This window comes from Pecten maximus, chromosome 18, assembly GCF_902652985.1.
Source record: "Pecten maximus chromosome 18, xPecMax1.1, whole genome shotgun sequence".
Lineage (NCBI taxonomy): Eukaryota > Metazoa > Mollusca > Bivalvia > Pectinida > Pectinidae > Pecten > Pecten maximus.
Window position 1 is genome coordinate 30,008,858 of NC_047032.1, and position 144,179 is coordinate 30,153,036.

The 144,179-nt window shown below is 35.9% G+C and overlaps 3 protein-coding genes, 1 long non-coding RNA gene and 2 other non-coding genes across 7 annotated transcripts; 3 read left to right on the plus strand and 3 right to left on the minus strand.

Annotated features, from left to right (window-relative positions):
* Window positions 1-10,453: 10,453 nt before the first annotated feature.
* Window positions 10,454-28,559, minus strand: LOC117316791 (cell wall protein IFF6-like). 2 transcript variants are annotated; one of them, XM_033871562.1, is made up of 3 exons: window positions 25,924-28,559; window positions 14,818-14,895; window positions 10,454-11,102 (listed from the first exon to the last, which is right to left on the minus strand). In XM_033871562.1, exons 1-2 carry the CDS (start codon window positions 28,158-28,160, stop codon window positions 14,889-14,891), a joined length of 2,244 nt encoding a protein of 747 aa, XP_033727453.1. In that variant the 5' UTR covers window positions 28,161-28,559; the 3' UTR covers window positions 10,454-11,102; window positions 14,818-14,888. The 2 variants fall into 2 exon arrangements, with proteins under 2 accessions (XP_033727453.1, XP_033727452.1); XM_033871561.1 differs by having other exon boundaries at window positions 10,454-11,128; window positions 25,924-28,554.
* Window positions 28,560-47,407: 18,848 nt separating this feature from the next.
* On the plus strand, window positions 47,408-81,876 carry LOC117316357. The gene is given in 26 exon segments (XM_033870899.1): window positions 47,408-47,435; window positions 49,086-49,270; window positions 50,687-50,846; window positions 51,605-51,916; window positions 52,324-52,599; window positions 52,728-56,761; window positions 56,900-57,077; window positions 62,088-62,351; window positions 64,450-64,599; window positions 64,796-65,271; window positions 65,715-66,227; window positions 68,386-68,547; window positions 68,654-68,815; window positions 69,209-69,229; window positions 69,555-69,608; window positions 69,789-70,163; window positions 70,304-70,529; window positions 71,273-71,454; window positions 72,281-72,670; window positions 72,672-73,571; window positions 74,126-74,228; window positions 75,489-75,704; window positions 76,052-76,380; window positions 76,609-76,776; window positions 78,721-78,853; window positions 79,424-81,876. Coding segments are annotated over 26 exon segments (12,450 nt in total).
* Window positions 81,877-86,709: 4,833 nt separating this feature from the next.
* Trnay-gua lies at window positions 86,710-86,799 on the minus strand. The gene is given in 2 exon segments: window positions 86,710-86,745; window positions 86,763-86,799. It is a non-coding gene; the product is annotated as a tRNA-Tyr (tRNA).
* Window positions 86,800-97,062: 10,263 nt separating this feature from the next.
* Window positions 97,063-97,134, plus strand: Trnaw-cca. The gene has a single exon. It is a non-coding gene; the product is annotated as a tRNA-Trp (tRNA).
* Window positions 97,135-108,451: 11,317 nt separating this feature from the next.
* On the minus strand, window positions 108,452-135,272 carry LOC117316507 (tetratricopeptide repeat protein 39C-like). The gene is made up of 15 exons (XM_033871125.1): window positions 134,864-135,272; window positions 125,883-125,931; window positions 125,321-125,458; window positions 123,671-124,229; window positions 122,980-123,077; window positions 119,794-119,887; window positions 117,216-117,270; window positions 115,864-115,916; window positions 114,983-115,092; window positions 114,207-114,330; window positions 113,315-113,412; window positions 113,024-113,128; window positions 112,470-112,508; window positions 108,696-110,702; window positions 108,452-108,652 (listed from the first exon to the last, which is right to left on the minus strand). The coding sequence occupies exons 1-14, from the start codon at window positions 135,010-135,012 to the stop codon at window positions 110,610-110,612; spliced, it is 1,764 nt and encodes a 587-aa protein (XP_033727016.1). The 5' UTR covers window positions 135,013-135,272; the 3' UTR covers window positions 108,452-108,652; window positions 108,696-110,609.
* A 76-nt stretch (window positions 135,273-135,348) lies between these two features.
* On the plus strand, window positions 135,349-140,389 carry LOC117316508. Its single transcript, XR_004529866.1, has 3 exons — window positions 135,349-135,505; window positions 137,922-138,204; window positions 139,617-140,389. It is a non-coding gene; the product is annotated as an uncharacterized LOC117316508 (long non-coding RNA).
* The last annotated feature ends 3,790 nt before the right edge of the window (window positions 140,390-144,179 follow it).

The following is a 144,179-nucleotide window of genomic DNA, read 5'->3' on the forward strand; positions in this document are numbered from 1 at the left end:
TTAAAAATTTTTAATCGGTTCCCAAAAAAAGGGGGGGTATTTTAAAAATATTTAAAGTAAAAATATTTTAAACATAATTTAAAGGGAAGATATTTTACCCAAACGGGGAATTTTAAAACCATAGGTCCCAAAAAATTTTCCTGTAATTTCCCAAAAATATTTTAAAAAAAATTACCCAAAAATTTTTCACCAAGGTTTTCATGAAAATATTTAAACCCGATTCCCCCCCCAAATTAAAAAATTTCACTGTAAAAAAAAATTTAAAAAATAGGAAAAACCAAAATTTTTCATGTAGGGTCATCTAAAAAACTTTACACCCCAAAAAATATTTTACCAATTCCCGAAAAGTTTTTTTAAAAAACCCCAAAAATTTAAAAAGGGTTAATAAAATATTTTAAAAAAGATTACATTAAAAAAATTTTTTCCCCTATATTTAAACCCAAAAAATATTTAAAAGTACAACCCTAAAGAAAACAATAATTAACCCGTAAAAAGGGGGGGGGAAAAGGGGGGGGGGGGGGGGGGGAAAAAAAAAAAAAAGGGGGGGGGGGGGGGGGGGGTTGAAAAAAAAAACACCCGAAAAAACCCCAAAACCCAAAAAACACCAAAAAACCCCAAAATTTACAAACCCAAAACCCCCAAAAATTTTTAAAAAGAACCCCCCCAAAAAACAAATTTAAAAACCAAAAAAAACACAACACCCCGAAAAGAAACAAAAACCAAAAAAAAAAACCAAAAAACCAAGAAAAACCAAAATTTCACCAAAGAAAAAAAACCCAAAAAAAACCCTAAAAAAACAAAAAAAAACCCAAAAATTTTAACCAAAACAAAAAAAAACAGGAACCCTAAAAAAACAAGGGAAACCAAAATAAACACAAACCCAAAACCCCCCCAAACCCAAAAAAAAAAACAAAACCAAAAAAAAAAAACAAAAAAAAAAAAAAAATAAACACCAAATTCCCCCAAAAAAAAAATAGGGACACCTGTAAAGATATTTTACACCATAGGATTACACCCGTAAAGATATTTTACACTGTAGGATTACACCCGTAAATATATTTTACACTGTAGGATTACACTCGTAAAGATATTTTACACTGTAGGATTACACTCGTAAAGATATTTTACACTGTAGGATTACACTCGTAAAGATATTTTACACTGTAGGATTACACTCGTAAAGTTATTTTACACCATATGATTACACTCGTAAAGATATTTTACACCATAGGATTACACCCGTAAAGATATTTTACACTGTAGGATTACACCCGTAAAGATATTTTACACTATAGGATTACACCCGTAAAGATATTTTACACTGTAGGATTACACCCGTAAATATATTTTACACTTTAGGATTACACCCGTAAAGATATTTCACACCATAGGATATCACTCGTAAAGCTATTTTACACTATAGGATTACACTCGTAAAGATATTTTACACTATAGGATTCAACTCGTAATGATATTTTACACCATAGGATTACACCCGTAAAGGTATTTTCTACCACAATACCCTGTGCTAAAGATTGTGTCTTTTGTAACTTTTAAAAAATAACTTACTCGTGTGAAATAAATTCCATATCCAACAACCACTCGTTGTGTAACCTCTATTTACACCATAGGAGTACAGTCGTAAAGATATTTTACATTATAGGATTACACCCGTAAAGATATTTTACACTATAGGATTATGCCTGTCTCCGTTACAATATACTGTCATTTTTAACCTTGACCTATAAAGTGATGGAAAAGAAATAGAAATACGTGTTTATAAGGCAGAGACACAAACCTGTTTCATGGAGTCCTTCCGAATGTTTTGATGGTAGAACATCATTGAATCTAGCTGTACAATGTCTAGTGGAAAACGTATAGGTCTTATAACATCAGTGACATTATTTAACTTCCGTGAATTTCGTCTGTGTCCAGACCAAAGATGATTTACAACAAGTTACATATGGAAAAAATATAAACAGCTGTAGATATGAATGAAACATAACTATTAGACTGCTGAATCCCATATCTAAACCCCAGATATAGTTGTATCCCATATATAAACCCCAGATACAGCTGAACCCCATATCTAAACCCAAGGTACAGCTGTATCCCATATCTAAACCCCAGATATAGCTGTATCCCATATCTAACATCCAGATATAGCCGTATCCCATATCTAAACCCCAGATACAGCTGTATCCCATATCTAAACCCAAGGTACAGCTGTATCCCATATCTAAACCCCAGATATAGCTGTATCCCATACCTAAACCCCAAGATACAGCTGTATCCCATATCTAAACCCCAGATACAGCTGTATCCCATATCTAAACCCCAGATATAGCTGTATCCCATATCTAACCTCCAGATATAGCTGTATCCCATATCTAAACCCAAGGTACAGCTGTTTCCCATATCTAAACCCCAGATACAGCTGAACACCATATATAAACCCCCAGATACAGCTGAACACCATATATAAACCCCCAGATACAGCTGTATCCCATATATAAACCCCAGATACAGCTGTATCCCATATCTAAACCCCAGATATAGTTGTATCCCATATATCAACCCCAGATACAGCTGTATCCCATATATAAACCCCAGATACAGCTGTATCCCATATATAAACCCCAGATACAGCTGTATCCCATATATAAACCCCAGATACAGCTGTATCCCATATCTAAACCCCAGATATAGCTGTATCCCATATCTAAACCCCAGATATAGCTGTATCCCATATCTAAACCCCAGATATTGCTGTATCCCATATCTAAACCCCAGATATAGCTGTATCCCATATATCAACCCCAGATACAGCTGTATCCCATATATAAGCCCCAGATACAGCTGTATCCCATATATAAACCCCAGATACAGCTGAATCCCATATCTAAACCCCAGATATAGCTGTATCCCATATCTAAACCCCAGATATAGCTGTATCCATATCTAAACCCCAGATACAGCTGTATCCCATATCTAAACCCCAGATACAGTTGTATCCCATCTCTAACCCCCAGATACAGCTGTATCCCATATCTAACCCCAGATATATCTGAATCCTATATCTTAACCCCAGACACAGCTGTATCCCATATCTAAACTCCAGATACAGCTGAACCCCATATCTAACCCCCAGATATAGCTGTATCCCATATCTAACCCCCAGATATAGCTGTATCCCATATCTAAACCCCAGATACAGCTGTATCCCATATCTAAACCCCAGATATAGTTGTATCCCATATCTAAACCCCAGATATAGCTGTATCCCATATCTAAACCCCAGATACAGCTGTATCCCATATCTAAACCCCCAGATACAGCTGTATCCCATATCTAAACCCCAGATACAGCTGTATCCCATATCTAAACTCCAGATACAGCTGTATCCCATATCTAAAACCCAGATATACCTGTATCCCATATCTAAACCCCAGATACAGCTGTATCCCATACCTAAACCCCAGATATAGCTGTTGCCCATATCTAAACCCAATGTACGGCTGAATCTCATATCTAAACCCCAGATACAGCTGAATCTCATATCTAAACCCCCAGATATAGCTGTATCCCATATCTAAACCCCAGATACAGCTGTATCACATATCTAAACCCCAGATACAGCTGTATCCCATACCTAAACCCCAGATACAGCTGAATCTCATATCTAAACCCCAGATATAGCTATATCCCATATCTAAACCCCAGATACAGCTGAATCCCATATATAAACCCCCGATACAGCTGTATCCCATATCTAACCCCCCAGATACAGCTGTATCCCATATATAAACCCCAGATACAGCTGTATCCCATATATAAACCCCAGATACAGCTGTATCCCATATATAAACCCCAGATACAGCTGAATCTCATATCTAAACCCCAGATATAGCTGTATCCCAAATCTAAACCCCAGGTACAGCTGAATCCCATACCTAAACCCCAGATACAGCTGTATCCCATATCTAAACCCCAGGTACAGCTGTATCCCATATATAAACCCCAGGTACAGCTGTATCCCACATCTAAACCCCAGATACAGCTGTATCCCATATCTAAACCCCAGATATAGCTGTATCCCATATCTAACCTCCAGATACAGCTGTATCCCATACCTAAACCCCAGATACAGATGTATCCCATACCTAAACCCCAGATACAGCTGTATCCCATACCTAAACCCCAGATACAGCTGTATCCCATACCTAAACCCCAGATACAGCTGTATCCCATATCTAAACCCCAGATACAGCTGAACCCCATAACTAAACCCCAAATACAGCTGAATCTATTAACTAAACCCCAGATACAGCTGTATCCCATACCTAAACCCCAGATATAGCTATATCCCATATCTAAACCCCAGATACAGCTGAATCCCATATATAAACCCCCGATACAGCTGTATCCCATATCTAAACCCCCAGATACAGCTGTATCCCATATATAAACCCCAGATACAGCTGTATCCCATATATAAACCCCAGATACAGCTGTATCCCATATATAAACCCCAGATACAGCTGAATCTCATATCTAAACCCCAGATATAGCTGTATCCCAAATCTAAACCCCAGGTACAGCTGAATCCCATACCTAAACCCCAGATACAGCTGTATCCCATATCTAAACCCCAGGTACAGCTGTATCCCATATATAAACCCCAGGTACAGCTGTATCCCACATCTAAACCCCAGATACAGCTGTATCCCATATCTAAACCCCAGATATAGCTGTATCCCATATCTAACCTCCAGATGCAGCTGTATCCCATACCTAAACCCCAGATACAGATGTATCCCATACCTAAACCCCAGATACAGCTGTATCCCATACCTAAACCCCAGATACAGATGTATCCCATACCTAAACCCCAGATACAGCTGTATCCCATATCTAAACCCCAGATACAGCTGAATCTCTTATCTAAACCCCAGATACAGCTGAACCCCATAACTAAACCCCAGATACAGCTGAATCTATTAACTAAACCCCAGATACAGCTGTATCCCATACCTAAACCCCAGATATAGCTGTAGCCCATATCTAAACCCAAGGTACGGCTGAATCTCATATCTAAACCCCAGATACAGCTGTATCCCATACCTAAACCCCCAGATACAGCTGTATCCCATATCTAAACCCCAGATACAGCTGTATCCCATATCTAAACCCCACATATAGCTGTATCCCATATCTAAACCCCACATATAGCTGTATCCCATATCTAAACCCCAGATACAGCTGTATCCCATATCTAAACCCCCAGATACAGCTGTATCCCATACCTAAACCCCAGATATAGCTGTATCCCATATCTAAACCCCAGATACAGTTGTATCCCATATCTAAACCCCAGATATAGCTGTATCCCATATCTAAACCCCAGATACAGCTGAACCCCATATCTAAACCCCAGACACAGCTGAATCCCATATCTAAACCCCAGATACAGCTGAACCCCATATCTAAACCCCAGATACAGCTGTATCCCATATCTGAACCCCAGATACAGCTGTATCCCATATATAAACCCCAGACACAGCTGAATCCTATATCTAAACCCCAGGTACAGTTGTATCCCATATCTAAGCCCCAGATATAGCTGAACACCATATCTAAACCCCAGATACAGCTGAATCCCATATCTAAACCCCAGATACAGCTGTATCCCATATCTAAACCCCAGATACAGCTGTATCCCATATCTAAACCCCCAGATACAGCTGTATCCCATATCTAAACCCCAGATACAGCTGTATCCCATATCTAAATCCCAGATATAGCTGTAGCCCATATCTAAACCCCAGATACAGCTGTATCCCATATCTAAATCCCAGATACAGCTGTATCCCATATCTAAATCCCAGATATAGCTGTAGCCCATATCTAAACCCCAGATACAGCTGTATCCCATATCTAAACCCCAGATACAGCTGTATCCCATATCTTAACCCCCAGATACAGCTGTATCCCATATCTAAACCCCAGATACAGCTGTATCCCATATCTAAATCCCAGATACAGCTGTAGCCCATATCTAAACCCCAGATACAGCTGTATCCCATATCTAAATCCCAGATACAGCTGTATCCCATATCTAAACCCCCAGATACAGCTGTATCCCATATCTAAATCCCAGATATAGCTGTAGCCCATATCTAAACCCCAGATACAGCTGTATCCCATATCTAAACCCCAGATACAGCTGTATCCCATATCTAAACCCCCAGATACAGCTGTATCCCATATCTAAATCCCAGATATAGCTGTAGCCCATATCTAAACCCCAGATACAGCTGTATCCCATATCTAAACCCCAGATACAGCTGTATCCCATATCTAAACCCCCAGATACAGCTGTATCCCATATCTAAATCCCAGATATAGCTGTAGCCCATATCTAAACCCCAGATACAGCTGTATCCCATATCTAAACCCCAGATACAGCTGTATCCCATATCTAAACCCCCAGATACAGCTGTATCCCATATCTAAACCCCAGATACAGCTGTATCCCATATCTAAATCCCAGATATAGCTGTAGCCCATATCTAAACCCCAGATACAGCTGTATCCCATATCTAAACCCCAGATACAGCTGTATCCCATATCTAAATCCCCAGATACAGCTGTATCCCATATCTAAATCCCAGATATAGCTGTAGCCCATATCTAAACCCCAGATACAGCTGTAGCCCATATCTAAACCCCAGATATAGCTGTAGCCCATATCTAAACCCCCAGATACAGCTGTATCCCATATCTAAATCCCAGATACAGCTGTATCCCATATCTAAACCCCAGATATAGCTGTATCCCATATCTAACCTCCAGATATAACTGTATCCCATATCTAACCTCCTAATTTAGTTCCTTATTTCTATTACGATAAGTCTTCAGCAAAGACTCCAACTTTATTCTTCTTTCATTTACTCAAATAGAATTGGTGTACATATTGTAATATGACTGTTATAATCGGCTGTCTATGTAGGTATCACAATATGTACCTTTGTGAACGAGTTTATTGCACGTGCATACTACTTTGTTTAAGTTTTGTGTACAATTTAATTTTATTAGTGTACATTGTAATACTATTTCGTAAAATACAGAATACAACTGTTTCATGCCTTATCAGTCTTCAGTCAAAGCTATTTCCCCGATACAAAAGACACGACATAACTGTTCTGTTACATGAATAACCCAAAACTATCAGATATAGGCAATTTGAAAATAAAATTACGTTATAATTTTAACAACAAAACAATTTCATTGTGTCAACATTATACCAATTCTCATTTAGAAAGACACTTTATCGTTACCATTTTAATGCTTGTGGGCGTTTAACGTCGGTCAACAGTTAAAACGTCGGTCAACAGTTAAAACGCCGGTCAACAGTTACAATTGTTTAACGGCTTGTTACGATTTTCTAGCAATTTTCCTGTCAAACAGTCTAAAGTACTAAAGATACATACAAAGAAAGGTAACAGTGTTATTTGTCAACACTCAAGTACAATGTAGCGACCATGGTCAGAATGTGTGTAACTAAAGTTTGTAGACAATTGTTAACATTTAGCTTACACCATAATTATTACATATGTAACTGCGTACTTTCTAATGCAATTGTTGTTCATTACAATAGGTTACATGTACATGGCTAGTATTGCTGTTTAAAAAAAATATGGATTGACGTGTTGTGCCATATTGACTTGTTGCGTACAGCGTAATGAATTAGTGGGTTCACGTGTACTACGTCATTACTTATTGTGAACAACATATTAAAGTGTTGTGTATATCGTAATGAATTATTGTGTACGACGTTTTAAAATGTTGTGTACTAAGTAATTGCTTATTTTGAACGACATATTAAGGTGTTGTGTACATCGTAATTAATTATTGTGTACGACGTTTTAAAATGATGTGTTCTACGTAATTACTTATTGTGAACGACATATTAAAGTGTTATGTACATCGTAATGAATTATTGTGTACGACGTTTTAAAATGTTGTGTACTAAGTAATTACTTATTGTGAACGACATATTAAAGCGTTGTGTATATCGTAATGAATTATTGTATACGACGTTTTAAAATGTTGTGTACTACGTAATTACTTATTTTGAACGACTTATTAAAGTGTTGTGTACATCGTAATTAATTATTGTGTACGACGTTTTAAAATGATGTGTTCTACGTAATTACTTATTGTGAACGACATATTAAAGTGTTGTGTACATCGAAATTAATTATTGTGTACGACGTTTGACAATTGTATATATTGTGATGACCTATTATGTACGACATGTTGAAACCGAACCTTGTGTTCATCGTAATTGATTATTGTGTACATCACTGTGATGTATTGTATACATTTATTTTCTTCGACGCTTAGATGTCATGTGTACATCGTAATGATTTATTGAGTATAACGTGTTGAAGCCGAGCGTTGTGTACATCGTAATGATTAATTGAATATAACGTGTTGAAGCCGAGCGTTGTGTACATCGTAATGATTTATTGAGTATAACGTGAAGCCGAGCGTTGTGTACATCGTAATGATTTATTGAGTATAACGTGAAGCCGAGCGTTGTGTACATCGTAATGATTTATTGAGTATAACGTGAAGCCGAGCGTTGTGTATATCGTAATGATTTATTGAGTATAACGTGTTGAAGCCGAGCGTTGTGTACATCGTAATGATTTATTGAGTATAACGTGTTGAAGCCGAGCGTTGTGTACATCGTAATGATTTATTGTGTATAACGTGTTGAACCCGAGCGTTGTGTACATCGTAATGATTTAATGAGTATAACGTGTTGAAGCCGAACGTTGTGTACATCGTAATGATTTATTGAGTATAACGTGTTGAAGCCGAGCGTTGTGTACATCGTAATGATTTATTGTGTATAACGTGTTGAACCCGAGCGTTGTGTACATCGTAATGATTTATTGAGTATAACGTGTTGAAGCCGAGCGTTGTGTACATCGTAATGATTTATTGAGTATAACGTGAAGCCGAGCGTTGTGTACATCGTAATGATTTATTGTGTATAACGTGTTGAAGCCGGGCGTTGTGTGCGTATTCTGTATCTTTGGATATCAACAAGATTTGAAAAGCGAAATTGTCTCGGGAGTTTTCTTTGTATTTCTAAATGAGATTAGGTTTAACGTTTAAAGCTTGTTACTAAACTATGGTTTTGTTAACAATGCGGAGAAGCAGCAGGAACAGTTTCCATGATGATAATTGGAACTTGTTTTCATGCACCTTATAAAATATTCTTCAAGGTTCGTACAAATATTCAAAACTGTATAACAAGTGTCATAAGTTGGTTTTTAAAGAATATTACTGTAAATGGACCATAACCCCCACACCCCACCCACCCTCCCCAAGGGAACCTACACTTGTTAAGAAGTTAAAGTATCTTGTTTCTTCCTTTTGTTTTTATTCAGGCTCTGCGTCTACATATGCCGATTCCAAAGTCTACAGAATTAAATGATATATAGATGACTTTCATGTTGCATATACTGGTACCATTCTATCATCAGAAGCCTTAAGGTTTCAACGGTGATAAATTCAATATTTTCAATATTTTGATAATATCAAATGAATAGCTAAAATGAAGTCATATTGTAGAGGTTATTTGTTAATTCCTATAACTAATAACTACTAAAACATTTAAGTTATAAGTTATTATTCAATCTGTCAGTTTTGATTTTAAACATTTTTGTGACAAGTTTTCCAGTTACGGAAATTGAGTGACGTTTTTCGTTTTCATTTCTCAATTCTGTATAAACCTTGATATATTGTCATTATATCGAGGACATGCATACTAAAATTACTCAAATGTATATGTATAAATGTATTATCTAAATGATAAACATATAAAGCCTCTAAAAGCAGGTGAAATATACATGATATCAATATCAACAGACAAAGTACACTTAGGTGCTAAGGCTAACATAGACAAGCATCGATAACAATGGGCATGCGAATTTGCATAAATTATAAGTAAAGCCGTATTTCATGAGTATGCATGGCGAAGCGTTGTCTGCAGCCAGGAACGGAAGGAGAGATTCTATGAAGCATGCAAATCGTTCCGCATGATTAATTATCATACTATATTAGAATACATATGCAAATTGTTACTTAAGATATGTATAAGATATATATTGTATATACAAATGAATATAATCATAGTGTAACGTGTACTGTATGCTGTTTCAATATATGTAAGTAAGTATTACACTGAATGATTTCGTTCCGTATTTTACTATCTCTAAATTATTTGTACATTTGTTTCGTTCTGCTAAAAAGGCATATTTGGATATATATAGATATACAAATAGGATGCATCGTTAAAGTTGAAAGTGAGATGTATATTTAGATACAATGACTGTAAATAGATGATGACAAGAAATAAAAGACAAAGTCAGTGCTTTGTTCAACATTTTATTTTCTGCGCCTGAAATACATGTGATTTTTGTGTGTATCTGGAAACATAAAGACCCGAGGTCATCCTAATGAAACGAACCGAGGTAGTCCGAAAGATTATACAAAGATAAATAAATAGATAAATAAATAAATACGTGAAGTATAAAGAAATAAGTGAGGACACAGAGAGAACTAGAAAGAAGAATATTAATTTATTTATTGTGTTAAAATTCAATTTGAAAAAGAAATTGATTTTCAAACAATTGAGACACCGTGAGAACTATGTTTGTAATGTTATCAGCGACAAATGTCTATATATAGCTATTTTAGCGCGATCACACGTTTGATCATTTGCAGCATGCTGTAGCAAATTGTTAGTTCGTAAAATAATGATCAAATAAACCAGGAAATCCTTTACACCTACATGTACGCGAAGACCAACCACACTTTAGTGACACATAAGCACTTTGAACTTTGACCTATAGCAATGCACCACTAACGTTGGAACGATTCACACGCTTCAAAAATGGACTCTCTGCTTCCGGTTCCTGTCTGGATTCAAGATCCGCCATGATGCATTGTATTGTCGCCTAGCAACACTGAAGTGACTGTTGTCATGCCGACTACAGGGATGTGAGCTCTAGTCCACACTGCTGTCAAGGTAAATGGAATATTTGGACTGAAAATGATAAACAAATGACAACAAGTGAACACAACAAATCTACATGACGTCACTTTCAAACAAACACTCTGTGAGAAAAATAATCAGCAGAACCTCCTTAATCCAGAACCTGTATACCCCTGTATTTATAATCCAATAATTTTGACATTTTTTCCGGGAAAATGTTTAATTCATGGTAAACCAATTCATCGCTACTTTAGGGTTCACAACATTCTCTACGAGTAAATCTATTTTGGTTTAGCCCAGTACATTATTGTATTTCTGATTTATATGCATAATTTACGTTTTTTTCATGTTTTTCTTCTTCTTCCTTTTGATAATACAACTGTATATTCAATTTAATTGATATTTGATATTGTTTAATTCCTGTCGCCAGTTGAAGTTATACAAGCACGACCAAAACCCACATAATATTGTGAAATCCTGTACGCGACTTAAATTTGGCGTTGACGTAACTTCGCAGATCCTGTCACTGTCGCTATCTTTTCGCGGCCACTTGTTGTTGTAAACATTTCGGATTAACGAGATTTCTCTGAACACAGTTCTTACCAAAGAACTCTACTGTAAATATTTCAGATTATTGAGATGCTCCTGTACACCGGCCTGACCAACAAATTCTACTGTAAATATTTTGAATTATCGAGATTCCTCTGTAAACAGCCCTGGCCAAAGAAATCTACCATAAACATTCCGGATTATCGAGATTCCTCTGTACACAGCCCTGACCAAAGAAATATACCATAAACATTCCGGATTATCGAGATTCCTCTGTACACAGCCCTGACCAAAGAAATCTACCATAAACATTCCGGATTACCGAGATTCCTCTGTAGACAGCCCTGACCAAAGAAATCTACCATAAACATTCCGGATTATCGAGATTCCTCTGTACACAGCCCTGACCAAAGAAATCTACCGTAAATATTTCGGATTATCAAGATTCCCCTGTACACAGCCCTGACCAAAGAAATCTACCATAAACATTCCGGATTATCGAGATTCCTCTGTAGACAGCCCTGACCAAGGAAATAATACCGTAAACATTTCGGATTATCAAGATTCCTCTGTACACAGTCCTGACCAAAACAATCTATGTAAACATTCCGGATAATCGAGAATCTTTCAAACAAACGGATTAATGAGGTTTTACTGAAGTTGCATTTAACACATTGTATTCCGATATGTTGTATTTAACAAACACGACAGCACATATAAGCAGGGTGCTAAAACACAGTAAGTTTTATTTACTTACAATATACAAACAAAATTTCCCGGTATTTCTTACTTACATGATTGTGTGAATACATTATTAACTTTAAACGGACATGTAATGATGTTTGATGCAGTTCAAATCAGTTTTTGACTCAACAATGTCTAGTGTTTTTGTAATGCGCTAATATCTTGTGGTGTGTCTTTTGTACAATTCTATGAGATTGTGGGTAGCCGACACTGCTGTGGGCTGTACTGTAACCTGATTGCCACGACTGATTCGTTTGAATAGTTAAGTTAAGAGTTTGTGTATTTATTGAGTTATCGGAGACTCTCCTGGTGTGTGATCTTAGTGCAAATATCGTATCGCATTGTAGGCCAACTTATACAAAAAATAATCTTTCTTTTCCTTTAACCCTTCTATCAGTATAAATATTTTCAGAGAATGTCTTGGAAGCAAGTGACGCCTAGAGTGATATGATAATGGATTTGGTGTTTCCGTCGACAACTACATTTAAGTACTAGTACTTCTTTCAAATGCGTTTTCATCGTCGGTACTCTCGTGATCTGTCCACGCATAGCTCCGACTGATCCGGTTGGGGCACTTGCACAAAAAGCCTCGAATTCATGACTTTTAAAATCATTCATGAACAAAATCTAGTAATTTGATTGGTTCTGGAAAATTTGACCAATTAGAGACGTCGTATTATCTGTTAGGTTTGTTTGGTAAACTGGCAGATAACTAATGATGCCGACACATTTAGCGCAGCCATATTGGTATGTATCATTAGTAAGACGCATTTTGATTCGTCGATAAAGAAAATTTATGTCAAACCAAAGGTTTTCAAGCCAGTGCTCCAACGGGTCAAACAAGTAAATTGTTTTATTTCTCATACACATTAAAATGTAGAGAATACATATACAACAATAAGGTGACGGTAATATATGGTGAAGCAGGACATTAGTATCGGGAATTAATTATTTCGTTAATTTCTGTAATATATTTAGTCAATGATACCAATGCAAGTTGTGCTACATAATTGAATAATGCATGAAATTTAAATGTATTTGGTCTTTCATAGTAATAACCTGCCATATATTTACGTCTACTGTTGAGTATTGGTTGAGAACAGTTAAAAAGACAGTGAAATTCGTCGCCAATTTCTCTTAAATCACACAAATTACAAATTCTACTCGACCGGGGGCCGACGATGACGCTTATTTGATACCGTAAAAACACGTAAGAAAAAACGACCAAATTTTAGTTGGACATTTAAAACAACTCCAACGCCCCGATTCTCTACAGTTCGGCTGTATCTATAGTGTCTCGGACGTCCGTAATTTTTGTCAATGAAATATTATTATTCACTTTTTTTTTTACAATATATATATATAGTATTTAGGTACATTATGGAGGAGGGGAATTTGCCTTGCCCTATCCAGGTCAATGTGATATACACCTTTGAACCTCTGGACCTAGTTTTTGTAACAGTGTCTGTGTGAGGTGTTCAGGGGATACACGGAGGTTACTTATTATTTTCAGGATGGATTGTTATATAAATATTAATATTTAAGTAAAAAATATTTGTTTGTTTGCTTGGCTTATCATAACATGAACATTTTAAGGCGGGTCTCCTTGTAGTAGATGGTGACTACCTCACTGAACAACATATATGATACCCGTCGCATGTCATACATATCAATAAGGGTAAGTGTCTTGCGCATGGTCACAACCAGGACAGCACAGACCGGCCCGTTTCTCAGCTTCCCGATAAACACTATAACCGCCACGGGTAGGGAGACTCGAACCACGCACCTCGGGTCTTCACCTGAGGTTACGTGACCGGCGCTCTAATCCACTGAGCTATCGCCCACCTACCCCGACCTGTCCCCCATTAAAAAAAAATGGAATGGAATCGACAACCAAAATAAAAAAGATAAGTCATAAGATACTGATATTGTTACATGTTAAAGACCAACCATCATTTATACTACATTTAGGAACGCAAATTGGACCAGGTGCGCCTAATTTATGAGTAACGGGTGTTTTCTTCGTCTAAGGAAAGAGTATCACTGTGTCATTCGTGGTCTCCCAGGAAGAAGATATCCAAAAAAATTATATTTTTATGAAATGCACAGACTGGCCTAGCATGCTATTATTCTATTTTAGTTTGCGATTTTTTCATGAACACATTTCGTCGGATATGTTATCGACCGGACGAGTGAAACTAGGATTTTACTCCTCATAGGTAATACGACTACACAGGGTGACAGCGCTTGTAAGCTGTGGCTAACTGATTTTCAATACGCATTTTAATAAATTGTTTTACGGTTATTCCTTTCTGGAACCAGCACAGTTAACGACGATGGATAATCACTGATAGAGTATAATTATATGCATTATCTGATATTGTATTTGGGTGCAGGGTATCGATAACGTGATTAGGTGTTTAACGTATATATATACAATAACTTACTCGTCTCTCTGTGACGTCATCACATGCCGGGGATTCCCTCTCGGTTCTATTGGCGAGCTGGTTCTGTAGATCTACAATCTGAAAGAATATAGATAAAAAATGTTTTATTTCATCTAAATCACATCTAATAAAGATAAAAAATGCATTATTACATCTAAATCACCTCAAATAAAGATAAAAATGTATTATTACATCTACATGTAAATCACATCTAATAAAGATAAAAAAATGTATTATTACATCCAAATCACATCTAATAAAGATAAAAATGTATTATTAGTTATTACATCCAAATCACATCTAATAAAGATAAAAATGTATTATTACATCTAAATCACATCTAATAAAGATAAAAAAATGTATTATTACATCCAAATCACATCTAATAAAGATAAAAATGTATTATTACATCCAAATCACATCTAATAAAGTCTGTTTTTGTTGTTTTATTTGTTTTACTTGTTTGTCCTATAGCGGTTCTTTTCAGAAGCTTTTCATAAGACCTTTTTGTTTTCTTTTTCTTTTGTTTTTTTTCTTGGTGATTTTTTTCTGTTACCAAATGGTAGTATACAGTCGATATGAATACAATTTGGGTGACAGATAAATATTTCATGTCGCCCTACCTAACGGGCGACATTCTATTTATCTGTCACCCAAATTGTATTCATATCGACTGTATACTACCATTTGGTAACAGTTCAATGCTTAAATATTTGTATTGTATTTTATTATACCACACGGGCGAAGTCACCGGATAACGGGGTGATTATGTGATTCTTTAAAACTGACGATGTATTTATAGCATATTGTAGTGTACATGTATACAGAGTATACTATCAGCTAAAGTTGGTTGGCCTCGCTTTGGTCTCGTCAGTGTAACTATACGCCCCTATAGATTGCTTCACGCCATTCTATCAGATCACATAGGTTATGTAACGAAATTATCATAATATTTACAGATATAATCGAGACCCATCTGTATAGCATCATAACGATATCTCCTAAGAGTCGTTACATCGTCTAAGTGTATACACTCACTGGTTAGAGGGCGCTTGTAGGTAGCTCGTGCATTTAATGTGCATACATGCGGCACGTGTACATTGTATATACATGTTGCGTGGGTTTGATAATATTTGGCGATCACTATTTACATGTTGTGGAATAATGGTCATTCTATAATTCTGATTTTATCCCGATAAATAAGTTTCTAATAACTAAGTTGTACCGTAGATAGAGTTAACTGTTTGTGAAGTAACCTTGCATCCATTATATATCGTATCAAAATTAAATTCGATACCTCGGTTTGAGAAAAAAAGTCGTCTTTTTTAGACACGAAATCATAGAATTAAAAGGTATATAAGATGGCTGGTTTAGTACAAACACTTTGTAGGTAATTTATTACATTTTTTTGACCGGAATCGGTTCTTTCCAAATGTTTGTCTCACAAACAGAGCAATGGACGTGGTTCCGACAGTTATACATCGAAGACAATCGATACATCGGCCAAGGCCAAGGCAACCGGGTCTCGATTCTCGAAGGAATCGGCCGAGATGTCGCGATTGCAAAGCAGATTCTTGAATCAGGAACTATCCTGAAAAAGGTCCGGGTGGTGTCCAGTTTAAATCGGGAACAATGTGTATACAAATATGCCGATGTTAATGGAACAATCGACAATGATGTAAAGATAAATGGAATGCATACAGGTACTAATATATAGATGTTGGCTACATAATAAAGCAACCTTTCACCAACGAATCACGTTGGACCTGCACCAAGACGACGCTGTGCGCGCGGGCATGTGTTTGGCATCTGCTCCTAATGCATGCGATTTATGTTTACGCGTGAGACTACAGAGAAAAAAAGCATAGTCACCTTCTTTTAGAGCATTACCGTAAACTTCATTACAACTGTTCTTTCTTTGTTCTAGAATTTCTAAAATCTTCCTGTGCTAATTTCAAAAATTAAAATTCCAGCAGATAACGAAGCGGATAGATATGATTAATTAAGTAGTGTGTCTGTTAGTTAACACTGGATAGTTCTATAATGACTGTCTGTCCGTGTGTGTCTGTTAGTTAACACTGGATAGTTCTATAATGACTGTCTGTCCGTGTGTGTCTGTTAGTTAACACTGGATAGTTCTATAATGACTGTCTGTCCGTGTGTGTCTGTTAGTTAACACTGGATAGTTCTATAACGACTGTCTGTCCGTGTGTGTCTGTTAGTTAACACTGGATAGTTCTATAATGACTGTCTGTCCATGTGTGTCTGTTAGTTAACACTGGATAGTTCTATAATGACTGTCTGTCCGTGTGTGTCTGTTAGTTAACACTGGATAGTTCTATAATGACTGTCTGTCCATGTGTGTCTGTTAGTTAACGCTGGATAGTTCTATAATGACTGTCTGTCCGTGTGTGTCTGTCCATGTGTGTCTGTTAGTTAAAACTGGATAGTTCTATAATGACTGTCTGTCCGTGTGTGTCTGTTAGTTAAAACTGGATAGTTCTATAATGACTGTCTGTCCATGTGTCTGTTAGTTAACACTGGATAGTTCTATAATGACTGTCTGTCCGTGTGTGTCTGTCCATGTGTGTCTGTTAGTTAAAACTGGATAGTTCTATAATGACTGTCTGTCCGTGTGTGTCTGTCCATGTGTGTCTGTTAGTTAAAACTGGATAGTTCTATAATGACTGTCTGTCCGTGTGTGTCTGTTAGTTAAAACTGGATAGTTCTATAATGACTGTCTGTCCATGTGTCTGTTAGTTAACACTGGATAGTTCTATAATGACTGTCTGTCCGTGTGTGTCTGTTAGTTAACACTGGATAGTTCTATAATGACTGTCTGTCCGTGTGTGTCTGTTAGTTAACACTGGATAGTTCTATAACGACTCTGTCTGTCCGTGTGTCTGTTAGTTAACACTGGATAGTTCTATAATGACAGTCTGTCCGTGTGTGTCTGTTAGTTAACACTGGATAGTTCTATAATGACTGTCTGTCCGTGTGTGTCTGTTAGTTAACACTGGATAGTTCTATAATGACTGTCTGTCCATGTGTGTCTGTTAGTTAACACTGGATAGTTCTATAATGACTCGGTCTGTCCATGTGTGTCTGTTAGTTAACACTGGATAGTTCTATAATGACTCGGTCTGTCCATGTGTGTCTGTTAGTTAACACTGGATAGTTCTATAATGACTCGGTCTGTCCATCTCTGTATGGGGTTAACGAAGCGATCTATGTTTCGTCTCCGTGGAAACTGTTCCAAATAAACTATATCAGTACTTACGTACGTGGAGGCATTGCTGTAAGTACTTGTATGTGTTATATTTATCACAGTAAATACACAGTATCTGTCAGCCGGGACTGTAGATATACAGCCGCTATTTAACTATTCTGGGTCCACTTAATAATACATTCACGGGTTTATAGACCTACACAATACACGCACTGTATATACCGGTATGTTTGCTGGGATTATTGCCCCATGGGCAGCCAGGTCTATTTTGAGACAGAGTCTTCTTGTAGTAGTTGGTGACTACCTCACTGAACAATATACATGGTCGGCGCTCTAACCGACTGAGCTATCGGCCCCTTGAATATATACTACGCAAACTATCCAAAGAAATACTTTTAAGCATTTTCTTCGTGTTGGTAAGTAATATGTGGATAGATATACGTACTGGTATATATTGCTTGGAACGAACCTCATAAATAATATATTGTATATACCCTTGTACAGGTGAAGTATGATCTTCCGTTGTTGATAATGAGTTCACATGATATTTCGTTGGAGCGCAATAATATTTCTATTGGTGATGTCTGTTCCGAGTCACTGTTAAGTACATGTGTATTGCTACCAGTAATGGATAATAGTGGTTATAGTGGAAGCCAATCTGTACACTGATGTGCAAAATGTACGAGATTGCAGCAAATCCTTTCGTCTACACTATACAAGTCGACTTTGACCACAATTAGTTTTAAATCTCGTTTTGGTATGCGGGAGTATCACGCCCCCTCGTCTCGATTTAGGACTGACCCGAAAGTATACTCTCTTGAACCACAATCACGAGATATAGACCAACTGAACCACAATCACTAGATATAGACCAACCAAGTGTAAACAAAAACCACACCCTTGATCTACATTTGTAACTAGTTTTAGTGGTGAATGGCCAAAAGATCAAAACACTCTTCCATCACTTTGTGTGCCGAGCCGCTTAATAGTTAGGTACACATTATCAACTTAATTGATTATACAGGCACTTGACTAGTTATTAAGAGACTATTTCGTCAACTAACGAATATACCACTCCTAATGAAAGTTTACCTAATAGATAACAAGATAAAGTGTTACAAATATCCACTATGTTCAGTTTTAAGTTTTAGTTTTCCATTTAGTGGTACCAACAATTATTAGTTAAAAACAAGAAATATCTTTAAAAAAGATAAACGGCATAGTTTTAGTGCTGGTGGTTATAATGTAAAACTGCTGGTGAAATAAGTTAACGAACTAATGCGTTTCAGCACAGATAACAAAATTATATCAGTTTGAATCATTTTTGGTGATAATAAGACTTCATTTGAATCAGGAATATAATTTTATCAATGTGTTATTTGAAAATATGCAACCAATTATTCAGCTTGCATTAAATCTTAACTTTGTTTCGTTTTTAACTGCATATCTGTATTTTGCATTTACCGCTACATTGACCAATCACATACTTCATCTTGACCAGTAACGCCACCTGTCGCGTCACATCCGGGGCCAAAAGAATATTATCCGGCTATGCCGAAAAACATGGAACCCATCGATTTTGTCAATATATCGACATGAAAAGTCCATAAGGAAGACCGAAATACAATTTTATGACGGATTTTGTGACGGTTTTTGTGACGGATTTTGTGACGGATTTTGTGACTGCTTCAGCTCTAGCGTTTCCATAGAAGTTCGGGTTTCTAAATGCACATATAATCGCACATGTTTTGCTGGTTTCTGGAAAAATTGGACACAAGCTTAATAATTTATCGATGTTAACACTACACATTTTATTAGCAATTTCTTCTCTAACATTAATTGATTTGCTTGTATACAAAAAGGCCAAAAATGTATATGTATACAAAGTGCCGACATCAAGCCAAGGCTAGTGCATGTGGCGAAGGAAGAAACAAGAAAAGGTCAGCACCATCCAACTTAAACTTGAGGGATGATTTGAAGACATGCCAAACATATGTCTAAATTTCTGGTCTCACTTTACTTACTGTTAATATGTAAGGCGACTGGTCGAGGAAACAAAAAGTGGTGTACTCTTTCAAAAGAACATTGAAAAAAGAACATTCATACTGGTATGGTATATTTGATAAAACATAATTTACGAAGAAAACAACTTTTATCTTATTAGAAATGTGTTGATGTATTAGATTAATTATATACAAGAGAGAAAAAATCGCAGACTTCTCGCAAAATATACGTTTATTTAACAATTAGGACTTTTCTTGAGGGAGATTATATGGTTAAATTAACCAAAAAAATGTACTAACCGATACTAAAGTTTAGAGGTCTATTTTAAGTTCATATATGAATAATGCTTACCATGAAATGTGATTCCTTAATTGTTTTATTTGATGTTTTTATCACCAAACGCAAGGTAACATGCACTTTAAATAAATCGCCAAGAAACCAGTAATGCAATTGGCAGAGAACTGAAATGACGCCACCAAGAAAATATTGGCTTGACGATTAAAACACGTAATACAATTGAACATACCGTAGGATTTCCATTTGGTTTTTGTCTGCTTTAATAATCACAAATTGTGAAATTCAACATGTTGTAGTTGAGTATTTAATCTCATACCTTTCGTGTACGTCTCATTTATCGTTTTACGAAATCCTATTTAATGGGGATCAGTTTGGGATCTTTACATAACACGTACATAAGTTATTTAAAAAATGTAATTTCCACTGGATTAAGGTATATTGATTGTGATATACACAGGTCTATTTACAGATAAATAACTACCAACATGACGAAAATGTTTAAAAGCTTTCACAACATTTTCCCGTTGCGTATAATTATTTACATGTATATATTTATATATATATTACATTAACTTTTGATCCTCGTAATCCACAGCTCCCTGTTACACATTGATGACAAACACTGAGTAGTTGTTACATTTCACGGGACGAATATTTCGCGGATGTCACCGTCGGAACTAATACTCCGGTATTAAATTTCGCCCAACACAGCCATGTTGACTCTAGTATTTTCGCATTTTGTTTGATAACCGAGAATATCACAAACTGTACAGTATCATTTATGTATGAAGATTGTATATCACGACCTTGACTCCAGAACATTGAGATATATAAATAATTATTATTGAGACATACAAATAATTATACATACTACAGTACTTAGATATATAGATAATTATATATACCACTGTTCTGAGATATATAGATAATTATATATACCACAGTTCTGAGACATAGATAATTATATATATAGATACGTATACCGAATTACTGTATGTGCATATATACTACCACAGTAATATTTTTTGTGATACTCTGGGTGCTGGGCATATCCGAATATTTGACACGAGGTTCTAGTAATAGACTGATGTTGTATTGCACGAGGCCGAATGTCGTCGGCAGTGTTGACATCTGAGTGACTTAGACGCTTGAAAGGGTAGGACACAATTCCGAAACGTCACAGGCTTTCAATAGTTTGCACGTGCCCGTGCAATAAGTCATTTAGCCTGTGCAATAGTTCAAAATATATCTTATGTTTAGAGTTAAGGAAAATCAAACGCATTATGTAATAAATATAATTATATATACCACAGTACTGAGACATTTAGATAATTAATACACGCACATAGGCCGTACGCTACGAGAACGAACCATTAACTGAAAAGATGTAATAATTAGAAGATGAATGCCATGAAAATGATATTGTAGTACATGTAGACAATGTTTCTACTTATTAAGACTAAATAGGTGTACAGGTTAGAAATACAAGCTCGTTTGAACTGTCCACATTCATATAAAATTTGTTAGATTTTACTTAGAGCACTCGAATTCTGTATGGTATCCACATTAGGTTAAATATATTGATATGTTGGAAGGGGTTCAAAAAAGAATAATTAACGGATACCAGGGTTCAGAGATATGTTGTCCTATCACAAATACCGTTAAAACAAGGGAACCGTACGCCGTTTCCTGATCAAATTCAGTAGCGTGTGTGCCCACCCTTGCATTAGTCGCTGCTCTAACTCTCCTTAACATTGATCCCATAAATGTTTCTATTGCCATTTGAGGGATATAATTCCATTCCTGAATAAGGGCCTGTGTAATTGAGCGACGTTATAGGGGACGTTGACACGCTCCCTAGTCCTCCCGTCAAGCCCGTCCCACAAATGCTCGATTGGACTGTTTGGTGGTCGATTTAGAACTGGACCGTTGTTTTGAGCCAGAAATTAACGTCACGACAAACCCTAGCAACTTGGGGGCTTGCATTGTCCTGCTGCAAAGTAATGTTACGTTGATGATGGATAAGAGGGGAAAACGTGTGGTCTCAAGACCTGATCTCGATATCTTACTGCTGTAAGATTACCACCGATAACCACTTAACAGACCCTACACCGAATCTGTCGCTTTCCGTTACGCAAGCGTCAGAATATCGCTCACCTCGACGCCGACAGACATGTTGTCATCAATCTGACGGTATTCGACGTTGGCGTCGCCTTTGCGTAAGTGGTGGACATACAAAGGGACGCCGTGGTTTGAAATGAAACTCCCGCAGCCTATTTCTAACCGTCTGAAATCGGTTACGGAGGTGCGAGAGATGTATGCCTCTAACTTGACGTCGTGACGTAATGCGCGGTCGTCCGCTCCTGGGGCGGTCACCCAGACTCCTTGTGACTCTAGATCTGAGACGCCCAACTAAACGGGATATTGTTATCTCATGTACACCATATTGTCTGGGCTACGTGACGTTGTGATGCACCTGCATTATATGAGCAATGACCCAATAACTAATCTACTTTACTCAAACGCGGCATTTCGCTGTGCAACCGCTTCGAAAAGAAATATTATGTAAATGATCTGCACTGTTCCAATGTTCGAATTGTAAAGATTTACCAGCATACATGGTGCAAGAGTAGCCCGGATGTACGCTTTCTTGAAAAATATACCGAAGGCATGCAGCGTCGAGCGGGATCACGGTTCACTGAATTTTAACTGAAGAACATTTTCACAGTACACGGAGTTTATAGCTCAGTGTGGAATTTAAGTGGATTTAGACCACGTGTCTAAAGTTATATTAGAAAAACCAAACTTGTTTCTTTTTCCCGGTAATATATAATAATGTAAACAAAATATCATATTTGATACCTTTTGTCTGTTCCAGTACTCTAGAGCGCTATGAGATTTATAAATAATAAATATTATCTTTGATACGTTTTTCCTCTGTATCCGTACTCCAGAGCGTTACGACACTTATAAGTAATGAATATCGTCCTTAATACTTTTTGTCCATACCCGTGATCCAGAGCGCTATAAGATACACGAACTATAGATAAATATTATGCATCTCCACAGAAACTGAGACAATGCAGCAAGCACGTGCGAGATATTATTAGCTCTAATACATAACTACTGCCATATGGTTTGGTCGGGATGCACACGTGCTATCTAGTGAAATGCTATACCGCCCGTACAACACGTGCACATGTCAGTACCCATTCTCCCTTTGCGTTATCTCGATTTTTGTAATGGTTCCACAGATTTATCGAGATCTCCACAGTTGCTATAAAATTATCTTAATGTGATATTTTACTGACAAGCCTATATTTTACACGTGTGCATATTGATGTGGATGTGTATTTAAAGTTAAAGCCAATTCTTAAATGCTATCAAACTAGGGTTTTATTACATGTTACTAATTCTTTTTCATAGTTAGAGATCTTTCTCAAAGAATGTTTAGTTAAACTTCAACATTATTCGTAAATTTCTAACAGGTAGTGGTAAAACTAAATACACTGTATAAATATCTGACATAGCAACCATCAACAACAACCCTTCATTTGAACAACATTGTTTCCAAAACACAAACATACAAACATTACGACAAACAAGGATAAACTAGGTTATTACGTTTTCGTGTAAATATTTCCTCCATTTTAAGATAAAATGATAGATTTTAATATCTTTATATTCTTATCTGTTCCGCAAATAGAGATGGTAAATCAGTTGAACCCACGATTACCGGTCTACTTACAAATATACATTAATATGGTGTAAAGGCTACATGACATATCCTGTTTGTTCTAGATAAGAAAACCTTTAAAACATACGCTGGTTTTACTTGATTCTGCTTTCTGCTATCCTCCTGTTCCCTTTCAACATTTCTTTTAATACGTTGACAGAGACAACGCCATCATGCTGACGTCCCTTATGGAGGCATTCTAAGGAACAAGTTCCACTATCTTTTGCGATGCCCTATATACGATAATCTCCGCACGACTTACCAATCCAATATCTCATTATATAAACTTACAGAAAGAATGTTACTATTTGGAGATGGTGACCCTTTCCTCCGAACAAAATAGTGAATTGTTAGCTGTGTTTCAAAGTTTATCATAGCTACTAAACGTTTCTGATTTCTTATATAATACTAACATCACTTTGGAATTAAATCGCGTACCTGAGGACAAAATCATTTTATTATCCTGTTTATTTTTCTTCATCAGTTTGAAGACATTCATAATCATGAAAGCTTTGATTCGGTTTCAACCATCGAAAAATAATTAATCAGACAAGCTCACCACCCACACACTTGTCTCCTCTTCCTTGCCCCCTCCCCCTCCTATAGAAGTATAGTCAGTAGACGAATCAAACTTACGGATTTTATAATTTAATCAAATCTTCTTTCACATTTTGTTTTATTGCTGATCTTTTTCATCTCGATATTGTAAATTTAAATTGAAGGGAAGTGGTTTAGCATAGCTTTACAGCTTGTTTCCATATCCTGTTCAGTGTTGAAGCGATATGTGCTGTATTTTGTCTTGTCTGTATGAAACGAAATAAAGTATATACTAAGGAAGGTTTACTGAGCTCATGACGTTAATATAATGAAACTTACTCATTTATTAGCGTCAGTATAATGATACTTTACTCAATTAATGATGTCAGTATAATGAGACTTTATTCATTTAATGACGTCAGAGACTTTACTCATTTAATGACGTCAGATACTTTACTTACTTAATGACGTCAGATACTTTACTCATTTAATGACGTCAGATACTTTACTTAGTTAATGACGTCAGTGACTTTACTCATTTAATGACGTCAGAGACTTTACTCATTTAATGACGTCAGATACTTTACTCATTTAATGACGTCAGATACTTTACTTAGTTAATGACGTCAGAGACTTTACTCATTTAATGACGTCAGAGACTTTACTCATTTAATGACGTCAGAGACTTAACTCATTTAATGACGTCAGTATAATGAGACTTTACTCATTTAATGACGTCAGAGACTTTACTCATTTAATGACGTCAGTATAATGAGGTTTTACCCAGCTTATGAAGTCTATAAAATGGCCAAACTATTGGTGTGACTATAATAACACCGTGCTATTGGTGTCGGTATAATGAGGCTATACCAAGCTATTGGTGTCGGTATAATGAGGCTATACCAAGCTATTGGTGTCGGTATAATGAGGCTATACCAAGATATTGGTGTGACTATAATAACACCGAGCTATCGGTGGCGTTATAAGGAAGTTTTGCCAAGCAATTGGTGTCGGTATAATGAGGCTATACCAAGCTATTGGTGCTAGTATTACGAGTTATTTCTGAACCAGTGGATTCAGTATACTAACGTTTTATCCACTTAACACTTAATGGTGTCAGTACAATTTGTTATTACATTAAAGGTACGGTGTCACTATAACGAGGTTTTACTAAACTATTGATATAACTATCTCATTAATCAGCCAAATAACATAAACATAGGCAATACAACTAAAATGGTAAGGGCAAACCAAACACACGGACTATTGTAACTGGTCGTGCTTCAAACAAATGTATACTTACTTTATCTTTAGCTTATCTATTTCCATCTCAAGGCGAAACTGCTTTTTATCCGATTTTTCTAGAATGTCAGTTAGATGCAAGTTTTCTTCTTCGACCTTTGACCTTCTGTCCTCCATTATGTCTAACTCGTCGTGTAAACGAACTGACACTTCCTTTGCCATTTGTAATTCCTGTTCAATCGATCTGATATGGGCGCGTGCATCTTCGTCTTTAAACTGATTTTGTAACGTCCGAAGTTTATCCTCATACTGAAGGCGATCAGCTTCAACGCTTTCATTCTGACGTTCTGCCTTTCTTAATTTAAACTGAAGAATACGGCAATTTTTTGCAGTAATTTCAAGTTCACGTTGGAGGTCCCGGAATTCTTCAGCTTCCTGATCTCGGAAGCTATCATACATTTCATCCATTTCTACTTTGAGATCTTGAATTTCCTTTCGTAACTCCTCGTTTTCGTAATGAAGATCAGAAACAATAGCTTCCGAAGCGTCAACTTGTTGTTCCATATCGGCTATTTCTGTAGTGACGTCATGGTTTTCTATGTTTTGTTCGTGGTGTTGCTGCTGCTGTACGTGTTGTTCTTTAAGTCTATCGGACAATAAGGTATTGTCCTCCTCTAGTTTTAAACATCGCCCTTCCATGGAAGTTAATTGACCCTTCAGCCCAACAATAGCATTCTCAACATCTTGCTTTGCCAGTAATACCTTGCTTTCATCCCTTTCTTTTTCCGTCATTCCGTCTTTCAACCTCTTATTCTCGTCTTCGAGAACATGACATTTTCCTTCCATGTCGTTTAATTTTTTCCTCAGTGAATCTAATTCTTCGTTTACTTTGGCCTTTTCTGCTGTAAGAAGCTCAAGTTTTCCCTTCGTCGCCGCTCCATTTTGAACGGCCTCGGATTTATTGTCCGGAGCTGTCCCATGCTTGCTGCCTCCGAAGCGCGAGGTCAAACTACTGGTTAGTGATTTGTTTACGCCAGGGGAAGAATGTGCAGTAGGTTTATCGCCTGTTGCTGTAGCGCTGCCTGTGTCTGACGTAGCCCGGTGCGAAATGCCCTGCTCCTTTGACGACGAGGACTTATCAGTACCTGAGCTGCTGCTGCTGCTATCGCCAGTAGGTGTACTAGTATCACCTAATTTATCTTTTACTCCCACCTTCTTACGACCAAGGCTGTTAAATTTTGTATCAATCTGTCCGTCTTTGTTACTGCCAATTTGTGATTTGCCGCTCAGCTGTTTGAATTTATTAGAAATTTCCTCTGTTTTTGAAGTGGTCACCTTCCCCTTGTCGTCGAGTTTTGATGTAGTGTGTTTGCTCTTACTGCCAAATTCCTCAGATTTTGCCGCTAATTGCTTTACTTTACTACCGTCGTCCGCTTTCGATGAAGTTATGGATGTTTTTTTGCTGCTAGTTTCCTCCGATTTTGTTGATGTTTTTGAAGTGGTTTTGTCAGACGTAATACTGTCCTTTGCCTGTATTTGTGAGCCACTATCCTTTTTATCAAAGGGCTGTTTTTTCCCTAAGCTTGATAACAGCCCTTTATCCTGCGAGAGTAAAGAACTACCCGCGAGCTTGGAGTTAGTGAAAACCTTAGTTGTCGTCAGCCCCTGTTTCTTACTGTCTCCCGGTTTGGTGTCTGATGTTTCCACTGGAGTGTTTTTATTGTCTGCTGTCGTCTGCTTCTTTGAACCCTGTGACGTCGACAGTGATGACACATTACCTTTGACCTCTGGATCCGTGCTCTGCGCAGGTTTCTTGCTAGAATCTGACGCCGCCCCCGATTTCTGTTTTAGTTCCAGTCTTTCCTTGACGCTCAACGCCCCTGTCACCAATTTACCTGGTGCTTTAGATTTGGGGGCCGTCTCGGGGGGTTTTGATTTAGGGGCGGTCTCCGGTGGTTTTCCCTTATTTTTGGAATCTGTTTTGACATCAGCTCCATCTTTCAAATTTTCTGTAGATTTTTTCAAAATGTCTGACGATGATTTACTGAGTCCAACGATACTTTTTGGTCGGTTCTTATCACCCAATAAATTTAAGTCTTTAGACTTACCGGTGTCATCGAATGGTTGGTTGATGTCCCGTTTCCCTGACAACACTTCCTGGTCGCCATTACTGGAGACATGCTCCTCTTTGCTATGGAAACAATTTCGACACACATTCTTCTTGAACACATGACATTCAAAATTGTCACACACATTACATATCACCTCAAGATTCTCTTCCTTTCCTCCGCTACTCATCTTGGTGTATGCCTAGTGTTACACGTAATATTCCAAGATATATCTTAGCAGAATTACTCACACTTAATCACGAAATTCCCCCGGCAGCGCCCTCGAATACTATCACAAGATTCCAAAATGGCGGTTCATCTATTCTCTTTTCTTCGTAGCTTTTACACTTATTCTCATATGTCTTTTCCAGAATATTTCCTCTCCGATGTTTCCAAACTAGTGCACTTGTAATGTGTACTACGTCATCAATTTCTGAGTATATGGTTACCCTTATTCGGGCCGTGCGTGACGTAGCTACACCTATATGAGTATACCGACCGTAAATCTAAGCTTTCTTTTCTGCATTTCGTTTCGGGGGCCCCAGAGAGGGGAGATTCATTCTAACCGTAATCAACATGGCATTCCGAGGTTGATGTTTTTGTCGGTGTATATATATATATCTGACTCGAGAAACGGTCTTATCTCCACTCTCTGATCTTGGAGTTGGTCTGTTAGAATGGTAGTCTAATTATTTCGGTAGCCCACAGACTAGGTGTATACGCAACGGAACCTTCTGACAACTCACTAGACAGAGAGCGTGTGCATTACACGTGTTTTATGTTACATGTGTGTATGTATGAACATGGGTCCTTGGAACCAGGGGAAACTTGTCAGTTCCTCATAAAGTTATACAAGGTCAAAATCAACAGGATTATTTTGACTTTACTTGTAAAACTTTCACAGTACACTTACTTCTCCGAAGTTTCCCACTCTAACAATAGTTTCTCGTTAATGAGTAAAACATCACTTTGTTGATTAATAACAAACGTGTAATTGACATGCTCTAACACATGTATACAACATACATGTAGCTGGATTTGTTTATCTTATCACAACCACACACGTTTTCACTTTGTTGAACGCCCCAACAATGTGTCGTTTGACTGACCAGACCACGAACACGTGGCGTTTGTATATTATATTCCAAAGATATGGAACTGTAACGCACTGGCGAAAACTGATATGCTGATCTCGTGCAGAGCGTGATCAAAGGTCGACGAGTTCAATCCGATGTGATCTTCGCCATCAGTCCCTGGGGAGCTCACTGTTGTAAATGAAATGTTGTAAACTGTTCTCTCACTCTGGATTATAGTGTAAAATCCTTCGCTGTATTTTGTGACGTCATCGGTACACCAATAATGTTAATCCCAGTCCAAGGTTCGTGTTTATGATTCGTTCATAGTTCACATTACATATTGGAATGTATTAGTAAATTCTTTAAAGTTCAACCACTTAAATTCACTTTTTAGATTCAATTTCAAAATTTAGGTCTCACACGGCGGTTCCAGTTTTACTCTTCCTACCATACGAGGTTCCTTATCGTGAAAACCGAACCGTGCGCGAGAGATCTCGAATCGACTAATGAAGATTGCTCACAGACGAGGCCTCTGAACCCGCCCAGATTCCCTCTGTAAAAACACGCTATATATTTAGGTAAATAAGTTCAGTATCTGTTTAACTTATCTCGACAGAAACCTAAAAATTTAATATTTAACATAATTCTGTGTAGTTATCATTTATATCAGTTAACTTGTCAACTTAATTAAACTCGTTTTGGTATGGTTTTCAATATTTCTGTGTTAATTGAACCCTAGTCTAAAAGCCTGTATATTTTCCTATAAATATATTATTTAAAACTTATCCATCATCCATGCAATCGACGAAAGCATTTGTTGATCAATATAACAATGAAATGACGTCACACACTTCTTACAAGACAGACAATTTATACGTAATTACTTTAACAGTCACCTTAACTTTTAAAAATGTTTTATGCAATATTTGAAAAAAATATACCATCAATGTACACGCTGCAATGTTTTTATATTAATTAAAATAAAAGGTATAGAAAAAATAAAATAAAAATAGAATTATTAGATCCCAGATTTCGGATTCGAATGACTTTATCATATATGTAAGATCAGAGATATCCTAAACATTCTATACGTATTATATACTTGTTACTTGTAAATCTATACTGAAAAGACCCATAAGAACAAATAACGAAGTCATTTATATACACAAAAACTGACCAAGTTTAACGAAAGATTAACCAAATTTAACTTATTTTAGCGAGAAGTTCCGAATATCGATACTACCTGTTGTATTTAATATAATATATGAAAGAGCAAACACAAGTTTCGACCTGAATTAAAGTCAATGTGATGTACCCCTACATTGATGGCGGGTCCATGTGTAAAGATAGTTCTCACAGACCGGTACACTGAAGATATCTCTTCTAAAAAAAGGTGCCGTTGATTTAGATTCCGGCCACGCCTCACTAAGATCAGCAAGCCATATGTGCCTAGTTTGGTGGCATACTGTAAAACACGGTCTTACCCCATCCACGGGAGATGATGTAGTTTGTATGATGTTTTATTGGACATAGATGTTCTTGGCTAGACTGACCACCAGATCCTCAGTTTTTGTTCGTTCAGAATGGCCAAGCTAAATTATAATACTAGATTATCTGCCCCTAATTTGTAACTTAAAAATCAGGCATATCCGAGGGACCAAAATCATGAAGCTCCATTTTATTTATGATTTTCATATTCTAGAGACAGGGGGCCAGTCTAGTTATTGGCCCCCATCGACTGTCAAGTGCATAAATCTGATCGAGTGAAACGAAGGGTTAGCTCTTGTAGATCAAACTCCGGTTTCATAAACGTTTATAACTTAATGAAACTCCTTAAATAAACTTTTCCACATGAAGGGTTTCTGGCATTTAAGGGGGATTCTGAGTTAAGGAACCTTCCCTACACTCTATAAAGACTTCGTCAAGATAAATTTAACCTTCCCTACACTCTGTAAAGACTTCCTAAAGATAAATTTAACCTGCCCCATTACTCTGTAAAGACTTCCTAAAGATAAATTTAACCTTCCCTACACTCTGTAAAGACTTCCTAAAGATAAATTTAACCTTCCCTATTACTCTGTAAAGACTTCCTAAAGATAAATTTAACCTTCCCTACACTCTGTAAAGATGTCCTAAAGATAAATTTAACCTTCCCTACACTCTGTAAAGACTTCCTAAAGATAAATTTAACCTTCCCTACACTCTGTAAAGAGTTCCTAAAGATAAATTTAGCCTTCCCTACACTCTGTAAAGATGTCCTATAGATAAAGTTAACCTTCCCTACACTCTGTAAAGACTTCCTAAAGATAAATTTAACCTTCCCTACACTCTGTAAAGACTTCCTAAAGATAAATTTAACCTTCCCTACACTCTGTAAAGATGTCCTAAAGATAAATTTAACCTTCCCTATTACTCTGTAAAGATGTCATAAAGATAAATTTAACCTTCCCTACACTCTGTAAAGATGTCCTAAAGATAAATTTAACCTTCCCTACACTCTGTAAAGACTTCCTAAAGATAAATTTAACCTTCCCTACACTCTGTAAAGATGTCCTAAAGATAAATTAAACCTTCCCTACACTCTGTAAAGACTTCCTAAAGATAAATTTAACCTTCCCTTCACTCTATAAAGACTTCCTAAAGATAAAGTTAACCTTCCCTATTACTCTGTAAAGATGTCATAAAGATAAATTTAACCTTCCCTACACTCTATAAAGACTTCCTTAAGATGAATTTAACCTTCCCTACACTCTGTAAAGATGTCCTAAAGATAAATTTAACCTTCCCTACACTCTGTAAAGATGTCCTAAAGATAAATTTAACCTTCCCTACACTCTGTAAAGACTTCCTAAAGATAAATTTAACCTTCCCTACACTCTGTAAAGACTTCCTAAAGATAAATTTAACCTTCCCTATTACTCTGTAAAGACTTCCTAAAGATAAATTTAACCTTCCCTACAATCTATAAAGACTTCCTAAAGATAAATTTAACCTTCCCTACACCCTGTAAAGATGTCCTAAAGATAAATTTAACCTTCCCTACACTCTGTAAAGACTTCCTAAAGATAAATTTAACCTTCCCTACACTCTGTAAAGATGTCCTAAAGATAAATTTAACCTTCCCTACACTCTATAAAGATATCCTAAAGATAAATTTAACCTTCCCTACACCCTGTAAAGATGTCCTAAAGATAAATTTAACCTTCCCTATTATTCTGTAAAGACTTCCTAAAGATAAATTTAACCTTCCCTACACTCTATAAAGATATCCTAAAGATAAATTTAACCTTCCCTACACTCTGTAAAGATGTCCTAAAGATAAATTTAACCTTCCCTATTATTCTGTAAAGACTTCCTAAAGATAAATTTAACCTTCCCTACACTCTGTAAAGATGTCCTAAAGATACATTTAACCTTCCCTACACTCTATAAAGACTTCCTAAAGATAAATTTAACCTTCCCTACACTCTATAAAGACTTCCTAAAGATAAATTTAACCTTCCCTACACTCTGTAAAGATGTCCTAAAGATAAATTTAACCTTCCCTACACTCTGTAAAGACTTCCTAAAGATAAATTTAACCTTCCCTACACCCTGTAAAGATGTCCTAAAGATAAATTTAACCTTCCCTACACTCTGTAAAGACTTACCTAAAGAATAATTTAACCTTTCCTCCAACTCTATAAAGCTTCCTAAGATAAATTTAAAACTCCCTAACACTTCTGTAAAGATGTCCTAAGATAAATTAACCTTCCTAACTCTGTAAAGACTTCCTAAAGATAAATTTTAACCTTCCCTACAAACCCTGTAAAAGATGTCCTAAAAGAAATTTAACCTTCACTACACTCTGTAAGACTACCTAATGAATAAATTTACCTTCCCTACACTCTTTAAAGACCCTTCCTAAAGATAAATTTAACCTCCCTAACACTCTGTAAAAAGATGTCCTACAATAAGAATAAATTTAACCTTCCCTACACTCTGTAAAGAGTTTCCTAAAAGAAATTTAAACCTTCCCTACACTCTGTAAAGACTTCCTAAAGATAAATTTAACCTTCCCTATTACTTCCTGTAAATGACTGTCCTAAGAGATAAGTCTAACCTTCCCTACTACTCTGTAAAGATGTCTATAAAGAGTAAATCTAACCTTCCGTACACTCTGTAAAAATGTCCTAAAGATAAATTTAACCTTCCCTACATTCTGTAAAGACTTCCTAAAGATACATTTAACCTTCCCTACACTCTGTAGAGATGTCCTAAAGATAAATTTAACCTTCCCTACACCCTGTAAAGACTTCCTAAAGATAAATTTAACCTTCCCTATTACTCTGTAAAGGTGTCCTAAAGATAAATCTAACCTTCCCTACACCATGTAAAGTTAAATTTAACCTTCTGTCCACTGTGTAAAGATGTCCCAAAGATAAATTTAACCTTCCCTACACTCTATAAAGATATCAATATAAATTTAACCTTCCCTACACCCTGTAAAGATGTCCCAAAGATAAATTAACCTTCCCTACACTCTATAAAGACTTCCTAAAGATAAATTTAACCTTCCCTACACTCTGTAAAGACTTCCTAAAGATAAATTTAACCTTCCGTACACTCTATAAAGATATCCTATAGATAAAGTTAACCTTCCCTACACTCTGTAAAGACTTCCTAAAGATAAATTTAACCTTCTCTACACCCTGTAAAGATGTCCTAAAGATAAATGTAACCTTCCGTACCCTCTGTAAAGACTTCCTAAAGATAAATTTAACCTTCCGTACACTCTATAAAGACTTCCTAAAGATAAATTAAACCTTCCCTACACTCTGTAAAGACTTCCTAAAGATAAATTTAACCTTCCCTACACCCTGTAAAGATGTCCCAACGATAAATTTAACCTTCCCTTCACTCTATAAAGACTTCCTAAAGATAAATTTAACCTTCCCTATTACTCTGTAAAGACTTCCTAAAGATAAATTTAACCTTCCCTATACCCTGTAAAGATGTCCCAAAGATAAATTTAACCTTCCCTACACTCTGTAAAGACTTCCTAAAGATAAATTTAACCTTCCCTACACTCTGTAAAGATGTCCTAAAGATAAATTTAACCTTCCCTACACTCTGTCAAGACTACCTAATGATAAATTTAACCTTCCCTACACTCTGTAAAGACTTCCTAATGATAAATTTAACCTTCCCCATTACTCTGTAAAGACTTCCTAAAGATACATTTAACCTTCCCTACACTCTGTAAAGACTTCCTAAAGATACATTTAACCTTCCCTACACTCTGTAAAGATGTCCTAAAGATAAATTTAACCTTCCCTATTACTCTGTAAAGATGTCATTAAGATAAATTTAACCTTCCCTACACTCTGTAAAGACTTCCTAAAGATAAATTAAACCTTCCCTACACTCTGTAAAGATGTCCTAAAGATAAATTAAACCTTCCCTACACTCTGTAAAGACTTCCTAAAGATGAATTTAACCTTCCGTGCACTCTGTAAAGATGTCCTAAAGATAAATTTAACCTTCCCTACACCCTGTAAAGACTTCCTAAAGATAAATTAAACCTTCCCTACACTCTGTAAAGATGTCCTAAAGATAAATTTAACCTTCCCTACACCCTGTAAAGACTTCCTAAAGATAAATTTAACCTTCCCTACACTCTGTAAAGATGTCCCAAAGATAAATTTAACTTTCCCTACACTCTGTAAAGACTTCCTAAAGATAAATTTAACCTTTCCTACACTCTGTAAAGACTTCCTAAAGATAAATTCAACCTTCCCATCACTCTATAAAGACTTCCTAAAGATAAAGTTAACCTTCCCTATTACTCTGTAAAGATGTCATTAAGATAAATCTAACCTTCCGTACACTCTGTAAAAATGTCCTAAAGATAAATTTAACCTTCCCTACATTCTGTAAAGACTTCCTAAAGATACATTTAACCTTCCCTACACTCTGTAGAGATGTCCTAAAGATAAATTTAACCTTCCATGCACTCTGTAAAGACTTCCTAAAGATAAATTTAACCTTCCCTATTACTCTGTAAAGGTGTCCTAAAGATAAATCTAACCTTCCCTACACCCTGTAAAGTTAAATTTAACCTTCTGTCCACTGTGTAAAGATGTCCCAAAGATAAATTTAACCTTCCCTACACTCTATAAAGATATCAATATAAATTTAACCTTCCCTACACCCTGTAAAGATGTCCCAAAGATAAATTAACCTTCCCTACACTCTATAAAGACTTCCTAAAGATAAATTTAACCTTCCCTACACTCTGTAAAGACTTCCTAAAGATAAATTTAACCTTCCGTACACTCTATAAAGATATCCTATAGATAAAGTTAACCTTCCCTACACTCTGTAAAGACTTCCTAAAGATAAATTTAACCTTCTCTACACCCTGTAAAGATGTCCTAAAGATAAATTTAACCTTCCGTACCCTCTGTAAAGACTTCCTAAAGATAAATTTAACCTTCCGTACACTCTATAAAGACTTCCTAAAGATAAATTAAACCTTCCCTACACTCTGTAAAGACTTCCTAAAGATAAATTTAACCTTCCCTACACCCTGTAAAGATGTCCCAACGATAAATTTAACCTTCCCTTCACTCTATAAAGACTTCCTAAAGATAAATTTAACCTTCCCTATTACTCTGTAAAGACTTCCTAAAGATAAATTTAACCTTCCCTATACCCTGTAAAGATGTCCCAAAGATAAAGTTAACCTTCCCTACACTCTATAAAGACTTCCTAAAGATAAATGTAACCTTCCTTATACCCTGTAAAGGTGTCCTAAAGATAAATCTAACCTTCACTACACCCTGTAAAGATAAATTTAACCTTCCGTCCACTGTGTAAAGATGTCCCAAAGATAAATTTAACCTTCCCTACACCCTGTAAAGATGTCCCAAAGATAAATTTAACCTTCCCTACACTCTGTAAAGATTACCTAAAGATAAATTTAACCTTCCGTGCACTCTGTAAAGACTTCCTAAAGATGAATTTAACTTTCCCTACACTCTGTAAAGACTTCCTAAAACTAAATTTAACCTTCCGTACACTATATAAAGATATCCTAAAGATAAATCTAACCTTCCCTACACTCTATAAAGACTTCCTAAAGATAAATTTAACCTTCCCTACACTCTATAAAAACTTCCTAAAGATAAATTTAACCTTCCGTGCACTCTGTAAAGACTTCCTAAAGATGAATTTAACCCTCCGTTCACTGTTAAGATTTCCTAAAGATAAATTTAACCTTCCGTTCACTGTTAAGATTTCCTAAAGATAAATTTAACCTTCCGTTCACTGTTAAGATTTCCTAAAGATAACTTGAAGTAAAGGAATCGCCTTAAGTTGAGGAATACTGAGCATGAAACTGAGGCTAGAATGGGTATATAGGGAGTTATGTTTCTACACGGGCCCAGCACTAACCCCATCTAAACACACACCACACCCCGCACCATTCAATATGACCATTTCAAACATCGTACGTATGTCTGTTGACTGGTCGTGCTGGATAAATTGGTATTATATATGGAGGCTTGAAATAAACAGACTTGGCCAATAAGATTGCCACCTATTTAAGCATTGATGTCCTTTTTTTTTTAATTTCATCGGGGTTTGAAAAAAAATTTGTCTGCAAACTGTATTTATCCGCGTAGCAAATTTTTTTTCATAACCCTATGAAACTAAAAAATAATTGACATCAACGCTTATAATAATTTTTTGAAAATAATTTTCTAATTTAAAACATGTTTTATGTACAATTTTACTGGTTTTATATGGGATTCTTTTTCTCAAATCAATACGCAACGCCAATTTTTTGCGCCATTCTCGGAATTTTTTTTCCAACCAGAAAGCCGCATTCTGCGTACAAACAATGGGAAATTAATTATGCACATGTACATAGTTTTATTGGACAATATATACATAACGGAACTGGTTTCCATTCAAGGAAGGAGGAGTCTGATGTGGCATCAGCACAGGGAGGAGTGTCACAGATCAAAAACGCCTCATCCCTATATGGTGAATCCGTTTTGTACACACGCACACGCGAACACGCGCACTCACTCAGGCACACACAATTATGTATTCAGAAAACATGGATATAGGTAAACTGCCAAAGGATTTGTAAAATACATAGAATTGCTCATCAGAGTAGAAACAAAAGCTAGCTAGTTATATTAACCTAACCTGACCTGACAAGGCCAGATCAATGTTTGAGACCAAATCAATGAAATAAGTTAAAGACCAGGCCCACGCGATCACATCCGACCAGACCATGTTTTATAGTATGCCCTAGTTGTAGCAAGAACGAATGGTGAGGAGGGGCGAACTGGACGGACAGTACGTGTTAACTCATATACCTCAGGTACACGTCACCGTGTAGAAAAGTCTTATTGGGTATTTGGGGGAGGGCGTAAGGGGATATAAATGTATATTGATATCCCCTAGTACCCTATCAATATTTCTAATCCTACATCGTAACGTGGGCCTGTGTTACAATCAATCTTCTTTCCTCTCATTCTCACGCCTCCTCAGATATACACGTAGATATATATGTATATATACATGTATACAGCAATATCCGTTAGTTTTGTAAACAAGAACAGGCCCTGAAAATACTGTTTCAGGTATTTCTATCTGAAACGTCAAGACCAAGACCAGCCTCCAAGTTTCTGTAAAGAAATGCCCAGCTGAATTCCAATCCATCTGTACAAGTTTACCTCCCTAGGCCTCCTGTGATCAAAATAAAAAGTCTTATTTCCGTTAGACGAGTATGTTCCCGCCACCCGACCATACCTGTTGGGTACTATATGCCCCCTTTCTGATTTCCGTTAATGTTTACGACACACCGAAAGATTTGCTTAATTTGTATCGATCGATCCCCTTGTCTTGTTTCTGTATTGATCGATATCTACAATTCCCATCTAAGCTCATTTATAAAGTCTCTAATTATTGTCGCTTGTATTTTAAACCGAAGAAATGTTTTCGATGATATTTTCTTCTTTGTATAACCTCTCGATCTCAATACGCATCTCGATCTCGATTATTAACAAGGTATGTTTCCTTTCTGTGGTATACGTTATGTATAATTGTCTGTTGTTTTTTTGTTTAATGTTCAGACCGACAGATGGATATGTCTCCTTTCTGTGGTATAACATTGTATTATAGTCTGTTGTTTTGTTGTTTAATGCTCAGACCGACAGATGGATATGTCTCCTTTCTGTGGTATAACATTGTATTATAGTCTGTTGTTTTGTTGTTTAATGTTCAGACCGATAGATGGATATGTCTCCTTTCTGTGGTATAACATTGTATTATAGTCTGTTGTTTTGTTGTTTAATGCTCAGACCGACAGATGGATATGTCTCCTTTCTGTGGTATAACATTGTATTATAGTCTGTTGTTTTGTTGTTTAATGCTCAGACCGACAGATGGATATGTCTCCTTTCTGTGGTATAACATTGTATTATAGTCTGTTGTTTTGTTGTTTAATGTTCAGACCGATAGATGGATATGTCTCCTTTCTGTGGTATAACATTGTATTATAGTCTGTTGTTTTGTTGTTTAATGCTCAGACCGACAGATGGATATGTCTCCTTTCTGTGGTATAACATTGTATTATAGTCTGTTGTTTTGTTGTTTAATGCTCAGACCGACAGATGGATATGTCTCCTTTCTGTGGTATAACATTGTACTATAGACCGTTGTTTTGTTGTTAACTGCTCAGGTCGACAGGTGGGAGTTAGTCTTGTGTAACTCACAGGTCGAACAGGTTATCTTGTAAAACATTTATGATGGTGTTATATATGATGGAACATGTCCATGGTTAAGGCTTAATGACGTCACTATGACGCAGGAATACAGATGTATATACCATTGCAGCCGATTATGTAAGCACAGAGAACATTTGTATATTAATATACCTCTGTACATACTTACGTAAAGTACTACAGTGCACTAAATCAAAACATGATACGCATAGCTCTGAGTTAGCAGGCAAAATATTTACTTACAACTGTCAAACGGCTCTATGTACACAGACACAGGGATCAAAATATGGACAATGGAAAATAGTGATACAAGTTCACGTGGTTGTTCTATGTGTTCTGCTTATATTGCAAATCTTTCGTGTCATGTAGTGGATAAAAACTATTATATTTTAAGCGGGGGAGGGGGGTTACGTTTGCAAAATTACGATCGTACTCCAAACAAAACATAAAGGGAGATGGAAACAAGAATCTAACGAATGATTCAACTGTATACATGTACTTCACAACTCTGAAATGATACACATATACATTGTATAGCATATTGATGAGGGCGACACATAGTGATATAATTATCGGCTCGCATCGCCTGTCAAGCTATCTCTATACATAGTGAAACCAAGGGAAGTAACTCGGATAGATACAGAGTGAAACTAAGGGAAGTAACTCTGATAGATACAGAGTGAAACTAAGGGAAGTAACTCTGATAGATACAGAGTCTCTGAAACGAAGGGAAGTAACTCTGATAGATCCAGAGTAAAACGAAGGGAAGTAACTCTGATAGATACAGAGTGAAACGAAGGGAAGTAACTCTGATAGATACAGAGTGAAACGAAGGGAAGTAACTCTGATAGATACAGAGTGAAACGACGGGAAGTAACTCTGATAGAAACAGAGTGAAACGAAGGGAAGTAACTCTGATAGATACAGCGTGAAACGAAGGGAAGTAACTCTGATAGAAACAGAGTGAAACGAAGGGAAGTAACTCTGATAGAAACAGAGTGAAACGAAGGGAAGTAACTCTGATAGATACAGCGTGAAACGAAGGGAAGTAACTCTGATAGAAACAGAGTGAAACGAAGGGAAGTAATTCTGATAGATACAGAGTGAAACGACGGGAAGTAACTCTAATAGACCAAAGTAAACAAAAAAGATCTATATTTCTGTAGGTATTGACAAGATCCATGTATACTACAACGATGCCGCTTTGATATTTAACTCCGAGTTTAATGTCCAGATTTCTTTTCTCTAAGTGTCATCCAGCCTGCTTCCTTTTCCTAACAATAGCAATTAGTCTAGAGAATTACATACAGGACATACATATATATATACATTTTATAAGCAATTGCATAACTTACATAGAATTTAGTCGATTACATATTTGCTTAATGAACTTCACAAATGAAACCGATTCGTCATCTACTACAAAATTAACAAGAGTATTGAATAAAAAATGTACTTGGTCTTTTATAATAGTATCGAGATAAAAACAATTTCCTACTTGTTTATAGTTGTCGGACACTGCAATTAAATAAACAATGAAACTCGTCTCCAATATCGTTCTGGTTGCAAACGTTACAAATTCTATTTTCCCTGGGAATGTTGTTCCATCTACCGCATTGTTGATATTATACGATCGACATTTACTAAAGAGGAGAGCTAATCGTGGAGGTGAGATCTAGTAGATATAAATTCGGTATTAACAGCGTAGATTTCTTGTGTAATATAATTGCTGGCTTTACTCTTCACGTACGGCCTAGATAAAACGTGAGAAGTAAAGTGTTGTTAGGTTTTCAACATGAGTTAATTTCAATGAGTTGTTCTCAAATTGATGTTGATAGCAGCTTGTTAAAACCAACAATATCGCGTAAGGACATGATCATGTTCATCGGGCAAAGTTTATCATAGCAAAGTTCTCCGTAACCCCGCTTGTATAGACCTTCAACACACTGTACGTTATAGTTAATTGGTTTTAATTACGGTTATGTTGCTGGTGGCTGGAGCCAACTAGTGTTACCATATCAACAGGAAAAGACCCCCTAGGTCCACTTAGGTATAGAGCTATTACACTGCATACATTCCTTCTGTAGCGGGACTGGACTGGATCGATCATCGGTGATCAGGTAGCTCAATTGGTAGAGCATCCGGCTAGTGTTCGGAGGTCCCAGGTTCGAACCCCGGTCTGGCCGCTACATTTTCTCCTCTCCTGTTACACTTCCATTGTAATGTCGAAATCTTAAATCATTCGCTGATCAATAGTACTGATTTTTACTTTATTCTTTTCTGAACAATCAGGAAATAACCTCCTTTGTATGTTGTGTCGATATAAAGAAAGCTTTCGATCGTCTCGCTATGTCTGCCATGCATAGCTGTTTGTTGAAATTGGAGAAACTGTTTTATATATTAAATAGACTGGGATACGGATGATCTATTAATTGTTTCAGACGATACTGAATATTCTGACAATAACGATTGCGTACAAATGGCGCAGCGTAAATGTCAATATAATGATATTGGGTCCGTTGTAACTTATGCTGTTAGTAATATTATTTTTTATTTTGGTAAGTGTAACCCTGGTTACATACTAGCCGCAATATACCTCTCGGATAGAGATAATGTGCAGATTCTCGTTGGATATTGGTCTGGCCGAAAGTGACGTCATCTTCTTTCCAACTTGCCAGCGGGGAAGGGGTTGCCGCTGCTCCTGCTGGCTGGGCGCGGTCAAGAGACATGGCCTTGACCCATGAGGATGTGTGAGCATTAGACTGGACTAGACTGAAACTACTATTACCCTTTCTGTTGTATTTTCATTGTTGTATCATAGTGAGGTATTTTTATTTTAACCAATCCTTGGTTAGAATCCATCTTCAATCAGGATGAGGCATTTAGCAGACCCCTAGATACTGGCCCAACCCTTGGAAAACTCCATTGCGCCTCACCGAAGAACTACACAGTATATGTCAAATATTATATATTATCCCATAGAAATATTTTATGTTAAAACAACAAGTGACAACATCTTACCATAAATTATGTACAACAGCCAACAGCCCTGGTCTACACCATGTGGTTACATATTGAAACGTAGTACATGTATAATTATGTTATCATAAACATATCTTTTAATAATCTATCGTTTCATTTGAGATAGATAGAAATATTCTATTAAATCCATCCTATCTGGGTCTTTAGAAGAAGGAGTAAGGCTGCCCATTTGACCCTTTTCGCCCTCGCCTCTAAGCCCCATGTGAAGTCAAATTACAAACTTTCATTTTATGGGTGTAAAATAGGTCAAGTCTGTACAATTTACAATTAAAAACGAACAAAATATCCTCAAAAGTATCTTTTTTCCATATGAACTATAGTAAATTTAATCCTTTGAGTAGGACCAAGTGTCAATCCCGAGCCAGTGATTTAAATAACAATTTTGATAAAGCACCAGTGACCGTTCTTCTGTGTCTGCGTATGGCCTTTCATCGAGATTGCACTATAAAAATGTCCGTCAGGGGCCCCATCATTTCGTTGAGTCGGCCTTTTTTTGAAATGACATAATGAAGTAAAAGAAAAAAACAAAAACCAAAAACAAACAAAGTTAGTCAAGCGCAAGTACTTTGCCTTTTCAATTAGATTAATGAAATCAATTACAGCACAATGTTGTTGTTTTTTTGTACATAATACATTCAACGCGAGATGTTCTTAGCATGTTGTCATTTTATCGTTGATGACAAACAAAAATAACCTGACCAGCCGGTTTAGTAATGAAATATCAATAACAATCCCACAGAAATAAATAAATTAAGTGCTTGGAGCGAAAACAATAATAGAAATAATCAAAACGACGAATTAACAGGTCATCTTTTGACAAAATGTATCTTGATGAAGACCATAGGACAGTTTAATGTCGATATAATACAATATCCCATTATCTTGTGTGATATGAAGTAAGACACGATTGAGCTTCCTGATAGCCTTGTGGTTCTGTTGTATGTTGTTTTAGGAATGTTTCTTTTGAAACCGACTTTGACCTAGATTTGCATGGGGGTGGCGTCGATTTGACCTAGATTTGTATGAGAGGTGTCGTCGTGACCTAGATTTGTTTGGCGGGTGTCGTGGATTTGACCTAGATTTGTATGAGAGGTGTCGTCGTGATTTAGATTTGTATGGTGGGTGTCGTCGATTTGACCTAGAGTTGTATAGCGGGTGTCGTCGATTTGACCTAGATTTGTATAGCGGGTGTCGTCGATTTGACCTAGATTTGTATGGCGGGTGTCGTCGATTTGACCTAGATTTGTATGGCGGGTGTCGTCGATTTGACCTAGATTTATATGAGAGGTGTCGTCGTGACTTAGATTTGTTTGCCGGGTGTTTAGATAGACTTTTAGTTTTAATTATGATTTTGTTGTTATGTTTGCTATATCTATTCTGCGTTGTTGTTAGGGTTTTTTTCTGACAAGGGAAGGGAGATAATCCATACAATAAAGATTATCTTCCTCAAATGTAAAGGTACATTAACCATTTTCTGATGGCTGACCAGGACAAGAACAATGGCCAACTTAGAAATAGTTTTATTTTATTTTACAATATTCATCTGCTGCTGATTAATTCATCAACATCTGTGATTTTTTCGCAAAGTTGGCCGAACCATAGATCTCGGCATTGAGCGTGATTCACCTTGACACACATGTTCATCTGCCAGACATACCACACAGTAATATCCGCTTTTAACCAATATGATGTTTATGCTGACGATTCTGTTGAACTTGCTACATATTTTGGAAGACCATTTCGTAACGTAAACAAAATAGTTTTCCTTTCTTTGTGTAAATATTATGGATCTGTGAGCAAAACCATTACACACAACATACCATACCATTAACTTACTCTTTCTTAAATTTACAAAATTCAAATCTGGAGGTTGTTTTTTAATTACTGCTCCAAAAACTGAAAATCTGCCGGTAGATGTACACCAAACATTTTTAGAACTATGCACAATAATATAGAACCAGCCAAAGGTTTCCGTAATATGATATGATACACATGCTTTTTGGTTATTTTGTTTGTTTGTTGTTTTTTTGTTTTTTTGTTTTTAATTATTTGTATAAAAATGGTATTTATTGTGATCATATAATGCTATTTCTCAATTTATATATTATGTGTTGTGGAGAAGGCTTTAATAATGTTTGTAATAACTTCTAAAATGTTTAAATCACAACACAATGGAATTTTTATTAGGTATACCTTTTTCGTTACATTTCTTCTTTTTCGATTTAAATACTGCAAGTGTTACGCTTAATTATTACTTCGCTATTGAAGTTTTGATACATTATTTTCTATTACAATCATTAAATTGAAGTTGCGATAGTACAGGTACGTTGTTTATTGTGGATAAATTCGCTAATATGGAAGTTTCAATATTGCATTGTAAATTGTATATAATGACTTAATTGATGTAAACTTTATTTCGTTTATTTTAATAGAGTATATGACAACATGTTTATAACAACAAACTGAAACAGGATATATAAACAAGCTTGAAAGCTTATACTAGTCCACTTCCTTCAATTGGAATTTACATCATTGAGATGGACAGCAATAAAAGAAATCTGAGAGAGAGAGAGAGAGAGAGAGGGGGGGGGGATGTGATCATATATAAACCTAATATTATCTACAATAAGGAGAGGGTGTGCAGGGAGGAGGGGATAGGTGAAAGTGCAGTGGGCTTGCCAGCTTAATTATTAACAACATCAAATCTTTCATGATTACAATTATCTCCATTTAGAGAAAAACGAATACAGGGTACCAAATGATTCGTTAATTGAGATAGTAGTTTCCAAAGTAATGAAAGTAAAGAACATATTATGTATGAAATCAAAAGCGTTTAGAAGCAATTATAAACTTTTGAATACATGTAAACAATTCCTTCTTTTCTTCGAAAGAGAGGTTTTCATCTCCAGATAGTAACATCCTTTCAGATAAGTGATACTGATTGATCTGATTGAAGTATGGCGTGCGGAGATTTACGTATAGTGGGCATCGCAAAAGATAGTGGAAATTTGTTTCATTCGATAGCCCGCATAGAGAGGACCATCAACTAAGTCTTTCGAGTAAAAGTGGCTATTAAGGGAGCTACGTTCCATTCTTAGTCTCGCATGGAGGATCTGACCTTGTCTGCTTCCAGAGGAGAATATAATGGTACTTTGGTGGAAGCTCCAATCAAGTGTTTCTTAAGTTTCCGCAATGACGGTTACTTTTTAAATCAGAAGGAAGAGAGTTCCAACATTTTAAGACAGAGGGAATGAAAGAATTTTGAAACAGAGAAGTATGACAAAGAAGAGGACGGAAATTTTCTCCGTCTCTAGAAGCATGAGAATGTACATCGGAATTTCTATTTGGGAGGATGTCTTGTAAGAAAGGGGGAACCATACCATGAACCATTTTATGAAACTATAAGTTTATGCGTCTGACGTCTTTTTTCAAGAGTTTCCCTTCCCCTTTCGTTGTACAACAAAGCTCTACTCGTAAGCTTTGTCCCTCCCGTTACAATTCTAGCGGCCTCTAGATTTAAACTTTCTAAAATATTTGTTTGGGCTACTGTAAGATTATCCCACACAATGTCGGCGTATTCTAAAACTGGACGAATGAAGGAAAAATACAAAGTTTGACGTAATTGCCGATCAAGAGAAAATTTAAATTTCCTTAGGAGATTAAGCTTAGAGAATGCTTTGTCTATTACATAATGGACATGGTCTTTCCATGTGCCGTTGTCAGATATGTACACACCGAGATGTTTGTGGAGACTAACTTTATTAAATAGGAATGTTGTTCATGTAGAGCGGAGGATGAGCTACACGTACGCTAATGACTTAATTAATTGATGCTTTATATCCTATTCCTGTATTATGATTCTACATGAATCATGGATAATTTTTTACTTCACTATTTTTTTCTCTAAATTATATGAAACTGTGGAAGGCTATTTTACATGTGTATATATGTATAAATAGGCCTTGATAAAATAGTTTACGTGTCAATACAGATATTAATTTTCAGTATCGTCAACCTATGTCAAAGTGTTTGTCACGACCTACACTATCGGAGTTCGATATTACCTGGAATCTATAAAATGATATGTTAGAACCTTCTTCGAAAGCATCTACTTTCACTTTCGTTTTTACCTGTCGTAAATCATTATCTTATTGTCTTAACAAGGAAGTTATAACTAATAGTAGTTATTTATGGCGCAACCATAATGGACGAGCGGCTTTAACCAAGGTAAAACTATTATATTGTTTAGATTATGTTGTGTTTGATTTGGAAGATTTGTTTATATATAGTAAAACGGTACGTAGATCCACATAGTGTATTGTCTCTTTACTGGGTAAATATCCTGCTTGGTATACTTGATCACTACCAAAGGTGTTGGTGACGTTTCGTTTCCGTATACTGACATGTACATTTTGGTATATTCAAGGTTGAATAAAGTTATGTTGAGGTGTATGAGGGTATAAACCTCAATAGGTCTTGAGACAAATTTTATGAACTGTTCGCAGTTCATAATAAATTTGTCTCAAGACCTATTGAGGTTTATACCCCCATACACCTCAACATAACTTCATTCAATCCTTATATTTATATTTTTTGATATTTTTGTATAATATTTTGTCCTTGGCAAATAGGGACTTGTGTGTGCAAGTCTACCACGGAACTTACCTAAATATGGTTATTACTTTCAGGATTTCTTTCGTGAACAAACTTAATAACGAATTCAAACAAATATTATTTTTAATGGAATATGATCACTTTTGAAAAGGAATTAAAAAATAAAGTCCAAGCTCGGGGGGGGGGGGGGGGGGGGGGTGTTGGGGGGGGGGGGGTGTTATATTTACCTGTGATTTGGTTTTCCTTGTTAGAGAAGACATTCGTAAACATGTACGCTGCTGTGTTGTGGGATTGATTTAGTTTTTTGTCAATAGTTCAATGTCGTTTTGAACCACTGTTAGATATGACATGGTGTTAAGTCTGTATACAATGTATACAATTATGTACGTGTATGTACTTAATACAAATCGATAGAATGTATGAGTATATACTCTATAAATAGGTCCACACTATCGTATTTTATTATCGGGCAGCGGTTAGATAAATGATATGTTATAGACTTTGTATTGCGTCTAACTTGTAGTTAGTAGTAGTTTTGATGAATACATAATTCAGTATAAATGTACTGTAGAAACAAAAATACGAATATACATTGAAATATACTGTGTGCTACCACGAATTAGTTTACTGATTCTGCGCCCAATAGATTTCCAATATTTGTTGATGGCATATTTATTTTACAAATATTCGGCGAGTCCGACGAATGAGAGATTTCATTATAAGTGTTAGAAATCCAAGTTTCCCTAAAGAAAAAAATTCTTGTTAGCATTATCCAGCGATTAACTGACAGCTATTGTATTTATCTTTGTATTTGTGATTACTTTAAATCTCAAACAAAATTATATTTTATATCTAAATATATTTTTTTTGTATTAAACCAGCTAATGATGGGGTAATGTAAGAAGCTAGGCTAGGAAGCCATCATGGCGAATCAACATTGCCCATCTACAGGTCAGTATAATCTATCACATGCCTAATGTATATAAGATATGTCTATTCCAACAGCCGACATTTTATGTATTACAATAGGCCTAGTAGATTCTTTTCAATGTGAATTCATAATATTTTTTTTTTTTTTTTTTTTTTCAAATTTCTGACACCTTCGAATTATCCTTTCTATCGGTTGAATATGAAGTTTTGCTGAACTGATTTTGTCTGTCTAATTGACAGCGGTTAATTAATATTTGAATTAAATGATTTACCTCCATAATGCTAAAGAATCCGGATGCAAATTATGGTTCCTTGCTAAAAACAACGGTTAATGAAAAGGTCTGTCATAGCGGTTAATGATAAAAGGTCTGTCATTATATCGTCGTTAGGGAGTGAAAACTTAGTAACTGAAAAACACAAACTTTTCAGGAGAGGAACAAAACTGTAAAAACAAACTGTCATGTAATTTATAGCACAAATATCGTGTTTTCCTATTGTTACTGTCATTTAGGTACCAGAGAGTGCTGTACTGACAGTTACAAGGTTTTCACAGCAGTTTATCTCCAATAATTCCGCGAAACTCAATGTAAAACTAGGCAGGTCCACCTGCCCTCTCCGTAACACTGGACTAGGACTCACCAAACGGTGTCCCTTAACTAAAAAACTTACAAAACTGTCTCCTACTTCTGTCAGTGTTTGCTAATACAGAGATATATTTTTACAGATGTTTTAAAAGGCAATATTAAACAATATTTCAATTTCTACTCAAGTTGGACTCAATGAAACTACCAAACTTAATCTGTTTCATTTGCTCATGAATTTGACCAGATTAACACTGATCAGTGCGTATGAATACATGATTAAAATCCTTCCCCGGAACGATTTCACTTTTTCTACATTGTTGTTATAAACATGGAATACTTATTAAAATTATCAAATTTATAATGTATTCTTGTATTTTATGAAAGACCAGATATGCTAAATAATTCTATTTTGACAAAATAATGCTGTTTTTAATCCTAAAATTGCGGACTATTTTACTCGACCGACTAGACATGCACAATCCGGAACTCCTCGGGATTTTCCGCATTTGGACTTGCACATGCTTCCAGTTATTAATATCTAGACCGACTTTAAATTAAATTTGTCTCAAGAGCAACTCAATTCATGACCCCATGAAATCGACCAAATCAAGATTCAATCCTTAATTAATAGCAAATAGTCTCCTCATATTTTTTGTAAAAGCTGCAAATGGTCAATTCCGGTACAGATACAAGCTTTTGTCAGTCTTATATCTTGGCCAATGAAAATTCGTGTTTTTGATCTCATGATGAAAATGCAACTTTCCATTGGCTGATATATACAAGCTTTTTAGAGGTGATGTAGTAAGGCGGGAAGACTACAATTCACACAAAAGCGTCTTTCCACAAAAAAAGTGCAATTACAAGATTTTGACTCCAGAGCGACGATATGTAAGCCCTTTTTTCAAATGGTTCAATTAGAAGAATAGAGGAAAAACGGTAAAATTAGCCCTATATTGACCCCAAAATTCATTAAATGGCAAAATAATCATTAAATATTCCTCTCTGATCTTTTCATTTTTTTTTATTGACCAACCAGGATTGTATTTGCTTGTGAGTTAATTTCGTACGCATCTTTTTGTATTACTAGATTCGGTAATGGATCCAGATACAGCTAAGGATGGGACACTGACATCAGATACACCATGCCCCAAACCAAAAGACAGCCATTTGCTTTATGAAAGAAGAGCACGACACAATCTCCAACTATCGGATCCAGGAAAGGCGTTGGCTAATGTAGTTGAAGCTGTCAAACACAAAAAGGATTCATTCACTGTAGGTCACATGTTTAACATCGGTTTTGAAATATAGATAACATATTCATAGATTTACTTGTAGTGGGCGAGTTGCACTTATCACTCAATCCCTTTTAACACCGGTTCAATTGTCGAAACCTGTGGAAGACGTCTTGGCCAGTTACATGTAGTTAGAGTGATGTCCACAACAGTATCCATGTAACCTTTGATATTGTTTAAAATTATACAGCAGTCTAAAGTTTCTTTAATCGATTATAATTATCCTTTAGTAAGAGTCTTTAGCATCTGTAATTTTGTCGTGATACATTGTGAGATTTTGGGGACAGGAGTTGACTTTGACAGATAATGGGGACATTTTAGTCATATAATGCGGTAATTAAGGGAAGGGCCTAATTCTGTTACCAATAACTTATGCATCTTTCGTACAATCCTTTCCATAGAATGATAATTTATTCATTGCCTTTTTTAGTGTCGATATTAACAGTTCAATGGATATGTAAAAAGAATAGCAAATCGAATGTCAGTACGGCTTATAAGAGTTGTCCCCCTTTAGAGGTATATATTTTAATATGCGGGCATTTCCATAAATATTCAGACAATATCCCATCGTTAAGGCGAGGCATGTTATAGTTATCCTAAGCGCTGACCGATACGAAGGAAAGAGAATTTGATCAACTATACAAGTAACATATTGAAAAATATTCATCCTTTAAAAGTAATATTGAAAAATATCTTTTTTTGTCTGATTTGACCAATCAAACCACTGCTTAAAACGACAATGAGAAAATAAAAGCTGTCCCCGGTATGTTTTGCTATAAAATGTAATAAACAGAATATCTAACAGTATCTTCATTAATACCAAATATATTTTACTCGTGTAGCTAATGATTTGAATTTTTTACTTGTGCTGCGCACTCGTGAAATTTATTTGGTATTCCTGAAGATACTGTTAGAGATCCTCTATTTATTTTGCGAAGCAAGTTATACGACCTTAAATTAATAACTTTTATATTGGCTCGTGTGGAAGCATGTGAGGGGTCTTACAGATGGAGGAAACCGGAGTACCCGGAGACACCCACGTGGTCCGACAGGTGACCCCATACTTTAGTACATTGTACCTTCTTACGTCCAATCGAACCCAGTTGCCTAGGTGAAATGCAAGTGCGTTAACACCGAGTCATCCGACCTTCCATCTTAAACAAGTGTACTAACTGCACAGTTTTTTTCCACGACGGTGTTGCGCGAAATTTAATATCCGAAAACTGGTTCCGACTGGGACATCCGCAAAATATTAGTCCTGTGATAACAAATGCACGGTATGTCGCTCATGTGGGAACGAAGCCAGCAAGTTAAAATAACTCCATCATAACACAATTCTAACATTGAGCTACACCTATAATATTGTGTTTAGCTAAACGTTGAAATTCCTTTGAAGGTGCATTGGTTGGCGGCGAAAGCATATGCATCTATGACGATGTATGACGATGGTATTTGCGCCTTTTCAAATGCATTGGAACTTTGCTACTTGGAGGACAAACGGCGGGAAATCCTTACCGACCTACTGGTTCTCTATTGTAGCAGAGGAAGGGATATGAGTGAGTTACACATGTTAACATTATGTCCGAGAGGTCATTTTTGCAAACACGACTTTCACGTCTATCTAGAAGTGGCTTGTATCTGCATGCAATTCTTGGCGGATTTTTGAGGTTGTGGGTTTTCAAATAGTTTTCAATCCGATGTCCTCATGTCCGTTCTATGAATATTTGCGTTACCGCTATTTCGCAAGAAAGTGACACTAAAGTGATTTTAGGAATATATATATTTAATTTAGTATGTGTCGCTGTTGTGAATGACATTTCTTGATATAAACATATATTCAAAATGACCGTTTATTGCCATTATGCATTTCGACATACGAAGTTTTTATTGGATTTTTCTACCATTTTGCTAGATATTGCTATAGGCAATAGATTGATAATCTTTTTTTGAATGGACAGTATCAAAGGTTCAATTAACAAATTTGAAATATGCTTTTCACTCTTGACATGAATACATTTATGACGAAGGAATGGAAAAATTGAATTTCTCTTGTAGATCTACAGTTGTATTTCTTTTATTGTGATTTGGTTATGTAAAGATACTACTATTTCGTTAACGAGGGCTGAACATAGCCCGGATACTATCAGGGATAAGAGAAGGTAATATAGTTGTACTTATGTGTGTGTTAATATTGAAATCGCCATCCATTCGTAAATTTGCACATGCACGATAAGCAGTGGAGTGTACGTGATTAACGTGTTATATTTTACCCTTCGTGTACGGAATACACAAATGAACGTTATTGTCTTGACAGGCGTGTTGGGAAAGAGAGTCACCAAACAGATTACCAGTGGTACATGGGCTACAGTCGCTTACGATCTAACGAGGACTAAAATGTTTAACGAAGCTTACATAGCCTACTCACAATTGAAGACAGTCGCCCCGTATCAATCAAACATTCAGGTGAATCTGCAGCCGCTGTGTGACGTAGACACCGTGACTAAAGAGGTATGGATATTGGACCTCGTCACGTGCCTGATCCGTCATGGTAGCGATCACAATACAATGACGTCACATGCCGGTGATACGTATATCCAAGTTGTGGTCAGGATGACCCTTGCCACAGGTATACCATATTGTTTACACATTTTGAAATAACGTAAATTTAATCCAATTCTATACATTAATATACAAAATTTTCACTGATGTTTCAAAAATATAAAGTTCTTTATAAATATATGCTGAGTTGAAAGTTCAATTGTGGGAGTCACTCACAAATATATTCTCAAACATTTTTCTTCGGGTTGGTAAAGTAAATATGATAGAAAGTATATGACACAACCAATATTATATTTACGAGTGTGACATTAGATGAAGGTGACAGTGTAGTTATCGAAACCTCACCCTCTTAAATATCATATTGGTTGTGTCATATAACATTTATCATATATACCAAGTATATTTATAAATTCACAAGAAATTTTTGCAGGTAAAAGTTTTTGTAACCGATATTTTATTTTTGGATGATCCCAGGTGAGTTGGGCCTTTTAAACCACGTGTTGAGAGACATAGTGCGTCAGGGAGAACTCGATGACTTGCGAGATTGCCTTGGAAACACCTCCCTCCACACAGCAACACAGTATCAGAAATGTTCGCCAATCGTTCGCATGGACGTCATGAGGTTATTAGTTGATTCGGGGATAGACGAAACACTGGAGAACTCTGAGAGGAAAACTGCAGCCTCATACCTGTTAAGATCTGAGAAAAATCTCCTTCGATGTCATCATGATTATATATCGATTTGTTCCGGTAAGTAAACCATATTATGGTTCTCAGATATTGACAAATGTATACCAATAAGTCTTGTAGATTTTCACTGTTGAGTACTCTGAATATGCTCTGATATATTAATGCAATTTTGGGATGCTTCATTTCAGAAATGATAGCCGAGAAAGCAATGCAGACAGTGACTGATATATACAGGGATTCAGATATTGCCAGCAGTGAAGAAGATGACCAGGAACTCGAAGAACAGACATACGACGGCCATACCATCGAACAACAAACACAGACGAAGGAAAGAGCGGCTAGTGGTACTGTGTCACCTACACACGACGGTCATGCCACGGAACAAGAAACAAACGAAGACCATACCACGGAACAAGAAACACACGACGGTCATGCCACGGAACAACAAACACACGACGGTCATACCACGGAACAAGAAACACACGACGGTCATGCCACGGAACAAGAAACAAACGAAGACCATACCACGGAACAAGAAACACACGACGGTCATGCCACGGAACAAGAAACACACGAAGACCATACCACGGAACAAGAAACACACGACGGTGATACCACGGAACAACAAACACACGACGGTCATACCACGGAACAAACACACGACGGTCATACCACGGAACAACAAACACACGACGGTCATACCACGGAACAAGAAACACACGAAGACCATACCGCGGAACAACAAACACACGACGGTCATACCACGGAACAAGAAACACACGAAGACCATACCACGGAACAAGAAACACACGAAGACCATACCACGGAACAAGAAACACACGTAGACCATACCATAGAACAAGAAACACACGAAGACCATAACACAGAGCAAGAAACACACGAAGACCATACCACGGAACAAGAAACACACGAAGACCATAACACAGAGCAAGAAACACACGAAGACCATACCACGGAACAAGAAACACACGAAGACCATACCACGGAACAAGAAACACACGAAGACCATAACACAGAGCAAGAAACACACGAAGACCATACCACGGAACAAGAAACACACGAAGACCATACCACGGAACAAGAAACACACGAAGACCATAACACAGAGCAAGAAACACACGTAGACCATACCACGGAACAAGAAACACACGTAGACCATACCACAGAACAAGAAATACACGTAGACCATACCACAGAACAAGAAACACACGAGGGCAATATCACAGAACAAGAAACACACGACGGTCATACCACAGAACAAGAAACACACGAAGACCATACCACAGAACAAGAACAAGAAACACCGACGTCGGGAAGAGCTGTTAGTGGTACTGTGTCACCTACAAACGACGGCCATACCACGGAAAAAGAAACACACGACGGTCATACCACGGAACAAGAAACACACGAAGACCATCCCACGGAACAAGAAACACACGAAGTCCATACCATAGAACAAGAAACACACGAAGACCATACCACGGAACAAGAAACACACGAAGACCATACAACAGAACAAGAAACACACGAGGGTCATACCACAGAACAAGAAACACACGAGGGTCATACCACGGAACAAGAAACACACGAGGGCCATACCACAGAACAAGAAACACACGAGGGTCATACCACAGAACAAGAAACACACGAGGGTCATACCACAGAACAAGTAACACCGACGTCGGGACGAGATGTTAGTGGTAATGTGTCACCTACAAACGACGGCCATACCACGAAACAAGAAACACCGACGTCGGGAAGAGATGTTAGTGGTACTGTGTCACCTACACACGACGGCCATACTGCGGAACACGAATCAACGACGTCGGGAAGTGATGTTAGTGGTACTGTGTCATCTACACACGACGGCCACACCACGGAACAAGAAACACCGACAACGGGAAGAGCTGTTAGTGGTAATGTGTCACCTACAAACGACGGCCATACCACGAAACAAGAAACACCGACGTCGGGAAGAGATGTTAGTGGTACTGTGTCACTTACACACGACGGCCATACTGCGGAACACGAATCAACGACGTCGGGAAGTGATGTTAGTGGTACTGTGTCATCTACACACGACGGCCATACCACGGAAAAAGAAACACACGACGGTCATACCACGGAACAAGAAACACACGAAGACCATCCCACGGAACAAGAAACACACGAAGTCCATACCATAGAACAAGAAACACACGAAGACCATACCACGGAACAAGAAACACACGAAGACCATACAACAGAACAAGAAACACACGAGGGTCATACCACAGAACAAGAAACACACGAGGGTCATACCACGGAACAAGAAACACACGAGGGCCATACCACAGAACAAGAAACACACGAGGGTCATACCACAGAACAAGAAACACACGAGGGTCATACCACAGAACAAGTAACACCGACGTCGGGACGAGATGTTAGTGGTAATGTGTCACCTACAAACGACGGCCATACCACGGAACAAGAAACACCGACGTCGGGAAGAGCTGTTAGTGGTACTGTGTCACCTACACACGACGGTCATACTGCGGAACACGAATCAACGACGTCGGGAAGTGATGTTAGTGGTACTGTGTCATCTACACACGACGGCCACACCACGGAACAAGAAACACCGACAACGGGAAGAGCTGTTAGTGGTAATGTGTCACCTACAAACGACGGCCATACCACGAAACAAGAAACACCGACGTCGGGAAGAGATGTTAGTGGTACTGTGTCACTTACACACGACGGCCATACTGCGGAACACGAATCAACGACGTCGGGAAGTGATGTTAGTGGTACTGTGTCATCTACACACGACGGCCACACCACGGAACAAGAAACACCGACAACGGGAAGTGATGTTAGTGGTAATGTGTCACCTACAAACGACGGCCATACCACAGAACAACAAACACCGACGGCGGAAGGAATTGTTAACGAAATTGTGTCACCACAGAAATCTTCAACAGAACAGGACGTTTCAGACAACAATACTGAAAACAACAATACTGATTTAGTTCTACAGGAAAGTAATGAAGTGTCACAAATGTCGGAAGACAATGCTTCTCAAATTTATTGTAAGCAAGATAATCAAAGTCATACGCTATGCTACAATGTCCCAGATGGACATTCACAAAATGATGAAAACAAGTCTTCCAAGCCAGACCCAGAAGAAAATTTCACTCAAAATCATACTACAACCAATAAAAGACAAGATGAATGTTCATTTCAAGAAGAAGGGAGATTTGTTAAAGAATCGATGGGCTCTTCCCAAGATGTCAAAGAAGAATCTACCGGGATTTATTTCGCAGACGGACATATTGTAACGGGATATTATGCTGTTGAATCAAACCCTAAGGTAGGAACCATTTTCATGGACGAGGTCGTTGAACCACAGGTTGAACCAACTCAGACTGACTCTGACGTCCAGGTCCATGATTCCCAAGTCCGTGCCAGAAACGAACAGGATTCAATCAATGAAGAAAAACCAAAATCTTTACAAAACAGTTCTGTGGAATCTGACCAGTGTACGAAGACGTTGCGAGATGACTTGAAGGATAAACCTACACGTGTAGAGCTCCACAGTTTCACAAAAACTGACGACCATGAAGATGATAAGCAGTACACCATTTCCCCTCGTGTTCAGGCATTATTTGATAGAGATAATCTGTCAGAGGAAACTTCCTCCGATGATCCTGAGGGTGAGAAGATGACTTCCGTCCAAGAAAATGATGACAAATGTGACAGGCATTCATCAGGTCTTCCTTCGAACGAAGAAAAACCTCAAACAGGAATGGGAACAGAGAGCAGAGCAAGTGATAGTAAGCTGAAACACGGGGCCTCTCATAATGAGGACATATCCGATTTAGGACAAGTAAGAACAGAAGAACTACGCGATACTTTTCCTGGTGGAGTTTCGCCCGAGAGGTTTCAGTGTGGTAGAAATGGTCCACTTATGTTAGAGGACATGAATTTCACAGAAAACGACTGCAAGCATTCACACCATGATGTTATTGTTTCCAAAACAAATGAGGCAGGTGATGATGAGATAAGTATACAGTCTAGCAAGTCACCCAGTGAGCATTCTGAGGATATAGCGACAGCTGATTATGAAGGTACGCAAGGCCAATTAAACCAAGGTCACCATGATGAAACAGACGGAGTACAACATCCAAGAATAAATAATCTCAACGAAACTAAAGCGGTAAGTTTAAAGAAAAAAGTTGAAATATTCAGGTGAAATTACAGTTGTCGTCGTTGAATACAATGTATGTTCTATATCCTCGATTACACACATATTTAAATGTAATATATCCATATGTCACTATTTTCTGTTGCTAAGGAAATACAAGTGCTATTCAGGGAAGGCAAATCATGGCTGGTAGACTTGAAACAGAACTTCAAGGGATTTGAGGTCCTGGGAAAACTTTTGGAAAAGACTAATCTCTTAGCCACTAATAAGTATGCCAAACTTACCATCCATTTGATCTGCAAACACCTGGATGACTGCGATGACAAAGGTAAGTTTAAGTCCTATTATTTACTATTTACACTGGTCAGTTGGCTATAAGGAAATGCAATTGATTTGTGATCCTATTGCGGGAGGGGGAGTCGGTGGCCGTGTAGTTAAGGCGTCCTGATACTTTATCACTTGCCCTCCCATTCTGGGCACAGGCGCTTGCATAGAAAATGAGAATTTGAAAAATAAATTATATCAGTGGTATGTGTGTTGTGTAATAGGGAAGGCCGGAAACTCCGTCACGAGCGAAACGGCACCCCATCTCACTTCAGTCGACTAAAAAACACATTTATTCAAACTGACACGGTGCACACTATATGCCACCGTCATCAGGAAACATTAATCTGTAACCTGCCGTGTCACTCAATACGAATTGTAACATCCAAAGCACAATAATCCGTGAAAACATCGCCGAATTCCTCGCTCAGAACGCCATTTTTCAAACTGCTCCCTCAGCCTGTCCAGATTCTTCATGTACATACGTGGTTGAAAGGTCATGCGTTTATATAATTGTCTGTCGTCAGGTGCACTTTTTGGGGTCGTCTCCGCATGCAATTTGTCCGGAAAACGCTTCGGCTCGTTGAAGAGTTTCGTCTAATTTACGATTATTTGAAAAGTTTCGTCGAATGAACGATGATTTATAATCATAAATTATTTATTATTTTGAATGTGAGAGTACCATGCACCGTTTATATGACAGTACACAGGAAAAGCAAACGAAGTCAAGAATGCCTTTTCTGTAATCACATTCACGTAGTAGGCCTAGACATTTTATACTTGAAAATTAAAAAAAAAAAAAAAAATAAATAAAAAGATAAAAGGGAAATGGATTAGCATACTTTTGTCACAAAGGTAGAACATAATGCTTATTTTTTTATTAACTTTTGTCAGTTTACTGAAATCAGGACGAACAAAAAGAAAAGTGAATCACGAATAAGACTGTCATCAGGTTACTGGAACGTATACATGTGTACCAACATTGCTTACTTCAGACCTGTTCATTTATTTCCATAAATTTTACAAATATGATATCATGTCGTCGTCAAATACGAAGATCATACTTCAGACCTGCCAAACGATTTGTACGTTTGATCGATGATCAATCATCAATTTATTTTCATTTCCCACAATGTTAGATTTAATGTTTCTCAGAAATTCTTCGAGATCAATCAAAATTGTATGAGTACATACAAGACTCGGGACTTGCCTATAGATTTATCACTGTGTGATTATCGAAATATTGAGGATGAGTTTCATTTTATTGTGAACCCCTTTTTATTCAAATTTTCGGAACAGTATTATTTGCTTACTTTATTTCGATTTAAATAAAATTGATATATCATTTTGCCGCTTAGTGTCAACAATGAGGGGCGGACACAGGATAGATTCATACCTGGTGTGTCTTATAAAAACAAGTATATGAGAGATATTTTTAATGATTTTACACTATTATTTCGCTGATTGATACCGGAATTCGTTGTTTAAGATGCCCTTACTTTGACAATTTTAGGGGGCCCACACGCACACCCCCTCCCCTTTAAATCCGCTAGTGACAATATCAAAGAGTTTAACGCATTGTAAAGTATTCTTCGTAATACTGATTATCTATGTAATTCCACTTTACGTCGCACATATAATATTTAAGTTATTGATGAATTACCTGATTAATTGAGTGTGTAAGCATCCAACGCTTCTCTAATAATAATTAAGCTGGCTGAAGGGCTAACAGAATGAAGAAACTGAATTGAAATGAGAAAGTAAAGAGAATACTTTAGGGGTAGTAGTAGTTATTTTGTGTCAACGCCAGAATTTTATAGTATTTAGGGCTAACGCCAGAACACCCAGAACAACCTCTTATTCTTACCGTATTGTGTGTGGTCTATATATTTTTACCTAGTCATGTAGTGGTCAATGTTTTTAAATTGAAGATAGACATAACCCTAAATAGATGGCAAGTTTAATTTGAAAACAAAATATCAAACAACTATCAGCTATTACCCCATCCAAATTTTAACAACTTCGAAAAATTTCAACTGATACTGCTAGTTCATGGTATACGTATAATGCCCCGGCCCTGTCTTGAACAAGTTATTGAGCACCGTTACATGCAATCTTTCGATTTCGAGTTCAACAACTACCGAAATGATGCAGTTGAAGAAAAGGAAGGGACGATCTCATCCCTGGCATTAACACGTGCTATCTAATTAGTCCGTGATCTCGCAAACGACGTCCTGTACATGTACCTGTAAAATAAAGAAATGACCCCCAAAAGTGCACCTGGTGACAGTCGATTATATAATCGCATGACCTTTCAACCCAGTATGTAAATGAAGAATCTGGACAGGCTGAGGGAGCAGTTTGAAAAATGGTGTTTTGTTGGAGGAATTCGGCGATGTTTTCACGGATTATTGTTTTTTGGATGTAACATTTCGTATTGAGTGACACGGTAGGTTAAAGATGAATGTTTCTAGATGACGGTGGTATATAGTATGCGCCGTGTCAGTTTGAATAAATGTGTTTTTTAGTCAATTGAAGTGAGATGGGGTGCCGTTTCGATCGTGGCGGAGTTGCCAACCTTGTACTTAACAGAGTACACATACAATACCACTGTCAAAAAAATGAAAATCACATTTTCTAAGCAAGCGCCTGTGCTTCTGGGTTGTGAGTTTAAAACCAACGTAGGGCAGTTGCCTGGCACTGACCGTAAGCCGGTAGTTTTTCTCCGGGTACTCCAGTTTTTGGTCACCTCGAAAACATGGCACGTCCTTAAATGACCCTGACTGTTAAAGGACGTTAAACAAAATAAACCAAACTTAATAATGCGGAAGCTAATGCTGCCCGATTAATATTGTTCCCGTCGAGGGGGCAACACATTTGCTATCACCCAAAATAATTATATTGCATTTACGTAAGTTTTTTATGGACTGAAATTCTTATGTATTATATATATATGAACAAACAGTGTCGATTTTATTTATTTGGTGTATTTACAGTCCGTTTGACGCCAAAATATCGAAAACCTCGTTGGTAAACCTGTCATAGTGTTAGTCACCAACCGCATGTGTAACTCAAATTTTGAGTGGATAACAGCAACTCGGAATAATCAATCGAATTTAGCGATATTGAATCTTATGTAAAAATCTGAATGAAAATGTATATTGCGGAGTGGGATATTTCGACGAACTATTTATCATATGTCAGTTACCTAATGGAAAAGAAATTCGTAGCAGTACAGATAGTTAATCTTATTTGAGTGTTTATATTTGGGATGTTATATTATCCTCTGTATACAACGAATAAACAACGGGAGATAACTATTTTATAAGATTTATTCTTTCCTGGTTTTATTTCGGGTACCTGTAAATTGCGAAATGAAAGTAAAACGAAACGAAACAAAATCAAACGAAACGAAATCAAATCAAAAACAAAGTTTGATTTGAAACAAGAGGCCTAGACGTCTTGTATCACTCACCTGGTTTATTTGAGCAAGAATAAAAATAATGTTCATGTTATATTTGTTAACAGTTTTATTTGTTGATGTCTTTCAATGCTATATGTGTGATTTTGGGGTGGGGAGCTCAGCTGCTTCAAATATATAACCCAGAAACGAAGTCAAGACTCAACATAATTCTGCTTAAAGAAACCTTAAATCCCTCGGGGTAAGGGAAAGACCCATGGGCCTATTTTTGCATCAGGATTGTGTTTATCTCTTAATGCCCAGCAAGGCTATATATGGTTATAGGGTGGGATCCGAACGGTTTCAAAGACATAACAAAATAATTAAATCCTAAGGGAAAAGACCCCAGAACCTATTTACATTGGCCAAAAAACGGTTAAAAAAAGAAACGTGTAACGACTCGGGAAATACAAAATACATAGCGCATGTATACTAAATTAAATTATAAGCATTAAGCAGGGACTATATGTGTGGGAGCCTAACTTAATCATACATTCTTATTGTAACATGTTCCCGTGTTTTGTTCATACATTCTTATTGTACATGTAACATATCCCTGTGTTTTATTCATACATTCTTATTGTACATGCAACATATCCCTGTGTTTTATTCATACATTCTAATTGTACATGTAACATATCCCTGTGTTTTATTCATACATTCTTATTGTACATGTAACATATCCCTGTGTTTTATTCATACATTCTTAATGTACATGTAACATATCCCTGTGTTTTATTCATACATTCTTATTGTACATGCAACATATCCCTGTGTTTTATTCATACATTCTAATTGTACATGTAACATATCCCTGTGTTTTATTCATACATTCTTATTGTACATGTAACATATTCCTGTGTTTTATTCATACATTCTTATTGTAACATGTCCCGCTCTATCCAGTCAGTACCAGAATACATTATCGACCTCATTATTCTCAAGATTTAAATGATACGTGTTTGTTGTTCTTACGTATATTTTTTTATGCATTAATATATGTTATGGGAATGCCTGGATTGGAGCGTCCACCAATACACTACGCGATTTGAATGCCTGTATATCGCGGACTAAATATATCATCTTAATATTATTATTGATCTTTTATCAAAGATCTAAGTGAATACTGCGATAATTATTCTTTGCTGTGTGTGTGTTTTACGCCAATGAGAATGGTACACTTAGGCTTATGTACAATCTAACATTTTTATCAATTTTTCAATTTTTCATTTTTCGTTTCGTTTGATTTCGTTTCCTTTGCTTTCGTTTCGTTTCGTTTCGTGTTGCTTTCATTTCGCACGTTACAGGTTCCCTTTTATTTCAATTTGTAACAGTATTTTCAAAAAATACATTTCATGTCCATTTGCTGTTATCAATAGTGTCCTAACTTTGCCTGATAGATTTGAATGCAGGTAGTTATAAGTTCTAGTTTATATATATTTGTGTGTATTATTTCTTTTAAATATATATTTGTTTGTGCATTTATATTAATAATTAATATTAAAGAGTTACATTTAAACATTGCCCGTTTATTTATCATTTATTATTAAACAGATGTTCCCGAATGCCTAGTCCACATTCCAGAGAAATATCTGAAGAAGATTTTGAAACTTCTACTGGACGAGCGAAAATGGAATTGTTTTCTTAGTATTATCCGTAAACACCGAGAATGCCATGGTTCTAAACCATTGTTTGCAGATATAGTAGACGGGCTATGTCTGGAGGTAGTGATATCAGATTCAAAGTTTCGGAAACATACGAAAAGATTGGAGAATTTGATCAAGTGTTTATTGGATATAGGAGCAAGCATGCCAAATGGTAAGAAAATCTTGTACTATATAATTTTGAATAGCGGTAATTTGTACTCGGATTTATGAAGAAGTTTTTACATCATATATTTAGATATTGCAATACTGTAAACAAAACTTGAACAGATAAGTGCAATAATGACTTAGCGCACCAATATGTTTGTATTGACAGTGCAATTAGCACACTCACTATTTAGCGAAACGTGCTAAACTGTTATTACCGCTAAAATATATATAGTCAAACTTGTAATAGCGGACACCCTTATATAACGGACACCTGTCCATAACAGACACTTTCAGGAATCCCCAATGAAAATCACTATATAAATATCATGTATATAGCGGACACCTTCCTAATGCGGACAGCGGACACTTATTTTTGTCCGTAAAGTTGTTAAAAATTCCGTATAACGGACACGCGAAACCATAGCTGTGTTGATATTTGTGTGTAAAACGTTTATAAATAACAAGCAAAGCCTTAATTACTCAACTCCCCTGGCAGCAATGCTAACTTAGGAAGCCACTTCATCAGTCACTAATTGTCCTGTTACCTGTAAGTTGCTGTAACAATGGGCAGTAATTACAAGAGAGTGACCGATCGCCATCGGCAGAGGTGTTTGTTTACTCAACCCCACCGGTGACAGCTAAGCTTAGCCATTCAACCATAGCCTAGACAACAAGAATGGTCAGGGGGTAATTAAATCATTATCAAGACCAATAAAAGAGGGACAAAGCAATAGTTATGTCTGTCATAATTGTTTTACTTACAAAATCAACCGTATGCAAAATCTGACAGGGCAGGCACATGGTTGTCAGCCGCCATTTTCTCACACTCGGAACTCCTCGGAATATGACTACGTAACATATTAAGAACAGCTGAAGAGTTCCGAGTGTCTTTGTATACACTATACTAATTGACAGAACCAGAAAACGGTATTTATTAAATTAAATCCCTACATGGATTTCAGAAAATATGTCTCAAAATAAATGCTTAGGGATTATAATTATCAGAGGAAAATGCACTTTCATTTATAAAGAGTTAATGTTGTAATAGAAAAGATATTTCAAACATATTTATTTTTCAAAATATTGAGGATTAATGAAAATTGTTTTACTATGATAATAATTACCTTTACATTTTTGACTATGTTGAGTATTTGTCTGAATAGATATTCAGTATAGTATGATATTGTGAAGATTTTTTTTGGAACATATAGGCTTAATATAAATTATCAAAAATATCAACTTCAATTTTTGTGTCAGATGAATGATTGAAAATTAATTAATTAAGCATTTATCTTTAATTATTTGTCTTATATTCATTTGTTTAAGTGTTTAAATATAATAAATCAGGAGACATATAGTGTACTATAAACAGACTTTGGTTTGTTTCTTCGTTTATAAGGGACATAACTTGTTGAACCTCTATATAAAGGACACCTCTCTATAAAGGACACTTTTGTCTTGTCCCTTAGGTGTCCTTTATAGACAGGTTCGACTGTAGTTATATTTCATCCAGTGGAATGAAAATATCAAAAGCTTCCAAACCAATCACTGAAATATAACTGTTATTCATCAAGAAACAAGGAATATTCAATTAAATACATTAATGGGGGAGACTAAATAAAGGATTCCGGTACCTGAATAACAGACCGGATATATGCACTATAACGTATACGATTTTGACGGGAGGAGAGGAGATTGTAATGTGTACACAATTTACAACCTCCTTCATGAATTTAACGTGGATTTCCGACTTCATAGTAGCAGATACTAAACTTACCCAGAAGGTGGCTGGTATTTTTTCTGAACAAACAGTTACCATAAGTCAGAATACATGAAATCAGGATTAAAAAAACCACTTAGAGTGACAAAATCTAACATGTAGAAAATGTTAGGAGAGTCAAAACACAGTGAAGGACAGGAGCATTAACCCTTCAATTTTATTGATTTCCTAATTGATTGATGATGAATTATTTAAAACAACATACGTGTGTGGAAATAAAACATACACTAATCGAAATTAACGTATAATCGTATTAGTAAGAACAATTAGTAGGATCATTTATTATTACTAACAATTAAAACCCATATTTCTTATTCAACAGAAGGAAATGATTGCATCCGCGCATGCGTCAGCAATGCTCACTACGGGGTGCTACCCTTATTGCTGTCGAGGGAAGCTCATCCAAAACACCTAACCATGTACCACGGCGATACGCCTATACATGCTGCAGCTTCGATCGCGTTAAAAACAGGTTAGTGAGTTTTGTTGTATAAGTGTTAAAATAAAGCATTTACCAGTGACAATATTGATTTACATATTTACAATTCCGGAGTAATGCCTCTCACACGCTAGGCTAACGTTTATGGTAGTGTATAACAAACGCCATGCTGTTTAGTAGGCAAAATATATTTTAAAATTAAATGCATCATTTACTTTTATACTTGAAGGATATTTCGAGGTATTTGAAATACTCTTAAAGAAGTTTAAAGATGATCCACAGGGACACTGCGAGTGTGATCCTACTGAAAAAGACAGAAACGGAGACGGAATCTTACACATTACTCTTCGCCATCCCGATGACAGAAAATCCAGACAACTTATCAAACTAGTGCTTCAACATCTTCCTAAAACCTCAACGGCCCTTTCAAGGAATAACAAAGGACAATATCCATCAGATTTGATAAATGAAAAACGTGATGAAAGATGGCGATTATTGGAAAGTGTTTTTCCGTCTTTTTTCGCTGAACAAAAAATGAAGAAAATATCGCGCAAAACAGCTCGTAGACGAAAGGGCAATCCACTTCATTCTAGACACAAAACAAAGGTTCCAGAAGTTGACTTTCCCGGATCGCCCACAGTTCTCCCTTCAAATGAAATTGATGGACACTTGAGTTGTTCCAATTCTTCGATGGAAAAAAATAAGGTATTATGCATGACAGAGCAATGATGAACTGATATCAAATATTATGATACGTGTTCACACATACAATTACCAAAGGAATTATATTCTCTTGGAAGCGATTTAAATGTTTGCATAATTGATTAGTTTAAAATCGTCAGATCTTGAATTAGACCCAACGATTTCAATTTATCTGTAAAATTCTTTGTCTCTAACTTTGGGTATTACCTAAATATTCCGTAAGTCACAAGAAAGATATATGATAATCCATACAAGTAATCAGGAGCAAGACCTAACGCTTGTTGTTATAGTTCAAGGAATTATTGTTTTTGTTTGGTGTATCATCCGTTACTGTTGTAACTTGTTTGTAACTTTGGAATTCCCCTATATTTCCTAAGATTCCTAAATGTCTTATCACCGAAGCAATGATTTATCTGTTGATGTGTTTATTTTCCAATACTTTTTAGATCCCTAAGGATTTAGCTGAGGAGAACATTATTGATCATAACGAAAACAGCGTACCTGACAAACCTTCTGAAACTCTGGAAACTGTTTCCTCTAGTAACTACAACACACCGACATCGTCAATACTCATCGAGTCTGATGACACAAGTTACTCTTCTGGATCTGAAATGGAACAATATCCATCTTCACCAGATCCGGTCCAGAGTCATTTTCTGAATCCTCATCCTACTGGACAACAGAAATTTCAACCAGATTCAAGAGAAACAGAATATCATCTGACACGCAGAGATCATAATGACGGAAAACCTTCGAAACATAGACCTAAACTAAAGCAAGATGATAACCTATTGCACGAGGAAAGAGAGCAAGAGGACGAATTGACAGAAAAGGGAAATGAAGACACGGAGGATGTTGCAACAGAATATCCGAAGGAAAACCAGCAGATTAGTGACGAAAGCTTGAAAGGTGATGCGGCTTTGACTGCGGATAAAAATGTTGTTCATGAGGATTATTCGGTAGGTAAAATATGCGATATTTTTCAATCAATCATACAAATTGAAACCAGTGTTTGTATTACTAAAGTCAATTTACAGAGGATCTCAAATGCGAGCCTTATATCATGCTACTGAGTAAAATCTACGTCCATCGCCATTACATAATATTAGTATAACCTTAAGAGTATGCGAACTACGGATAGTGTCATCGGTGAAGCAAAATATGCTTATCCTTCCGGAACACTTGGGCGTATTCCTCGTGTACTTTTCAAAGCGTCTGTTCGCAATTCTAAATTTGTTCATATATTGCCCTCATTTTATCCAATTGTCATAAGTCATTAATAGTCATGGTTTCATTATTATGTCCGTAGTTTCTGTAAGTTATGTGACTAACTTATATCAGATTAAAAATAACGTATTTACAGTCAAACCTCGTTAACTCGAAGTCATCGGGATCGTGCAAAAAACTTCGAGTTTTTCGAATTATCCGAGTTTTTAGCTCACCTGGACCGAAGGTCCGGTGAGCTTATGCCATGGTGCGGCGTCCGTCGTCCGTCCGTCCGTCAACATTTGCTTCAAATCGCTACTAGTCAAAAAGTTCTTATTGGATTTTGACCAAATTTGGTCAGAAACATCCTTGGCGGAGGGGGATCAGATTTTGCATAAATGGTGAGTCTGACTCCCAAGAGGCCTGAGGGGCGGGGCCCAATAGGGGAAATTGAGGCAATTCATTTAAATCGCGACTAGTCATTAAGTTATGAATGGATTTGAACCCAATTTGGTGAGAAACATCCTTTGGGGAAGGGAAACAGATTTTGCATAAATGGTGACTCTGACCCCCAAGGGACCAAAGGGGCGGGGCCTAATGGGGAAATAGAGGTAATTCCTTCAAATCGCTACTAGTCATCAAGTTATGAATGGATTTGAACCCGATTTAGTGAAAAACATCCTTGGTGGAAGGGAAACGGATTTTGCATAAATGGTGACTCTGATCCTGAGGGGCCAAATGGGCGGGGCCCCAAGTGGAAAAAGAGGTTATTCTTTCAAATCGCTACTAGTCATAAAGTTACGAATGGATTTGAACCAAATTTAGTGAGAAACATCATTGGGGGAAGGGGAACAGATTTTGAATAAATGGTGACTCTGACCCCTGAGGGGCCAAAGGGGCGGGGCCCCATAGGGGAAAAAGAGGTTATTCCTTCAAATCGCTACTAGTCGTAAAGTTATGAATGGATTTGAACCCAATTTGGTCAGAAACAGTCTTAGGGGAAGGAGAACAGATTTTGCATAAATGGTGACTCTAACACCTGAGGGGCCCAATGAGCGGGGCCCCATAGGGGAAAAAGAGGTAATTCCTTCAAATCGCTACTAGTCATAAAGTTATAAATGGATTTGAACCCAATTTAGTGAGAAACATCCTTGGGAGAAGGGGAACAGATTTGCATGAATGGTGACTCTGACCCCTGAGGGGCCAAAGGGGCGGGGCCCCATAGGGGAAAAAGAGGTAATTCCTTCAAATCGCTACTAGTCATAAAGTTATGAATGGATTTGAACCCAATTTAGTGAGAAACATCCTTTAGGGAAGGGAAACGGATTTTGCATAAATGGTGACTCTGACCCCTGAGGGGCCAAATTGGCGGGGCCTCATAGGGGAAAAAGAGGATTTTGCATAAATGGTGTTTCTGAGTCCTGAAGGAGGGGGGCCCATAGGGGAAATAGAGGTAATTCTTTTAAATCGCTACTAGTCATCAAGTTATGAATGGATGTTCTAAAAACAATTCTTGAGGTCTTTCAGACCCTTAGAGAGTTTTGACTTCGTTATTTCTTTAAAGCTGTTGGGATCCCCACACCATAACCATATATAGCAATGTTTGAGATTGACAAATAAAACGAATTGAACATGAACATGAACATTATTTTGACATTTGGTCTAATCCAACCAGGTGAGCGATACTTGCCCCATGGGCCTCTTGTTATTACAAAGAAAAAGAAGGATTTTGGCCGGGACCGGAGTAATACTTCGAGTTAAACGGGGTCTTCGAGTTATCCGAGTTCGAGTTCGACTGTAATATCATATAAATTATGTGTATATCTTATATAAATAAATCGATGTGTATCGTATCACATGAAGCAAGAGAAAATTCTTGCAATGCGTCTTATTATCAATTTAATTTTAAAGATATCGACCAACAAAAATGCTGCCAATGAGGGTATTTTGAGCTCGGAAACAAATGGTCTTTTTGGTATTGAGCATCAATGCGGAGATGTGAATAAAAAGAAAGACGAGGCAAGAGGGAACACGAAAATGTTTAAAGTTGATGATGATAGGGAACATGGGAATGTATGCGCAAGTATGTTCATATATGACTTAATGTGAACAGTTATATGGAATAGCTTACGACGTGAATGATTGTGTGCATTACTTTATTACATTTTATGTTGCACAGATTCAAACATCAGAAGAACAAAGTTCTACACAAACAAAATTGGCGCATGGCGAGGCCCAGATTTTAGAATCTGAACCAATACAAGTAAAAATAGAGGGAAATGAAGAACAAGAGAATCGCGGTACACAACCAAAGGAAAAAGACAAGTCGGAAAAGAAAGATGTAGAGAAAGGAGCAAAAGGGAAAGGAAATGCCACCCATTAAAACAAAAACAAAAAAAGATGGAGAAACCGATCATATGGTAGGTTTGATAAGATTAATGATATATTTGTCTGATTTATGTAACTTCGATTTCATTTTTCTTTTCTATTTCTAATACGCGAATGGTTTTTGTTATCGATGACGTCAGCCTGTCTTTACTTTACAAAAGTGTTGCTGCCTTTTAATACGCGTAGTGAGGGAGTATTATGATTCTGCCACATCTGGCTCTGTGTCAGTTCCTCTGTCCGTCAAATTCGATAATCGACATAACCAAGCTAAAGTCAGGGCCACTGTTACCAAAAATAAAATGTTCTTGTTACATTTCTGTTATCAATCAGACATTTTGTTTCACAGATAGACTGGGAAATTGCACAGGTATTTTTGCTTTGAACAATTTAATACATCAGTCATTTAAACGGAATTCTATAATTAAACTTTGTTTAATCGCGTTATCAATTGGTAATTTTTTGTGAATATTTATAAATATATTTTTATTTACCTTGTACAAAACTTTATACATGTATCGTCGTGATCAATCAAATTAAGAAAAAGGAACGCAAGTTATCACCGTAATATCTCAATACCACTCCTTATCATCAATCTACCGGGTTTCCAGTTTCCAATATTATTCCATTCAATATATCAAACCCGGAATATCGGCGTTGAGAATCAATCAATGAACATTTACTATTTTTTTCAGACGAACGGAGAAGAATTTCAAGAAGATCAACAAGCAAGTGAATTTCTTGATAAGGTATGAAGTAATTTATTTTCAAACAGATTGGAGACTTTATTTTCTAATCATCTGAAATATAAGCAAAACGCAAATACATTATAAACATTTCATTTAATTGCGACTGAAATAAAAATATCATTCATTTTCCTACAATTTTGAAATGATCATCCTAAATCTAAATGTATTTCATTTGTACAGATTTCTTCGAAACTCGAGGACCTTCCCTTCAAAGTAGAATGTTCCAAATCATTTTGGAAGACAATGACCAGTAAAATGGATCGAACAATAGAAGACAAAATTCTAAAGATAATTGTCGATCTTGCAAGTGGAGATTGGCATCCTAGCATAGCAAAGGAATTACATTCACCTAAAAACGTGAAGTTATACGAGTCCAAAATTGGAAAAGGGAGTAGGCTTATTTGGCAAAAGGCCATTATATCACATACAGAAAGAGGAATGTTCGGGAGCAACGAAACTCCTGGTGATGCCGTGATTCGTATCTGGTATTATGTCGCGAGTCATGATGATATCCACAAGTATGTTTTCCAATGTTTGTCGTGCCCTAAAATACCATGAGCAACCGATTGTTAAACAAATTTCAAAATCACAAAGCTCATTCGGGCAGAATGGCTCAGCTCAGTTTGGACTTGACTCTGAAGAAATAGAGGTTTCACATCCACCAGTCAACGAAGATAAAGAACAATTTCAAATAGTCAAGTTCTACGCCTTTTCATCAGATATGCTGGCACATATCCGCGAACGATCCGGAATTGGCGGTTGACTTTCCCTTTCGTGTTACGGACTTGCAGCAAGCCATCATCAATCTAGAAAGTGAGGCTCCCATTTTATTGATAGGTCGAAGCGGAACAGGAAAGACGACATGTTGCATGTTCCGGATGTGGAACCAGTTCATTGGTCACTTGGCACTGTTGAACTCAGGTAGGGTACGATTCTGCATCTTGTTTGATTAAATCTTCTTCTTTTTTCAAGGTGATCAAAATGCATTAACTGAGTAATTAAAAATTTGAAGTATGACGAATTTAAACAGCCTTGAGAAAAATGTACTGTTTTGGAGTTCAAGTAAAACATATCTTAATATCTGGCAAATTTACTGAAGCGTACAAGGGCTGTTTGGTTCAATAATTTCCTTACCCGTAAATTGTGTTAATTCGACGGCCATATATTGGAAGGCGTTTAGTTTAAACAGAAACTTAAATTTTAGCAAAGGCGAGGTTGAACTACGCGATACTGACCTTACAAGGGCAGGCGCTACCGAGAGCTTAAACTTAATTGTGTGCAATGAGAAATCCCTCCTGCGTAATGACACAATACATGTATTGTTCGGGGTACTGAACCCATGTTCGCCCCGACCTGGCAACTCCTATCAACCATAGATAGATATATATATCATATAACTATGACGTAGTTCTAGACAAAGCGTCGTATGATACAAATATTTCTTTATCCGTAAAATATTTTTAATACGGCAGCCGCCAGTTGTTTTTTTACACTATAGCGAGTAATCTATCAATCACGTGGTTGTTGGCGCTTTCATCTTAAGCAAAAGTACATTGCAACACCACGTGATGGTGATTATTCTCTTATTCAGATTACTCAAATTGTATTCTTTGTATTTTATTATACTACTGGAAGATTGTATTTGTACCTATCCCATATTGTAGAGGACGGAAGCCAAGGGAATAGTGAGCAGGCAGCCAGAATGAGCAATAACGTCACAGATTCGGGCATGGACATATCAGCGGAACCGGAAGGAGGTCAACAACACGTGATGGATGATTCTATCGTGTGTCAAAAACAACTTCACCAAATATTCCTCACAAGGAATGCAGTTCTTTGCAGTGAGGTGAGTGATATATCCAATATACCACGGCTAATATACACATAATGTAACGTATAACAGAAACCTACTTGTGTATGGACTATCTGAATATGATTTCGTTATTACTTCCGTGATGAAAAGAAGAACGTACATGTTAAAGCGGTAATTTTGAAAACGTTAATCTTAATTATGATTGCACAACTTGAACACGTTCTTTCTCTATATCATTTCGAAAGACAATTATTTTAATCGTCAATCTATTCAAATTTGAATATACGCTAAATTTTATACCATTAAAATAAATGAATTATTTGTACCTTTAGCAGCATGCTTTTTTAACTTCCAAAGTGAACTAATTGAAAATCATATTTAAAGCAGCTGGTAGACACTTCTGGTGGACATGAGTCTTCAAAGTATGACGTAACATGTATTTCATGTTTTAATTCCTTTGAATGGTGAAACGGTTCAGAACATATACATGTACTTCGCGTGTCTTGAAATCCAATGTTGTATTAAGGAGCTATTGTATCTTCCCTACCCGATTTTGGTATTTCTTTCTATTTTGAGTTTCTCCATTCGTCTCTTAGGTATCAATACGTAAGCCCTTAGAATCACTAATGAGTCTAGGAAGAAGACACCGTTATATGATGAAGTTTGATTAAGCTTTAGTCGTACTGTATCTAACCTTGTTTGTCTTTTGTGCAATCGTTTTAAAAATGTGAAACGTTAGAGACTCCGAAGAACAATTAACCGTTTAATTATTAAATTGACCTGAATGCATATTCATGTTTCCTCTTTTAATAATCTACACGAAATGATATAACTAAACTAGTAACTTACTATTCAACAGGCAAAAAAGAATTTCAATAAAATGAGGCAAGGCAGCTCCATAGCCCGAAAATTTGATCTTTCCGACGACGCGTCCCTTCCTTGGCGCTTTGATGACATTCGTGATTCTCAATATCCATTATTTTTGACTTTGGAACAACTCTTAAACTTGATGGATGCCTCTATTGGACCACCTTTTTTCTACGAGAGGGAAAACGACGGATCTCGGAAAGGGAGTAGGAGGAACCTGTTCGAAGAAGATTTGAGCATCAGTGGACTCCCTGACGGAATACAAGAGAGAGTTGCCAATGTCCACACCGACTCTTTAAATTCTAAAAGAAAATTTCAACAGCCAACAGAGGTGACATTTAAGATATTTAGAGACATTGTTTGGCCAAAATTAGCGTCAGGAAGCAAACAGCTGGAACCTTCGCTTGTTTGGATGGAGTTCGTATCTATCATCAAAGGATCTTATGAATCACTCTTGCAACCAAAAGGTTATCTGTCGCGCGAAAGTCTATCTAGATGTTGGGAGGAAAAGAGCACCAAACTTTGACGGCGTCAGACAAGAGATTTATTGTCTGTTCGAAAAGTACCAAAAAGTACTAACAAAACAGAATCTTTTTGATGAATGTGACCTGGTCCATTCGATCAATTCTCGTCTCCAACCTAAACACGCCGAAGCATGGGAAATTCATCAGCTATTTGTGGACGAAATACAGGATTTTACGCAAGCTGAAATCTGTCTTCTAATCAAGATCTGTCAGGATCCGAATCAAATGTTCCTTACTGGTGATACGGCTCAAACTGTCATGCATGGAATACAATTCCGATTTTGTGATATCAGATCTATGTTTTACAATATCCGTGAAGCCATGAAAACCTGCAACAACCGAGGGACGTACCTAGTAAATGTACCAGATAAAGTATATCAACTCACTCAAAGCTACCGGTTCCATGACGGTATTCTCGCTCTGTCATCGAGTATATTAGATATCATGGCACATTTATTTCCAGACTCATTTGATCGTCTAAAAACGGACAAGGGGCTTATAGAAGCGGGGCCCCTACCAGTGCTACTTGAGTCATTAAATTTCTCAGAGCTCGTCATGCATATTTCCGGCAAGGAAAACCAAAAAGATGACGATTCGGATATAGAGCTTGGAGTACATCAGGCGATCCTTGTGAACAATGAAGCAGCTCTACAACAGATTCCAAGGCAGCTGCAGAAAAATATCACCTTGACGATATACGAATCAAAAGGGCTGGAATTCAACAACATTTTCCTCTTTAATTTCTTTAAATTTTCAAGCGTAAGTATGTTTTAATATCGAAGATCAGGATTTATTTAAGGCTATTTGAATACATGTAGATAACGCTAGACGCAACAAAGCCAGGGAAAGAGTATGCTGGAATCGTCCCCATCTGTTTCTTGATCATCCTGTCGATAGCAAAAAATGATAATTTTCAACCAAGCTTAATAATGCCGATAGGTAGTTTATGATCTCACATTATGCTAGGTTGATATGCTTACCAAAGTGCTTTGATTGTAATATCACATAGGCCGCAGATTGGTCAAATAATAGTTGATTGCCGGGGAATTTTTAGGGTATGAGCAGTACAAATGTTCCTTTTACTTCTTTCGCAGGCCCCTAATTTATTGAAATGTTTAGAATTAGCACCGTAGGGGAGATTTTTCATGCTTCGAGTGATATTTCTAGTTGATACTTAAGTTTAAGCGATATTAATCTTATGTCGTATTTTGCTCGTTGTATGTTACGTCACTTCCAGAAGAAATCAAACAATCGACCTAATGAATAGTCTGTTCGCTTGTTCACTCTATGTTCATTACTGATTTTTCTTTAAGGCGTCAAAAGAGTGGCGAGCAGTTTCCACCCTACTGACGGAGTTAGCTGAAAATGAAACTAGCGTGGATATATTACGAACAGGCATGCACCAGCTGGATGAAGGCAGGTCCTAATAATGTTGTGAATTTGATGATTGAATGAATACTTATGATTTTGTTTTGTATTGTGTTGAATGTGTGTGTTTTGGGTGGTGGTGGTATGTTCGTGTTTGTCTCCTTTTGATAGCCCAGTACCGATGCCGACTAATAGTTCCATGACCTTAGTTGTTAATAGGAAAAAATAAACCAAACCAAACTAATAGTTCCACCTCATTGAAATATACTACCGAAGACATTAAGCCTAATACCTCACCTGGTTACTTTATACTAACAAAGTACAAACAAGTCGTCCCACTCTCAAAATACTGAGCGCTAAGCAGGAGTAATAACTACCAGTTTTATAGACTCTGATTAGGCTCGGCCAGGGGAAACCAAAATCTTCCTCACAGGGACGAAACCTCAAATAAAGACCCAAAGTGAGGCGTTGTCAAGGGAGATATTTGGAAGAATAGAGTTGTTATTAAGAGGAGGAAAGGTACTATCAAAATTAACGATCATGCAAAGGGGCGGCAAAAAGTTGGTTAGAGGGAGGAGAAAAGATGATATTATAAAATCAGTCATCTTGGTACTGGTACCATTCTTACGCCTTACCTGCTGGGCAGGAATACATAAAGAAGAAGAACAAAGGTGAAAATCGTCGCTTGAAAATTTGTTAAATGATAAATTAAAATCATCTTTCACACATTGATAAATACCATAGATTCGGCATGTTCAGATGGAATTTGATCGTATTGATTAAATAAGCTGACCATGACATGAACACTGTCCGTATTTTAAATTAGTTTACGATGATTCAAAATTGTATAAAAGCAAAGTGTCTCTTTAAAAAAATAGAATGATACCAAAGTCGATCGTATTTCCAACTTGCAACTTGTAAATTAAAGGCAAAATACGGATTCCGTTCAATACGTACACGGAAAATTAGACCAGATGTCCAGGAAGAGTGAGCGTATCCTGCTTCATCGACGACACCTTGTATATGTAAATCTAGGTCAAATTTAGGTCGATTCCTCCAAAAAAGTGGTAACAACAAACACGCAGGCATATCAACGACATCGAACACGATATAGTAAAGGAGAGAGCATAACCCTTCAAGATATCAATAATTAAATTCATCCTTTTTTTGCTGATTGCCGAGAGCAAACCTGTGTTATTTTGTAATGTATTTGTATTGAGTTCTACTTAAGAGGAGTCTTTTGAATAAGACCTATTAAATGATATGGTTTATACTTTTATATTAGGATATACAAAATATCTTTTTCAGGTATGCTTTGTGGGAAGGGCAGACCCCGAGCTCAAACATTTAACCCAAAGCTTCACAAAGCACTGAACTCCGAACTAAAGCTGTTATACACAGCGTTGACACGAGCCCGGGTGAATGTGTTGATATTTGACGAGGATGAAGAGAAACGTCGACCAATGTTCGAATACTTCAAGGCACGCAATCTTGTCACTGTTGGGACAGGGTATTCCACACAAGGTAGTTAATGCTTACTTTGGTTATATGTTTTGATTAGTTTAGATTAAATGTCTCATCTCAGAAATGCAGACGGGGCATTTGTGAAGAGCACTTTTTGCTATCGCTGTCGATCATTCATATGACAACATGTAATAATGATATATTAATTATATCGCGATCAGTTACAAATATGTTTTTCTTCTAAATTAAGTGAATGTGGGAATTTTTTGTTCATCGGACTTGAGAGAGCAGACATTGAATTTGTCTGACAGAAAAACCGCATCTGCACGTTGTTAGTGAACGTGCATTTTGACTACTTCATCTTAGTACTTAATGATGTTTAAAACAAGCGTGTTTCTATCGTTTAGATCACACGGAGCATCAGTGTGAAAAAGACGACTGGCTTGCTCGTGGAGAAGATTTCATGAAGAAATGTTTGTACCGGGAGGCAGTCAAGTGTTTCAGCAAGGGTGGAGACAACAACTTGGCTACCCTCGCCAACGCTCACTTCAGTAAGGAAACTGCTTTAAAGTTGCGTGACAAAAAGTCCAGACAAGAGAAATTTCTGAAGGCTGCAAAACTCTTCCGATCGGTGGACATTAGTACAGACAAAAGAACACAAACTTACGCTATGGAATGTATTATCGAATCCGGAGATTTCGGTAAAGCCGCTGAGTACTGTGAAGAAATCGGACAGGTAATTAATTGTTTTTCCCAACCCACATACAAGCGCGCGAGCTCGCACACATACACACACACACACACACACACACACACACCCACACACACACACACACATGCAAAAACGCACAGTCGTATGCACTTGGTATCAAATCCCTGCTTGAATATCGTTATCTCGTTACACCAGTTTTTAGTGCAGTCGGAAACATATATATATATATATATTTATTTGCATACATTATAGTATGGACAAGCTGCTAAGATTTACAACACCCGCCTAAAACAGCCAGTGACAAGTAGTGAATGCTACGAAAAAGCACAGCGCTTTGACGAAGCTGTGGACATCCTTTATGAATCTGGTTACTATGAGAAGGCAATCGATGTGGTCAGTAGATATACCGAACAGATAAAGGTAAGTTTTCAATTTCTTGGATTTCAGTACAGGATCGTACTTAAACAAACTAATGAAGTGATAACTTGGGCAATAATAATGTAATAATTTTTAGGTGTATCGCTCTCAGCAGAGCTCATTATGATATTTTGCTTGAGCTTCTGTGTCTTGTGTTGTTGATAGTTTTTACTTGCGTTGATGTTTGCCATTTTAGTTCATATTAAAGGCAATCATTGCATCATTATGATGGTATGGTTATATCAATTCTTAATTTGTCCTTATGATCTCAGGAAATTCCGAACACTTGTTTAACGGTTTATTTGTTCACGTATTAGACAGATCAACACTATTCAACGTGCAATTACTTTTAAAGAGGGCGGTAGCGTAACAAAAAATTATAAAATGACACTCATGGTATAGAAATATATATATATATAAATCATCAAAAATAAATCAATGAATAAACAAAAATTAAAAAAAAAAAATTAATAAATGAAAAAAATCGACTATACGACTTTTCATAAAAAGTACCGAGACGGAGTACATGTACGAAAGATTTATTTCGGGTTGTAATTATTTGTTTGATTGAAATATTAAAGATACAAACAGAAGCTCAAATTTTGGGGGGATGATAATAGTGTACATATAAAATATGCAGTAACATTATGGTGTTGTATTTAAGGGGGTATCTCAGTCGGTTAAAGCGCCGGCCACGTAACCTCAGGTGAAGATCCGAGATGCCTGGTTCGACGCTTACTGCCCGTGTCGGTTTGTGTTTCTGGAGAAGATGAGAAAAGCACTGGTCTGTGCTGTCATGGTTGTGTCCTTAGTGTGTTGTTCGGTGAGGTAGCACCAAGTTCTACAACAAGAATTACGCGTAATTATATGTGTCAATATCATAAGCATTTTACATGGGTACCCAAAGTTATATCTGAAGACTAATGGAATTGAATGTCATATCTGAAAGTGAAACTGCGTAAGAATTGTTTTTAACGCAGTAGACTCTACTATCAATGAGTGTAATGCATTCAGCTATAAATCCCATGATATCCTAAGACCCAGGTTTTTTGCTCTAGCTTTAATGGATTTTCAGAAACAGCCCGATATGCAAGAGCTAAACGTTTAACCTCAATTTTGAAGTCCAGAATTTGAGAGCCCCCCCCCCCCCCCCCCCCCCAAAAAAAAGAAGAAAAAAAGAGAAAAAGAAATGTTTTATTAGGCTCTGCTACCCATGTCACATCTATGATGAAAGTTTTGTTGGTCAAGCTTTGTCAGAAACAGAGATAAACATAAAAACATAACACAAAAACAAACTTCCCCTCAATAGGAAACTGCCTGTTTAAGGGGCGATAATTCCAGCAAACAAACGTGTATGCTATTGAAAAATATAATTGCCTCTTTTTTGTTTTTAATTTCTTTTTACCTTTATTGTTATTCAATCAATCAAAATTACTCTTTAACAAAAATGACCCAGAAACTGTCTGTGTATTAAAACCCATTTTTCTTTAGTTTTGCCTAAATACATACGGCCATGTCATAAATGTCATAAGACACATGTATGGAAATACTATTCTGAACGTCATAACAAATATGTGACGTCGTGATAAATATTTGACGTCGCATGATTGGGTAGACGGAAACGTCCCATCCGAGCCGGAGTTCGCCTATCATATATAGAAACGAAAATTGAAAGTTTTTTGCTTACATTCTCATAAATAGTAATTATGTGATAAATAGAATCTTACACTCGTTATATGAAATTATTGAACTCGTTTATGAATTCCATATGATATAAGATCCTCTATATGAATAACGATACTTTTGGTATCATTTTTTGTAATTGAGCCTCGAGGCTGTTGACTTGGAAAAAAATTGATACCAAAGAATTATCAAGTCAAGTAACAATAATTCGTTTATCCAGGCAGTTTACTGTATTTCGTTTTATTTTTTTATAATTATTTTTAGACATTGGAGTCAAAGAACGAAGAAATTCCCAAACTAATGACGAAACATCAACCGTGTAAAAAGCACGCATTGGAACATCTAAGAATTAAAAGTGCAAACGTCTACCATCAGCGATACTCAAATGATCAGAAAAGCGAGGATATGAAAATGATGATGACTCATCTAAAATATTTAAGCTTTCAAGAACAATGCAAAGTCCTCTCGTGCTGGGGTTACATTGACTTGACTGTTGAAAGATGATAGAATACGGTTTGTCTCTTATATCCTTATCTATATTTGTATATGTTATTGATAAATGCATATAGAGTTGTTTTGGTTCCTTGATTTCCAAATGATTTGTTCCTAAATACAAAAGTAGTTTTTAGACCAGAGCTAATTTAATTGGAACCTCAAGAACCGGTCGAGCTGAAAAACCAAATAAGGAAGAGATATGGAATTGAATGTGTATAAAATGTGAAGGTACACATACTCCGTCTGATAAAACAATGTTTCATTAGCTTATATCGATGAGATCAAGGGAATATAGGATTCCTTTCCGTCCGCCAGTTCATCAGAGACGTCCAAAAAAATAAAGATATATATATATATTGTGCCACAGATTATTATTTTTTTATCATTTTTGACAGAGTTGTGGCCCGTAAAGTTTTTTAGGCCGGCACGGGACATTAATTTCAAAATACTCAGTATGATTGTTTATTTACAGAGAAATATGAGGAAGCGTCCATGTTGTACTTATCAAATGGAAAGTCCGAGAAGGCACTGACTGTTGCCAGGAAATCAGGTAACACCAATCTCATCGCTCAATATCTATTGACTGACACCCAAATCAGGACACACAAAGATCCATTACACAGACAATCGCAAACGCTAAGGCAGGTAAATGAACTGATAGACCTACTTATTCAACTTCCATCGAACAACAAATTGAAAGGGCAGACATATTTGCTAAAAGCAGAATTATTGCAAACCGGAGGAAATGACAAGGAAGGTCAATCAGCTCTTGTAACAGCTCGGGAAGCTTTTAAAAGATGCAACCCACCTTGTATAGCGGGACAGGTAGATTGTCTTGCACTAATGTTGAAATTGGATGCTAATAGGTACAATATTTCCTCTGCTGTGGAAGCAATGCATTTCCTATTTTTGATGGTAGAATGTTTAGAGAAAACATTTCCCACCTATGACGACATACGAGTCATAGAAGATATCTACAATTACTTCGGTTTCGAATGCAACAAAGATCGTTTGACTTTGAGAAAAAACAGTCATCATCATCTTGCCCCAGAAATGATATCTCACTGTCAAACAGAAAATGAACATGACGTCAAAAAAGCTATCAGCGAGTTTTGGAAACGAAAAGCTTCTACTTGGTATACCAAAATAAACAATGTTCTTAAAAGTTTGCGGAAGAATATAAAATCATGTAGCTGCAACGATGAGTTTTCAAAAGAACCATGCAAATCCAACTATAGTTTAACATTTGGAAGTATGAAGACACTTCTAGAGATTGATCTGCTGCAAATAGAGCTTCATGGATACATTGCACAGACATCTCAAACGTTTATTGATATTCCAGTGAGACCATGCCGTGCTTTCTTTCATCATCTGCAGCCACAGAACTTCGTAAAATGTCTTGGATCAGAAGAAAGGTACAGACTGGCAGATATTGTACGGAACACCAAACGTAGTGTGAAACAAACATTGATTAAAGAAATGCAACAAGAGTGCGTCAACATGACGGGAAAGGAAAGGAAATGGAGCACCGGTCTTTTCATGAAACAACACTTCTTGGTGAACTATTTACAATTGGACTGGAATGTGCGAGAGAACATGGAAAAGTTCGTGCAGGACTTATACATTGAAATGTCGAAGAAATCTAAAGATCACGAAGCTCGGGCACGTTTACACCACCTTGGCTGTTTGACAAATAACAAAAAAGTTGAAAGTCTTGCCGTACGATTTGTGGACGCGTACGACCAAATATCAGAAGACATGAATCCAATGGATGCTTTAAAGATATTCACAGCTTTCCTCAAGTTGCTCAGAGGTGTTGACCGAGTAGTTTTACCAGATCGTAACTACCTGGTTATGTGGATGGAATACTTCTTTGTGGTTGGATCCTACCTGATTGGAAAGGCCGATCACAATGTCCATTTTGTACTTCCCACATCCTATATCAACATCACACATTACATTGATTCAAGTTTCTCAACGAGGGAGATGGCAACACTAGAAGCTATCAAGAAAACAAAACGGAAACGTTTAGAAGTATGGTACATACAGCGAAGGATGGAAATAATCGCTTCGTTTTTGTGTGGGGAAGACCCTAAATCTGGACTAATGAATGAGGTATTCATATCAACACAGAAAGATGTTGAAGTAATCGAGAGGGTACTGATGTTATCTTTGACTTGTCTGTGTAACATGGGAAACTTGATTCAGACAGCTTTGGAACCTCGGTTACTACGACAGTTACGCTCGATTCAACTACCACATGATGCTCCCGTCAGATTGACAGAAGCTGTTGAAGCATTGAAAGTAGCAACCGGGCCACTCGCTATAGGCAATGCCTATAGGAAGCTCCTATTTGAACGTGGCGAAGGACTTGGTTCGTACAGCTTATGGTGGGGATCTCTGCAGTTTACGTCACTAACAATACTTAATGACATCCTCCCCACTAGTTTTTATGAGGAAGCCACTCGTATTCTGCTACAAACGCCGGACAAAGCCACATCAGGAGAATGTAAAATGGAGGCAACGGGCACTGACAAAGAAGAAACAAAAGAAGAAGATACATCTGTGGAACGTAACAGTGTTCAAAATGAGAAAGCCACTGGCATGGCGAATAAAGAATCTGAAAGAGACACATTAAAGGAGATATGTGATGTTAAACCTGAGGAAACGAAACGTGTCCTGTTTGAAACACCAGATAAAGCTGTATCAGGTGAATCTTATAGCACAAGACATGAAGTGACGACTGACTGTCTTCTCAGAACACCGGTATTCTACACATCAGGGCCAGACTATACTGAAAACGTGGACGACAGCTCGTCCATACAAACGGAAAGAGGCGGTCATGCTAAGGAAGAATACAGAGAGAAAGATAAGGACGATGGCATTGACTGGTTCTCGCAAGGCGCGTCAAACATGACCAAGTGATCAGCCAGGCGTGTCTGTTCAGGCTTGTGTGAAGCGTAAATTGATCATCCAGGCGTGTCTGTTCAGGTTTGTGTGAAGCGTAAATTGATCATCCAGGCGTGTCTGTACAGGTTTGTGTGAAGTGTAAATTGATCATCCAGGCGTGTCTGTACAGATTTGTGTGAAGTGTAAATTGATCATCCAGGCGTGTCTGTACAGATTTGTGTGAAGTGTAAATTGATCATCCAGGCGTGTCTGTACAGATTTGTGTGAAGTGTAAATTGATCATCCAGGCGTGTCTGTACAGATTTGTGTGAAGTGTAAATAATCCTTCATGGCCGAATAAATCCAAACAACATTATAAAATGTTAACAACATCTTCATGGACACAATATTACAGATTTACGACGCCCATGTTAGTTATAGAAATCCGCCTTAAAAGAATGATGCCAGAATATGATTGGAGGATGTTGTTTATTTATTTTAATTCATATAATTATTGGTCGGTATCCCATAGGCGGAGGGAATCCTGTTTTGGTTACAGGATTTTAAAATTTTCTATAAAAATAAACTGGATGAAATATATTAAATAAAATCGACTAAATATACTCGATTCAGAGTTGTCCCTACTTAACTGATATCTCACTATATTATATATTATATGAATGATGTTAACATGTATATACTCATTGTTACTAAATGGAGAGAACTTACATAGGCTATGCCTGTTGTTCCATCCTTTTTCTTTCAGAATTATTTTCTTTGAGAAATAAAATTTGTTGAAATGAAATATAATTATAATGACATATACTTGTTGTTGGTAGACCCAATGATGCAGTTTGTATTTGACTGGATATTGTATCTTTATTAATATAATGACATAAACATGTGCACTTGTTCTTCAAAACAAATTCGTTTGATTGATAAAAATAGTCTAATATGAATATACAGTTTTTATTACATTTTTACAAGTGAAATATAAAAAAATTATTCATTCTATAAAAGTGATATTTTTCACTAATGATTAGAAAATACCAAAATAATTGACTAATCAGAAAGCCCGACATATATGTCAGCACCTGGACAGGGGAAACTACTTTTTTTGTTTACAAATTATCGCTGTAGTCCTAGTTAGCATACGGGGTAGGGTTTTCGTTGATAAAAAATGTAATAAACAGAATATCTAACAGTGTCTTCAGTAAAACCAAATATATTTCACTCGTGCGGCTAATATTTTGATATTTTTCACTCGTGCTGCGCACTCGTGAAAAATATCAAAATATTAGCCCCACTCGTGAATTATATTTGGTATTACTGAAGACACTGTTAGATATCCTCTATACATATTAACATGTCTCTCCATATCATATAACAAATGTTTATAAATATAGTGGATCTTCTAAATAATAACACTTATAGCTATTCTTGCTTTGTATTTTTTTTTTTCATTTCAACAAATTTTATTGACATTTGATGTTATTTGTCAAAAGGATAAAATAACAGGCCAAGCCTATATAAATTTTCTCCTATTGTGGCAATTGGAATGTATAAATATACAATTTATATATAAATTTACTATGAAATGAAAAAAATTACATGTATAACTAACATTTAAGGGAGATAACTCAAACATAAACATTCACACATCATTCATACATTTTGCTTATATATACATGTATACATAATATTTGATAATATTTAAGATGAACTTTATCTAGAAGAATTATTCATTGACAGGCATTGACTTGCTTTGTATTGTTTATATGCACTACTAAAGTCACATTGATTTTTGAAGTATTCCCTTTGTCTTGAGTGAGATTTTGATATAAATATTAATACACTTTGTAGATTGAGTTTAAATTGAAAAGCGAAACATGTGTGTTTGATTGTTAATCTCAGTTTAAAATTATAAATACTTATGCATATATGTATTTATGTTCCCACAAAATTTATTGTGACTGTTGTTTTAATGCAAAGTTGGTTAAGTACTAAGAATTTAGATGTCAGCTTTAAGTGGGAGGAGGGCACATAGTGCTAATGTATATCTGTTGAGTTTCCGTTCTGAATTAATGACATATCCCGAGAACACCTCAACAGATGTGGTTAATAGTGTACCATAGTAGCATGCTGGTGGTCATTTGGTAACACGTGACCTCTGTGTAAAGGAGGAGCCATTCATGTCTTAGGAACATCTATTTTTTATATATATATATTTATTATATATACTGTTAATGGGACCAATTCCACAATTTTAATATGATGTTTATGACATCATGTATGTCAAATGGAATTTATCGAACTTTTATGTGAGTTTATAGTCTTGAATTTTTATGTTATAAGATTAGTTTGTTTGGAACAAATTTCACAATTTCACAATTTCACTCATATGTTTATGACGTCATGTTTTAGCCTTAGTCTAACATAAAATATGTATATATATGAATAAGTACAAATTGTTGAGTTGTGTTTGGATTTTAGCATGTCAGACATTTCAAATAGCCGTTTGTCATTTTTCATCTTTATTTTATGAAGCTTCATGTATTGAGAATGAAAGATATTCCACACTTAAATGTATGCCTTGTAGGATATACATGTATGTTAACGCTTGTACTATATTAAGATATACTTATTTTAGATTTTTCTGTATTGTATAGTATATGTAGCAATTATTCTGCCATGTTTTATGACCCCACTGACTTCGAGGTGACGATGTTTCATATATCGTGGATACATATTTTATTTTTGTTATGTCCTGTAGATATTTCTATTACGCAAAAGTTTTGGCATAAATGCATGTATTTTCAATTATATATATATATATCATTATAACGTGTGTATGCAAAGGATCTTACAAGTGAGGCTGTTAAATACCCCCCCCCCACACACACCCCACACACCCCCCACCGCCCCGCCCCACCCCCCACACACCCACCCCACACACCCACCCCCACACCCCCACCCTCTATTTTATACGGGAGGAGGATATAGTGTTACCGACTTTCGTCCTTCGCGTCTTTATTTGTTACATATGTATGAAAAATATGTTGATGACGTCATTTTTATTATGCCATTCTGAAATTAAAGTAGCAGTATATTTGTTCAAGCTTTGATTGCAAGTCCGCCATTCTTCAAAACAAATCGGTTTGTGCATGGTATATTTTTCACAGCTCATTTACATATATAGAGTGGAGCATTGCATTAGATATTCACATATATCAGCGGGTAGTTTCGCGGTTTTCATAGCTATCATTAATAACCACGATATTGATTCTTATAATACATGTATGTCATTATATAGTGTTTGGATATCACTTTTATGTTAACCATGCGTTTATGGAGCAATTCCTCTAAAATATACTATATGTATCGCGGTAGCCACCCATTTAGAATATATTCTTAGAGAAATTGCTTCATAAATGCATGGTTAATATAAAAGTGATATCCAAACATTATATTTACACTAACGCGACTTTCTATTATATATCTTATGTAACTTAATCCTCATTTGCAAATGACATCGTAATTCGACCAAAGTCGGTTACTGGTTGGAGGAATTACAACAGTCAGAACAGCCAATGATGACCCTTCACACCAGTTTGAAACTTTCTTACGCGGTGAGAAATAGTTCTGTTTTTACAAGTGAAATAACCATAAATACCACGCACATTTTCGAACTTTATTACATTTAATCTGATCACACATATTATTTCGTATTTACTCAGATAATTACAATAAACAAAATATGACGATACAAATAATTAGTATTCGGTCAAGTGTTCGTTGCAGTGTACCGGTCGAACCTCGCTATGACACATGCATGTAAAAGATTCACTGTAGTTTTCCAAAGTTGAAGGTACAACCATGTAATACTCCGTTTGTCGCCTGGAGGTTAAGTATGTAGCCGTATTATATATTGATGGTTGACTTGGTGGCGATAGTTCTACCTCCGCGGAAACAGTGTCAGATGTTGTGTCAACGGCTCCATTTGAATGTGTCAGTTGATCATGAGGCATTGGTGTCATGGGTGTCCTGGATGTCGCCGTGGTAGAGCTCCTAGGCTTACTGTCAACACTAGGGCCATTAGTGGTACAAGTTGCAACGGATGACAGTGTTTTGGATAATGCTTGTCTTTGTTGAGAAGTGCAGGATCTATTGTACGATCTGATAGCAGACTCTGTCTTTTTGTTCACTCATGTACATGATGTGCCAAGTTTCGAAACCGTGTATCAGTTAATATTTTTGTTTGAAAAGATAAAAAATAAAAATGATATTCTACGAAGCAAACTATATGTGTTAACTTGTTCATTCAATATACTTTCAGTCATTCATCTGTTTTTCCTTTCTTTTCTTCCATTTTTCTTTTCCCTTCTTCTCTCTTCTCTCCCTCTCTTCTTTTCCTTCTCTCTTTACTTCTTTTCTCTCTTTTCTCCTCTTTTTCTCATTCTTTTCTTACTTTTTCATGGTTCAGCTCTGGAGACTAATGGGCTATGGCCTTAGCGCAATTGGTAGAGCACGAGACTCTTAATCTCGGGGTCGTGGGTTCGAGCTCCACGTTGAGCGTCAGTATTTGTCGTCCGTATACCTCAATGACATTATTTAGCTTATCTTTCATCATATTCAGTTGACGAGAAGGTACACTATGTAGCTGTCAATTACAAATGAAAAGTCGTCTGCACATCAATACATCGTTAATCAAGTATTATAGCAGAAATCTTTTACAGTATATAATTCTTCGAAAACGTGGAAGCAAGCTTTTATATAAGAATTTAAAGAGGGCAATCTAGTATATTGGTTTTGTTTTCGTTCTCCCTAGAAATAATTAGATAAAAAAATATTTAAAAAAAAAAAAAAAAATCCCGCGAGCCGGAGTCGAACCAGCGACCTAAGGATAGCTTTGAGATTTACCACTACAGTCCTCCGCTCTACCAACTGAGCTATCACGGGTGACATACAGCCTTAATGAGACATTTTTGAAAACTTCCGTCGATTCGAAGGGAATAGAAAATATATATAGCGATCAAAAAGTTAACGTTCCAGTACGGATCGATTTAACGAAAATCGGCAAAGTTATCTTGGGACGAGATTCAGATTCTTTATTTGCTTAAGTTTTACAACTTATCACAATAACACAAGACATGATACATTATATACAAAGGCAAACATAACCGCACAAGTATCTACCTGGCACACAACTTTCACCATACATAATGAGACATAATCCATATTGGTACTGCTTGATGAAAAATAAAATTGGTAAAAGCATTATTTACAGAGGTATTAAAAAAGGATGTAGAAATATAATCATACCAATGAAATACAATGTAACTACAACTGTCAGTAAATAAAACAACTTTTTCGATCATGTTGCCATAAAACAATGTATTTTGTCACTGTATTATTGTTCAATCAATTCAATCGGAGCAGTAACATAGTTACAACTACCAGGGTGAGACCGTTATAGTCTCACGGTATATGCGTGGTTCATTCCCACTCAGCCAACATGTTGTTTTTGCTATATAAACATTACCTGAGTTTACCTGTGGAAAATGTAGGTATAGTCTGTTTGGGGTCTTCCCCGAACACCAACTCTGGTGAGGGTGGGGTGTTTACATAGGGGTTAAGGTGTGTTGATAGGGAGTTATAGTCTGTTACAGAAAATTGGTAAGTGGGTTAAAGAAAAACAAGCGGATTTTGTATACAATTTGCAGTCTGAGAGCGGCGGTAAACTGCGCGATTTAAATGACGCAATCGAGAGAATGCATGAGTCTCCCACACCAATATCGCAAAATGATATGAACGATGTTGTGAATAGTCTTACAGACATATTTAAGAAAACGGCAAAAAGTGTCTTGGGTACGAAACAGACGAGAATGGGTAAAAAAACGGTTACACTAGGGAAAGATAAACCGTGGTTTACACGCGAATGCGCAGATAAAAGAAAGGAATTCCATGAAGCTAAGAAACGGTACAAAATCCTCAAAAATAATGAAAATCGTAAAAAGTTAATCAAGAAAAGTAGAGAATATAAAAAAGTAATCAATGCAAATTATAGAAAGTTCCAAGAAAAAACTGAGAACGAAATGAGGAAAACCTCCATGTATGAACCGAAAGCATTCTGGGATATCTTAAATAGATTTGATAAACAAGATAATGCACTGAGAGTTGACATGCCAATTGATGAGCTACATGATTACTTTAGAAATTTAAATCTGAATCCCAATAATAGTGAAGACGAATTTGAACTTCCGGTCGAGACTGATATACCGATATATGACAATATACTGAACGGCCGAATTAACAGTAAGGAAATATTAGACGCTGTTAAAAAATTAAATAATAATAAAGCGTGCGGAATTGATGATATATATAATGAATACATTAAAAGTACCATTAATGAAATGTTGCCCACATACCATAAACTTTTTAATATTGTATTGGACACGGGCATAATACCAGAAAGTTGGAGCACTGGCATAATTAAACCAATTTTTAAGAACAAAGGTGACCGCAAGGAACTAGATAATTACAGAGCTATAACGCTCGTCTCATGCTTGGGTAAAGTTTTTACGTCGATAATAAATTCCAGACTTTACACTCTATCAGATGAAATTAATCTTATTAGTAGCGCTCAGGCGGGCTTTAGAAAAGGACACTCGACCATAGATAATATTTTCATTTTACACACATTGACATCTTTGTATCTATCTTCCGGTAAAAAACTCTATTGTGCCTTTATTGATTTCAGGAAGGCCTTCGACTCGGTTTGGCGTATAGGTTTATGGCAAAAAATCATAAAAAGTAACATAACTGGGAAGATATTCAATGTTTTATATGGTATGTATTCAAACACTAAATCTTGTGTGAAAAATGGTAATGAAATGTCACAAATGTTCACCTCCAACATTGGTTTAAAACAAGGGGAAAATTGCTCTCCGTTTTTGTTTGCTTTGTATTTGAACGACTTAGAAACTTTTTTTATCGAAAAAAATGTTGATTGTTTGTCTAAGATTTATGAACTATGTCGTGACAATATTGATATGTATGTTAAACTGTTTATTATTCTATACGCTGACGACACTGTTTTAATGTCGGAAACAGCGACTGGCTTACAAACTATGTTAGATATGTTCCAGGAATATTGTCAGATATGGAAACTTGAGGTTAACACAAAGAAAACGAAAGTAGTAATTTTTTCAAAAAGAACAACGAAAGGAAGAAATCGATTTATGGTGTTCAATAAGCAACTAGATATTCAAGATACTTTTTCATACCTAGGTATACTATTTAACTATAATGGAAGCTTTACAGCTGCCAAAAAACAATTGTGTGTTCAAGCCAATAAAGCACTTTTTGCTCTTTATCGTAAGATAAGAAATATAAATTTACCTGTTGATTTACAACTGAAGTTATTCGATTCACTAGTCACCCCAATATTATTATATTCATGTGAAATATGGGGATATGAAAATACAAGTATGTTGGAAAAAATACATCTACAGTTCTGTAAAAGAATTCTTGGTCTACGAAAAAATACATCTAATTTGATGATTTACGGAGAAACTGGCAGGTATCCTATTACTGTTAATATTAAGCTAAGAATGATAAAGTTTTGGTATACTCTTCTAACCAATAAAAGCAAATTGTCTAGTACTATATACAAATTGATGTATACTCTCCATGTAACTGGTCAGACTGAGTTTAAATGGATGAAATATGTTAAAAATATTTTAGATAGCGTTGGACTAAGTTTTGTCTGGATACAACAGAGAAATTGTGTACCTGATATTAAATATCTACAGTCAATTATTACTCAAAAATTACAAGACCAATTTATACAAACATGGTTCAATCAATTAGAAAACACGTCGAGAGGACAAACATATTCTATATTTAAATATCGGTTTGGCTTTGAAGATTATCTTCTGCGACTAAATGTAAAAGATAGGAAAACTATATGTAAATTTAGAACGTCAAATATCAAACTTCCGGTTGAAACCGGAAGATGGACTGGAATCCAGCGACAAGATAGAGTATGTCCACTTTGTAACGCTGGTACTGGAGATGAGTTCCATTTTTTATTTGTGTGTAACAACCATAATGTACTCCAGTTGCGTAGTAAATATATCCCAAATTACTACTACAGAAATCCTAATTACTTTAAAATGAAAGGAATGTTCTCAATCTTTTATAAGAAATTGTATATGAATGTCAGTTTATTTATCCAAAAACTAGTCGAGTTATTATAACACACCTTTATCATCCAGCATTGTGATTATGCAGTATGTAATTATAAGCTTTATTATATTAATAATTATATTTATGAAAGGTTAAAATGTATTTTCCCACATTTCCTCTTCAAATTATATTATATTTTGCCTGTCATGCATCCATTCTGTTGAAAATGTCTGACCTCTTGTTATACACTATTATGTGTGTCTGAGTGAAAATAAAATCTTGAAATCTTGAGAAATATCCTCAGTGTAAGAACACAGGTAAATCAGAACACAGGTAAATCAACTCACCTGTTAGGTGATCAGAAAATCATTAGCTGTTAATGATTGCCAAACTGTTTCACAAATAGTGTATAAAACTAAGAACACTTTGGAAAATCATCATATTTTGATTTGATATTTGAATTATCAACATCGTGGCAGACATATACATCTAAATACTTACTGAATCTTGAATTGCAAAACAGTTATACGTTGAATACTTTTAAATCATATTTTCTGAAAAAAAATTATCAGACTTCACCATTTTGTTAAATTTTGTGTCACATTGATTTAATTTGTGGTTGTTTTCTGATTTAGTGTAAATATTCAAACAATACTTTAATACCACTGTTTAACTTACATTCTTTTAAATTATTTCAGCAAATTCAGCCCAGTATCATTTTTCATTGATATTGTAATGTATATCTGATTTTCGTCATTTGAATTAGCATTAAATTTGCATAATTACAGAATCTTAAATTCATACGTGTTCACTGTAAAGGAATTGTATATTAGTTAGACTTTGATTTTTTTATATTGATTAACTTTGTACGTTTTTCCGATTTGTATAGACAATTAAGTTATTGTAGAATTGTAAAATTCTTGTAACGTTGTAGCTGTAATCAGGTTTAATTAGTACAGGTTTACTTCGAATAATTTTATTTATCTTTTATCTATATGTTTTAATCTAATATTGTCATAATCAATAGCGAAATATATAGTTAGGCATGGTGCTTTGAAATTTAGATTTTTTATTTCTCGTTTAGACCTATTTTATTTGTCAAAACAAAAATGGGTTTAGACACAAGTATAAAACTTATAATCCGTCTTGTCCCATATAACATACATGATGGACTGAATTTACATGACCAAAAATAATAATGACAATTGATGATGATGTGAACATGTCAAAAATATCTATAAGATAAAATTTACCATATACATACATGTATGTCATATTTATTTTTTACTCATTTTATACTTATTTATTGATATGATATTGTCGTTTCATTCTTACTAGTAAAATAATCTATACGATAGTGATTGGAATTTAGAAAACTTTTTCTGATTCATATACCTGAGCTGACTCTATTTTTTTTACCTGAGTTGGTATTCCATATTGAAACAGACTATAACTGAACTTCAAAGAACTTCCTACATAAACACCTTCCTTTGTTTTTACCAGAGTTGGTGTTCGGGGAATGAGCCGTCTGTTTCAGTATACGTATACATGGGACTCAAAGGTGACTAACAATAAAAGTGAAGAAAATGTTTAAGAATACCTTTAAAAATATACATTATACTTTATTACTTATATTAATAATGATAGTACACAACACTTCAAAAATGAAATAATGGAAAAATCTTTCATAATTAAAAATGCACCATATACAGGTAACAATGATATACAGTGTACTTTTAATCATTTCTTTTTTCTTGTTCTTTTTCCCCTTTCAATTAGATATGATTACTATTTTATAATAAGCAACTAATTCTTACAAATTGAATTATTGTTTCAACAAAAATAAAGGTGCATTTTGTTAAAATCACATAAAGAGTTAACGGCATAAACTTCAATGATATGTAGTCAAAACTGTTTATAAGAGTATGTGTATGTAACCAACACAAAAACAACCAATTGTTATTCCCTCAAAATTACAATAAACAGTATACACCTTGGTCCAATCATTTTACCAGATCCATTAGTTATTTTTCTCTGAACACTTACAGTACTTGACGTTACTGAAAATAGATTATAGATTGCAATGGCAAATGCCCAGATTAGGGTTGATTTCTTGGAGAATGGTAGAGTATCAAGCTGGAGGTAAACCATTCGCAAAGAAGAGGAAATATCGCCAACTGGAATGGAGACTCTGCAGACTCTCAAGATGAGACTACGAAACAACACGATGGATGTGACTGCATATGCTGATGCAGCTTCACATCTTATCCACTAGTAGTAATTAATCCAGGATAATGACAATTATATACACGTGTATCATATACTTGTGTTTCCTGAACATTAACATTCAATTTCATAAAGGGACCTAATTGATTATGATGTACTTTGAGAAATTTAACTTGTGTAGTCTAAACATTATATACAAGTGTAATTTAACATTCAATTTCATAAAGTAACTTGAACTTGCAAGGGTTATGATTACCATATACTTGTGTTAAAGGAAGTGACAATAATATATAGACTACAGTGTAGCATTTCTTTGTAATAATAAGATTGAACTATTTATTACGTGAATAATTTCGTATGGTCAATCAATTCTTTTATTCCTCAATTATATGAGATTTACAATATGATAACGCCGATATGATTAATTGACTTTGGTGATATTGTGAACTTTATCCGTGAATTCTAGGAGTATACTGATTTATGCTTTATTATTCAATCAGTTTCATTATCATACATGATTTGTTTTACTTGAACTATTAAAATGTGATTTAAAGTGTTTTGTTTTTAATCGTTTTCTCTTAAGTACATTATATATACCTGTTATATATCACAATGAAACAGGTAACGTTGACTTAAACTTATTGATAATGTGACCTTTCAATGTAAAGGTTAAAATTGAACAAATGTATTTTTTGTTTTATCCATAAAACATAATAATTTATGATAACGTGTGAAATTTGTAACAATGAAAGATATAGAAAAATTAATTGTTTTCACTAATTTATGAAAAATTGAGTTATTTTATTTTAAATTTTTTAATTATATAAAAGTATTTGTGATATATATATATATATATATACATGTATTTAGTATACATTATCTACAAACTGTTAACAGCATGTAGCACAGGTAATACAGGTAACACAGGTAACCTGAGAATCAATTACTTCTCCAAAACAGGCTATAACTTACCTGTAATTAGTGCCTATTGTTCTCTATTGTTCCTACCCCCTATGTTAAAATAGTATATGTGGCTGAATGGGATGATACCACATGCGTCGGTGGTGTAACGGTCAATTCAATTCAATTTATTTTATTCCAAATGCAACACAGCATATAGGATAACACAATATTCATATAATATGTATACATATTGCAACTTGAATGACAAGATGGCGGAGGGCCCAAAACAGGCAATATACTTACGACACATAATAATGAATAACATATTGCTTTTGAAAACTTGTAACTGATGCATAACAATTACAGCGTCTACGTATTGCATGCCTATGACGTCATGACAGTATGACGACATAATTTAAACATGTACTATTCAATATAAATAACATACTTTCTACATACATATATAATGTATATACAAGAACACTACATATGAAAACTGTGATCATAATTTCCAAAACGCATTTAATTTAGTTACTTACAAGGAGAGTTTTTCTTTCTGCAGTGGCATGTAACAAAAATTTAACCAATCTATTCAAGGTTTTAACACTTTTACTGGAAAATAATTCTATCAATTTATAAACACTTGGACGAGAATAATAATACTTTTTGATGTATGTTTTTCTTAGTTCAGAATATGCAGGACAAAGAAGCACAAAATGTACTTCGTCCTCGACGTCATTTTTGTCACAAACTGTGCAAACTCTTTGACTTCTAGGTATTTTATTGTAGCGCCCAGATTCAATATTTAGACTGTGTCCTTGCATACGGAATTGACTCAATAACTTTTTAAATTTATAATTAATTGGCTTAATAAGATAAAATTAAGTATTGAAGGTATCCACAATATGTTTGTATAGATAACATTTCGACGATATATCAAACGCACTGCGTAATTCTTGAATAAATACATCATGAACACGCTGGACATATACTTGCATAAAATGACTTTCATTTAAAACGTATTGGCTGTTCCAAATATAACCAAAACCTAAACTACAAAGCTCATTTTTAATATGATAAACCCAATTACTTTTACAATCAGGTTTTTTATTATTCAATTCGACAAGTGCGTCATAACATGATTTTAAAACACAATTATTGGTTTTTAGTAATTTCAGCCAGTATTTCATTACTGCTATTTTACGTTGCACATACAATGAATATCTACCAGTTTCGAAGAAGACCATAGAAGAATTTACCGATTTCTTAACATTAAGTAAGTCTTTGAGAAAAAGAAGAAGCATGGTTGCCTTCCAAGCAGTCGATCCGGGTTCGACTCCCGGCCGACGCACATTACTTGTATATTTTTTGGTTATCACCCTCACGTTTCTTCTAATGATAATTTCAAAGTTTTGTTATACAACTTTTGTACGTAGGTATTTCGAAATGTTTGAAATGAAATTGACACATTCACAGCAAAGCAATAAGGTCTGTAAACAGACATCACATATGTGGTATGTTTAAGTTAACTCTTTATCACGTACTTTCCACTGAACTGCCCAGCGATGAACATGACTTTTACATTTAATACAGTACTAAACAACTCATGAGAACTTCATAGACCGAATGGCCATAACGCAGTAATATGCAACGAAAGTGACAACTGTCTAGATGATTCGACCGGTTTAAGGACATGTAAGTGATGGTTCGGGTGGTTCCAGGTGGTTCGGGTGGTTCCAGGTGGTTCGGGTGGTTCCAGGTGGTTCTTAAGGTGGTTCTAATGTGGTGGTAAGGATTATATAGGGAATGCACCGGGTGACCCTGCGCTCGTATCCTTACTTTCATGTTATCTAGAGTGAACTTAGTAAGTTTATTAATTTGCTGCCAAAGGTGAATTCCTGTTTATCGAATCTAAGACTCAGGTTTTTAGTGGTAATAGTGATCCTTAATTGTTCTATCAAATTTGATATATATTCACAATCCCATAATAAATGTGTAATTGTTTCAGGGTGAGAATTACAAAATGTACATAAGTTATTGTCTATTTTTTTTTTTTTTTAATTTTGAATAAAAATGTTCATGTTGTCAGATTTCTGTGGTTAATTCTAAATTGGAGCCATTGACGTTTGGAACTAGTACAGGTGTTAAAAGGATATTTGTATATTTCTTTCCATTTGCCTTCATCAATATTGAAATTTTGATTCCATTTATTTTGAGCAATGGGTTTACTTACATTTTTTTTTTATTAAAGTAGTATATATTTCTTGAGCACCTTTTTTACATCTTAAAATTAATTTAAGATTGATGGGTATATTGGGCAGTATAATATTTTTCTCTTAGTTTAAAGTTTGATGGCATTTTTCTGATAAGTTGGTAAATAGCAGTTTTTATACTCTGATAGTTTAAAAAATTGATAGGAATGTTAAATTTTTCACAAAATTCATCAACAGTGTATAAAGATTTATCTGTTTTCATGATGTTATGAATAAAGTATATACCTTTTTTAAATCATGCATTATTGAATTTTTTTTTTATTTTATCTATTTTGATTTCACTATTATACCATATTGAATTTTCAAGAATGTTCGTTTTGATTATATTGCTCGCTTTGAGAGTCTTACACCAAGCATCTAAAACATCTTTCCAAAAGATATTTTTATTTTTTTATTTAAATATTCAATTTCCAAAACTTGCGAATTTCTGTTTATCTAATAATGATTCTAGAACAATATCCCAATTCTCTACTTTATTATATATACGTCTGATTCAAGTTGAGCCAACATAGAGCTGGTTATTATTAGTAGACGATAGTAGATCTCTTGAACAGTTGAATTTATCATCAGTGATTTATAAAGTAGTGTCATCAGAGACCTATATTAAAGTATATAGGTCTCTGGTGTCATGTATTTGTATGATTATTAAATTTCTGGAAAAAGCAGAATTTCTTATCAAGTGTCCTAACAATACGGCATAACATTATTACAAGAACCTCTAGTCATTACTAAATTGAAGCCTCATGGAGCTGCATCACTATAGCACACAGACATGTGGTTGACAGAATTCTACAAAAATTTGATTTCATTAAGTATCGGCCATGTGAATTGTTGATCAGAGCTGCAACTTCTTAATTCAGACCATGAAATATTATTCTGATTTCATCTCATAGTAATGCTATCAAAGATCATTACTTTTTCGCCCCAATGATTTTTGTTTAACATTTTCATGTTTTTTTTTAGCAATATGCATTATTTTATTTTGCAATGCAATATATAGTTCCGATTGATTTTTTTTCTTCAAATCTGATTTATATATGGACTGGTCTTGAAATATAGTTATTCACGCTATACACAGTATTCGAGAATTATATATAACACCTCAACGTTGGTACTGTATGTGAAAATCCCAAAGGTTGATTATGGTAGACTTGTTTCTGTTACATGTGTGGGCGGTCAACATTAAAAGGTGGGCGTGGCTGTGTACGAAAGCCCTCATTGAATCTTTGACTTGCATTTGTTAATATTTAGGCATATACGACTCATAAATAGCCCATGGCACGGGTTGCCCTGGTTGGATATATCATAGAATAAAAACTAACAAGGCTAATATTGTCAAAATTACACCTATGGTTGTATATATGCCCACTCAAGCTGTGTCAGGCTAAACGTACGAACTGAGGCCCCGCCCACCTTCACAACCTACACTGGCTCATCACAACACAACTAGTGTGTTCTATAATTACTATTAAACTGTTATAGAATTCAGATGCATCACTATGGCATCATGATTTATAACGTTAACTTTAATACTGCAAAATCAATTTTGACATGACGTGTATCTATTTTAAGACCGGATATCCTGACACCCACTTACTTAATCGAGTACATACTACGTACTATCATACAGGACTCCGTGGCGCAACGGTAGCGCGTCTGACTCCAGATCAGAAGGTTGCGTGTTCAAATCACGTCGGGGTCAGTAATTTTTTTTTAAGTTATTTTTTTTTAGATTTTCAATTCCTATAGAAACTAGAAACACGTTACAATTTAGAGGAACCAGAGAACTGCTATACTGTTTCTTGGTATTCTTTTGAAAATGAGTTGCATTCAAGTTAATAGTAGATTTAAAATGGTTATTGTATCGCCTAAATAATTAAAGATCTTATGCTTAAAAACTTTTCTTATAATTCAAGAAAGCACTGTCGAGATTCCAAGAGTGAACGCTACCAGGTTTGGCTAGAAATCCCGTTTTGAGGCAGCCAGGGTGTGGAACAGTCTGCCAAATTCCAGAATCCTTTTCTATTTTCTCCAGACAGCTCGGTACCCCGGACAACTCACCTGTCCCTTATGTTCACGCTAGATTTTAATACTGCTTGTTTTTCTTTATATTATCATCTTACTTATTTCTCATGTTTAATGTGTATTTACCATTATAGCCATGGTGCTTGGTTATGTAGCGTGCTTGTTGTGATCTCCATGTCATGTGCCTTCCTAGCAACCATTTATAATAGTATACTTGTCACTTTATGTACCTCTTTTATTCTTACTTTCTTTGATCATCCTCCACTCACTCTGTATGTATCTGATATCGTACTATATTAGTGCTTATTCGTTCATTTGTTTTCAACTCTAATTAGTCTTCTAACTAAATACCATGCTTTACCCTTATATCTCTTTAGCAGATGTCATTTGATACAGGGACTATTAAGCCTACACAGATTAAGTGTAATTTTACACACTGAATGTTGACTGACCCACTGTATTAATTATTCAACAAGGGGTCCAATGGGCCTGTATTGCTAACTGCTTCCAAGTTATCTAGGTCATTTATGTAGATGCTAAACTGATTACCACTTGATTCAAATATAAGAGTAGGGTAGGTTTAATTTATTCGTTTAAATACATTTTGTAACCCCTTATCGCAGCATATTACTGCTTAGTCATTTGAGAAGAATTTTGTCTAAGGGGAAAATTTGACGCCAGATGCTAGCCAGCCATCAAGCCACCCACTCAGACAGATGGACGACAGACATCACACCAGAGTATAATCTCACGTGACCTTATAATTGCACTTTATGGTATCAATGTGACAGAATACGAGAATATCACTAATATCAGTCCAATGAATGTGAACAAATTCAATGCCACTGGTAAGACATTAACCCATGCCCCTAAGTAAGAAGCTCTACTAGTGCTGGAGACCAGATCGAACAAATTTATTCTTTGATGTAGGTCTTAGGTCAAAAGGTCAAAGTGTAGGTCAAAAGGACTATTTTTTATACACGACACACGTAACCTTCAGGTCAATCCTGATGGCCCAAGTACAAGTTCCAATGACCAGTTGTGAAGAGGATAGAGCCGGACAAACTTTGATTTTCTTTGATGCAGTTCAATGATCAAAATGCAGGTCAGCGTGACCAAGTTTTTGTAGATGACACACCGCCTCACCAAGGTAATCCCATACCCAAAATATGAAGTTCTTAAACGGTTTTGGAGATATGGCCTCAGAAATGCCCACCTGACAGATAACTGGACAAAGTCCAACCTTCGTAGGGTGGGGGATAATAAATAAAAATATATGTCCCTACACTCATTTGACCAGGTCAACCTCTAACTTCTTAACTTATAATCTAGAACATGGACCAATTTATAGTCACTTCCTTTAACTAACCTCAGTACCGGGTAGCCAGAGTTTCCTCTGGCCCTGACACCATGTCTGGACGAGTTTCCTCTGGCCCTGACACCATGTCTGGACGAGTTTCCTCTGGCCTTGACACCATGTCTGGATCATGCAGAAATAAACATTATTAATGCACCTTATCTTGGCTTTCAAGAAAGAGTGTAAACAGAATTATGAATCATTAGGATATACCAAGGACGACAGATGAGACCACACACATTTCATGATTAAGAATTTATTTTAATCATATTTTCACGTCCAAATCAAACACATATCTATCCTTTCTACAGACATACTCCACACAAACATGTTTGATTTGTCAATACTGTATATAATCCAAGGGAGTTCACTCTTGTTTTTACTGTAAGAAAATTGACAAGCATGAAAAAAAAAAGAAAAAAATACACCTTAAATCAATATGTTAGGCTATCAAGGACCAGATTACACACACAAGAGTTAGGACCATGTAATATTCAAACCTCTCTGTCATAACGTAAAGGACACAAAAATCATGACCATGAACGATGATATACAATTATAGCATTTTAATGAGGTTGATACATGGTTTTATCAACCTAAGAAAAAATATTAACCGAGGGTATAACTAATAGGTACAAATCCAGTATAAAACTACCAGTATGTACCCAATGTACCAGGTATACAACACATTAGATAGGAATATGGCTTTATTACATAAAAAATTTCTTCACCACACAAGTATACATAGGTATATCATACAATAACGAGTCCACAGCCATGCAGGTGAGAACAGTTTTCCTATGTTTAGATATTTTAAATGGCCTTGGTCTGCTTCTTACTTCACCTCCTCCAACCGAAATATGAAGTGGAGGATATGTATAAACCTAGTCTGAGTTTCCTCTGGCCCTGACACCATGACTGGCGTAGTCCGTGTTTCCTCTGGCCCTGACACCCTGTCTGGTGTAAGATTAGCCTGAGTTTCCTCTGTCCCTGACACCATGTCTGGTGTAGGACATGGTGTCAGGGCCAGAGGAAACTTGGGCTAGTATACACCAAAACTGTCTACCATTTCACTCAAGAGGAGGGCTTATAGTAGAACAGTGAAATGTTACTCTTACTGAACTGTTGTACGGATGACAGGGTTCATTAAGGCATGGACTTATTGGCAGATTGATATGGATATCAATGATTTAAAATGTACCACTGCAGGACAATAGATTCCGGTTTTGAATATGCTGTCATCAAAATAATTTGGTGCATTTTTTGTTTTTTAGTATTTATTTTGTTTAACGTCCCATTAACAGTCAGGGTCATTTTAGGACGTGCCAGGTTTTGGGAAAAATGGAAAAAAACACCGGCCTACAGTAGGAACCATGCAACTGCCCAACATGGGTTCGAACCCGCGACACAGGGGTGGAGGGCTAGTGATAAAGTGTTGGGACACCTTAACCATGACCTGTTCTATTTGGTACTTGAGAGATTTATCTATAGACTTTATGAAGAAAGGCAGTGAAACAACAAAATTAATCTGACAGTTCTAATAAATCTGATTATAATGTACAGCAAACTTGAATAGTACAAGAAACCATATGATTATAACTTACAGATGGACACATGCAGAGTGCTGCTGAATTCTATAACAAATATTCGAATCCAGTAAAAAATATGGAGACTGGCATAATGCATGAAATATTCAAAATTGAACTTAATTTGTGATAATCAGAAAAGAAAAGTCAAAATGAGTCAAAATTGGAATGTACTGCCAACTCAACTAGGTCAAGCTTTGTCATTCTGATGACTTGGATAGTATAGGATGGCTTGACAGCCACTTGGGACCCAGCAGAAGCATCATGAGCTATCAATAGTTCCCATGAATGGAGATATTTTCATACCAGAAATGATTAATGGACTAATATCACTATATATACATGTATCAGGGTGTGAGATCCGATGTGGTGCTACCATCCAAAAGGAACACTTGTACACCCATATGGAATGATGTATAAAACAGATATGGTCCAGATAAAGAGATTGATGATAAACCAAGGGCCATAACTCTGCCAGTGTGGCTGGACATTATGACATTCCAACAGAAATATACTTACTTTGGAAATTTGTTATGGTAAGATAACAGATAACACGCAATATATCACACATGCTCAAGTGTGTCAAATTCAAGAAGGCCTGTGTTTTGAATTGATTTCAAATTAGTTCATAATTTAAATGATTTTACTTGTTTTAAACAATTTTGTTTTTAGCACCAAATATTAGGAGACTGATGGAGTGTCAATTAAACATCATTAGCGACTGTGCTATGTTCCCTGTCTGTTAAAACAAGGGAGATTTAATTGGTAAGCTAATTCATGATATTTATAAATGTCGACTTAACATTGAATACAAACAGTAAATACGATTGGACCGTGACAACTGATAAACTAGTGATTTCTGTAGACATGTCCTGTAGTTGTACCATGACAACTGATAAACTAGTGATTTCTGTAGACATGTCCTGTAGTTGTACCGTGACAACTGATAAACTAGTGATTTCTGTAGACATGTCCTGTAGTTGTACCATGACAACTGATAAACTAATGATTTCTGTAGACATGTCCTGTAGTTGTACCTTGACAACTGATAAACTAATGATTTCTGTAGACATGTCCTGTAGTTGTACCATGACAACTGATAAACTAGTGATTTCTGTAGACATGTCCTGTAGTTGTACCATGACAACTGATAAACTAATGATTTCTGTAGACATGTCCTGTAGTTGTACCATGACAACTGATAAACTAGTGATTTCTGTAGACATGTCCTGTAGTTGTACCTTGACAACTGATAAACTAGTGATTTCTGTAGACATGTCCTGTAGTTGTACCATGACAACTGATAAACTAATGATTTCTGTAGACATGTCCTGTAGTTGTACCTTGACAACTGATAAACTAATGATTTCTGTAGACATGTCCTGTAGTTGTACCATGACAACTGATAAACTAGTGATTTCTGTAGACATGTCCTGTAGTTGTACCATGACAACTGATAAACTAATGATTTCTGTAGACATGTCCTGTAGTTGTACCGTGACAACTGATAAACTAATGATTTCTGTAGACATATCCTGTAGTTGTACCATGACAACTGATAAACTAGTGATTTCTGTAGACATGTCCTGTAGTTGTACCATGACAACTGATAAACTAGTGATTTCTGTAGACATGTCCTGTAGTTGTACCATGACAACTGATAAACTAATGATTTCTGTAGACATGTCCTGTAGTTGTACCGTGACAACTGATAAACTAGTGATTTCTGTAGACATGTCCTGTAGTTGTACCATGACAACTGATAAACTAGTGAGTTCTGTAGACATGTCCTGTAGTTGTACCATGACAACTGATAAACTAATGATTTCTGTAGACATGTCCTGTAGTTGTACCATGACAACTGATAAACTAATGATTTCTGTAGACATGTCCTGTAGTTGTACCGTGACAACTGATAAACTAGTGATTTCTGTAGACATGTCCTGTAGTTGTACCATGACAACTGATAAACTAATGATTTCTGTAGACATGTCCTGTAGTTGTACCGTGACAACTGATAAACTAATGATTTCTGTAGACATGTCCTGTAGTTGTACCATGACAACTGATAACTAATGATTTCTGTAGACATGTCCTGTAGTTGTACCATGACAACTGATAAACTAGTGATTTCTGTAGACATGTCCTGTAGTTGTACCGTGACAACTGATAAACTAGTGATTTCTGTAGACATGTCCTGTAGTTGTACCATGACAACTGATAAACTAGTGAGTTCTGTAGACATGTCCTGTAGTTGTACCATGACAACTGATAAACTAATGATTTCTGTAGACATGTCCTGTAGTTGTACCGTGACAACTGATAAACTAATGATTTCTGTTGACATGTCCTGTAGTTGTACCATGACAACTGATAAACTAATGATTTCTGTAGACATGTCCTGTAGTTGTACCATGACAACTGATACACTAGTGATTTCTGTAGATATGTCCTGTAGTTGTACCATGACAACTGATAAAGCAGTGATTTCTGTAGATATGTCCTGTAGTTGTACCATGACAACTGATTAGCTAATGATTTCTATTAACATGCCAAAACCAAACATCATCAAAATATAAAATGAATGACACCGTATCAAGGAGATCACATTCTCTACTTGATTTTGGGAACAGGTTGCCAGTGAACTATTGTACCAGTACATCAGAAACCATCCAATATAGATATGGTAACATCAGAAACCATCCAATATAGATATGGTTACACCAGAAACCATCCAATATAGATATGGTAACATCAGAAACCATCCAATATAGATATGGTAACACAAAGTTTACAGACACTTAGGATGGCAGATTTTTATCAGACATTAAGAAGTATAAAAAATATATGCTGGTCCATAACATTACTGAAGGTTTGTACATAACATTGATGGTTTGTACATAACATCGAGGGTTTGTACATAACATCGAGGGTTTGTACACAACTTCAACGGTTTGTACATAACATTGATGGTTTGTACATAACATCGAGGGTTTGTACATAACATCGAGGGTTTGTACACAACATCGAGGGTTTGTAAATAACATCGAGGGTTTGTACATAACATTGATGGTTTGTACATAACATTGATGGTTTGTACATAACATCGATGGTTTGTACATAACATCGAGGGTTTGTAAATAACATCGAGGGTTTGTACATAACATTGATGGTTTGTACATAACATCGAGGGTTTGTACATAACATTGATGGTTTGTACATAACATCGAGGGTTTGTACATAACATTGATGGTTTGTACATAACATCGAGGGTTTGTACATAACATCGAGGGTTTGTACATAACATTGATGGTTTGTACATAACATCGAGGGTTTGTACATAACATCGAGGGTTTGTACATAACATTGATGGTTTGTACATAACATTGAGGGTTTGTACATAACATTGATGGTTTGTACATAACATCGAGGGTTTGTACATAACATTGAGGGTTTGTACATAACATTGAGGGTTTGTACATAACATTGAGGGTTTGTACATAACATTGATGGTTTGTACATAACATCCGAGGGTTTGTACATAACATTGAGGGTTTGTACATAACATTGAGGGTTTGTACATAACATTGATGGTTTGTACATAACATCCGAGGGTTTGTACATAACATTGAGGGTTTGTACATAACATCAAGGGTTTGTACATAACATTGATGGTTTGTACATAACATTGAGGGTTTGTACATAACATTGAGGGTTTGTACATAACATTGAGGGTTTGTACATAACATTGATGGTTTGTACATAACATCAACGGTTTGTACATAACATCGAGGATTCATACAAAACATCTAGGGTTCATGCATAGCACTGAGGGTCAGAAAGAGTACGTATCAGAAAGTTTTTTGGAGCAGTCAAGGTCATGGCAGTCAAGGTCACGGCAGATATTATTTGGCATTTACTCTCAGTAACTACACATTAAAATACAAAATGTACAAAACATTCAATATTTCTATATAAATGTCAAACTAGGTTTCAATCTATCTATGATGCTGTAAAAATGTATACAAGACGAAACAGAAAAATACAGAAACTTGTAATATGTTACACAAAACATATATAGTGTATAATGCTTTAAGTTTATTTACAAAATTAACAATAAATATTGATTTAAAAGATTTCCGTTTATTTCAAAGCAAATCTGTAACACATGGTTGTACTAACACAAGGCAAAATACACTACTCTACATTAACCAACCTTTTTTTTATGTTTATCATTTTTCCAAATAAATTTTTTTACCTGTGAATCTCATTTTTTTAAGTATATTTTTATTGTTTTGTTACTTACAAGACAATATTCAGATTGAGAGTCCTGTAAAAAAAACATGTATCAGTTAAATCCACTCTCTTCTTTTTAAAAGCTTTTAATTGAAGATTTGGATAATTTTGAAAATAGTTGATAATTTTAATAAATATATTACGATATTCCGGTTGGTGTCTGTCATAATAAAATACAATGTCATGGAGAATGCTTCGTTAAAGGTTAATTACCAGTATTTATATGATAGAAACTCTAATATTTTTCATTGATCATGCTGCCATGGCCAGAAGCTACAATTCTAAGGCTGGCCTCTTACAAAATTCCATAAGATTGATGTTTATTTATTTTCCACCAAGGAAGCATAACTCTGTGTTATAGTTATGGGGACTAGAATTAAAGGTAATGATGGGATGTGTGTATTTATGTGAAGTCATGGTTATTTATCTTTGTCCTCATTGTTTTGATTTTAAAGTAAACTGCCACATTTATATCATTAGAATGCCAATAAATGAAGTTAAATTTAACGACACCTAATTTGTTCCGTTACATGATGTTTGGATATGTGATATTAAACAGGTTTACTTATTTACTGTAAACATACATATCATTGTAGCAATCTTATTTTAACGTTTTTCGCGCTGGATGAATCAAGTTAAATCATGATTGTACTAATTGGAGTTAATCTACATTAGTTTCTATGGCAACCATTGTTTGGGTGTTAATTCATCATTTCACTAATCTGTTTTAACTTTTATTTGAGAGTATCAAGTATCGCTATGAGGTTCATGTCAGCCTTTCTGATAACTGAACTTTTGGACATGTAGCTTTGTAATATTTACACTAATGCTTTGGTCTTGAACCTTTTTTATAATAGAATCTCTTCTTATTTTTTTTTTTTCCAAATTCTATACTACAGATTCCTATTAAAATATTACAAAGCATCTGACTCAAAAAGCATCATGGCAACACGAGATGGTGGGAACAATGTGATATAGAAGGAATCATCATCCCTGTGGATTTACCCTGTAATTATATACAAATGTACACTGTTACACCTGTACACTGGTACACCTGTACACTGGTATACCTGTATACTGGTACACTGGTACACATGTACACTGGTACACCTGTACACTGTTACACCTGTACACTGGTACACATGTACACTGTTACACCTGTACACTGGTACACCTTACATTGGTACACCTGTACACTGGTACACCTGTACACCTGTATACTGGTACACTGGTACACATGTACACTGGTACACCTGTACACTGTTACACCTGTACACTAGTACACCTGTACACTGATACACATGTACACCTGTACACTGTTACACATGTTCAATAGTACACCTGTACACAGGTACACCTGTATACTGGTACACATGTACACTGGTACACCTGTACAATAATACACCTGTACACTAGTACACCTGTACAATAGTACACTGGTACACCTGTACACTAATACACCTGTACAGTAGTACACCTGTACACTGTTACACCTGTACACTGGTACACTGTTACACCTGTACACTGGTACACCTGTACACTTACACCTGTACACTGGTACACCTGTACACTGTTACACCTGTACACTGGTACACCTGTACACTGTTACACCTGTATACTGGTAGAAGTTTCTCACCAACAACAAATATTATAAACTCTGCACAATAAATCAAATCAACATAACTTTTCTATGGAAGAAAATTCCCCTGCATGATTTACTATGAAGAAAAATCCCAAATTCATGCCAGTCAAAAAACTGAATTATTATATACATGTAATGTATGAATTTGATTTTGAATTAATCTTAGATAATCCAGTTATTTGTTGGTCCCTGATTATTTTCCTGTTAGAAATCACATACATATAAATGATGTACAAAAACAGTTCATACTTATATAATTAGCACTTAGCTTTTATAAATGCTTTTTATGGTCCCAACAAGTTTTCATCAATGCATTTATGGTCCCGACGAATTGACATTGAGTACAAAGCATTATGAGCATTTAAACAAAGGGAAGCTACTCTGTTAAGTATTTTGTAACAACTCTACACTCACTACAAATGAACTAATGCTGACATAAAACGATATCAGGAAATAATTCAAAAATAATAAAACATGGGACAATTCATGTGTATATCTTACACTTCACTAGGAACAGTAATAAATAGGTCAGTGATAGGTCAGTATTAACTAGGTCATCATAATAACTAGGTCAGTAAAAGGTCAGTATTAACTAGGTCACAGTAATAAGTAGGTCAGTAATAGGTCAGTAAAAGATCAGTTATAACTAGGTCAGTGATAACTAGGTCAGTAAAAGGTCAGTAATAACAAGGTCAGTAATATCTAGGTCAGTAAAAGGTCAGTAATAACTAGGTCACAGTAATAACCAGTATAATTGGTCAGTAACTAATCATTAATAACTAGGTCAGTAATAACTAGGTCAGTGAAAGGTCAGTAATAACAAAATAAGTAATATCTAGGTCAGTTAAAGGTTAGTAATAACTGGGTCAACAGTAGGTCAGTAGTAACCAGCTTTCTAAATGACATTCCAGCATATCTCATCCTCACATGACTCCGGGTACGTCTCATCAATATAAATAATCTGTGTTCTGTCAGCTTTAGCTAGTTACAGGTCGTGTCTACATGTCTCTGGCTACGTCTCATCAATATAAATAATCTGTGTTCTGTCGGCTTTAGCTAGTTACAGGTCATGTCTACATGACTCTGGCTACGTCTCATCAATATAAATAATCTGTGTTCTGTCAGCTTTAGCTAGTTACAGGTCGTGTCTACATGTCTCTGGCTACGTCTCACCAATATAAATAATCTGTGTTCTGTCGGCTTTAGTTAGTTACAGGTCATGTCTACATGACTCTGGCTACGTCTTACCAATATAAATAATCTGTGTTCTGTCGGCTTTAGCTAGTTACAGGTCGTGTCTACATGTCTCTGGCTACGTCTCATCAATATAAATAATCTGTGTTCTGTCGGCTTTAGCTAGTTACAGGTCGTGTCTACATGTCTCTGGCTACGTCTTACCAATATAAATAATCTGTGTTCTGTCGGCTTTAGTTAGTTACAGGTCGTGTCTACATGTCTCTGGCTGCGTCTCATCAATATAAATAATCTGTGTTCTGTCGGCTTTAGTTAGTTACAGGTCGTGTCTACATGTCTCTGGCTACGTCTCATCAATATAAATAATCTGTGTTCTGTCGGCTTTAGTTAGTTACAGGTCGTGTCTACATGTCTCTGGCTGCGTCTCATCAATATAAATAATCTGTGTTCTGTCGGCTTTAGTTAGTTACAGGCCATGTCTACATGACTCTGGCTAAGTTTCGTCTCATCAATACAAATACAATGTAGGTTAAAGAGACAATTTCCTTTTTACCTTACAATATTTTCTCACAGTATGTACCAAAACATTAAACTGGTTTCAGATAAAAGCACTCTTGAGTCCACATTTATTAATTCAGTATAAGGGGAACAACTCTAACTACACAATTCAGTATAAGGGGAACAACTCTAACTATACAATAAATATCTTGTTTATATAATTATATATAAAAGCACAACCTACAAAAACATTTAAATAATGATATATATGTTATCACAGTTCTCAATGTGACCAAAGGGTAATGAAAATAACTGTGACAGCAAATGAGTACCGAGTACAAGTGTACCGAACTTCTGTTCAGGATGTCATCACTCTCTGGTACAAGTGTACCAAACTTCCATTCAGGACGTTGTCATTCTCCTGTATGAGTGAACCAAAGAACTCTTCAGAGCCAGGACAACCTCCTGACAGGAACAAGTGTCAGCACATCAACCACTTCAGACATGTATATAACACATGTATATTTACCCTACAGCCTAGGGGGCCAATACAATTGATCTTTAACCTTATACCAGGTGACCTGGGGGCCAATTTATAGCCTTTGACCTTATACCAGGTGACCTAGGGGCCAATACAATTGACTTTAAACCTTATTCCTGGTGACCTGGGGGCCAATTTATAACCTTTGATCTTATACAAGGTGACCTGGGTCAATACATAACATTTGACCTTATACCAGGTGACCAGGGACCAATAAATACTCGAAGTGAAGTGGTCATATGATATAACAAGGCAATGATATTACATTTGGTGGTATTACATTTGGTGGTAGTTATTTTTAACAGCTACATGGCTATGGGTGGGCTTATTACTAGACATGATTTGATTACAGGGTAAATATTGTAGTGGACTCGACCCCTGTTCTACATTATTGTCATCCGATACATCACAGTAAATATTGTAGTGGACACGACCCCCGATCCACACTGTTGTCATTCGTTACATCACTACCCTTTGCTCATTTGTTGGCATCCAGCGGATCCGTAAGTTACCAGAGTTGGTCCAACATCTATCGATGGACATGTTCAAATTTAAATTCTTTATCATGAAATAATTGTCAGCCTGCAGACGCTCCAGGTAGACAACCTAAATGTGGAGTATGATAATGCATTCCAATAATATGGGTCAAAGGTCATGTTAAATGACCTGATATATTTTATTATATGTAACAATGGATCCCATTGGTGATATGTTAATGATTATAATCAATCAAAATCTCTCTTACTTTACCAACAATAAAGGCATTTTCATCATTTGACAATACTGTGATTTTTTTATATCTAAACTACTAAAACAAATTCATAAAAATAACAATTGCATCTTATCATAAATAATGTTGATGAAAGAATATAAAAAAAAAGATATTACAAACAAAAAAATGTCCAGCATGCAGGTAAGTTACATTTAGAAAAAAAATACAGGCTAGGGTGTCATAACAAGGTTATTTTAAAATTAAAGCAAAGGAAATTCAGGTTGGTGGGAGAAACACACAATTAGTGAAATCTATCTAAAGGTAAACAACATCAGGTTTAAATGTCAGATTAGACAGATATGGTGTTAAGGTTTCTCAATTACACAGGTTCAATTTAAATAGATTACACCACCTGTACACCACCTCATAGATAATTTGTCACTCAAGGCTATATGCTACCTAACATTACACCTGTGCTTTTTGTTAGAATTACCTCCCTTGAAAGAATTATTTTATTACTTTAGTTCATGAGGTTTTTTCAGAATTATCTCCCTTGAAAGAATTAGTTTATCATTTTAATTCATGTTTTTGTCATAATTACCGCCGTTGAAAAAACATGTTTATCATTTTAATTCATTCATGCCTTTTGTCATAATTACCTCCCTTGAAAATTTTTTGTTTATCATTTTAATTCAGAGTTACTGTTCTCTATAATAATTGTACAGCTGTTTGACAAAAAAGATGTATATTACAGTGAGGTAGCATATATCCTTTTTTCCTCTTTCAATTTTCATAAAATACAAAGATTAAATGAGTATTCCTAAACAAAAACAAGCAACAGTCTAAAATAATATTATAATTAGGTAGCAACCTTTTACAATTTTAGCTCATAAATCATCATTGTAGTTAATAAAATCAAAACAGAGAAACCTTCTGGTATCAATTTATAAAACTCCTTCCATGGTAGATTCCATCCACTTGATATCCAACCTGTCAGTAATTCTGATAATTAAGGGAATGAGATCTATCCTGCTCCCCTTCAGAATCAAATTCATAAAGTACTGAGATCAGGGGAGAATGTTTAGAAAGTTTGTTTAATTCTTTCTGTAATGTATCATCATCATACCAAAGTCATACAGCCCTCGGGGCATAGATAAATAATCAGCTGTTATCACATACAAAACTGATTCAACGTATGAGGTTATGATGATATTGTTTAACAATCTCTCACCTATCAAACCAATGTATTTAACCCCACGATCGGAGAAGTAAAAAGTATGGAAGGAAGTGTACAGAAAATCCTCGAAAAAAACACGAGTTTATCATTCAGGCCACAGGTCCATTTTCCTTCAGCTGTCTTAACGCATTATTGATCCTCACGGTCAAGCGGTTCTCAAAGTCGTAGTCCTTGTATGTGTCCTGGAAATAATAAATGGTTGTGTGTGAATGTAGTAACAAAATGGACAACATTAGGATAGGATATAACTGTTTTTCTCAGAATATTTCGGCATCACAGTCAACATCCATCGAACAGGGATGAGAGCAGCTGAATGTAAAAAGGTCTGAAATCCCAATTTGTAGTGTTTTCTATGATGGAATATTAGAATTAACATAACAGCCAACATGAGAAGGAAGTCTGAAATCAGACTGTTATCAGAAAATTCTCATGTCTGATCTATACGCATCTCAAAGGACAGCTGGGAGCAGCTACTCATACTGAACTTAACACACTCGAAACTATTTTTTAAGTTCCCTCGATCACTCTCATAATACATGGTCAGTCATCCAAATAAAACTATAAACAAGATTATTTTTAAGGAAGTATTTTCCTAGTCAAGCTGGACACTAAGCTTACCTTAAATTAGATAAAATACATGTAGGTATGAACATCTGGATGTAAAACCAGGGATACAGCATTAGCTCACCGTTACTCATAAACAGTGAGTGAAAACTCCCGTTAGCTCACCATTACTCATAAACAGTGAGTGAAAACTATCTATGAGTAAAATTTGGTAGTTTTTAGATATCATATTATGTGAGTAGTGACCATATTTAAGATTTTTGTTGGGAAGTTTTTTAAATTCATGATTGATCCTCACAACTTTTTAAACAACCGATGACATGAACAGAAAGGGAAATATGTGAAAAAACACTAACCAAAATGTTGCAGATATGTTAATGAATTCCAATTCCAATTTACCAGTGCGTTTGTTTAGTAATTTTTGAAGACGGGTGTAAATCTCAATAACTTCCTAAAATGTCCATGCTATAGTCAAACCCTGATCCATTTTTAGTCATAGTCACAGGCAAAAAAACTAATCATTCATTAAATTTAATCGGAACAACACTGTCGAAGATTATACATACAACCACAAAGCTTTCAAAAGAGAAAGGTTATCCTTGACCTTGAGTAAACCTGTACTACAGGCTATCCTTGACCTTGAGTAAACCTGTAATAGAGGTTATCTATGACCTTGAGTAAACCTGTACTAGAGTCGAGGCTATCCTTGACCTTGAGTAAACCTGTAATAGAGGCTACACTTGACCTTGAGTAAACCTGTAATAGAGGTTATCCTTGACCTTGATTAAACCTGTACTAGAGTCGAGGCTATCCTTGACCTTGAGTAAACCTGTAATAGAGGCTACACTTGACCTTGAGTAAACCTGTAATAGAGGTTATCCTTGACCTTGATTAAACCTGTACTAGAGGTTATCCTTGACCATGATTAAACCTGTACTAGAGGCTATCCTTGACCTTGAGTAAACCTGTAATAGAGGCTACACTTGACCTTGAGTAAACCTGTATTAGAGGCTAGCCTTGACCTTGAGTAAACCTGTACTAGCGGCTAGCCTTGACCTTGAGTAAACCTGTAATAGAGGCTATCCTTGACCTTGAGTAAACCTGTACTAGAGGCTATCCTTGACCTTGAGTAAACCTGTAATAGAGGCTACACTTGACCTTGAGTAAACCTGTACTAGAGGCTATCCTTGACCTTGAGTAAACCTGTACTAGAGGCTATCCTTGACCTTGAGTAAACCTGTACTAGAGGCTAGCCTTGACCTTGAGTAAACCTGTACTAGCGGCTAGCCTTGACCTTGAGTAAACCTGTAATAGAGGCTATCCTTAACCTTGAGTAAACCTGTTAGTACACAGACAATTTTTACTTATAGTCACAGTTTACCTACCTTAATGGATTGGAGTAATGATTTGGCTTTCCCCACCGTCTGTAAAACATAAAATTACATCAATTTTTAGGACAACAATTAAACCATTTCAAACATGTTAATTAGCTATAGAATGTTATATAATTAAAATGTTTTAAAGTATCATCACATTTGAATGTAAAGACATTTCTCAGAATGTGAAAAAAAATAATGTGATTATGTGACCAATGGACAGCAGGCTCGCCTAATCCATCAAAACATATGTGGTTCAGTTCCCTGATCAGATGTTAAAAGTGTGTGGTCACTTTTCAGACCATGTTGGTTTTCCCTGGTACATTGGTTTCCTCCCCACATCTTTTTCAGCCCATCAAGTTTGATTAATACAAGTGTTTTTTATTTGTGGTTTTTCCAAAGGGAGAAAATCATTATTTACCAATGAATTCTACAAAGGGAAATAATCATTGTTGGTCTGTAGTTTGTACAAAGGGAGACAACCAGTTTACCTGTAAGATTTCTACAAAAGGAGATAATAAAAGTTAAACTTGATTCAACAAAGGGAGACAATCATTATTTACCTGTGGTTTCTTTATGTATATTGAGGCCAATTCATAGTTGGCAAATGCTGCTATATGGTGGTCATCCTTCATTCCTTGGTGCCTGGCTAGTGACTCCTCCAAACACTGACAATAAATACAAGTTTTAGTAAAGATGAAAAAAACCCCAACTATGTTATATAAAGTATAGTAAAAGACACCCAGATTCCAGGTCAAGAATTATTTTAATTTTTTAGATGAAAGTGCATTGTAAATCATTGCAGATATTAGACAAAAAGGCCACACCTGGGAGAAAGTTGAGACAATATTTACCTGAATTGCCAGTTCCTCTTCACCAAGCTCCTTAAACACTGATCCCTCCAGGAGACATTTGAGGTGGAAGGACTTGATGTCGGTCTGCATGTCACACACTGTCCAAAAGACAACATAAAGTTATCAAAATGTCATTATCTCTCAAACAGACCACCTCAAGTCATCAAATTATGATTCACTCTTAAATAGAACAAATAAAGTCATTAAAATGTCATACACTGTCAAATAGACCACATTATGACATCAAAATATCATATACTGTCAAATAACCCATAGGGTGTCAAATATACCATATAGTGTCAAATATACCATAGGGTGTCAAATATACCATATAGTGTCAAATATACCATAGGGTGTCAAATATACCATATAGTGTCTATTTATATAGTGTCAAATATACCATATAGTGTCTATTTATATAGTGTCAAATAGACCAAATAGTGTCTATTTATATAGTGTCAAATATACCATATAGTGTCAAATAGACCATATAGTGTCTATTTATATAGTGTCAAATAGACCAAATAGTGTCTATTTATATAGTGTCAAATAGACCAAATAGTGTCTATTTATATAGTGTCAAATAGACCAAATAGTGTCTATTTATATAGTGTCAAATAGACGAAATAGTGTCTATTGATATAGTGTCAAATAGACCATATAGTCTCTACTTATAAAGTGTCAAATAGACCAAATAGTGTCTATTTATATAGTGTCAAATAGAACCGAATAGTGTTTATTTATATAGTGTCAAATAGACCAAATAGTGTCTATTTATATAGTGTCAAATATACCATATAGTGTCTATTTATATAGTGTCAAATAGACCATATAGTGTCAACAGGTAGGCAGAGCACAGCAAGAGAGAATGTTACATGTTATATATATATACCTGTGAGGTAGGGTTGAAGTTCGTCTGGTGTACAGGTAGGCAGAGCATGCCACAGGAAGACAAGTTCTAATGTCAGAAGTCGGCAGTACTCTTGGGTCAGTGTCATCTTTTTGATTTTCTCTGCCTGCATCAAAAATAAGTCATTTTATTAATTCTATGGCGTTGTTTTTCATTTCAAGTCTTTTAAACAAAAGAAAATGTTGCTACTAGCAACCAATATTATAACAGATGGATGAATTACAAATAAGAAGATTTCAATAGTTGTTGTTGTGTTACTCTAAAATCATGTTAACAATTCTGCTGATGTTTAATAGTTCCAGAGGAATGTTCATATCTGATAAGCATTATATTCATTTGACTTAAATTATGAACCCTTGTGACTTTCACCTTAAACTTTCCTGTTTTGTTCCTGTCTTGGTTACTATAATACTCATGTTTGATGCGTTAAATGAAAAAACTCAGTTACTACGAACTTATGCTAATTATTATTACTGCAGACAGTAATTTGACCTGTTGACCCTTAGCTACATCTGTATGACCTTGACTTTGAAAGTACTTTGACCTTGAAGATAGAGTCCTGCGTCTGCAGTTTATCATAATACCACATAATATCAAATTATCTTAACTAATAATAATCAGTGGTTTGGACTTAATAGTACAAACAAAATCAAGTTTGACGGAGAGACAGAAGTACAAACAAAATCAAGTTTGATGGAGAGACAGAGGAGCTGATGAAGTCACCATCCATGTTCCTGACACTCTATATCAAAACTTACCCTTCGACTCACAAATGCCTCTATCTGGTGGTTCTTCTTTTTAAGGAGTCCTGGGACCTTCCTTAGTGTCTCCTCGGCAGCCGGTAAATCTCCCATAGCACCCAGACATACTGTAATGGAGCCCAATGTTTTCTCTTACTGTTTAACTCATGTACATTCCAAAGCTAACAACTACATATGACCTTGTATATCCCACAGCAACCAAACATTCCAAGGGGAACAACTGCATATGACCTTGTATATCCCATAGTAACCATTTATCCAAGGGAGAAAACCACATATGACCTTGTATATCCCATAGCAACCATAAATTCCAAGGGAGACAACATATTATTTTGTATATCCCATAGTAACCATTTATCCAAGGGAGAAAACCACATTTGACCTTGTATATCCCATAGTAACCATTTATCCAAGGGAGAAAACCACAGTTGACCTTGTATATCCCATAGCAACCATATATTCCAAGGGAGACAACATATTATTTTGTATATCCAATAGTAACCATTTATCCAAGGGAGACAACCACATTTGACCTTGTATATCCCATAGTAACCATATATTCAAAGGGAGAAAACTACATATGACCTTGTATATCCCATAGCAACCATACATTCAAAGGGAGACAACAACATATTATTTTGTATATCCCATAGTAACCATATATTTAAAGGGAGAAAACTACTTATGACCTTGGGAGAAAACTACAGTACATAATTTATTATTATCTCGTATATCCCATAGCAATCATTATTGTTTCACTAAAATTGTTAGGCCCCATCTTCAGGCGATTCATTTAACAGTTGTCATGTTGAATTAATGAAGCTCCATGACCATATAATACACTCTTGTTGTTACAGCTAGACTAGTGTGGTACTCACCTCCCATAAGGTATGTGTAGTAACATTTGGACCATTTGGTTTCATCCTTCAGCCTGTTTAAATACAGAGATACAGACATCAACATGTGTTGTTCACCTAGTGATTTTCTTACCCTTATTATACAGCGGCCTGCACCTTTCCTATTGGTGGTATTTTTTGCTAATTGGGGAAATATTATCAACAGATCTTTTATGTTTAATTTAGCTTTGATATATAGAAATTAGTACCATTAATATATCTGTATGAAATACCTACTGACCAAGATTTCTACATACAAATTGACGTACAGGGACACTTAAACTTCGGAATATATAAACATTAAATTGGGAAAATACAACAAAATCTCACTGAGGTAAAAATCCTTTATTAGGCCCCAAATGTACCCAAAATAATCACTGAGGTCAAAAAACTTTGTTAGACCCCAAATGTACCCAAAATAATCACTGGGGTAAAAATCCTTTATTAGACCCCAAATGTACCCAAAATAATCACTGAGGTAAAAAGACTTTATTAGACCCCAAATGTACCCAAAATAATCACTGAGGTAAAAAGCCTTTATAAGGCCCCAAATGTACCCAAAATAATCACTGAGGTAAAAAGACTTTATTAGACCTCAAATGTACCCAAAATAATCACTGAGGTAAAAAGACTTTATTAGACCCCAAATGTACCCAAAATAATCACTGAGGTAAAAAGCCTTTATAAGGCCCCAAATGTACCCAAAATAATCACTGAGGTAAAAAGACTTTATTAGACCCCAAATGTACCCAAAATAATCACTGGGGTAAAAATCCTTTATTAGACCCCAAATGTACCCAAAATAATCACTGAGGTAAAAATCCTTTATTAGACCCCAAATGTACCCAAAATAATCACTGAGGTAAAAATCCTTTATTAGACCCCAAATGTACCCAAAATAATCACTGAGGTAAAAATCCTTTATTAGACCCCAAATGTATCCAAAATAATCACTGGGCATCACTAGAATTTCATGAAAATATTCCTATTAAAAATGAATATTTTCCAATTTTGGAAACAATCTCCTAATTTCCGGTGTCAGAAACAACTCTTCTTTTTTTTTATTCCAAAGTTTCAGGTTTATCTAAAATATGTTATATTGTATAGGTAAGAAAGGGTCTTGATGTTGTGACAATAAATGGCCATACATAAAATCTTTAATAAATAAATAAATAAATCAGTCAATCAATCAATAAGGTTTCTGAGTGATGTGAGAAAAAGTATCTTAAATTTGGTTTCTTTTCGCATGCCATTTTACATTTTTTCGAGCTTTAAGATCCTATATACAAACATATATAATATATATAAGATAGGCTTTGAGGACTAATATTTACCGTTTAAAGTTGTTGAGACATTCTCTGTAGTTGAGCTTCATCAAATTACACCAACCTATAAGATTAAAACAAGACATATAAAGACATTTCCTACCTGATGATACAGGTACGTTATTTTCTAAAAAAAAAACCTCAATAAGTATTTGTTTAGATTTTCATATAATACATACAGTTTTTTCCCTCATATAGGCCGGTTTTCACTATGAGGCAGGATGTGACATTACCTAATAACTGTGTTCTGATTAATATCGTTACAACACAAACAGAAAGCTCTTCTTTAAAAAAAATATATAGAGGCCCTTAGGTGTTGACAGGAAGGTCAATGTTGATAAGATGTTTACCGGGAGTTGGAAAATCTTACTGATTTCGTACTGACACATGAGCTCTATTTTACAAGGAATCAGAAATTCTTACTGATTTCATGAGACACACAAGTTCTGTTTTACACGGCATTAGAAAATCTTCCTGATTTCATGCAGACACATGAGTTCTATTTTACACGGCGTTGGAAAATCTTACTGATTTCATACATACACATGAGCTCTATTTTACAGGAAATCAGAAATTCTTACCGATTTCGTACTGACACACGAGTTATATTTTACAGACGTTGGGAATTCTTACCGATTTCGTAGTGACACACAAGTTATATTTTACAGGGAGTTGGAAAATCTTACCGATTTCATACTGACAGTGACACATGAGATCTACATTACGGGGAATCAGATTTCTTACCGATTTCGCACTGACACATGAGTTATATTTTACAGACGTTGGGAATCCTTACTGATTTCATACTGACACACAAGTTCTATTTTACAGGAAATCAGAAATTCTTACCGATTTCGTACTGACACACGAGTTATATTTTACAGGGAGTTGGGAATTCTTACCGATTTTGTACTGACACACGAGTTATATTTTACAGACGTTGGGAATTCTTACCAATTTTGTACTGACACATGAGCTCTATTTTACAAGGAATCAGAAATTCTTACTGATTTCATGCGGACACATGAGTTATATTTTACAGACGTTGGAAATTCTTACCGATTTCGTACTGACACACGAGTTATATTTTACAGGGAGTTGGGAATTCTTACCGATTTCGTACTGACACACGAGTTCTATTTTACACGGCGTTGGAAAATCTTACTGATTTCATAATGACACACAAGTTCAATTCTACAGGGAGTTGGAAAATCTTACTGATTTCGTACTGACACACGAGTTATATTTTACAGACGTTGGAAATTCTTACCGATTTCGTACTGACACATGAGTTCTATTTTACTGGGAGTTGGGAATTCTTACTGATTTCATACTGACACACGAGTTCTATTTTACAGTGAGTTGGAAAATCTTACTGATTTCATACTGACATACGAGTTCTATTTCACAAGGAATCAGATTTCTTAATGATTTCATAATGACACACAAGTTCTATTCTACAGGGAGTTGGAAAATCTTATTGATTTCATACTGACAGTGACACATGAGATCTACGTTACGAGGAATCAGATTTCTTACCGATTTCGTACTGACACACGAGTTATATTTTACAGGGAGTTGGGAATTCTTACCGATTTTCGTACTGACACACGAGTTATATTTTACAGACGTTGGGAATTCTTACCGATTTCGTACTGACACACGAGTTATACTTTACAGGGAGTTGGGAATTCTTACCGATTTCGTACTGACACACGAGTTATATTTTACAGGGAGTTGGGAATTCTTACTGATTTTAGTACTGACACACGAGTTATATTTTGCAGACGTTGGGAATTCTTACCGATTTCGTACTGACACACGAGTAATATTTTACAGACGTTGGGAATTCTTACCGATTTCGTACTGACACATGAGTTATATTTTACAGACGTTGGGAATTCTTACCGATTTCGTACTGACACACAAGTTATATTTTACAGACGTTGGGAATTCTTACCGATTTCGTACTGACACATGAGTTCTATTTTACTGGGAGTTGGGAATTCTTACCGATTTCGTACTGACACACGAGTTATATTTTACAGACGTTGGGAATTCCTACTGATTTCGTACTGACACACGAGTTATATTTTACAGACGTTGGGAATTCTTATCGATTTCGTACTGACACACGAGTTATATTTTACAGACGTTGGGAATTCTTATCGATTTCGTACTGACACACGAGTTATATTTTACAGACGTTGGGAATTCTTACCGATTTCGTACTGACACACGAGTTATATTTTACAGACGTTGGGAACTCTTACCGATTTCGTACTGACACACGAGTTATATTTTACAGACGTTGGGAATTCCTACTGATTTCGTACTGACACATGAGTTATATTTTACAGAGAGTTGGGAATTCTTACCAATTTCGTACTGACACACGAGTTATATTTTACAGACGTTGGGAATTCTTACCGATTTCGTACTGACACATGAGTTATATTCTACAGGGGGTTGGGAATTCTTACCGATTTCGTACTGACACACGAGTTATATTTTACAGACGTTGGGAATTCTTACCGATTTCGTATTGACACTTGAGTTATATTTTACAGACGTTGGGAATTCTTACCGATTTCGTACTGACACATGAGCTCTATCTCTCTCTGACCAGCAGCTGCTTCCAACGCCTGAGTATACACTGTCAAGGCATCATCTGACTTACGCTGAAAAAACATAGCATCACTTTAACAAACATAGCATCACTTTAACAAACATGAAGTATACAAGACAACAATTATTAGAAATGTACCAGTAACTAAAACTAAGACTACACGACTTTAAACCTAGTTTCTACTCCCAGTATATATAGATGTAATGCACTGTGATTTGATTTGTGATGAAAAGTCCTCGGCCTCTGAAAACCCGGTAGAAAGTTTTGTTATCAGAGACCAAGTTATCCTGCTGATGATTACTGAAGAGTTAGGTTTAGACTTAACTACCTTACCAGGGGTGTCACTATGTTACAAGTGTCACTAAGTTACGAGTGTCACTAAGTTACGAGTGTCACTATGTTACGAGTGTCACTAAGTTACGAGTGTCACTAAGTTACGAGTGTCACTATCTTAGGAGTGTCACTAAGTTACGAGTGTCACTATCTTAGGAGTGTCACTAAGTTACGAGTGTCACTAATTTACGAGTGTCACTAAGTTACGAGTGTCACTATCTTAGGAGTGTCACTAAGTTACGAGTGTCACTAAGTTACGAGTGTCACTATGTTACGAGTGTCACTATCTAAGGAGTGTCACTAAGTTACGAGTGTCACTAAGTTACGAGTGTCACTAAGTTACGAGTGTCATTAAGTTACAAGTGTCACTATCTTAGGAGTGTCACTATGTTACGAGTGTCACTAAGTTACGAGTGTCACTAAGTTACGAGTGTCATTAAGTTACAAGTGTCACTATCTTAGCAGTGTCACTAAGTTACGAGTGTCACTAAGTTACGAGTGTCACTAAGTTACGAGTGTCACTAAGTTACGAGTGTCACTTTGTTACGAGTGTCACTAAGTTACGAGTGTCACTATCTTAGGAGTGTCACTAAGTTACGAGTGTCATTAAGTTACAAGTGTCACTATCATAGGAGTGTCACTATGTTACGAGTGTCACTAAGTTACGAGTGTCACCAAGTTATGAGTGTCATTAAGTTACAAGTGTCACTATCTTAGCAGTGTCACTAAGTTACGAGTGTCACTATGTTACGAGTGTCACTAAGTTACGAGTGTCACTAAGTTACGAGTGTCACTTTGTTACGAGTGTCACTAAGTTACGAGTGTCACTATCTTAGGAGTGTCACTAAGTTACGAGTGTCACTAAGTTAAGAGTGTCACTAAGTTACGAGTGTCACTAAGTTACGAGTGTCACTAGTTTAGGAGTGTCACTAAGTTACGAGTGTCACTATCTTAGGAGTCTAAGTTACGAGTGTCACTATAGGAGTGTCACTAAGTTACGAGTGTCACTAAGTTACGAGTGTCACTATCTTAGGAGTGTCACTAAGTTACGAGTGTCACTAAGTTACGAGTGTCACTATCTTAGGAGTGTCACTAAGTTACGAGTGTCACTAAGTTATGAGTGTCACTATCTTAGGAGTGTCACTATGTTACGAGTGTCACTAAGTTACACGGGTCACTACGTTTACAGTTTCACTACGTTTACAGTTTCACTATGTTACCAGTGTCACTACGTTACGAGTGTCACTAAGTTACGAGTGTCACTTTGTTACGAGTGTCACTAAGTTACGAGTGTCACTGTCTTAGGAGTGTCACTAAGTTACGAGTGTCACTATCTTAGCAGTGTCACTAAGTTACGAGTGTCACTAATTTACGAGTGTCACTAAGTTACGAGTGTCACTATCTTAGGAGTGTCACTAAGTTACGAGTGTCATTAAGTTACAAGTGTCACTATCATAGGAGTGTCACTATGTTACGAGTGTCACTAAGTTACGAGTGTCACTAAGTTACGAGTGTCATTAAGTTACAAGTGTCACTATCTTAGCAGTGTCACTAAGTTACGAGTGTCACTATGTTACGAGTGTCACTAAGTTACGAGTGTCACTAAGTTACGAGTGTCACTTTGTTACGAGTGTCACTAAGTTACGAGTGTCACTATCTTAGGAGTGTCACTAAGTTACGAGTGTCACTAAGTTACGAGTGTCACTATCTTAGGAGTGTCACTAAGTTACGAGTGTCACTAAGTTACGAGTGTCACTATCTTAGGAGTGTCACTAAGTTACGAGTGTCACTAAGTTACGAGTGTCACTATCTTAGGAGTCTAAGTTACGAGTGTCACTATAGGAGTGTCACTAAGTTACGAGTGTCACTAAGTTACGAGTGTCACTATCTTAGGAGTGTCACTAAGTTACGAGTGTCACTATCTTAGGAGTGTCACTAAGTTACGAGTGTCACTAAGTTATGAGTGTCACTATCTTAGGAGTGTCACTATGTTACGAGTGTCACTAAGTTACACGGGTCACTACGTTTACAGTTTCACTACGTTTACAGTTTCACTATGTTACCAGTGTCACTACGTTACGAGTGTCACTAAGTTACGAGTGTCACTAAGTTACGAGTGTCACTAAGTTACGAGTGTCACTTTGTTACGAGTGTCACTAAGTTACGAGTGTCACTGTCTTAGGAGTGTCACTAAGTTAAGAGTGTCACTAAGTTACGAGTGTCACTATCTTAGGAGTGTCACTAAGTTACGAGTGTCACTAAGTTACGAGTGTCACTATCTTAGGAGTACAGTCACTAAGTTACGAGTGTCACTAAGTTACGAGTGTCACTAAGTTATGAGTGTCACTATCTTAGGAGTGTCACTATGTTACGAGTGTCACTAAGTTACACGGGTCACTACGTTTACAGTTTCACTATGTTACCAGTGTCACTATGTTACGAGTGTCACTAAGTTACACGGGTCACTACGTTATTAGTGTTGCTACGTTAAGCGCTTCACTAAATCACGAGTGTCGCTACATTACGAGTGCTATTATGTTTCAAGATGGGCCAATATTTTGAGACCTTTTTTACAAGTGCGCAGCATGATGCATGAGACAGGAGTGAGATATATTTGGTATTACTGAAGATCCTGTTAGATATTCTGTTTGATACGTATACATACATTTTATAGCAAAATCTACAGGGAAAAGTTTTCCCATTGCCATTTGTAAGCAGTGGTTTGATTGGTCAGTGAAAAATATCACTTTTATAGAATGAATAATTTTCTATATGTCACTGGTAAAAATGTAATAACTACCAATTACCTACCCGTAGTTTACAAATACGTCCTCTGAAGAACAAAAACAGGGAGGAATGCTCAAACTCATGCTCCTTACTGTCAATGATGTGTTCAGCATCTGCTGTGCCTGTGACAAAGGTTAAATTGTTTCAACAACATTTTCTAACAGTAAACGATTGTGAAAGTTTTCTAACAGTAAACGATTGTGAAAATAAAAATAACAAGTTCAATGTAATTCAAAATACTGGAACTGCAGCCATTCATTGATAAGTTTGTGTTAGGTATTAAATAACTGGCTCTTTTTCAGAAAGGGTACCTCTGTATAATTTGATTGGAATACCTGGAAATAACTAGGATCCTATTGTCTACGTGCTTTGAAAACTTATAGTGATAGCTTCAATGCAAATTCTGAGATGTTGCGAAAGAAGATGAAAAGAAAACTTTTGATTCAGAATTTTTTTTTTAAATGTATCTCCATAATGTTGGTACATTGGTTATCTTAATGCTTCCATACAAAAATTAATGTCTAAAACCCATTACTTACTGAAAAACTTACCTTAATGGAAAGTCTGACAATTGTTTGATGTTTTAATTTACCAAACTGAGATGGACAAATTAAAGGTAGATTGAAATATATGTCCAGGGACATTTCATGGTCATAAGATGTTGTCTTCTTAAAGTCTAGATCCCTGTCTAACATACAGTAGTGTTAACACTTACCAGCACTGCAGTCATTAGCTCCGTCCAACGCAAAAAATGGTCTTAACACAGTGTGATACCATAGCAACCCGAGTGTTGCTAGGGGAGCCTTCATGTCCTTGCTGCGACTAGTATAATCCAAGGCTGCTAGCCCTGCAACACGGTCACCCTCGAATCCCAGAAACTCTATCAGTTTTAGAATTTTAGGTGGGACCATGGATATACACAATTGAAATGTTCCAAAACCAAAGTTCACTGCCCCCAATAGACGAGTCAAAACCTCCTCCGGGAGTTCATTTTCATTGTCATCATACGCACCCTCTTGAGCAGGGTTCACATTATTGGAAGGAAGACTATTTTTGGATCGGCTCTGTTTGAGTTTAGCTTGCTTGTCCTGTAGACTGACCACTTCCTTATGTAGTTTCTCGTATATTTTCCAGGCTTTTCGTAAATGCCAGCCCCCTTTCATGTATCCCGGGATATCCTGGCTCGTCATTATTAGGATCGACTGGTAGAGTAGTGAGTCTGCCACCACAACCTGACGCTGGATACGCTCCTCCACGCTAACTTGCTGGTCCGACTGTCACAAACAACAGATAAACTATATATATTGTATGTCTATAAAGACCACCTGTTTTTCCGTAATGAACCGTCTATAAAGATCACATGTATATTTCAAAGACATGTCTATAAAGGTCATCTGATAATGCAATGACCTGTCTATATAAAGCCCACTTAATCACATTCCCAATATTACACAATTCAGTGTAAATAAAATTGTATACAAAGGCCACCTGCATACTGTATACATGGTAATTTTCACCCCAGGTTATTTTCGCCCTTGAGCAACACAAAACATATTCGCCCCGTTTTAGATTTGCCCTAAATAGTTTTTCGAGAAATATCCTTTTCCTCGATTCTAAAATCGAAAAATTCTGTTCGGAATTCTGAATACAGTTGCACTCGGACCACTCGGGACTTATCTAGTTCCCCAATTGTCTTACATTTAACATCTCATGCAGGATAAGATGTGAAATGTAATCAGGTGTGTAACAAAGAATGTTTACCTGTGCTCAGATTTTCTTTTAGTCCCAGCTGATTCAAGTAGTATTGGGTATACATGGGTGATTTTAAGCATACACGATCAATTGTAAGTTCACCGCACTGTGACTAATGACTGACCAGTGTTTCTCTTGTTCACATGTACATACATGTACATGAATGGAAGCCACAATTAAGCGACGGTGAACTCATAAAATTAGTCTTTTCCATGGCAGGAATTTGTTGCCACTCTGTATTTCATTTTTATCATGACCGGACTACATTATTTGAAAAAAAATGACTGAATTTTTAAAATAACTTAGTATGTGTCGTTTTTTAATTTTAATTGAAACTGCTAAGCCTAGTACGTGATTTTACAGTTGAAAAGTAATAGGGTATTTTTGTGATCTGACTACACTTGGCCCATGTACAATGGTTTATAAACCCTTCAATTCAGCTTGAAATTTTCGCCTTCATCTTAAATTCGCCCTATCTTCAAAGGGCGAAAATAGCGAAAATTAAACGGGGGCGAAATTTACCAGGTATACAGTATATAGAAGTACCTTTAATGGCCTTTATAGACAGGTTTGACGTTTTAATATGTTAATTGGCCATGGTACTGTAATCTACCTCTTTCTTTTTCTTGGACCTGAGTTTTTTCCTCAGTGATTTGAAGAGTCCTGCGTCTGTGTCACAAGCTTTCTCAGTTTCCTGTAGCACTTTCACTGCCTCATCAATTCTATCCTCTTCAAATGACATCAATGCTTGCTGTACAAAATTCAAAATGGAATTTACAATACAAGTAAAAAGTTCCTTATAAAATGAGGCAATAAATCATAAGTTCAAATAATGTTATTTATTTTACACAGGGATATTATCATAATTTTACATTAATTTTACAACCTTTTATTGTCCTTTTTAAAGTAAGAACTTCAGTACTGATAGTCCTCCAGATTGTACGATTATATACTACATATCACTGTTTAATTTTACTTCCAATCAATAACTAAGTTTGCCCAATAGGAAGAGGGTTAACAACATAGTGTAAATTTCACTAGTGTACATGGTCGGGGTAAATTTTAAACAGATCAAAAACATGTTATTTTGGCAGAGGGTTTTTTCAGGGGTGGGTTTACAATAAATTTTTTTAAATATTTATTTATTTAATAGGTAATTGTTGTTCTATACCCACCATGAAGTAAACAAAACTGTACCCAGCATGCATCAGTGCACTCTCGCTTCTGAAACAGCAATTGTATAATGTTTTAAACAAATTATATCAAATTGATAGTGAAATGTTATTTCCCCACCATTACTGGATCCTACACACCTAGATATTAAGGTTCCTGTAGTAGACCTGTCAGGACATTTACCGGACAACCACTTTCTGAAACAAGTCTTAAACTAAATATATGGCAGGCGAAGGAAATAGGGTCACATCCCTGGAAAGTTTGAATCGGGGAAAATGGATGCATTGGTTACTTAATATGGAAATTACCAGCCTTGATATACATCTCGGTAGAGAGAACTGCTCTTTAGCTCGATCAATTGAGCATAAGACTATATAGTTTGTAAGTCAGACCGGGTTTGATACCTTGGTTTGGTTTATTTTGTTTAATTTCCTATTAACACCCAGGGTAATTTAAGGATGTGGCTGGTTTTGGAGGTGGGTGAATACCCAGAGAAAAACCAACCACCTACGGTCAGTACCAGTCAACTGCTTAACCACTCGGCCACTGCCCTAACAGAGGCATTGAGATAAATGTGATAGATCATGTATATCATAATAGATCCATAGAAATAATGAAATATTATATATAATAAGGGAATTCCAGCCCTTTTTCCCAATTTTCCAGGTACCTTTTTTGGTCCAAACTTGTAGGGAACCACAAGAAAAAAATTAATTTCTCTCAGGAAAACTTAAGGACAAAATATGAAAATTCAAGCACTTTTCATGAACTTTTAAGAAAAATATATATGAAAATTCCAGATCTTTACAAGCACTGATATGAAATTCAAGCACTTTTCAGGGTCTGTATACGTATGAACCATATGAGCTGGAATCCAGGTAAAATCTGAAAACTTATAGCAGGGAAAGGGAACAGAACACAATTACTGGCATGGGAAGCTTGAAATGTTATGGCAGGCTAAGAAAACTGAGATGTTATCATTTTCACTGAAATCAAATTGAAAGGTAAAAAATCATTTGGTGGAAAAATAATAAAACCGATAAGTGAAAAAATCCATGATGACTTAATTTACACACCATTACCAGGAAATGTTTTAAATGCTTGGGATCATTTACAAACACATGTACACAGTATCAAAGGTTTATCCTCGGTCCTCGGGCTCCAACACCACGTGTTGGAACTCGTTAAACACATCAAGGTGTACAATTCTGGAATTATTTCTGGTGAAAAATCCATAAGGTACCAGTAATATATGTGTTTGATCAGTACTCTAGGTAATTTGATTAGAGAAGTATGGTCTCGAGTGAGCTATCATAAAGTCTCGAGTGAGCTGTCACAAACACAATACATGTACTTAACTCCATATGAATGAAGGCACATCTTATTACGGAGTGTTCTAATGAATTATTCATATCAAGAGGGAAAACAAAGCAAATAATCCCAGTTACACTGATAGATAGGTATACATGTACAATGGCGACACTGGGGCACTTAATACAACTTTGACTTAAGGGTATAAGCCATGTTATTGTTACACGATACATCTCTTTTCCAAAAAAATTCAGATAACTGGCTTTGGGCAGACAATAGGATGTAACATGTTGTATTTAAATATTTAAGGTAAAATCTATTCGTAAAAGTTTTTAAGTTTGAGGTTTGATTTTTCAGAAATTTGAAACTCTTGACTTACAGCAGGGTAATTACGTAACTATGGGACAATGAAAAGTGTTTTTATTGAACTGCTAACTCATGGCCTTAGATAAGGAAACCTTTTACAGAACTTTGATATGTATTTAAGGATTGAATAATGTTATGTTGAGGTGTATGGGGGTATAAACCTCAATAGGTCTTGAGACAAATTTTATGAACTGCGAAACAGTTCATAAAATTTGTCTCAAGACCTATTGAGGCTTATACCCCCATACACCTCAACATAACATTATTCAATCCTTATATTTATATTTTTTTGATATTTTGTACAATATTTTGTCTTTGACAAATAGGGACTTGTGCAAGTCTACCACAGAACTTACCGTAATGTACGTCATCACTCTTCATCTACATATGGTTAATACTTTCAGGATTTCTTTCGTGAACAAACTTAATAGCGAATTAAAACAAATATTAGTTTTAAAGGAATTTATTTCATATAAATATGATCACTTTTGAAAAGGAATTAAAAAAAATATAGTCCAAGGTCGACAAATGTATTCCTACGCCGGACTTGATACAGTTCATTGAAAAATGCCTCGAGTTAACTGTGGTAGGTTCATTGAGTCTGAATTGAGTGGAAATATAAATATTATACATTGAACGCTAGAAAAATATGGTATAGAGGGTTATAGACATATGCATGGGCTTAATTCTGAAAAAAATATGGTATAAATTAAAACTGTAGTAGACAAACACAATGGGCTTAATTCTGGAAAAATACAGTTTAAAACTGTAAGACATACACATGGGTTTAATTCGGGAAAAATACAGTTTAAAACTGTAAGACATACACATGGGTTTAATTCGGGAAAAATACGGTATAAAACTGTAATAGACATATACATGGGCTTAATTCTGGTAAAATACGATATAAAACTGTAATAGACATACACATGGGCTTAATTCTGGTAAAATATGGTATAAAAATGTAATAGATATACACATGGGCTTAATTCTGGTAAAATACAGTATAAAACTGTAATAGATATACACATGGGCTTAATTCTGGTAAAATACGGTATAAAACTGTAATAGATATATACATGGGCTTAATTCTGGTAAAATACGGTATAAAACTGTAATAGACATATACATGGGCTTAATTCTGGTAAAATACGGTATAAAACTGTAATAGATATATACATGGGCTTAATTCTGGTAAAATACGGTATAAAACTGTAATAGATATACACATGGGCTTAATTCTGGTAAAATACGGTATAAAACTGTAATAGATATACACATGGGCTTAATTCTGGTAAAATACAGTTTAAAACTGTAATAGACATACACATGGGCTTAATTCTGGTAAAATACGGTATAAAACTGTAATAGATATATACATGGGCTTAATTCTGGTAAAATACGGTATAAAACTGTAATAGATATACACATGGGCTTAATTCTGGTAAAATACGGTATAAAACTGTAATAGATATACACATGGGCTTAATTCTGGTAAAATACGGTATAAAACTGTAAGAGACATATATAGCTGGGCTTGAATTAATTTGGGAAAAATCTGGTAAATAAGACAGATTACACAGGCCTTAGTATGATAATTAATACACATACATGCAATGATGTCTACCTCTGTTTTTATCCTGGCGTCTGGTTAGGTACACTTATCATAGCAGGTCAGCGTAAATATTGATATGATCTGTTAACCTAAAGTTATCAGCATCTGCTTATACCTAAACAAATTAAAACAATACAAGGCCATCGAGTGCTGAGAGTATACATGTCTGCGTGTGCAAACCGACATCATTCCCAATGCATTTGAACCTTTGAAATTGTTCCCAAAAAGAAATCAAAAATTCCCAATTGTGTCCAAAAACTGAAAAACAAAGAAAAATATAATGGTAAATATTACACCAAATGGATAAGAAATAAAGGACAGGCAATGGTCAAAATGTGTGTGTGTATCGTGTAAAGCTAGAATTTCACACTGCAGTATAAAACTGGTAAGCATGACGCTCATAAAACAAGGGCCCAATGGGCCTGAATCGCTCACCTGCTAACCAGTGATCCTTTTAGTACATAAACATAATTAAGAACAGATGTATCAGAGACCAAATATAAGATCTCAGGGTCTCGCCATTTTTTAAAAAGGTGTAGATCATATTTTAACTATTTACACAAAATTCCTAGCCTTCACCTAACCATGTTACAAGCCAAATATCAGGTCTCTGGACATTTTTGTTATTAAAATTAGATCATAGAAATATTTTAGTGCAGCTGACCCATGTGATCTTGAATGAAGGTCCAGGTCATCCATTCGAACAAACTTGGTAGTCCTTCATCCAAGCATCCTACATGAATAATATCAAGTCTCTGTGCCTGCTGGTTATTTAGAAGTTATTTGAAGATTTTAGCCTATTTGACCCATGTGACCTTGAATAAAGGTCAAGATCACTAATTTGAACAAACTTGGTAGTCCTTCATCCAAGCATCCTAAATGACCAATATCAAGTCCCTACAGTGCTAGTTGGTTATTGCAAAGAAGTTGTTTAAACATTTCAGCCAACTTGACCCCTGTGACCTTTAATGAAGGTCCAAGTCATTCAATTGAACAAACTTAGTAGCCCTTAACCCCAGCATGCTACAGGCCTTATATGAAGTCCTTGGGTCTCTTGGATATTGAGGAGAAGTTGTTTAAAGATTTTAGCCTATTCGACCAATGTGACCTTTGAACAAACTTGGTAGCCTTTCAGCCAAGCCTGCTAAAGACCCAATATCAAGTCTCTGGGCATCTTGGTTATTGAAAAGTCATATAATTTTTTTTTAGCCTATTTGACCCATGTGACCTTGAATGTAAGTCAAGGTCATTCATTTGAACAAACTTGATAGCCCTTCACCCCAGCATGCTACAGGACTAATATCAAGTCAGCTACCGTACTATAAACTACTTTAAACCGGTAACTGTACATGATACAAACGTATGACCTATATTTTGACCCCTCAGATTACATATTTCTAATTCTATAATTTCTTTAAAAGACCAATTGATCCATCTAGAAAGCTTTACTTTCAAAACAGAAAACATAACACGGGACATTGTGAGATGGAAATTCTACGAATAATTTCAAGTAGGAGCTTTCTTTCTTTGGTTAATAGTCAAGTTTGGGCAGACCATTGATATTTGATTGTAGGTCTTGTATTACCTGTTCATATAAACCTGTCTAAACCAAACAAATCCAGAAACACTACAGACCTTTAACTACAAAGTTCAGCTACGTACAGTTCTAGTATGTAAATTTAGCATTTAAATCTAAATATATTATACATTGTACTATGTAGATTGGTGTGTAGCTGTCAGTAAGCCTGGTCCACTATAATCAAAGATAAGAATTTTCTGGAATCGTCCATATCAAAGTTTACCATTTAACTTTAAATTACTTTACATTTGTTTATATACCTATCTCATTCCTAAAATAACACCTTCAGGCAAAGTGGAATTAATTGTGAGCATACAAATGAATAAATAAGATCGAAGATCTCTGGGCGTCCAACCAAATCATGTTTATATTCGAGATTACATTATTTGGGTTTTAAACAGCATTTTATTTTTTATCAACCTCAAAAATACCATTAAATACCATTAATATGTAACACATGCCATCACCATGTAAACATGTGATACTGATAATTAATACAGAAAATCTGACCCAGATAGATAATTATAACATGATAACGTGACCGACTTCAACACTACATCAGTCCTCCAAACTATTTACACTTGTTGGTACACAATAACCCCAAAATACAGGAAAAATAAATTAGAAACATGCGTCCATATAGTTCAAAGAATATGCCGTCTTGATCATCTTTTTATACCATTGATTTATATCATTATCATTTAACTGTTCAATGTTACTAATTATGAGTATGTTGTGATGTGGTAGGTGTTTTTATCATTGAACTGTTCTTGTTAATGTTGATAACTTGATATCACCGACTGTTATTACTGTCATTAAGCTTTTAATATTATAATTAGTGTGTGGTTATGTATTATTATTGATTACTAACATACTAGTAGTAATCGCCTACACATGTAGCAAACTCCTCAAACGCAGTTTTGAGATGCATTAATTGATTCATTGCGTCAAAATATCTTCGTCGCCTATAGGAGACGAATCTTCAATTGATTTTTTTTACCCATAATTCTGTATTAAATCTCGCTGCGCATGTATTTCTTTAGCGACAGAATGAAAAGAAATAAAAACATATTTTGAAATGTAGATCAACTTGCAAGGTGCACCCACAAGCCAACGAACAAAAGACTGCACCTCACAAGTCTGAATGTGTCCTTATGTCTGTACAGCGCAGACTAAACAAGGATAAAAACAAGCATGATTTTGGAGAAATGATTTGTATTAAACTACAATAATTCCTTGATTGATTATACAAGTACACCTTAACCACTCGGCCACCGCGGCCCCACAGAGGCAAACAGATTATTTAACCTTGTGGTTACATAGATCTGTAATTGGAAATTTAACATTTAGTCTGTCAGAGTTAAAATTAAACAGAACTTCTTTTTTTAACCAAATTTCTGCAGGTTATTTAAGGTCAAAATGAACTAAAATTTTATCACCAAATAGGCACTGTTTAGAAGAAAAAATGTTTCTTGGGAATTAGCGTACAGCAAATCAAATACATAGAAAAAATTATGATTAGACAATTTCTATCCAACCAATAACATGTACAATATTTTATGTAGAATTTGCAGGGTCATGATGTGACCAAAATGTACAGAAAGAAAATATTTACCCGATACTACATATTTTGTACTACATATTGTGTAAAGTCAGGAACAATCTTCTAGAGGATGCTGTTTCCACACAAAGATTAACTTTGGCAAAATTGGCTTATTATAATAAACACAGGGATCAATCTAGGGATTTTTTACTACCATTTATGAGAAGTTTCCCCTCAGGATTTTGTTCCATTTTTCCCCTCAGACTTCTGTTAAATTCACTGAAATATTGTATTTGCCCTCATTTTTATGGCAATGATATTCCCAAATACTCAAGATTTGCTTTCCTAATTAACTATTTGCTGTTTTTACTTGGAAAATGTGCTTTTAAAGCAAAAAACTGAAACTTTGTTATGTTTAAATTTCCCCTTTTCAGAACTGATTTTCCCCTATGGTCCAAAAAGGGTAGTTTCCCCTAAATTCTAGATTAATCCCTGAAACAGTACAATATTGATGCTTCAAATAAAATTAGTTTCAATCATTCTATTTCAGGACTGGATAAAAGTTACATTTAATGATTCCTTATATAAAAATTTACAACAATATGAATAAGGGAAAATTTTTCAACAAAATAATCACTAGAAGACAAATTAATTTCAAACTTTAAAAAATGACATAATAAATTTCTAGCTTAGATATTTAATTACTGTTTAGATATAAGTGTAGCAAAGTGCATGGACTTAAATCACTGCATCCGATTAAACCTGGAACTTCTGGGTCACTAGTCTTATGCTTAACCAATCAAGCTAAAGAGATCTCTAACTGAGCGGTATATTGCAGATACTGTTATCAGGGGTATACATACTCCCCCTACAGGAAAGAACTTGTCATCCAGTTTCCAGTATTACAGTGATGCCTTCGCAAGTAACGTTCAGTATATGTCCCCATGTCCCTAAATGGGTAAAAATGTAACAGAGCAAATAATTAGATTTAAATCACTGCCCCCACTAGGGATCAAACCCAGGACCTCTAGCTGGCTTACTAGTACTGATCCTGCTAAAGAGAGGATATCTCTACAGGACTTTTTCAGGGGGCTTTTTTGGGCCGTTAATGGGCCCCATTCCCAAAATCTGCAGTTTACTCCTGAAAAAATCTTTCCCAATTCACCAATTTTCCTCCCAAAATGAGACAAAAAGGCCCCATCCCAAACCAGTGAGAAAAAGCCCTGCTCTAATCGAACAGTACATTGTGGCTAGTATTTACCAGGGCGACATGAGTTTTTGATGACATTAACATCAACAGCACATAATTGGTTCACATATATTTATTAAATTATAATTTGGAAATTATTCCTTAAAGGCATTATTTAGATATATTTCTATGTATTGGTGCCATCATTTTACATGTAATGTCGACGGAGTAGCATCTTTAATCTATCACATAGTGCGTTTTTTTTTTCTTTTTTCAAATCATTATTTTAATATACCTAGCATATAAATACATACATAGCCTTCAGGAACTCAATAAGTCAAGGTCAGTATACATATGTACATAATAAAAAATTATCTACTTTCAAATTTCAAATCGAGAAAGAATACCTCACATTGTTAGATGTACAAATGCTTCATAACATACAAGTGTGTAACCTGAATATGTACACACGTATCACTGCGCATGGGAGCTGTTGTTAACATTTCTGGGTTTGAAAACGATCCAACACATCCCAATAAACAACTGGGATTATTTTAAATGAAATATTCTATCATCCGGTATGCATTTTATCGGAAGAGTCATAACAATTAACTTTCGTTTTCAAAATGAACTTAAATCTGACAAGATGTATTTAAAATGGCAAAAGTTCGACGAAAGTATGGCATCGGTCATAAACAAAAAATCACAGTCCTTAACCACTTGGAGGAAAAACGCAAAAAAAAATTGTCAGGTGTGCAATTTACGTACTGTGCGAAATTACGTATCCTTGCTCTATATTACTATCATGATTATTATTGGCGACATAACTGCAGTCATTCGAAATATTAGTAACGCCATCAAAAATCAGTGTATTGAAAATACAGAAACATATATTCTTAACCTCAAAAAATCTTGTGAAAGTGACCACAACATCTTCGACACTCTTGAAATGACTTGATACCGAAAAGACTTGTTCCAGTAATGTTCTGAGTCACAGAATGTGTCAAGCCCCTGTACTTTTGAAGTATACAATATATATATACAATATGACTGGGGTCAAATTATGTAACACTAACAGACAGATATTAACTCTTAATACGTCGTCAGCTATCATGTCATTCCCTTATATTAAGAATCATGACTATGCTAGACGCTGTCAATAATGCCATTAATGGAGCAGATCCTGGTCTAGATTACCTGGTGATTTCCCATGTATCAGTACATTTGTATGAATGACTTTGGGAATGAAAAATGTACGCCATTTACATACTGTACAATGGATTTCAATGTAAAATCATCACTATAAATCAAGTAATTTGAAATGGGAATCTCAGAAGAAATTTATTTGACATAATTTATAACATTGTGACAAGGACTCACTTGTATCGTTCGAACAGTGCTTGTGCTTCGTCGAACCCATTATTAAGTAACATGTGCATTCCGGTCAAGGCCATCTCCGCTTCGTCCTGCCCAACCGTCTCGTCGCTCCCATTGCTATCCATATCTGCAATGACGGTTTTCGCTGCCATTTTATGTGTAGGGTTTCAGTAAGAATGTTACTGGGTAGGCAGATCTCCTGTCAAATACTGTACGTATCCATCTTGTTTGTGAGGGTAACCCAAGAGACCGCACTTCCGGTGATCATTTCGCAATCTGCGTTTATCCATAAAATATTGATCGTGACTCAGTAGCGATCAACATAATACCAATTACAGTTGAAAGAAGTAATTATATAAATTCAAAAATAAAAGATATTTTAACGAATATCATATTTAGGATTAACTAATTGAAATATTCCCCCTCACAGTGCCCCTCTTCGGAACTCTCTGAATTTTGGGTTCCGTATATCCTCGGACGTTTACCACAGTCAAAAGGAAACCGAGGGAAAACGTGCAAGAATCGTTTTGATGCTCAAAACAACACATTTTGCTGCTTTAATCTTGTGCTTCCCTATACGACAGTTTAGCTTCCACGGTGGCATTCAACGCGCTGTGATTAATACTGAAGGAATATCATTCAGTGGTAATTATTTGGAATTAGTTGTATTGTGGTTTAGATTTTTAGCACAGGGTCATGTCTAGTTTTATATTGAATATATATATAGGACCTAGCCAGAAATAACTTAACAAGATCTATATTTAAAGGCTTTATACAAAAATGTCTATAGGTATTTCTGGTTATTTCTTAATAAAAGACTACACATGTGTGTGTAGGTTATATTCTGATTCATTAGATTCTAGTAACAGTGGCATGTCGTAGTCTTATATATTAGGCTAATATAAAGACACTTTTTCAGGTATTTCTGGTTTTTAGGTATTCTTTCTCAATTTGAAATTAATTTGATAGAAATGCATTAAAATGTCTACAGAAATGTGAGAAATTGTGTACCCCCATGGCCACTTTTTACAGGTTGGGGAAAACCTGACCAACTTGTGTATAATATATGCCAATTTAGGTATAGCTTTAATTTGTTACTAGAAATCACTTTAAACTAACTTTTAAAAATGTCATGTCTAAATCACATTTATTTAGCCATGAAACATCATACAAATAAATGCATAGCCCGAGTTTCCTCTGGCCCTGACATCATGTCTTATGTACATGTACAGGGTCAAAGCGCACTACTATATCTCCGGAATCGTTTGGTGTCACTAATTAAGATTTTGGTGCGAACACAATAAAATTGGGCGCGACATTACACCTTCCTTACAATGGAATGGATAGATGAGATATTTATTTAATATTTACCCAAAAACACATATTCAGTCCCATATGACATGGTGTGTGTGGGCCAGAGGAAACTCGGGCTAACAAATGCAAAGATGAAAATTATTTGCTCGTTGGAAAGTACCAAATATTGTTGCAATATTTCTGTCAGAGTAACACCAAGTTTCTAAGTAGTTAATGCTTGCAGTAAATATCTTTTAACAGAATATTTGTAAACTTGTCATGAATTATAATGGGGCTTATAATAATGTATGGCAAAATTTACTGTTTCAGATATTAACTTATTTTTAGCTACAAATTTAATCCATACTCCATCTGGCATATATATAATAGGCAAGTTTGCATTTTTTCCTCGATTGTCTCTTCAAAGAAGAGGGAGAGCTAATTTTGTCGCATTGGCGTTAGCATTGGTTTAATATTGATAAATACTATCCCCTCCTGGAGTGAAACTAAAAAAAAAGAAAAATATGGTATGCTTTTTCACATATTTTTGATTTTTCATGTTGACAAAAACTTCTGAAAGGCAATAATAACACATCACTTTTTGAGAAAAAACTGCTTTTTTACCTGTTTTGAACGTTATTACCGGGTATATATTTGTTATTCATTGACAGACATTTACAAGACAAGCTTTGCTGTTCTACATACAGCTTTTGTATACACATGTTGGTGGTTCCCCCCAACCTGAAATACATGCTGTCTCATTGTGGTGTAAATAAATAGCAAAATATAAAGAATAATGTCAATATGTTAAAGAGTCTCTTATAAGAGGAGGTCCAGGGTAAATGCATTGGAGTAATGGTTAGCTGCACATGTATCTAATGCTTTTCCCCTTGAACAGTAGATAAGTTATGGTCTTGTTAGCTCACCAGGTCTGAAGGCCAAGTGAGCATATGCCATGATGTGGCATCCATTCATCTTTCAATCAGTGTCATTGTGATAACATAGCCACCTCCGGCTGTACTTGATATGGACAAAATAATTTACTAGTCCTCGGGGAATGATCAACTGTTGCCTTTTTTTCTATGACAATATATACCCGATGAGTGCAAGATGGGGCCAAAGAATTTCTTTTCAATAAAAGCTGCTCTATATCTAGATTTTGAAATATTTTTTTTGGTTCTATTTTTAGTTTCCTCCGTCATCTCCTAGGTATCAACACTTTTAGGTCTACAGCTGTATGATGCAGCTTTAGATTAATAACCATTTAATAATAGTCGAAGCCTAATAATACACTGGCAGCTCCAAGTAAAAAATTATAACAAACAATGAGATAACAGATTATATATGATAATTGTAATAAAAGTATGTACATTTTTACACCACATTTATAACCTATATTCATGTACTTTGGTTTGTTATTTATTAACGTCCTATTAACAGCCAGGGTCACTTAAGGACGTTGTGCCAGGTTTTTTAGGTGGAGGAAATTTAAAGCCGTAGTACCTGGAGAAAAACCACTGGCTTAACGTCAGTACCTGGCAACTGCCCCACGTAGGTTTCGAACTTGCAACGCAGAGGTGGAGGGCTAGTGATTAAGTGTCGGGACACCTTAACCACTCGGCCACCGCACGCTGCCCCTATACCTATATACATGCATCTAATGTTTAAATGTGGTGTAATTAAAGTAAGCACATTTTAAAAATTACAGAGTTAAGCGGAAAATATGAAATTAAGATGTAACCTCATTTAAGGAACTTTTACCCTTCAGTTGTACCATGGATACAGACATCCTTAAGCAGCAGGAACACCGGACATTACTACGAGAGCGCTTCCTTCGTGTGATGGCTGCCACGGTCAGACAAGATGCCTTCATTAAAATGCAGGAGAAGACAAATGTGTCCTGTAAACTTGGTCCGGTGGACTTTGACATCCAGCATATCCAGGTCACTGATCTCCGGACTCCAATGGGAACGGTTCCAAATGCAATCCTGCGGACCTCGGATATCCTTGGAATCCGTATAGACAACCTCGAGCTGGACTGTTTATGATCAGTAAGTTATGAGGTGATGTTCATTTTACTCGATATTATATTTCTCTGATCTCAGATTTGTCTGATACATTACATTACGTTACATTCCCGTCATTGGCCATTAGGCCAGGGGACCATACAGATGGGTTTGCGTTCCATATCTGTCGTCTTGTCAAGAATGGTCTAGTGTATTTTGAACAAATTTGGTCTGCAGCATTGTTAAATGAAGGGGAACCAGTCGGTGGCAGAGCCTAGTAGGGGAAGTTTGGTTTGGTTTATTTTGTTTAACATCCTATTAACAGCCAAGATCATTTAAGGACGTGCCTGAGTTTGGAAGTGGAGGAAAGCTGGAGTATCCGGAGAAAAACCACCGACCTACGGTCAACCAGGCAACTGCCCCACATGGGTTTTGAACTTGCAACCCAGAGGTGGAGGCTGCATGGTGATAAAGTGTCGGGACACCTTAACCACTCCGCCACTGGGGTGCTGTAAAGGGATTTTGACTAAATCTTGTCTTAGCATTGTCAGGTGTAGGGAGCCCTGATATATGTGTAAATGAAGGGTTAGATTCGTTTGGATGTTGGTCTTATGAATATTACTTCAATTAATGAAATTCATTAAAAAAATTATTTTATTGAATAGAAACCAGACATGAAACTGCAATCCAGTTATAATTTTAGACAGTTGTAGTACAATTCATGGAGAGGTAAGACCAACAGGTAGAGTGTATCTAAAGATAATATAATTATTCTTATCTCACATATAATGGATCAGGTAGTTATCCTGCAGGGTATTTTCGGTAGTATGCTTCAGTATGGTAGCACTATAAACTTGGCGTCAGTTCTGTACTGTCATAGGGAGATTAACAGGAACATACTGAAGCCTCTCAAAACACTCATTCACCACATGCTAGACTGGCCACCAGCCCCCAAGTTTTTTGTTAGAATTGCTCCACTAAATTCTAATACTAGATTATCTCCCCCGAGTTTGAAACTTTAGGCTAGAATCAGACATATCCTGGAGACCAAAATGTAATTTATAATCTTAATATTCTAGAGGCAGGTGGCCAGTCTGACCACATGCATGTGTCTCGCACACAGGGGAGCCTGTTAGTGACCCTAGCTGCTGATAGGACAATACAAAACCAAACCAGAATGATCTTACGTGATGCTTCAGTTGTGGAGGGTCATCAGAATAAGGACTACAGACACTGTACCTCCCATAAGTTAATAGACTGATCGTGTCATAGTGAATGCTAGATTTATAAGTTTGCTGGTATCTCGGCCATTTTCATACCCATTCAGCACTATACTAGCACTAGACTATATATATATAAGACCAATATTCAAATGACTGATACCAAGTTACAGCATATCTAGCCTAAATTAATTAGTGTTTCTGTGTTTTTGTATTATTTACTTGCTTTATTTACAGAAGTTGCTGTAATGGAATAGATGAATACCTGGATCCAACAGTATAAACTACAGCCATGGTGACTTGTACAACAGACAGGTTCTGTCGAAGTGAAGATTACGGTCATATGATCATGAACTACAGCCATGGTGACTTGTACAACAGACAGATTCTGTCGGAGTGAAGATTACGGTCATATGAACTACAGCCATGGTGACTTGTACAACAGACAGATTCTGTCGGAGTGAAGATTACAGTCATATGAGTTACAGCCATGGTGACTTGTACAACAGACAGATTCTGACGGAGTGAACTACAGCGATATGGTCATGTGAACTACAGTGATGGTCACTGGTACAAGATAGGTGTAGCCAGAGTGTTTGTACAGCGAAAACAAATTAACAAATACTAAATAATAAAGATGTACAACTAGAGCTAGGATGTTTTCTTTGTGTAGTATGATTGTATGGACGAGAGTTGCTCGTTGATGAAATAAGGACAAACTTTGTGGACTTAACTTCACTTTTGAATACCTGTATTTTAGACTTTCAGACAAATTAACATTTCAGTGATATGCAAATGATTTTCTTTATATTTTACATGGTATTCCATCCATCTTATGTAGTTTTCTGTTTTCTTGATATCCTTTTTTCAATTTCTCAAGGTATCCATTGGATCCTGACAAATCTTTCTTCACGTGTTCGCCTCAATGGTGTATGAATAATTGTAATATCTTCTTTGTCCATGTTCAGGTGGTTTTGATATTAAAATGTGACATTTTCCCATCTACATTGTACGTATGTTGTTTTCTCTATCAGTGAGAGTGTCTTTGAACATTGTGATGTTCTTGATGCAAGTTTACTTCATGGGTTAAGTTGTTTGGTTAAAAGCTTGTAGATATTCATGTTATGTTTCTTTAATGCTCTCTACTCCGGTTTTTAGTCATCTGGTGGCCTCTTGTTATCATAATCCATGTCGTCGTGCACCGTTCCTAAACTTTTCCACATTTTTAGCACCGCCTTCAAAACCACAGATATGTACTTGGAACAGTCTACTGGAAGAAGTGATATCTGCAAAAAGCCTGAACTCCTTCAAATCACAGCTTAATTAACGCTTGAGTGACAAACCCACTATGTTTTCACCTATGTTATATTACCTAATGGGACAAGTAAATCCATAAATAATCCATAATTCATAATCCAAAACCCCTAAACTGATTTTGATAAAATTTTGCAGGAAGCTTCTAAGGCATAAGATGAACCAAATTGGGAGCTATATGATCCCCTTGGTCTTCAGAGGGCGAGGCCAAAAAGGTCAATTTGGTTGATTTAACATTCTTCACACCCCTGAAATACATGTATGTCACAATCTACTGCTCTTCAGAAATGGGGAGGTCTTCAGGTGCTTTATTAAATTGGTGGATTTGATTACCTTTGGGAATCATGTCCCCATCTGGGGAGGTGGAAAGTAAAGTATTTAAGGTTTATATAGGGAAATCATATTTTTTGCTATACATGTATATATTTTGTTTATTTGTAAGTTTGTAATTAACAAATTTTCAAATTTGGATGAAATTTTAGGCACAGGAGCTGGTTTGAGGATAAGAACATAATTGACGCCAGGAGCTTTGGGCCAGGACTGAAAGTGGTCAAACTGGCAGAATTTCAACAATCTTTTTCAGACCCAGATAGCTCAGAATCTATAGCTAGTAACCTCAGAAATGAGGTCTTCTTGTGTAAAAAAAAGAAAAGAAATAGTGACATTCATTACCCTGGGACGTCACGCACTCCCCTGCGGAGGGGATCAGTTTACTATTAACTCAAATAGAAATAGTATTAAAGTGGCATTCTTTCGTTTGAATAAAGTTTAGGTCAAATTGGAACTTAATGGAAAATATGTATTTTTTCCAAGTTGTAAAAGTTATAATCTTTACATTAATATGGCAGTTTTACTTGAAAGGTAATGCAAAGTTCTCCAGTATTAAGTCCTAAAAATTCTTAGTTCACAACGAAGTATCACTAATTACCACAAAGACAGAAGGTATTTGTATGTGATTGGTCATTTTTCTGTTCATTTCAGCTGATTATGAAGTGATCCAGGCAAATTTGCATTAGAGCAAAAAAAAAGAAAAATTGTTGGAGGGCTAAAGATTGCTGGTGTAGAGTATAAAGTTGCTCTGTCGGACAATATAGTCAAATTATCCTGTTGGAGGGCTAAAGGTTGCTAGTGTAGAGTATACAGTTGCTCTGTCGGACAATATAGTCAAATTATCCTGTTGGAGGGCTAAAGATTACTGGTGTAGAGTACAAAGTTGCTCTGTCGGACAATATAGTCAAATTATCCTGTTGGAGGGCTAAAGATTGCTGGTGTAGAGTATAAAGTTGCTCTGTCGGACAATATAGTCAAATTATCCTGTTACTATGACTTCAGCAGTTCATCAACACATCAAAGTGGATTCTCAGAAAGATTAACCATAAAACACTTAGTGGGCAATGAAACAGTTTATTTATACACACATTTAATTTGCACATGACGATATGTACATGATGACAGCATGCAGACTGAATAGCACCAATAAATTACTGTATTCTACCCCTGGAGTGAAATGTACAACAAGTATACAATGTATTAACTTTGGGGCACCAACACAACCTTTCTGGGACCAGGCATAACAACTCTCTATTAGCCTCATAAATACATACTAAATGAACTGTGTGACTTCAAAGGTATACTGTATAAAGTGATGGATTGGAAAAAAAACTTGTGCTGGGATTAAACCAATCGAATCAAAGTTTACATGTGTAGTTAGTTGTATGTCTTTGGATTCGACCAATCAGATCAAAGTTTATATACGTACACCCAATCAATAAGGAACCAGTTTTGAAGTGTAGAGTTGATTCATGATAGGGAACCAGCAGACCTCAACCAAGTGGATTTAATATACAATTATAAAATACATTTTCTTTTCAGACTGAAATTTGTTAAAAATGTGTTTGCAAGGTAAAATATTAAAATATTCACAATTAACATGTTAAAATATTGCTATAATTTTTTCTTGCATTAAATAAATGTGTACTTACACAAATGATATTTACTCTTCATATAAAATAGTTTATCACAACCAGTGTTTTAATTGCCTTTGAATAAGTCCAAAATTAAGATCACTATTTTTTTGGTCATCTGCTAAAAATTCCAACATATGTTGATATGAATATGCTTCAAAGTGGTTAACCAAAAAAGAAAACTAATTTCTGAGTCGATTTATCATTTTCTTTTGATTGCACACAAGCAAAGTGATCTTGATATTTGTCAAAACAGCATTAACTACAGTACAGGTGGTTATAGTCAATGTTAACATTTAGCAGACTGCCTGGTATATATGTATGAAACCAGCGAGGAGGAAAAGGTGCAACACTATATACTATATATCATAATAAATAAACTCCGCATTCACTGTACCAGGCAATTGTTAACATTTCAAAAATAAATTAACTCGACATTCATGGTACTGCAGGCAATTTTTCACAAGTTTCTCTCAACAAACGCATCATTTTCAACCTCTTCTTAAATGCGTTTGTACCTGTCGAAACAGGACAGGAAAAATAATTTCAATATCACTGGTCCTTCAGGCAAGTTTGGGTTCAAAGGTACTGGCCCAAAGTGAAACAATCGAGCAAGTAGTCGCCAATATTCCACGGATCACACACCAGAAGCCATGATTTTGATGCTTCATGTCAAGAAAATTAACAATAACAAAATGTTTTGTCAACATCACTGAAATTTAAGATGGTGTTGTTACTTTAGACAAAACATTTAACTGGGTAATAAATGCCGTGAGGTGGGGAATGAAAGATGAAGTTTCGAAAGCGACTTTGACCCTGCTATTGGATGAACATCACAGCACACAGCATTTGTAAGTAGAAACAATAGAGACAGGACAATCCCAGCACGATTTGCATCCGAGAATTATCGCCCAGGCAACCATAGCGACTAGTCATAGTAACACACACGAATAATCTCATTATTGCTCCGCTGAACTTTACCAATATCACAAAGACAGACTTTGTAACAATGTTGAACACTACTGCGACTGCAGTTAACATTTACAGATTTGTGGCTTACAGCATCAACACACTTCTTGGTTAACACTCCAGTCCTCTTTTATCACTACATACCCAAATGTATGACCAACAGAACTGCTGGCCAAGACAACACAAGCACATCAGTCAAGCTCATACCAGTAATATATTGCACATGTTTAATACCAGTAATTAACAGGCTGTCACACTATTTCTCATACCTCACACACTTTCGAGGTTCAGCACACCCGACTCGCTTCCTTCCCGCCATTAGCACTACGCACAGACCTGGACCAGCACTATTCAGCATGACCTAGGAACTCCAGTCCCGCTTCATACACTAACAGAGCTTAATGCAACCTTCACCAGTGACAGTTTGAACTGCAAATCCCTGATGGTAATTACATCAGACCATTTCTGGTCTTGCTTGCAAACACAGGTCTAGTACGGGAAAATCTCATTCTCTAAATACAGTACAGGAAATCTCATTCTCCAAATACAGTAC

Bases quoted from the DNA above. Each gene is read 5' to 3' on its own strand.
- LOC117316507 (XM_033871125.1), bottom strand. From the start codon at position 135,012: ATGGCAGCGAAAACCGTCATTGCAGATATGGATAGCAATGGGAGCGAC. The intron at 124,230-125,320 runs GTAGATTACAGT...TGTTTGTGACAG, and splicing joins GGTCCAAGAAAAAGAAAGAG to TCGGACCAGCAAGTTAGCGT. The intron at 113,413-114,206 runs GTATATATATAT...TCTTTTGGACAG, and splicing joins ACTTCAACCCTACCTCACAG to TGTGTGACATGCAGACCGAC.
- LOC117316791 (XM_033871562.1), bottom strand. From the start codon at position 28,160: ATGAGTAGCGGAGGAAAGGAAGAGAATCTTGAGGTGATATGTAATGTG.